Genomic DNA, 144,179 nt, shown 5'->3' on the forward strand with positions numbered 1-144,179 from the left:
GGTAAAGAGGACTATGGGTGTGACTCTGCACCTGGGGTGGAGCAGGGAGCCTTAACACACTGCATCTTCTCTGGTCCTGACGTTAGCCTGACTTCTCCTGACAGCCAGATCACCTCTGGAGAAATGGCCAGTCATCCCAGGGCACCTTGGTAACTTCATTTAGTGCCGTGTATTTCTACTTGACTCGGGGCTATCCTTGAAAATGCACTTCAAAGGCAAGTTAGCATGTCTGACCCCTGACCCCAATGCCAGCACTGCCTTCCCACTCATACAGCCACTGGGTGCTCACATGTTTCTGAGTCCCTCACCAGGGTGGGTTCTACCTCTCCCTAAGAACTGTAAGAAACAGTCTGTCTGCTCATCCCTTCCTGAGCCATGGGCCTGCCCTCTTAAGACTGTTGTATGAACTATAGTTTAGTAAATTTATGATGACTAAAGGAACAGCCAGAGACAGTCATGAGCTAAACATGGCCTGGCAAAGCGGTCTGTGATCCCAGCAGTTAGGGGGCTGAGGCTGAGGATCTAGAGTTGAAAGGCCACCTGGACTACATAGCAATACTGTTTTTCAAAATCAAAGCAACAGTCAAAATTATCATCCTTATTGAGAAGTTACACATAGGGCTAACATGTGACATGGTTAATTCTACTTTTAGAGAAATGAAACTACACACTTTGTGTGTGTGTGTGTGTGTGTGTGTGTGTGTGTGTGTGTATGTGTGTAGATACCAATCCATAACACTGTTCATAGTAGTCAAACCCAAATGCAAACCGGTGAGCAGAGGAACTGTACGGATGGTCCTGGAAAAGGCCACAGACTGTATGGCTGTGCTTACATCAGGTCTACTAACATGAGGAGTCTACAACAGTCAGCTTCCTAGACCCAGGAAGTCCGGTGGTCATCAAGCCATGGAGAAGGACTTGTGTTCCTTAGTGGTAAAGTAAAGACGGTCTTAAGCTCTTATTCACAACTGCGAAGACGCTGCTGGACTACACATTTCAAATGGCCATGACAGTGATTCTTATGTTTGCTAACATATTTTTAAAATATTTATTTCTTACTACTTTATATGTGTATGTACTCTGCCTGCATGCGTGTGTGCGTGTGCGTGTGTGTACACCACATTGTGCCTGATGCCCTCAGAAGTTAGAAGAGAGCACTGGACCCCTGGAGTTACAGGAGGTGTTGACCCTCCACATGGCTCTGGGAACTGAACCTAGGTCCTCTGTGAGAGCAGTGAGTGGCATTAGCAGCGGAGTCTTCTCCAACCACAGTAACAGAATATTTTAAAAAAGCAAACATAAAACTATGCCATCTACAGATAAGCCTACCGAGAATGAAGGTTGGTGGTTGCTCCAGGCTGGAGGAGGGGAAATGCGGAGCCATTTAAAGGGTTTCCTTTCAGCACAATTTGGAGCTTTATGGAGGTGGTGTTTGCATAAATTTCAAACACATTAAGTGCAACTGCCTTCACCTTAAAATGGCTAATTTTATATTATGCAAATTTATATGAATTTCACCTCGATTTAAAAAAAGAGTCAGTAGATTTTATGAAGTATAAAGCCAAATGCATTGGGCCAGCAGGATGACTGAGCTGGCAAGACTTTAGAACTGAGCCAGGGCACCCACTTAGAGGAAAGAGAATGCACAGACTCCTGGCTGTTGTCCTCTGACCTCCCTGCGTGCAGCACATGCCCCCTCCCCTCACAAAGGAAGAACACATAATATTTCTTAACAAAATGAGAAAAGTATATTCTAATTTGGGTGTAGTTCAACCTGGGATTAGCATGTATGCACTGTGAATTTAACCCTCTGCTCCCAAACAATGCCGGTAGTAGTAGTAAAATAATAATAATAAAATCATGCTAACTTACGGATACTTTCCCATATGGAAGCCTTAAGAAAGGTCCTGAATTTGTTAAAACTTTTCTGGGGGAGACACAATATAGAGGTCTATTCACTCCAAACAGGGAGGTCTATTCACTTCAAACAGGGAGTCCATGACAGACCAGGAAGTCCTACCTGGTGAACTATGAGTTTTATTGAGGTTGCTTACAGGAACACAGGAGAGGGGTTACGTACAGAAACAGAATGGCTCAAAGATAACTCAAAGCCCACCAGAGCATACTACACAGCCTGCAGGCAGCTCATCAGTTGGAGAGTGTCCTTTCCAGATGGTTCAATTCATCTAAACCTCTTCGAGGGGGTATCCTGGGGGCCGGGGAGCTTGGTTCTGTTACAGGCCTTGTGGAGGGGAGCAGTCAGGGAGACGCTGCTGGCACAGAACTCTGAGCTGCCGGCAGCGCTGTCCTAGTTCCTAGACAGTGTCTTCTAAGGCCTTGCTGTGGGTTTGCTGGTTATCTCTCAGTGCCTGAGAAGGTTTTCAGCAATGGGACTGAATGCCTTCAAGGATTCCCTCTTTAGGGCCATAACAACCTGCTTCATTACAGTGTGGTTAAATACATGATTCCCCTGTGAGATGAGGGACACCACCATTAAAAGTCTAGAGAGAGACCTGGTGTCCTCACCAGCTGCAAGTCACATCTCTAGTCCCCTCTAGTAATCAGTAGAATGCTTTAGCCAGTGGGACTCCATTCTCCAAAGGTTTTGGGCCTGGCAGGTTACAGGGCAGCGCTTTCTGCTCTGGTTTTTGGTTCTTCCAATCTGATGAAGAGACAGGCAACAAAACAGAAAGGAGGGACTGAAGGGATGGCTTGCTGGATGAGAGCTTTGCTGCTCGAGCTCTCTTGAGTTGGAGTTTGGATCCTAGACCCACGGACAAAGCCCAGCATGGCTGTGTAAGCCCAGATCTGTACAGGGCTCAGGAGGATGGCTGGGGCTTTCTGGTAGCTAGCCACCTCCAGGTTCACAGACAGACCATAAGGTGGAATGATAGAGAACACCCACCCAACAGCCTCCTCTGCCCCACAGAGGGAGAGGGGGAGAGGGGGGAGGGACAGGGAGGGGGGAGGGACAGGGAGGGGGGAGGGGGGAGGGAGAGGGGAAATAGATATGTCTTTCCCATTGTGCTCCCTGGTCCACTGTGAGCAAGGTCTGAAGGCATCAGAGACAGCCTGTAGGCATTGTGCAACCTGATTTTAGAATCCTCTTGTGGCCATGTTTTAGGAACGTGACTCATGGGATATGGGTGGCAGTGCCACACCTTCTCTTAATGCAGCCAATGTCAAATGTGAGGGGGTGAGCAGTCTTTGCTGTTTCCTATTTCATCTTTATTAAAAAGATCTAACTGGCCAGGCATGGTGGCACACGCCTTTAATCCCAGCACTTGGGAGGCAGAGGCAGGCGGATTTCTGAGTTCAAGGCCAGCCTGGTCTACAAAGTGAGTTCCAGGACAGCCAGGGCTATACAGAGAAACCCTGTCTTGAAAAACCAAAAAAAAAAAAAAAAATCTAACTGCAGTGCTCTGGACACTAATGAATAATATTTCCATAGTGGGCTGTTTTCTTCTAGGCTAAAAGATGACACCCTCTACCCTCCCCACCCAAAAAACTTTTTGGGTAAGCCAATCTTATTTAAGTTGGATGCCTTATGAACAGAGACTGAAGAGCAACAGCAAAGGCCTTACCTACCTGCTTCTCCACCCCCACATCTACCTTTGGTCTCAGCTCTTGCAAATCAGTGGAGGATGTCTGATTCCCACACTGTTATCAGGATCCTCCCAACAGCTGATGCACAGCTTGGAAGCAAGAAATTCTTGCCTGTTCGAGCTTTAGGTGTCAGTCAGTGGGAGGTAAGGCATGGTCTCTTCTCTTAACAGCCCACGGCACACATTTAATGTCATGCTTAAGTAAGTTCTTCAGAGAGATGACAGTGCATGGAGATGCAGCTCTGGTTGCACGGGGCTTCTCCAGTGCACTCCTGAACAGATCTGGACTCGCTCCCCTGCGACTGTAGAAATGGGGTGTGGTGGCACATGCTTATAACCTAGCACCCCAGCCCATGTGGTCCAGGGACAACCGTCAGGCCTTGGGTTTCTCCTCCTATTATATGGTCCTGGGACCTCAAAACTTACAGGATCTTCAGAAAGCATCTTTACCTGCTGAGCCATCATGCTGGCCATAATATATATATATGCCTCTGCCTCCTGAGTCTGTGCTACCTCACCTGGTCATACCACCCCCACCCCCCCCATCCCCCCCCATCCCTCAGCTTCGTGTCATGCTTTTACTAGTAATTCCAAGTCCAGCCAACATGAGACATCACTGTGACATTTAGAACAAAGGGTCTATTTCTTCCCCCTCACCACTGCACAGCCAGTCCTCCTCACCCTGTGTCATACTCCTCTTTCCTGACCCACTTATCCTTTTGCTGACCCTCCCCTTCCTGCTTTACTCTCCTCAGTCTCCTTTCTAGGAGCATAAAAGGCTGGAGAGATTAGCCTCCTAATGATTTGTCACAAAAAAATCCAATCCTGTAGTCCATGATAGAACCAACTCCCAAAAGTTTTCCTCTACATGCCTACACGCCTGCCTCTCCTCCCTCCTCTCTCCCCTGCCCTCCCTCTTTCCCTCTCTCTCTCTCACACAATAATAATGGAAACAATAATATAATACTTTTTAAAAAGAGTGAATAAGAATTCTTTAGGAAAAGCAAAGGTACTGTCTCCTGTCATTAGGCTTTTCCTTCCTAGTAAAAGCTTGTTTTGATTAAATGCTTTAAAGTCATGCTTTAGTCTTTAGAAGAAAAAAAGGGGGGGGGGAGGACAAATCAACACCTAAAGCTGCATTTTAAAGAGATTTTACATTTTTAATTATGTTTGTGTGAGTAGATTCTGGAGACCACCAGTGGGCTGGAGGTACAGATGCTATGAGCTTATCTGCTGAGCTCTCTCCATGTTTGATCTTGTCTGGTTATAGTTGATTCATGTGCACCCTACCTATCAGAGTAACTTGGTTGTCTCTAGGCTTTTTGCTAAATAGGAGCTGTGAATATGGGTGGTTCTCTGGTTTCTCGTGCACACCCCAGATTTCTAGGAAGACAGGCCTATAACGGAACCACCAGGTTGAAATGCTCTCCTCTATAAGGTAATGCTTTTATTTATTTTTGGTAAAGAGCGATTCTGTTTGCACAAACGATAGACAAAGTTTTGCTATGTAGTCCCAGGGCATTGAGGGTGATGGGATCCCAGGACGCTCTCCTTTATTGAATGTATATTACACACGCATACTAGCATTCATACCAATCCTCTGCAAAGCCCAGAAGTCCACTTCTAGATACCTTATTCACTTGAATTCATACTGCTTTATGATTCAAAAATGCACAATTTTGAGCTAACACTTTAAAAAAAAGCTTTCCTTACACATCAGTATCAGCAAGTTAGCCTAGAACTTTAAATTTTATTTTTGGCAATTTAATGCATGTATCCAATTAAAAAAAATTTATACATGTGGGCAATATTTTGAGTAGATCCACTCATTACCCACATCCTCTTCCTCTCCCACGGCACTTCTTTTTAAAACTAGTTCCACCTCACAGGTTTATGTCTTTGTACATGCAACTGAGTTTAGTGTGGACAAGAGGGTTTCTTGAGTTGAGGCAACTTATCAGTGACTGACTAGACCACTGAGACTCTTCCCGAAGTCCTGAGCCACAAACCATACTAAAAAGCTGGGGCTGTGGTGCAAGTAATCCCAGAAGCATGGCTTTAGGAGTACAAGCACGTCAGCAGCTCCTGTCTTCCCCGGTCTCCAGCTGGAGTATAACCTAGTTGGTCTGTCCTTCCCCTCAATGTTTTTGTGCCTGTCACAATGGAAGACAACCTGTAAATGACACCCCAAGCCTTTGTAACTCCCATGCCTCCAGCACAGTAGTAGCTGTTTCTGAAGCAATTTGGGTCCACTGATGTGAAAAACCTGATAATCTTTAGTGTTTCTGGTTTACAAACTTCTTGTATGAACTGCCCCCCAATAGAACTAGCCTTTGACTCAATATAGCATTCCCTCATTTCCCCCGAGGATCAACTACATTCCCTCCACTCCTACAGATTTTAGCTATTTTGACATGTTAATACCCACAGGCCTTGCTGAAAATGCCTATTGCTGGGCTCTTACCTAAACAGTAGAATTGCTGAGAATGAAGGAGGAGCTACCTAGGGCACGTTCCCAGTCTAAAGCTTTAGGAACCACAACAGCAGCATTTAGAGGCTGCTGAACATGAACTTGGTTCTCCTCTCCTTGCCCTAAACAGCCCCAAATGGTGTACATCTTCCTTAAATGTTAACCCACACTTACTTTGCAAGTGTACTTGTGCATGCACACCATTCGCCTATGGAGGTCAGAGTACAAAGTTCCCTCCATTTCCCCATGTGGATTCCATGGTTAGAAAGTGGGTCATCCCACCTTTAACTGAGCATCTTGCTACTATCTTCACTCCAATAGTATTAGACATAAATCCCAGAGGACACCTGTTAGGATAGTTGATGGGGCCAGGCCCTGGATTGGGAACAGCACTGCATAAGATCAGAGTAGGTACCAATGGGATCTGGACCCAGAGGCACTACTGTCATGGTCTCCAGGCCAGCTTGCACCTGGCAGCTTCCTGAAGCTGGCCCCTCCTTACGAGGGCTTCCCTGGTGGTGCTCCAGCACCTTCTCAGTCCGAGGTATTTAAGAGCATTCAGGGGATGCTCCGGCACAGGATTCCTGGGTCAGTGTTCAAAACTTATGTGAGACTTGGGTTTACAACCACTTGATTTCACAGATAAGTTGGGGTCCAGGGTAGCAAGCTTTAAGGCGTTGTCTTGCCAACTGCCAAGGATGCTTTAGATTACAGTGGGATGGTCAACTACTTTGTGAGACAAATCCATGTTTAGCCTCTTCCCTCAACGCTCTTACCCATACCCTCTCTTGGCAGCATGAAAAAGTACCAGCCAAAAGTACCAAAATTCCTCTTGCCTCAGCACAGCTCTGGTCTTTTTAAAGATGTAATTGTACTACACACACACACACACCACTGCTGGATTCAACAATATTCTGGCTTTAGGTTGTATTTGTTGTATTAACAAAACAGACGTGAAGCCTTGATTTGGGACAATTAGGGAAGTAAGTTAAAAACAAATTTATTATTCAAATTCCAGGGGGTGGAAAATTTGAGGTTGCAAATCTTTCTCCATCTACTGGGCACTATTCATAAAAAAAAAAAAAAACCACATCAATAACTAAAATCAAACTAGTTTAGCAATGTCTAATGCATGTGAATAAGCCAATTAGGCAAATGTGACAGGTTCCAGGTATCATTTGTAATTTACTCAAATGAGATGACATCCTGCTGTCCATTGCTTAATCTTCCTCAGTCTGGGAGCTGAGGCAAAATCAAGGAATTGAGTTGTAAAGGAAGATGGGTCATGGCACCACGTGTGTGATGTCGTTTCTCCAGAAAACACCCCCACCCCACCCCACCCCACCCCACCTGAATGCAGTAGTTGTGATAATCTGTCCAAAAGGAGTGGGATTTCAGATTCAGATCATCATGAAGCAAGCCAGAAAACATGCTTGGGATTTCTCTCCCCTCCCTCACCACTGAGACTCATGCCTCCCATCATCAATATTTATTGAGCATTTACAGTGTACTAGGCACAATAGAACATACAGAAAACATTGTCCCTGCTCTAGACGAGCTTACATTCTAAAAGAAAAAAAAATACACCTCTTGTAAAATGGCATTTTTGTTTGGTGTTTTCTGTAAAGTACTGAGGAAATACTCGGTAGGGTGTGAGCTTTGGGTGTGACTTAGCCCCATCATTATGTGAGGAGGAGGAGGAGGAGGAAGAGGAGGAGGAAGGATTTTAAAGGGAGACGGTGACAGACCATTTAGGGCAGGACTTCCAGGGAGATAAACACAAGCTCAACTGAGGCGAGCTGGGCTGTAGAGAGGATGAGGGGAGGCTGTGGGAGGCAAGCAGGGGAAGCGGGTATCTTAGACACTGAGTGGAGCCAGAAAGATCATGCGGCCCTTTTCCCAAATACATGGCCACCAAGTTGGAATGGTTGGTGACAAGACAGTAAAAGGGAAGTGAGCCTGTGCCCAACATGGAAATAGAGGAATAGAATCCCAGGCAGACTGTAAGAGCATCAGGAAATTCTTAAAACCAACAGCGACTTGGAAGCACAGAACTTAACAGTTAATGCTGCCCAGTGTCAGTCACATGGGCCAAGAACATTGTGGCTTCCTAAGTTAGAAAACTCCATAGACCAAAATTATAAATGGAACACATTACCTTTTGCCAATCACCCCCCACCCCATAAAAGTCCACTTCAATTGTTGAGGAGTAAGGGGAAAATGTGGGAGGTGGCTGAGGATGGAAGCTACATTAGCGGTTTTTTTTTTTTTATGATAAACTCTGCATTCAAAATTGGTAAAAGCCCATTAGCTGCCAAGAGGGAATAAGGAGACAATTTCCTTTGGAGAAGTCTCAAAACCAAAAGACTAATTTACATGAAAAGCTGTAGAGAAAAGTAGTTGAAAAGTCCATTCATAAAACTTTTATTCCACTTACATGAACTTTAATACATGTGTTCTTAACAATTATGCTTGGATTGTTCATGAAAATTTCTTAAGACATTAAAACAAAGCTAGCCGTCATCTCAAGTTATTTCCCTGTTAACTATTTTTACAGCACATGCATGTTAGGCAAGTATCAAAAAGAAAAAAAAAAAATCACAAAAGCAAAAACAAAACAAAACAAAAAACTTTAAAAAAAAAAAAAAAGAAAGAAAAAGTTAAATACATGGGATTTTGTTTACCGCTGTGCTTGATACGTATGGAGCCGGGCACACCAAGCAACTCGTTTTTACTGCATCTTTACTTTTACATTTGTTCTTAGATTGCCTAAAACATTTAAATACAAATAAAATGTGTAGCAAAAATAATGAAAGCAAACAGCAGGTAACTTTACAAATAATGGAATGTGAACCGTTTCTGCCCTTACCAGAGTAAATTGGGTCACGACTTTGTCTAGAGACAACTTCTGGAGCTGTGGTCAAGAGTGTGCACGCAGACACACACGATCCTAGCGTGCATCCACAGGGTGTTTGTGTCACAGCCTCACAAGTGCTCCAGGCCTTACAGTACCCACAAAGACTACACTCATGACTGGAACCCATTATCCTGATTATTCCCCGCCAGCACACACCAATATGTAGGCAGTTTTCTTTGCTTAGACATGGAAGCAGTTTTAACACTGGCCCTTCTGAAGCCACAATGTACCAAAAGTACTATGCCAAACATGTGTAACTCATGTAAAAATTCCACATCCCATATTGGCCACCTCAAGATGAAAATGAGTAACTCCCTAAAGTTAACTGGCTCTACTCCCCTAATATTAAAACATAAAAACCACATGGGAAATATAGAAATTCAAATAGAAGTAACATAAACCTGTCATAAATCGTAAACAAAAAAACTATCTGTGGGACAGCATGGATGACAAATGGTCTACTGTGTAAATTTTAGAATGAGGCAGACAAAGGTTGGAAGGCCGGTTAATTTTCCCCTCCTTCTCCTGCTTCTGCTTCATCTCCTTGGGTATCCGATGTCCACAACTGGTAAAAAAAGGGAAAGATTGTTTTTCAGCATACTTCAGATTGAAAAACAACAGAACAAACATCCAACCTTCTGTACACACGTCTGGCATGTGACTACGCTTTAGTTGGAAAACAAAGCCATCAACTGACAACAGCCTGACCTGGGGGCACAGCACATACAGCACATCTGTCTTTAAACAACAGAGTTAGGTAACCAGTGGTCAGGAAGAGGACACCTCAGTCCTCTAGACATGGCAGGATGGCTCAGTCACTCAGCCATGAAGTGCCTGCCAAGACCCAGTCCCAAATCCACAGAGAAACAGGAAGTCTTCTCACTCCTTGCTCTCAAATATGTAAAACCAAAAAGCTCTAAAGCCAATGGTTTTTAAGAGTGTCTTCCAGAAAGGCCGGGATCACAGAGCTGGGTGAATTGGCCTCTCGTGACACTCACAGACTAAAAGCAGCAGCAGCTCAATCAATCAAGCTAACTGCACCCTGGGCTTTCCTGACATTTCAAATTAGGAAAATAATTTCTATTTGCAAGAACTCAAAATGATTCTACAAAAAGGAAGGAAGGGAGGAAGGGAGAGAGAAAATATAATTTTCATACTTGTTACTGTTTCAATAAGCTAAAAGACAGCTTCTAAATTATTCCAACTACTTCAATGTAAAAATACTTTAAGCCAAACAACTTAAAAAGGAGAAATAGGAATCTAGCCTAAGAGTATGTATTCTCCCCAAATTATCCATGTCTGGCCTCGAGGTCATCAGAGCTGGCCAGTATTCTTGCAGCCTGTGTGCTCACAGACAAGAAAGACAACAGCCTCTCCTGTCTGCCTCCTGGTCCTTTAAGGGCTTTAACATTTGTGTGTAAACATTACAAACTAGATAGAGGATAGCTCTCTCTCTCCTGTGGGCATTGGTTCTGTCAGCTAAGTGTCAAGCTGTTACAGCAGCCTGCTAATAAGGCTCAGGGCAGAGCTGCCAACCTTCTCACTCTGTTCAGGACACTCTTTTCTGTACTCACACCACAATTCCAATGGATGAGAGCATTAAATCAGGAGCCCCTACAAGTAAGGGGCTCCTTGAAACACCTAAGGTTTACTTTAAATACATCATCACTTCAAAGCAAGCCCGGACAACATGTAAGACTTAGTGTTAAGTTATTCTTCTTGCTTTGCCTGTGCCTAGAATTTGTTTCTCCTTCCTGAGCCTCCCCACCAATTGAAATAACAGGTGTGTGTCACCATGCTCAGTGAGAAAATAAATTTTTAGCAGTACTGAAGACTACATCCAGGGCCTCACACACCATAGACAAGCACTTTTCCAATGAGCTACATTCACCTCCAAATATTCTATTGGAAATTAGCTATGAATCAAGAGCTTCTTTTTCTTTCATTTGGGCTGAAGCTCAGTGGTAAGACACTGGCTGCACGTGCATGAGTGTGTCCCGAATTCTACTCCCAGCATGCACAGCCAAGTTCATTCTATACTAGCCCTTGATTCTTTTTCATTTAAGTCTGGTAAGTTTATAGACAACCCCAATTACAGTTAGTAAAATAATTTTAGGCCTGCCTGGTCTACAAAGTGAGTTCCAGGACAGCCAGGGCTACACAGAGAAACCCTGCCTGGGGGGAGGAGAAGTCTCTTAGACAAACTGAACACACACACAAAGAGTAGACCAGAGACCAGAGACAATCATTTCTACCCTTTCTTTGACACACAGCAAATGCTGGGTAACTTTTTTACCTAAGACTCAAAGCTTCAAATTTTATACTTATCTGAAGAAGGGAAAAACCAAAGAGCCAACTATAAGCATAGGCTTTATGGGGATCCCAATTTAAATAATAAATTAGGAATATTTAAATGAATTCCCAAGAACTGCTGTTTTAGTTAAGAAAATGGGTATGGGGGTTCGTGTTCAAACCTTCAGCACAGCAAAGTATCATATCAACTCCAACTTTCCCTGGGAAAGAGAGCAGGCAAGCAAGGGCCACACATGGTAAGGTACCTGAGTTTCCCTCAGCCTCTGCTGTGTAACTTGTCACAGCCAAACATGAACAGAACACTAAAGGACAAGAAAACCAACTTCTAAGGCAAGTTAAACACAAACAGCCTTGAGTTTACTGTTTTGGTGATGGTTGAGACAGAATCTTGTTATGAAGCCCAGGCAGGTTTGTCACTATGTAGTCTAGGCTAGCCTGTAACTAACTCACGATTCTTCCTCTACCACAGGAAACCCTGATCATGATTTACTTGTGCTGAATAAGCACACAACTGACTATGGGATGACAAAGAAACTACTCAAGACCTGAAAATGCAAAGGAGTAACTTATGACAATTTAAATCCAAAATGATATCTCATAAATACTGGCAATGTTTTCAATAAGGTAGTCTTCTTTTTCGTGTGATTAGACAGTAGATAGGACACTGTATTCAGTTTTCCAGCCATACCCAGCAGACTGCCTTAGGTACTCACTGTTAAGTTGTCTCTCAGTAACTGCATTATTAGCGTGCTGTCTTTGTACGACTCTTCACTTAATGTATCAAGTTCAGCAATGGCTTCATCGAAAGCCTACAAATGCAAAACAAAGTACACCTCAGAATTCAAATAACAAAGACTGCCCAATTCCTAAGGAACTGGTAAAATACATACTGTTTTTGCAAGAGAGCAGGCTTTCTCTGGGGAGTTCAGGATCTCGTAATAGAACACAGAGAAGTTGAGGGCCAGACCCAGTCTGATGGGGTGTGTCGGCTGCATCTCCTTTTTGCTGATTTCAAATGCTTCTTGGTATGCTTGCTGTGACTGGTCCACAATTCCTAGATAATGCAACACAGTAAAATGCATTTTCAAAGTCAATGCTGCAGCTTTACTTAAGCCAAACTTTTCATTTACGATCACACATGTCCTCTGACATTCTTAATCAAATTATACTCTTTAAAACAAACAATGCTGTCCTGGATCACACTAGCCACTCGCTACTGTTGTCAAGAGAAGAGCAGCTCAGAGTGGGGCTGGGATGAAATGATAACTCTGAGGCAAAGATCACTGGCTGACTGATCTTCCAGTGGAGCCTGGTTCAAAATTCCCAGAACCCTAAGGACAGCTCACAACAGTCTGTAACTACAGTTCCAGGGCATCCAATTGCGCTGCTCTGACCTCCAACAATACTGGGCATGTGTATGTGCACAGACACGTGCAGGCCAAACACCCTTACACACAACCATCCAATCATTGTCTAGTGATTTCCTCATTCCACTCTAGGGTTACACCTATGCAGACAGTGAGGAAACATTCTTATACAAATAGCTTTTCAAAAAGCTTCAAGTTTAAAATACCAAAATAGGCAAGACACAAGACAGAGAAAGTAAGAGCCCTACATATAGCCAGCACCTCAGTGCTTGAAGGAAGAACGAATACTTCAAAGGGTGGGCATCCACACCAGAACTGCTTCATGTAAGCTCAGCCAAGCAAAACCAGCTTACCTTTCTTGTCATCACCAGCAGCAACCTCGGCCAAGTAACGGTAGTAGTCACCCTTCATTTTCAAATAGAAGACTTTGCTTTCTGGTTGCGAAGCATTGGGGATCAAGAACTTTTCCAAAAGAGACTTCAGAAGAAAAGAAACAGAAATAGTAAGGAGACAACACTTACAAACCAAAGTTAAGCAAACACCAGAGACTGAATTGTAAAAGTCAAAACAAAACCTTAATTTTTCTAATAACCCAGCAGTTCAGAGTGCTGGTGCAGGAGGATTGCTGTGGATGAGACCAGCCTAGACTGCAAATGGACACTAACTCAAAAATTAAATCAACAAGTAAATCAAGGCAGGGAAAAGGCCAGATGGAAAAAACCCTTTCATCTCATCATAGCAATTTATTTTTCTTATTTACAGATCCTCACAAATGGAAATTTTCATTCTGTAGCTTTGCTTAAAACTATTAGTGTAGAGCTTACTGGAACTGTTACATACTAAATAAAACCAACTTCAAACAAATAATGTAACTGCATTGGAGAGAAAAAGGTAGAACAGAGTGAATAAATAAAAGTCAGTCTCTCACCATACCTACTTCCTTGAACACCACTGCTTTGAAATCAAAGTGATGTCCGTGCTCATCTGGGCTGAAGCCCAGATATGCCAATTCTTACAAGAAGTGTGCCTAGATTCTGGTTTCTATTCTCCGAAAAGACTCGAGATTCTTGAATATCTATAATCCAATGATGGAGGACAGAACTGAACAAATTTTAATCCTACTGCTTAATCTATGCATGTAGATAGGCCATAAAGATACGGTTAAGAGTGAGTGACTCTATCCCTCATAATGTACAAACGTGGCAGCTGGCATGCGCACCTTTGTAATCTCAACACTTAAAGGCAACACAGGTCACCCAAAGGTTAGGAAAGTATCTCAGTGACCCTGTGCTGGCCTAGCAAAGCCACAGAATCGACTTGCATGTGTGGAGGGTGTAATGGAAAACCCTAAAGCTGGACAGATACTCCTTTGGGAAGTGTTGATAAATGTTCACGGGAATTAGCAACCTACTTTATTAGTAATTTCTGTATTCCTAAAAAACATATCAGGAGCAGGGCAGTGGTGGCACACATCTTTAATCCCAGCACTTAAGAGGCAGAGGAGCCGGTTCCTGAGTTCCAGTTGAGTCTAGCTAGAGCATGCTTCAGAGTTCCAGTTGAGACCCTTCTGAAAAACCAAAACCAACCAAACCAAGCCAAACCCCTTATTGGGAATTGCAGTAACAGATCAACAGCAATCCCTCAGCCTCCCCACTTAAGTGACTCACTTAACTTTCAGTGTGTCTATCAAAACACCCATTTTAGAATAAGCACAGCAATGTCTAAAGCTCTCTGAAATAAAACGAGGACCCTATGAACAAAGCATCTAGTTTGATGCACAAAAGCCACACACACATATTCTGGGGATAATCACAGGCCCTCAGAACCATGAGTTTTTTATTCAAACCAACAGCAACCAAAATCATTTGAAAAAGTAACTTTCAACTTACAATAGGTACTAGCATGTATTGGGGCCTGGGAATCTATTCATGTGGCCAGAGTGACAGCTGCATTTCTCCATCTTCCTCACAGAAAAAGCTATCAGTACAAAGGCTATCAATTAACCTCCTACTTCCAAAGACTATATAATGTTTTATTTTTAAACTGTGAGTGCATAGAACCCAGATAGCAGCTCCTTAACTATTTGTGTTTCAGGGGAATCTGGCCACTCTTCAAGGACACCAGGCTGCACACGGTGCAAACACATGCATACAGACAAAACACCCCACACAGAAAACAGTAAGATAATAGACAATAATGCTGATTGCTTGTACTGTCATGGAAATAGTCATGACTGCACAGGAGGATGAGTGAAGAATGACTCTCAAGTGCCTGCATATCACTGCTAATGCCTGTAACTTTCTAGTCACATGTGCTACATGCTGCTCACCTTAAAATACAGCAACTGTTTATACTGTCCACCCACTTCCAAAGAACAGGAAATAAAAATGTGGGCTAAAATACTTTTTAATGCTAACACATTCTTCCTAAACCTAATTTTTATAGGCACTTGAGTTTCACCTCTATTGTGTCTACTTCCAAAGGTTTTAGTTTAAGGAGAACAAGGACATATCCTTTGTAAGGCAGTCAGGGACTAGTGTTACTGGAAGATAGAGAAAATGGAAGGCTTAGTTTGTCCTTTGTTTTCTTAGAGTAGGTACAATTATTAAAACAATTTTACACCTTTTAACTTTCACGCAGTCAGTTTTGTTCTTTAAGCTACAACCTCAACACTGCCCAGGTGTAAACTGAACTCATAGGCTCAAGTGATCATGCCTCCACCCTACTATAAGGTAGAGTAGTAGGGTCTCATGGGTTTAAATTTTATAAGCTAAACACCACTACCCAAAACCCATCATGTTGCCTGCTTCTAAGACACTCAAATATTAAATTCTGACTGAATTACAATGAATGAATTCTTCAACAGCCTACTTTAAAAACAAGAATTTTACAACAAGCTTCAGTAGAAAAATTTTTATTATCTTAGTACCTTAAAGACCCATCTCTCAAATACAAAAATAAACAAAGCTCACTATTTAATTTTTAAACAATTAAGATACAATATAAACTGAGGCTGATTCTATCAGATAATGAATATTTTCCTAAGAGAAAAAAAAATATTCTGTGTCTCTGACACCCCAAGTGCTCACTTTGGAGGACACAGAGGTGTCAGAGCAAGCACAAGCATTCCCAAGCTGCAGCCACATAGCAGGCTGTCTACACTTGCATGAGACAGAGGAAATCACTCTCTAGACCAAAGGTCAACAAAGACCAGTGAGAAACTGGTCATCGAGGTAGCACAAGTATCTTGTTTCACTACGTTAATTTCAAGGTTTGCTTTCCATTTTATCCCAGGAAAAGTATCCCCAATCAATCATGAATCCTCAGATTTCCTAGAAATTTGAGAGCACATTTCCTCCCCTGCCCCCCCTTTTAGAGCAAAGACATTTTAGATCATACAATTTTAAAAAAAATATTTATTTATCATATGTAAGTACACTGTAGCTGTCTTCAGATACCCCAGAAAAGGGCATCAGATCTCATTACAGGTGGTTATGAGTCACCATGTGGTTGCTGGGTTTTGAACTCAGGACCTTGGAAGCAGTCAGTGCTCTTACTGGCTGAGTCATCTCTCCAGCCCATATAGATCACACAACTTTTAACAAAGTAATTTATAGTTTACCCTTTAAAAAAAAAAAAGTGGATACTTTTAAAGGTTTTGTTTGATGAGACCTGGGTATTCTCAGGCCTCCTGTGGGCCGATTTTGAGACAATGGCCATCAGTCAGGTTTTTCCCGTCAAAGCCCTTTACTGTACCAACAGACTGCAGTGCTGGTGCTGTAGCAGGACAAAGCACACTTCCCAAGCATGGCTTGCTCACTGTAATGTGACACCACACCTGAACCTCTGCCCCAAAGAGAGCCTGAAGTCATGTGACAAAGAATTACAAATGCAAGCAAACCGTGTGCCAGGAAAGGAACACCAAGACCATAAAAAGCTGCCGGAAAAGTTGCCCAGCTAACAGACAGTAAGTCAGCTGTGCAGGGGAATAGAATTCCGGAACCATCTAATAAATACAATGGGTCAACATTATATTTAGGTAAAACCTTTAAGGGAACAATTTTGTTAGACTCCTGGTTAAATCATAAAAATTGAGGTTGGAGAGATGGCTCATTGGTTAAGAACGCTGGCTGCGCTTCCAGATAACCAAGGCTCCCAACCATCAGGACCGCCAGTCCCCAGGGGATCCTTTGGCCTCTAAGGGTACCAGGCATGCATGTGATGAACAGACACACATTTGGGGAAAGGAAGGAAGGAAGGAAGGAAGAGAGAGAGAAAGAAAGAAAGAGAGAGCGCGCAAGCAGGTAAGATGTCTCGCTGGCTAAAGGCCTCATGCCAAGACTGGTGGCATGATCTCAATGTTTCAGACCTCCACTGAAGGAAAACTGACTCCTGCAAAGTGTCCTGTGGTTTAGGTGCACGACTGCGTGCACGCACGCGCACAGAGTTAAAATATTTGTTTAAAGAGAAACCCTTAAAGTATCAAGAGCTTCTAAAGACTGTAAGAGCTTGCTTCACTTTCTTCCTACATCAGTTTATTTCTGTATTTCAAAATTTCAGAGACAGCACAGAAGCAATGATGCACCTGTAAACGTAAGATTTGGGAGGACAGTTCTCACTTCCTACACTTACTGCAAGAACTGCCATCAATGGTCATGAAGGAAACACATTAGCAAGAACAAGTCCTAAGCTGGGGTTGGTGCTTGTGCCTATAACCCTAGCACTTGGGAGGAAGACTGCTCAAGTCTGAGGCCAGCCCAAGCTTTGGTATGAATTATACCCTATTTCAAAACACAAAAAGCTGGATATGGAAGTGCCAACACTTGCGAGGTAGAGGCAGGAGGAGCAGGACTTCAAAGACTTTAATCAATACATACACACACAAATAAAAAACACACTAAAATGATCCCTAAAACTAATAAACTAAAATTTGAAAACGCAGCTGAACTTTAATGTGACTCAGAGTGAGAGTGAGCCTCCAAACCTGACCGAGCCTCTGCCTCTGTGCCATCACATCATTTAGTACTAAATACCCCCAAAGAGGCAATCTACTTTACAAAAACATGGTTAACATTTCTTGTGCAAGTCTTCCCACGCAAACTTTCCCCAGCACTTTACCCTACAGGATTTACCATCATTTCTAGTTCTCTTAAAATCTTAACTAGAAAGCTAAGCTATGAATTTAACCTATCCACTGTTTCTGAGTTTTAAGTCTTTTACTCCCCCTTGTGGCTGAAGGGGTGAGTGCTTACAAACTGTAACCTCAGTTGCTCCAAACTAACCATTTAGTAAAGTGTTCATAAAACATGTTAACAATGCTTCCTATGGCAACACTGAATGTTGTGTGTGAGGTCTCATGGACAGCTGCTACCTTTAAAGATCTGACATGAGGAAATGAAGAAGGTGACAGAGGGTGACTAACTCCAATGCATTCCCAACAATAAGCACATAGCAGACCGTCACTACATGTCAACCAACAAGGGCGCTGATAGAGTAGTTCCTTGGGCAGCACCCTAAAATACCACAAAAAGGAGTTTATGCCAAAAATTTAATAAGCAAAGCATCTTTACAAAATTGAATGCTTGATGGAATGCATTTAGGTGTTTCTGACCAGTTGGTGGTGGAGGGAGACACAGAGACGACCTCTGAATGGAAGTTACCATGATCATCTATTCAGGGTCACTGGGCCCAGGGTAAACACTGGGAAAAAACAGAACTGGGAGGAACTACTGCTAAACAACCCTGTGGTGGCTTTGCACTAAAGCAGGATTTCTATTTAAGAACAGCCTGGGCTACAGAATGAGAGCCTGCCTCAAAATAACTAACCAACTAACTATAAGGCAAACCTTTACTACTAATCAATATAGGTAAAACCAGACACCAACTCACCAAGCAGTTCTTGATAAAGTATTCTGACACCCTCCTCTGCAAGGTCCCTTTTGCAAACAGCATAACCATGGGCCTCATAAAACAAGGTCCCATTACCAAGCACTTACTTCATCATAAAGCTGTGTGCGCGGACAGAACAGGGGTCAACTTGAGGTGTCTTCCACCTCTTTCTTCCTTTCTTTCCTTCTTTCTGTAACAGGGTCTGTCAACAGACCTGGACCCCAGCTGAGTTGGGTGGCTTGGCCAGTGACCTTCAGGAATCTGTCTGACTCTTCCACCCCAGGAGAGGTCTACAGTCCAGTAGGAGCTGGGGATCTGAATTTGGGTCTTCCTGCTTACATAGCACGTGTTTTATCAACTGAGTCATCTCTCCAGCACCATTTTAAATGTTTGTCTTCAGTTTCTTTTTACAGTTTCATTTTCAGAGCCAAGGTTTTACCACATATAGCTCAAACTGACCTCAAATTTGTTATTTCCTGCTTGGGGTGCTGGGATTACAGGAACACGGCACCTAACATATGACCTTTGTTTGTTTGATTGATGCTTGACAGTCTCTTTGTCCCAGGCTCTAGCCTTGAAACTAGCTCCAAGACACAGGCTGTCCAACTTCTGGCCCTTCAGCCATCACCCACAGAGGTCCATGCCAGGATTACAGCTACTATGCCCTTTATGCTGGGGCTGAGGGTGGTACCCAAGTGCATTTCTTTCATCAAATGAGCCGCATCCTCAACCCAACACTTTAACAGTGTTTATAACCTGCACACATTAGTCTGTAAATTCCCAGCTCTTCCCCCATCAAATCTTTAAAAAAATGTTGAAGCAGCTTCCCCTGCCTTACTTCTATTTGTGTACAAGTCATTTTCCTCTCTAGTTGAGACTTAGAAGCAGAAGATTTTTATATCTTCTTTTCTATGACACAGGGTTTACAAAATAATGGGCAGTCACTCAATAAATATTAACTATAGGGCCGTTAAGTCTGCGCAACTATCCTAACTTTCACTCCTTACCATAAAAATCCACACAGAAATGTCCTCTGTGGGGCATATCATTATCTTTGTGATATGATTAAAGAGTCTGATGATAATGCTCTCAGATGAGAGCTAAGGACAACTGGAAGGAGAGCCATTACGGAAAAAGAGCATGGTTCCAAGTATGTGAATCCTTAACTGTAACTAAAGTTGTTTATTCTGCCAAAACAACTGGCCTCTGGGTTGACTGGGATCCAAGCATGTCACTTTAAACTGAGCTACGATTCTTATTAGCTTTAAATTTATTTTGCATACAGATATTCTGCCTGCCTACATGTTGTACACATGTACACTTGGTGCCAGCAGAGACCAAGAAAAGGTGTCAGATCCTCTAGGTCTGGAATTACAGAGAGTTCTGAGCTACCATGTAGATGACAGTAATGTACTTGAGTTTCATTACCTGAGTCCTCTTGAAGATTAGCCAGTGAGTGGCTCTTAACTGTTGAGAAAAGATCAAGCCCAAGTCAATGACCAGCTAGCCACAGCACTAAAAAACTCTTTTCATGGCTAGAGAGAGATGGCTCAGAGCACTTGTTTTTACAGAGAACCTGACTTGTCCCCCACGGCCCACATGGTAGCTCACAACTGGAGTCCCAGGAAATCCAATATCCTCATCTGGCTTCTTTTGGCACAGACAAATGTGGTACAGGCAGGACATTATACAAACAAAATACTAAGTCTTTTTTTTTTAAAGAGATATTATAATTTTTGGCCATCAAGACAGAGCTGGGTGTAGTGTATCACATGCCTTGATATCTAAAATAATCTGAGGTCAGCCAGGCATACAGCCAGACCTTGTCTTAAAAAAACAAAACACTTATATGAGGTCAGCTAGATGGCTCAGAGGGACAAAGGTGTTTGACAGCAAGCCTGAGCACAGGGCTCTAAAAGGGGTGGGAAATTATCCTACTCATCCTAACTCCACTCTCAAAGATGGGTGTGTGTGTGTGTGTACACATACGTGAGTTTTTAAGTGTAGAACATGTTGAACAATTAAGAGTAAATTTATCCTTAATAAGGTATAACTAGGTACTGCCCAGGAATGTCCTGTATACATCTATGGAAATGAATGAAAAAAGGTGGAACCAGTAAGCTGGCAGCACTGAAGGTACCAGTAGTTTTCACAAGAGGATCAGGAGAAGCTATTTCAAGAAAACAAATTGGCCTTGAGCAGAGACAGCTATTCTAGGAGCCCTACAAACATGAGCTCCATTTATCCTTCATTTGAAACTGTTATGGTACTGAAGGCTATGGGATCTAAGATGAAGACACAGTAGGGAATCCCAAGCATCCTAAACAAACTTAAGCTTACTAGAAGTTCAATGGATTATGGACTAATGCTGATCCAACTTAGTTGACATTAGAACATCCTTAATTTTGACTCTGAAAACCCCACACTTCAGCATGAATATGCCAAAGATCATCTTTTTCCTAGAGCCAAAAGAAAGTGTCTGTTACTTGGTACTCTCAAGATTATACAGTCATGGCTGTTTCTAGACAAGCTCTCATTACAGTCAAGAAAAAGTCTCTCACAACTTAAAGATGCCCCAGAAGTCAAATCCAATTCTGCAAAAATATAAATTATTTCTACATAATCCTTGTACATTATTGGTGTTCTGTCTGCATTTACGTCTGTGTAAGAGTTTCAGATCAGTGGAACTGGAATTACAATTTTGAGCTGCCATGTGGGTCCTGGAAATTGAACCAGGATCCTCTGAAAGAGCAGCCAGTGCTCTTAACCACTGAGCCATCTCTCAAGTCCCCTAAATTATTATTAATGAGCTGAAGGAGAAAAAAATATTTTGTCAAATTGACACAAGCTAGTGATCTGAGATGAGGTAATCTCCTTAAAGAAAATGTCTCCATAAGATCAGGCTGCAGGTAAGCACGTACGGCATTTTTCACGGGTGAGGGTGAGGGCCTAGCACAGGGGGTGGTGCTGATAAGAAAGCATGCTGAGAAAGCTAGGAGTGGCAAGCCAGCTCTCATCCATGGCTTTCATCAACTCCTGTCTCCAGGTTCCTGCCCTGACTTCCTTCAATGCACACAGGAGTATAAGTCAAATAAATACCTTTCCTTAGTTGTTCTGGTCATGGTGTTCATCACACAAATAGTAACCCTAATTAGGACAGCAGTTGGTATCAGGATAGCGGGGTATTGTTTTGGGGAGAATTGTGAAAGGACTTTGAAGAGAAAAGCCCTTGAGTGTTCAAAGCTTGGTGAGCTGCTCTGTGGGAGCTTGGAAGAAAAGTGTTGAGAAAAATGCAGATCATGGAGGCCCAGTTTATGAAGTTCCAGAGAGTAAAGCCCTGCATATCAGCTATTTTGAATTAAGATTCTGTGGTCTGGGTAAGCTGGGGAAGAAAACTCTCAGCTGTGACTAACAAGAGATCAGGCACCATTTAACTTTTTTCTCTACTGGAACAAGAGATGCTAGTTATCTAGAGATGAGAAATTAGCAATGATGAATTAAGAGACCAACATCACTGAAGTAAAATTTCCTGAAGTGTATCCTGGGAAGCTGTGTTTCCAGGGCAGCCAAGGTTGTACCATGCATAAGCTGGCAGAGAAACTTGGTAGTTTAAGAGTCAGTCACCTAGATAGTTCAGTGGCAGTTGAAGGCCCAGGACTGAAGAGAGCCTATGACAGGCCATTGGTCAAAGTACAGGCCAGTCTCAGCAGAAGACCCCAGCATTTTGGAGATGCCAGTACTGTGGGATGACCACAAAGACAGCAGGAGCTTTGGAGTGGAGCCAGACTGAGCCTAGAAGACATGCTGTGTGTGCTGCAGAGGGTAGAGCTGTAGAAGTGACCCAAGACTCTTGGAGGGGCCCAGAAGACAGTGAGTGAATCCTAGATAGTAGGCATTGATCTATTTATACTTTACAACTTTGGATTCCGTTTGATTGTGACTGTGTCCTGGTCCTCCCCTCTTGAATTAAGAAAGTATTCAATTTATTTTTGATTTTACAGGAGCTCACAGTTGAAACTTTGAACTTTTAGAGAATTTGGAATTTTACAAGGACTTTGGATTTTAAGAGATTGAGCTTTCAAGTGTTTGAATTTTTAAAGGCTGTGGAACTTAAATTTTGAAACGTTTGTAACAAAACACTGATACCCATATGTGATCATGGGGAAGAAAAAGGTTAAGGCTTAACGGTGATGTGTGTCAAGTTGACAAGAGATCGGTCAATTGTTCTGGCTAGTTTTATAGCAAACTGTCACAAGCTAGAGTTATCTGAAAGGAGGGAGCCTAGATTGACATCCAGCTGTAGTGCATTTTCTTAATTATCGATTCTTGGGGGAGGTCTTAGCTCATTGTGGGTAGTTGTCTATTAGAAGTGGTTCAACCTGTGGGTTGGGAACCCTCCACAGGAATTACCAAAGACCCATCAGAAAAATTCGTAACAGTAGCAAAATTACAATTACCAAGTAGCATCAAAAATAGTTTTACAGTTGGAGACCACAACATGAAACCGTATTAAAGGGTAGCGGCAGCACTAGGATGGTTGAGAGCACATGGTTCTACAAGAAAGCGGGCCGAGCAAGCCTGGAGCCAGCCAGCTCCCTTCCAGGGTCTCTGTATCAGCTCCTGCATCCAGTGTACACCTTTCCTAAGTGTTGCTTTATCACAGCAACAGAACACACCTCTGGGCATTCTAGGTTTAACTGCAAAGGCAAGATTCACCCTAATGTCAGCAGCACCATCATCTCATGGGTGGGGATGATAGTGAATGGAACATCAATGCTTATCCCTACTGCCTGACTACAGACACAACGGGACCAGCTGCTTTGAACTACTGTCACCCCAAATGATTGTACTCAAAATGGTGGACCCAAATAAGCCTTCCCTTCCCAAAGTTACAATGAGAAAAAGAACTAATATAGTTTCTTCACCATTCTCTCTTTATTGGGGGTACAGGTGGGAGAGGAGTGCTTTGTTTCTAGCCAAGATTTCACTCTGTAGCCTTGGCTGGGCTTAACCTCAGCCTGGCTCTGCCTCTTCAGTGCTTGGGATGAAAGGTATGAGTCACCAGATCTGAAGTTCTTCTAAGACAACCACTATTATGTTTTCTCTACTCCGTACAAAGTTTGTGTCACCTCTTTGTAAAGGTTTTTGGTGACTTTTAGAGTTCTTAGTCCTCTAACATTCAAGATCTGGCCCTGCCCATTTCTCCTCCTAGTCCCAGCTCTTGGGGAAATTACTGAAAGTGGGTTTTTGGTTGTGTGTGGTGTTTTTTTAAAAATATACAAAGGCTTTCTGTTGACTAACATTCAACAATGGCTGATAGAACAGCTCTTACAGAAAGCTTCATTTAATATGTCAAATTAAACTTTACTTAATTGAGAAGAATGTTTAAGCTGATTTCATGATAAACACTGATGCCCAAAACTTAGATACAATGTCTGAGGCAAGCTAGATTTTCTAACCACTCCAATGTCCCTTGTTTCTAAAAGCAATCACAGGCTTTTATTGTTTTCTTATAGCTTTATTGTTGTCAAATTTATGCCATCACACATGGCCTATCACACATTTAAGTTCTCATTTTAAACTCCCATCTTATTGAAGATACACTTTACAAACATGGAATATGCAAGGAAATTATTTCTGAACTCATCTGTACAGTGAAAGCAAAGATCTGAATGTCATATGAATAATAGGCAATTGGACACATATCTGTTTTAGTTAAAGATAAATCTTTAAAGCCAACTATGATCACCGCATGCAACGATAAATCAATGTGCTTATGTTTAAAAAAACAAAAAACAAAACACAAAACCTCTATCCCAACATGGTTGATTTCCTACTGACTGAATTTAAATTCAAGGCGTATAAATGCCTTTTCTGGAACAGGTTGAAGGGCTGGGCTGTCGGTTCAGAAGTGACACATCTCCTCTCCTCAGCCTGTAAGGCTCCTGTGGTCCTTTTCATCCTGCTCTCACCTGAATTCACCCTGCCCCACTCAAGTCTTGTCTGCACATGCCCACACTCTGTCTTACAGGTAACCTTAGGTATTGCTTGCAGGTGATGTGCAGTGTTGGGTGTTTCTATTCTGGACCCCAAACAAGCACCACCTCCTCCCCCTCAGCATATTCCCCCACCCCCTTCATTCTCATCTCAGACTTCTCAACTCTATGAAACTCCTCACTGAGTACCGTCTCATAAGATGAGAAACCTTACCAAAGACACTTACAGTTACCTGCTACTCTTCCTGGACGGCACTCAATCTACTTGGTCATCTTAGTTCTTTCAATGCTAAAATACTGAAAGCCACACATGACAATGCCACATATATACTCATCTAGAAAGCAGTAAAATAGGTTCCAATGACCATATTCTTCTGTGAAGTCTTTTCTCTGAATAGGAGCCACTTAGTTATTTTCAGCTAACATAAAGACTATATAGCAATTTTTTAAGTCCAAGACACATACTGACACACGCACACAAAAGCAAGCTGCCTGGTTTCTTATCTTGTTCCTGCACTAGTTAATAAATAGTAATTCTGAGGGCTAGAGATAAAATATGTAACAACTGCACCTCACAAAGAGCTTCACCTCACTCCTCCCCACAACAACTCCATGGGCAACACACACATTATTCCTTTTAAATTGAACTCAAGTTTTCTTTTACTGTAAAACTAGTTTAAATTAAAAAACCCAGCCCCTCAGCTTTCCATATCACAATATATTTAAAGTCTGAAATAGGTTTTTAGTAATTATTAATCTATTGTATTATGACTTACATGAACTACCCCACTTGGGACTGTATTTTTTGGGTTTATGAACAATGATTAGATATCTCTAATGACTGGGGCCTCTCACTTATGAAGGGAGTTTGGTCTACACAGTCAATACTGCAACTCCCAACAAGAGGAAAAAGAAAGAAAACGTCTCCTTTTAAAATGATACACATTAAGCACTTGATAGAGGCATATAGCTAGACTGGGGTGTTCAAGAGTATTTTTTCTCAGCTAATACAAACAACTAGAACAATTAAGTTCTACTCACATTGATGCTATAGGTCAACAGCAGCGAAAGAACCACACTCAAGATTTCATAAAGCACAATGGTGCATTTTCCCCACTAAGGTTAAGTCTTGGCTAATTTTACTCTTCTATTTCACTAGAAAGGGAAGAAAGAATTTTATAAAAACTATTTTGAGTCACCACTGCTTCTTTGAAAAAGCCAGGTAGGAAGCCCACTTTATTTACTGAGCCTTCTCAAGCTGAAAAGCAAAACAAAGCCTTGGAATGCCAGCAGGACTGCTGACCTAATTCTATAGCCCTCTTTCTCAAGAAACCTTTCAATGGTATCTGAGCATTAATATGTAATAAACCAGAGCTGTACTTTTGAAAAGATCAAGACTAGAGGCAAAAACCTGTTCACAATTCTCTAAGTCACATGTGTGGGAAAGAAATTAAGCTTTCAAGGGGAACCCCTGACTCAGACCTTGTGAAAAGCTGGAACCATCCTGATGGAGACACACTCATGCAGGCAGGAAATGACCAGAACCCCTTCATACCCTTAATAGAGGCTATTTAGAGATAACTTCAGTTTTCTTCATAAGGAAACCAAGGAGACAGTAGAAACCACCTGGTCTTTCCTTGGGAAAAGCCACAAGAATTTGAGAACTTCTCTATAGCCTGCCCATGGAAAACATGCAAACACCTACCTGGAGCTGCAGCAAGAGCCTAAGAGGTTAGCATGTCCCTTTTACCTCTTAGGAGAAAGTACAATCTGTTAACTATACCCTTCAAAACCAAAATATAAACCAGTACTTAGGAGGAAAAAAAAAAAAAAAAACTCCACAAAACCTATTAGGCTGAATAAAATCTAGTGATAAACAGATTAAGCAAGAAAAGCAGAAACATACCTAAAACATTATTATTATGAAGTGGATACCTATCCAATTTTAAATGTTCTTAGTTACATAATTTTAAAATAGGTATATGATTTACCTTCAATATAGCAATTTTCAACCTTGGAAAAATGGCAGTCATACAATCTATTATATAAAGAAACAAATAAAAATGTACCCAAAGCAAAAGCTTTTTAAGTAGGCTGTGATCTCAGTTGTTTTTATCTTAAAATGGGTTAAATCTTTAAAAAGCTTGAAAACACCTTGAAGAACAAAAAAAGTACAATTTAGAAAACTTTTCTATCAATAAAAATAGTCTTAAAGGAATTCTAATTTGCAAGACATAGTGACTTTTAAGCATTTGGGAGACCAAGACAGCAGAGCCAACAACGTGAGGTTTAAGCCTAGTCTGGGCTGTAAAACAGATTCTGCCTTAGAAAAATAATTGATTAGTCTTCTATTAGATTTTACCCTCAAAATTTTCTTAGTAAAAAAAAAAAAAAAAACAAAACAAAAGCAAACAAACAAAAAACGTATTATTTTTTAAAATAGGAAATCCACACAAATGTACTGTTTAATCTCTTTAGCTCCTAGAAGCAAAGTATTTCAACACAGTAGGTGCCAAATACTTAAGCACTTGTAAAACCTGGAAAGCCGAGATTGAGATTATTTCATTGGTTGTTAACATTCAAAGTTGACTTACAACAAATAAATCCACACAAGCAACTGCAATCCAGTTTTCTCCAGGACTCATTCTATTATACCGGCTAATCCAGACAGGAACTGGCTCTAGACAGTCCATACCACATATATTTATGAGTATCAGCTCTAGTGCTACAGAAACACAAACCATCAAGTAATGTTTTTCATTACTTTACAGAAACGTTCTACAATTGTTCCATAGCACCTTTTAGATGACAAGTTCTAATCTATGTAACAGCCAATTTCTAAAATGCACCAGAGGCCCTGTGAAGGCGCCCGTGAAGCTGAGGCAGATTCACAGACTCTTTCTTACCAGTACATCGTTGCAGATGTCACGCAGCTCCGTCTCGATCTTCTCTCTGTATTCTCGAGCCATCTGCTGCTTTTTCTCAGCACCTTCCGTCTTCTGCTCAATACTTGAGACGACCCTCCACGATGACCTACGGGCTCCTACAACGTTTTTATAAGCAACAGAGAGAAGGTTTCTCTCCTCATTCGACAGCTCAGCTCCCTGCTCAGTGACAGACTTCATGCAGGCTGCCATGTCATCATATCGCTCTGCCTGCTCGGCCAGCTTGGCCTTCTGCACCAGCTCATTTTTATCCATAACTGGATATTCTGTAAAGGGAAGAAGAAAAACATTCAGAAAACGCCTGTGAAAAATACATACTCATACCTGTCATAAGTAAATAAATAAATAAGGCACACCAGTACCTCAAACCAGCTTGAGCAATTAAAAGGCAGCCCCCAACCCCAACCAACCAGAAAACTAGCCTAGTCTGCATATTAACAGTAGGTTGTGAAATTAACTGCGCGTTCCACCTGTTCAGAAGATTCCAATTTCAAGTAAGATCAAAGCATATATGGACACCAGTTCCTTAAAAAAAAAAAACCCAAAACAAACAAACAAAACAAAAAAAAACCCACCTTTAAGCTGCAGGGCAGGGGGTACAAAACCAGAGACCCACCTCTACTCTCCTTGGCCAAAGATCCCTAGATCCCAACGACACTAAATGATGTACACCTGAGCAACTTTCCCTCTAGTGTGCATGCAGGAATGCGCATTGGGGGTGCGGGTCAGTTTAGGGACCGGGACCTACAATGCCTATAAGCATACTTCCAGAATCGTGAGTCATGTCAGTGTAATTATATTCTAGCTTTTTAATGTATATACTCTTATCAAAGAGCCACTAAGTTTTATTTTATTTAGCACCCTCCCACCCTGATCTACTACACTTGTAACATTTGCCAGCTGATCATGGTATAAAATTATCTGAAGAAAACTGCCTAATTGCTGCTTAAACTATCTTAAACACAATACCACCAGGAATCACTAAGCCCAAGACCAATCTGTGTCTAAACAGCGTCCTATGAACTCTCGCCTAGCACACAGGCACACTCACTTCCTACTCTGAGTGAGCACTAGGGCGTCCACAGCACATGGAGGGAGCCAAGCGCTTCCGATGTCTGCTGCCTGCTGCAGTCTGGAGTCACGGCAGGATTTCTAGCAGTCACAACTCCTCAAGCTGGTCTTCCTCATATTTCCCCAGTTTTCTTTCGCTCAATTTTAAAGTTCCCTAGATTCCAATTTACTTCTCATTTCTTCAACAATTCCAAGAGCAAAATTCTAAATCATATAGTGATCCCACAAAATACACTTTAATGAAAAGTCACAACCTGAATGCACTAAGTGTAGGAATAAAGAGTCACTGCCGCCCACCATGGAAATTCTTTCCTTTACCTTTCCAGAAAGGACCTCTTTTTGGTAGCCAAATGAGCAGTGTCCAGAACAGAAACACGGATAGGGCTAGCTTAAATTCGAGACACAGTACCTTCCGTGCATTAACTATTTAAAATTTGTGAACCCATACTTCCCCCGGGGTCTCGAAATCTAACATTAGAAACGGTCACTGGTAAATGTTGCTTCCAAAAATGATGTAAGCCTAAGTCAGTACAAACGTTCCCCCGCCAACCTCCCGGATAAGGGGAAGTGGATTAGGTTTCTCACAGGAAAACGAGCGCTCCTGGGCCTCGCCTTCAGACTGCGGGAATACTCGCCGCACCCACTTAACCCTTGGCTGCCTGAGGCCGGAGGGTGGGGCGAACCGAAACCGCGCAGCGGTGACTTTAAAGCGCTAGTCCTTGCGTCCGCGCCATCCGCAGCCACCTCCCCTCCTTGGCTCCGCCCAGGCTGGTGCCTCCGCGCTAGTCCCCGACTCTCTTTGTCATGGCGGAACTGTGTCAAGGAGCCCAACCTACTCCGACTGTGAATCGCCCCCCCACCCGGGCAGAGGGAGGAGCAGTCCGTGCACCCGCCCCAGTCGGAGGGTGGTGGTGGAGGGGGAGCAGATCACCCTCCCCGGGGGCCCGATGCCATCCGCGCCCGCAGAAGCGGAACCGCGGCCGGCCCGCGCCGGACACACCCCGCTCCCGCCCAGGGTCCCCTCCGCCGGTGTCCGACCCAAGCCCCGATGTCCCGACAGCTGCGGTAGGGGGAGGGGCAGGGCCCCACCCAGACAGGCGCAGCCCCCATCCTGGGGCCGCAGCTCCTGGAAAGATGCGAACCTCCCACCAGCCCAGGACGCTGGGGACCCCGTGCCCCGGTACCCCCACGCCTAGCTCTGGCCGCGCCCCTCCCCCACCGCGCGTCCCGAGAGTCCTTTCTGGCATTGCGGGCCCCAGCGAGCCCAGCCCAGGGTCCCTGGCGGGCCCCACCCCAGAGCCCCGCGTGCTACCTGGCTGCCCCCCGCCGTGGGGGAGGGGGTGGCGGGGGCGCCCCGGGTGGGGGCGGCCTCACCTGCGCCACGGCCGAGTCACAGTCGCGGGCGGAAGCAGGGTGCCGGCGGGGGCGGATCGCGGTCGCCCTCGGGAGCGGGAGCCCCTGGGTCTCGCGCGTGGGCGCCTCATCCGCCACCCCCACCCCGGGGACCAGAACGGGGCGATGAGCAGCCCGGCAGGCCAGAAGCAAGCGGCCGGGGGCGGCGGTGGGCGCCTGCCCGGGCCCGGCAGAGCCGAGCCGCCGCCCGGGTCCTCCTGAGAAGACCCCTCTCGGGCCGCAGCGCGGCGGCGGGCTGAAGGGACCGGAGGCCGACTCGGGCGGCTCCTCACCTGTGTCCGGAGTGGGTGGCGGCACACGGACGCGGCTCGGCGGTCTCTGGGCGGCGGCGGCAGCAGCGGTGGCGGCGAGGCTGAGACTCTGTCCCTGATCTGGCTGCTCACAGGCTACAGCCGCTCCGCAGACACGGGGTTTCCTCCAATCACTAGCCCCGGCAGCAGGGGCACCACACGCACGATGACGTCAAACGCTGCTATGGCAACCGTTGATTGGTGCCCACAGTTCTCCGGCCCGGCGCAACCGCCGCTCCCCTGCGCGCGCCCGGCCGGCCCGCCCGTGCCCGAGGGCGAGCGGAGGAGAGCGCGTACTCGCGCTCCGCTCCGCTCCCGACCCTGCCTTCACCCGCGTGCTCGGTTCGCTCCCCGCCGCCCCCGCGAGCTGCCCTCCCTCCCCGCCCCTGCGGCCCGCGGAAGGAAGCCTCTCCCCGCCCCCACCTCACTGGCGGGCACATCCGGGACCTTCGCGTTCCCCCCCACCCCCTTCCCGCTCGGCCGCCCTCTCTCTGCGCCGGTAATGGCGGTGGGCGGGTTGCGGGGCAGGGTGAAGGCAGCTCTACTGCCAGGGCATTGTGATCAGAAGCCGAGAGTAGGGCAGCGGCTCCGCCAACGCCGGGGCAGGGAGGCCCGGGCGCGGCTGCTCCCTCGGGCGGCCCGCTTTACCTTCTGGCTGCAGGAAGCGGCCTTAGACCTTTTAAGGCTGGGAAAAGCGCGAGGCTGAATGACGCCCTGCCTTTCCAGTCGCGAGCTCGGCGTCCACACCGTGACAGCCGCGGGGACAATGGGTGGTCGCTGGGAGGAGCGGGGAAAGGGTTGGGCTAGCGGGTTGGACGTGATCGTAGAAGCCTGACGTGGGGCGAGGCGGGGAAACAGGCTAGAACACACCGAACTGTTGTCGTGGGCTGCACTTTACCCTCTGTAGAGCTTTCATTGGGAGACACATTGTTCCTAATTAGCGCATTGTAAGAGAGTGACCGACCCTTTTAGGTCCTGGAAGCAAGGTTAGGGAGCGTGGCCGTTCCTAGGGCTCTAGCTGGAGGAGGAGCGAGGCTCCTCCGCCCGGAAAGGGGGGGGGGGGAGGAAAAGGGCGGAAATTGCAGGTGCCTGAACCCGCAAGGTCTCCACCCAGGAGACGGAAGTTGAAAGGAGATGCAGTCTCTATGAAGAATCTGTCCTTGCTCTCTTTAAATGTGCGCCTCTGAGCTAAAATATTTTCACTGAGCCCCTTCTGGGGCCTACACTAAGCACAACTGGAAAAAGAACCTCAGGAATTCAGCCCCAGAGCCCCCTGGAAGACTTCATGACAAGCATTCTTTCCCTACCACTGTCTTTCATCAGAATGTTGGTTACATTGTTTGAATCACAAGTTTGTTGTACAAATTATAATTTGCCTGAAATGACAGCTAGGTAGAGATTTGCCTGTGACCAGTTCAGTGTCGCTCCCCTCGCCAACCGCCCTCCCCCCTCCCAACACACACACCGGTTTCCACAGCAACAGATAACATGCTAAGCAGATGAGCAAATTAATTCAGGTTTTATCTCCAAGATACTGAAGTCAACTTACTTTGGCTGTAATGTAAATTCTTTCAGGGAGTGACTCACTTAAAATGACTATTTCAAAAGCTTTTATGTTTGCAGTTTTGTAGTAGGTGCTAGAAATTTGACAGAAGATACTAGGTTAAATCTTTTGTAAAATGGAAATGTCTGTTAATGTCTGTAATACACGTCTATATGGAATATACACCTCAGGGAAAGTTAAGAGATTTCTCTGCATAAATTGCAGACTTGTTTTGGAAAATAGTTTGGGCTTTTGCCTTGTGCATTAACTAGCAAGGTTTCTTTGTGTTTTAATAAACCAAAAGGTGCTTTTAGTTTTTACAAACTCCAATCAACATGTTTGCCTAATAAAGGCATAATAAGGCTGCAAGGGGGCCAGAATTAGATTTGCCATGGAAGGTCAACTGAGAAGAATTCTAAAGAATAATATGTAGCAAAGCCAAAACCCAGAGCCTATAGGCCTGAAGTATGGGGAAGTTACTGGTGAGTTTGATTAGCTGCCCAATTGTCTTCCTGTCTTCTTTACTTGGGTCTTACTTCATGCAGTTGATGTCTCCGCTATACTTTGATAGGCACAGTAGTAAAATATCAGCAATAAAAGTACTACCATCTGTGGCTGAGGAATGCATGTGTGTTTTCTCCATGTAGTTTACTGTAATTACATTTTGGGAACAATAAGGGTGGTAGCTGTCCCTGGTGTTCAAAACCCAGTGAAAACGAAGTGAAACAGTTAAAAGTGGTAGGTCTAAAGTTCAGAGATGAACGTGTTAGCCCAACACTAGACATTTCATTCAATTTCTGTCCCATGTTACACAGTAAGGTAAAGAGTTCAAGTAAATTAGCATCAGTCTGTCATTCCAACTGGAAACACGTGTCAAGGGTGATCTTTTCAGTCATAAACAGTCCCGGCAGGCTATCGTCTCAGCTCTGCATCATTTGACTGAGTGAAGCTTAATGTGCGGGACTCTGCAATCAGAAGAGGGGCAATCTTGCTTTGTCATCCAGAGGTCTGTTCTTTAGCTTACTAAACTGGACACACTAATTCCCAGTCCCATAAGATTAAACACCGTGATTGAGAGAGTAAAGAGTGGGCTGTATTGTGCTGTAGATTCTAATTTCCATACCTGAGAAACTGGAAGTAGAAATAGATACAGACAGCTGTTCCCCAAATCCTCTTCTCCAGTTGCCATAGTTTGGATCCCACTGTCGAGTCTCTTGGAGCTAGGTGTGGCCCACTGACCAACTGCTAGGCAATGGGACACAAAGTGATGCCCTCTGCTTGTGGACCTGAACCATAAATCTTCCCCACTAGACATGGCTGAACCCCAAATCTGCCAACCAAGTAGCAGACCAGCATGTCACCCACAGACCTCTAGCACAGGCAGTAGGCACCTGCTTGCCACCACACCACACAGCGCAGGCAAAACATGTCACCCAGGGGTTCGTCAGCCAGGTGTCCAGCCTGCAGTGGGAGACACCACGATGTGCAAGTATGTGGTGGACAGATGGGAAAGAGAAGTGGAGCAGCTTGAGCATTATGAAGGGAGATGGAACTGGAGAGTCCAGGGTGGAGAGGAGCAGCCTGTTGTGAGTGGCCAGCCCTGCCACCCGAGGCCATGGTGAGGTCCCAGCTCGAGCTGTGGCCTATGTTTGGGTCTGTGGCTACTCAGCAGTAGGGTTCGATGTCAGATCACATGGATGTCCATAGGTCTTGCAGAGCTGCCCCACCCCTCAGTGGCTGGGTTGCTTGGGAGAGCGGCCCCACCTCTTACCTGTGGCAGCACTCAGGAGACCAGTCCCTGCTCCTTGCCCAGGCAGCAGAATGGAGCTGGCCCTGGTGACCAGGTGTAGGTGAGCCAGCCCAGAAGGTGTGACTGTGGGAGAGTTAATTCTGGCAATAGGGAAAGCTGCTCACAGGATCATGAGCAGAAAAGAGCTAGCTAGCCCTGCCCCTCACCAGCTGAAGGACTGAGGAGAGCAAGCCTGGCAGCTGGCCTGGACAGCACAATACAGCTGTGGTAGTGCTGTCCAGGTGGTGGGGGCAGGTGCGCTAGCCCCAGGATGACAATGAGGAAGAGCTGGCCTCACCACTCCTCTGCTGTGAGGTAGTGTGGGTGTGGTGTTGATGCCCTCTACCCCTCCTCATTCCTCACCACCGGTGGCAGTGGGGTCATGAGAGCAGGTGAGCTTGCCTTGCTCCTGGCTGGCTGCAGCCCTTGGGAGAATGAGCCCTGCAGCTTGCCTGGGCAGCACAGTAGCGCCGGTCCTGGTTGAAAGGGCACAGATGAGCCAACCCTGAAGGTGAGAGTTCAGCAGAGTATAGCTGGCTCTGGAGGGGTGGGTGTTGATGAGCTGGCCTGAGAGCAGGAGAGCTGACCCTACCTCCTGCCAATAGCAGCATTGGGTGGCCTAGCCTGAGCAGTGCAGGAGAGCTCACCAGCTCAGCTGCCACTCAGGCCCAGACTGAGGCTCTGAGTTGGCCCACCCCCGAATCTATATCATCTGTGGTTGATGCATGGAAGGGCCAGTCCTGCTGATTCAAAACTGCAGGTTAACTGGAGGAGTCCCAGTGGGGATCCAGTATTGACGGTGCCCAGAGACCTCAAACCAGACCAATAACTCATTACAATGAACATTTGAAAGTGAAGATGTACCGGGCAGTGGTAACATACACCTTTAATTCCAGCACTTGGGAGGCAGAAGCAGGAGGATTTCTGAGTTCGAGGCCAGCCTGGTCTACAGAGTGAGTTCCAGGACAGCCAGAGCTATACAGAGAAACCCTGTCACATTAAAAAAAAAAAAAAAAAAAAAAGAAGAAGAAGCCGGTATGTTTCCATGCTTGTCAGGCAACTCTCTGCCCCACCTGGCCTGGCCAGCCATACACTGGCTGGCAATGGCTGACATGTTTTTATCTTGTGGAGACTCTCTTGCCCAGAGCTCCTGAAACATCTCCACCCAGATCGCCAAGTTCCCACTGGCAGGTTGTACCATGCCAGCCTGGTGTTTCAAATCCTCTACGGCCTTTGTGGTACACCTCAGGCAAACTCACGCTTTGCCTTTTTTACCTTTCTTGAACCCAGTTGAGCCACCTGGTGAAGGGAAACACAACACAAACTTAGTTCAGAAACGATGGCAGTCAATCACTGGGCACAGCAACTAAAATCCTAACTTGTAAGCCTTATTAAATCTAAATCCTCCGGTGGTGAATCCTGATGGGTCCGCCATTGAAACCGGGAGACACTCGTGCTAAATCTTGGCCTCATACTATCCCTGTCCAAAAGGATCTAACTCTCTCCTGCTTCCTCTCTTCATCCATCCAAACCGGAAGTCCCTCCCACTCACCTAGTGATTGGCGATTCATTAGGGGATTGGTTCTCAAGAACCAGGCCCATCCACAACAAAGATGTGTAGATGGAGGGACACACTGTGACACACTATAGCTTCCACTATGAGATGTTTTCTAAGCTTTGTTTCTGTTTGTGTGTGTGTGTTTTATTTTGGGGAGGAGATTGCAAGAGCAAAGGGCTGGCATGAGGGGACAGGGAGATGAGCTGGACTGGGGTGCATGATGTGAAACTCACAAAGAACCAATAAGAAGTTAAAAGACAAAAAAGGTGGAAGGAAAAGGAAATAACTAGCCATAGTGGTCCACACCTTTAATCCTAGCACTCAGGAGGCAGAGGCAGGCAGTTCTCTGTGAGTTTGAGGCCAGCCTGGTCTACATACTGAGTTCTAGTAGGACATCTTACCTTATTTTGATGAGATCAGCTACCCAATGACTGCAGAACAGGGATATTTCCTCAATGCAGGCTGTTCTGACGCTCACACTGTTCCCCAGTGCAGACTGGTCTGGTTCTCACACTTTCTTTGCTTTGCTATTTACTTGATTCTGCCTCCATTCTTTTGTTCACTCCCTTGGCCTTGCCTTTCCCAGTGTTTCATTCATTCTGTACCTATTGATTCTATTCTACATGCCAGGTGCTAGCCCCGTGTTCTTTGAAACTTTGAGTAATTTTTTTCCTCTATACATTTATTTAAAACAATAACAAAAAGGAAGAGGGGCTGGAGAGATGGCTCAATGAGCAGAACATTTCTAGGACACGCACATCCATGAGTAAATCCCCAGCATCCACATTTAAACAAAAAGCCAAGAAAGCCAAACTGACTCAGAGCTCTTTGCATGTTCATGAAGGACCTACTCAGTGTTCACTGGTTAGAAATTATGATGGTGGTTGCTAGAAACAGTTATGGTAGGAGTCGGAGAGATGATTCATTGATAAAAGTATCACTGAGTTCAGGTCCCCTTTTGCTGGGGAGATCAAGATACGAGACTTCCTTGAGTGTACTCTCCACCCCAGTTCAGTAAGAGACTGTCTTGATAAGGTGGCGATGAGCTGCTTAGCACCCCTGCGATCTCACTTCCCTGTGTTGCTCTCAACTTTGGTTAGACAAGTTTCTCTTTGCAGTGGGTAGAGGTTAATGCAGACTAACAACTGGTCAAAGTGCCAAGGAGAAGTGTCTACTCTGGATGAATCACCTATCCCAACCTCTCTCCCATCCAAGGCTTAGGGACTCGGGATGAGGATGTGGAAAGACTGTAAGAGCTGGTGGATTGGATGGTGAGGGGAGCTGTGGAATGCTGTCTTCTGGACAAGACATGGCTGTTGCATACATCAAACTCTCCATAGCAGCTGTGATCACATGCCTTAGGAAAGGTCAAGCTAGTCAAGACCCCAGCTTGGATGAGGAGGGGACTCCTGAATGCTCTCCCTGGAGGGAAGAACTATTGGTCGTTGATGGGTGCTGAGAGAGGACAGTCATTCGCTTCTGAGGATGCAGCCATTGGTAGGTTCCCCATGCCCTAGTTTACAGCCATATGAGCAGCACTTAATTAGAATCAGGAGGTTATTAATAATGTGAAGGGTAAAGTTATGTTTTAAGTTTTAATTACTGTGCTTAAGAGATTTGTAAAACAAAAAAATGCCTCTAACCTCTAAGTCCCCTTGTCTAAGGACAGATAAACCCACAAGCCCCGCTTGCCCAAAGACATGTGACTTCCTGGAATGCTGGAGGCTGTGGTTCATGTAAGATACAAGCCACTTGTTTTCAATTCTGTAAACAAGGTTGGTTGCCCCAATTGTGCAAGGTGTGCTTGATCACACCTGGGCAGGCAAGAGGCATGTAGGCAAGAAGTAGATCAGGATATATGCTTGCCCCTGATTGGCCAAAGGCAGGACGTATGTAGCCTTTATAAACACCCGACTAATGTAATTTACGGTCATGCTCTGGAAATCCCAGGTATGGACCTGGGTAGTATCTATTTTCCTAGCTTGCTTCAAACTTGGCTCAAAAACTGTGGTAGTGGTCTTATTCTCAATTGGCGGGATTAACAATAACAACAAAAACAGGTATGAAGTTGGGATAAGGAGGGGAAGCACTAGAGGGAGTCAAATGTATGAAAATTTCAAAAATAAATAAAAAATATTACTAACAAAGTTATGTGGAGAGTGTTGCGACAGGATTCCTAGAGAGATGCAGCACATATCTCACCCAGATAGGGAGGGCGCCTACAACAGACTCACTAATGGAAGCCACCGAAGTCCAACTTGGTGACTCTGAGTTCTATTGGGATTTCTTACAAAGTATGGGTGAGGGCTGACTTACAGCCAGAGAAACGACTCAAAGACAGCTACAGCTCCAAAGTCCACCCTAGTATGGGGACTTGGAGACCACTGCACAGCTTGATGGGTCAAAAAGGGTCCATTCCAGGTAATGTAGCTAATCTAAAGCTCTTCAAGATAGCCTCACTGGTTCTCTTCAGGCTGTCCTCAGCGTCTGGTAAGCAGCTTGGCTTGTCTGTCTTCTTTGCAGTGTGCTATTTACTCTTAGGGAAAGAGGGGCATGGTAAATCTGGTCAGTTTCAGGGAGTTCCTAAGCTATTTTGAGTTGTCCACCTTCTGTTTTAAGGAACCTTCCTGAAGAATGCAATGTTTCATTCCAGTAGGAAACTGCTGCACAACAGAGCCATTCATGAAGATACCCCTGTATATCTACACACACATACACACACACACACACACACACACACACACACACAAGGCATGTTCATTTTATTTAACTATGGAAAATTACTCAGAAAAAAGGGGAAGAAATCGCTGATTTTGATGCACGGTTTCAAAGGTTTCAGTCCCTGGAGAGTTGGCCTTGTTGCTTTGGGCCTGGCAGAGGAGACCTGTTTACACTTAGCTGGGAAATAAGGAGAAGACGGGTCAGAGTCACAGTATCTTTCCACACTATGCACTGACTTTACTCCCTTTCCCGAGGCTCTGAGAAGCAGCAGAATGAGTTAATACACATTTTCATTCACTCACTCATTCATTCATTCATTCATTAGCACATCCATTTGTAGCCTAAGTTGGCCTTGAACTCCTAATTCTCCTACCTCCACCTTCTGAGAACTCGAAGTACAGTATAGGCCACCACACCAGTTATTTTCTTAGGTTCTTAATTTTGTGGTTACTTGATTAATAGGGTATGTCCCTTGCATCCTATTGAGAACACAGATATTTTCTAAAACGCCTCATCCTTCTAACCCCTAACCCCCAGGTGGAAACTAAACCCAGGGCCTTGCCCTTGCCAGATGGACACTGCTGCTGAGCTGCTGAGCTGCTGAGCTAAATCCCTAGCCTACAATGTTCTTCTTATCCCAATGTGAGGGATATATGTTCTTCCTTGGAGTCTTCTTCAATTCCTATCACCCATGCTATGTCAACAAGAGAACTTACTCCTATTGGTGAGATTTCCCTCTGCCTGTCTTGCCAATCTAAAGACCAACTGACCTACAGGTAGAGTAGGAGCTAAGCTCAGACTCCTTTACTCAGTCTGGAACCCCACAGCTGCTTGCATTTATCACCTACTGAGTGGCCTCCATTTCAAGATCTTTGCCTACTCCAAACTGCCCAATTGTTTTCAATAAGGGGAATTAATGTTGCCGAGAATCAATGGCTCTCAGCTCTGATAAATGGAGAAAGAATGAACTTGAAGGCTTTAGCTGCTATACTTTGCTCTTAGCCTTGTCTTCGGCTCTGTGTTCTATTTGTCACGATTTGTCACGAGCTGTCTTCCAGCCCTGGTGTTTCTGTTGTGATTTTGCCTGAGATTTGCAAGTGCTGATTCAGTCAATAGTTTAAAATTTAAATTCTCTGTTTCTGTGTCTCTTTTTCTCTCTATGTGTGCATTTGTGTGTGTGTGTGCATATATGTGTGTGCATTTGCGCATTGTATGCATGTGTGTGTGTGTGTGTGTGTGTGTGTGTGTGTGTGTTTTAAGGCAGAACTTCCAACAGGCATGTTAGGAAACAACTTTAATCCCAGTACTCTAGAGGCTTGAAGACCTCCACTCCCCATGTCAAGGAAAAAGGAAAAAAGGAAAGAGAGAGACAGAGACAGAGAGAGAGAGAGAGAGAAGAGAGAGTACTGGCTAAAAAGTCACTGTGTAGCAAAGAATGACCCAGAATTCTGAATCACCACGCCTTCATTTCTGTAATAGGATTATAGTCATAGGCCACAATTCTGGTTTATTTTGAATGAGGATAGAACCCTTGACTTTGTATGTAATAGGCAAATACTTTCCCAACTGAGGTATATCCACAGTTCATAGGGCCAGGTTTTGTCTGTTCCCTTTGGGTCTGAAAGGAAGATTTTGGTTTGTAATAGAGATTTGTCTCAATGCAGGAATCATTTCTATGGGGATATACTAATCCATGTTAAAAAAAAATACAAAAAAAAAAGAGGAATGGTGGAGGGGGCAAGGGGAGGAAATACAAGTACCACCCTGACTGTTGGACCCTTGAAGTAGGCAATGGTAGGCAGGAGCTCTGGCTTCAAAAGCACAATTATTTATAGTTCAGAAGCCATCAGTTCAACATTCAAAAGACCGTAAGACCGTGCTGGAGAGGAAGAGTCAGAAGACTGAGTTACTCCGTGGACTACAGTTCAGCCCTGAGTATTCAAGGATCAGTGAGGGAATGTTTGGAGTTCATTAAAGGTTTAAATGTATATACATACATACACACATGCATACATACACACATGCATACACACATTCACACATACATACATTCATACATACACACACATACATACATATACACATGAACACACATACACGTATATACACATACATACACACATACACATATACACACATACATACACACATATACACATATATACATACATAGTACATGTGCAGCAGAAGAAAAATCGTTTTATTTCTCCCGTTTTAGCAAAACGGGTATCTGGAAAGGAAGTGAGTGTCAGGGAATTTGTGGCAGGTGGCTTGGACCTGACAGTTTCCCTAGGCCTGAGAGCAGACTTGCCACCATCTACTTTCCTATCTTCCAGAGAAATTTCTCTCAACTTGGGAATGTCTTGAGAAGTTCCCATTCTTTCTTAGCCGTGAATTCCTCAAAATTTCTGTACTATTTCAATATTTCAGCACCCAGATAGGAAGTATCAACAAAACCTATTATATAGGACATGGGATGGTTATTTTGGGCAGCTCAGATGTGCATTTTTCTTCCCATGATTCACTCTCGCACAGCTCCTGCCTCCCTTGTTTGCTGAACATTGGGTTTTTGTTTGTTTGTTTGTTTAAAGTTAGACTAATATTGGTAGGCTTCATAGGTGAACCATGAGAATCCCCGTAGAGAGGGATTCATTCGTTGATGAGCAATCGGTGGGAGAGAAGACATAGCAAAGGTTTCCTCTACTGCAAAAAACCTAAGCTGTTTGCAAGAAGTCCCCTTTCTGTTGTCACTGTCCCAGCACAACTCATTTTATAATGCTTGAGACATAAGAAAAGGCAGGTGGCCTCTGCAGAGCTCAGGGTGTAGGGTCAGCTATTGACAAAGAAGGCTCATCTCATTAAGCAAGCTGAGAGTCAGGGCAGGGAGGAGAACTGTCTGGCAATCAAGACAGAAACAAACCTAGGGACAGTCCCAATGGCTGCTGCCTAGGAGTGGAGAGCAGATGGTGAGAGGGGACCATGCTGTCATGTCCTCCTGCTCCTTATAGACACTGTTCAAAGCAGGTACCTAGTATTAGGACAGAGGGACTTTGGAATGCCAGTACAATTCCCAGCACTGCCATGAATTGTTGTAATTGTATTAAAATGCCAAAGGATTCATTCTTTATTCTTAAATGTTTATTGAGTAGCTGTTTACATGTACGAGATATTACAGGTGCTGAGGTTGTGAGGAGGAAGGAAAAAGTGATACTTCTAGGAGTGGGGGTGAGGGTCAAGGATGGGGATGGGGAGGAGGGTCAAGGGTGGGGATGGGGAGGAGGGTCAAGGGTGGGGATGGGGAGGTGGGTCAAGGATGGGGATGGGAAGGTGGGTCAAGGGTGGGGATGGGGAGGAGGGTCAAGGGTGGGGAGGAGGGTCAAGGGTGGGGAGGAGGGTCAAGGGTGGGGAGGAGGGTCAAGGGTGGGGATGGGGAGGAGGATCAAGGATGGGGATGAGGGTTAAGGGTGGGGAGGAGGGTCAAGGATGGGGATGGGGAGGTGGGTCAAGGGTGGGGATGGGGATGAGGGTCAAGGGTGGGGATGGGGATGGGGAGGTGGGTCAAGGGTGGGGATGGGGATGAGGGTCAAGGGTGGGGAGGAGGGTAAAGGGTGGGGATGGGGAGGTGGGTCAAGGGTGGGGATGGGGATGAGGGTCAAGGATGGGGATGGGGAGGAGGGTCAAGGGTGGGGATGAGAGTCAAGGGTGGGGATGGGGAGGAGGATCTAGGATGGGGATGGGGAGGAGGGTCAAGGGTGGGGATGGGGAGGAGGGTCAAGAATGGGGATGGGGATGAGGGTCAAGGGTGGTTCAAAGCCATGGATTTGATCCCCAGCAGACCCCTACCTCCAACATAGTCCCAAATCCCCACAAAGCCACATATTAAGGGGAAAATAAAATAGAATAGAAAAATCCTGGTAAAAGTTGGTTGAATGGAATAATAATGAATAAAAAAGGTAAATTAAAAACAATAGCATTTTGTTAATGTTGATTACTATTATATATGAACAGCAACAAATATTCTACACACTTCAAATATTTAAACCAGAAACGAGAAGGACTTCTTACTATGTAAATCTGTGAAACTAGGCACAGTGACTCGTTTGAGGATCTGAAAGGAAAATAGAAGTTCAAGGTTATTCTCTGTTACTCAGGGAGTTCAAGACCGGCCTAGGCTAAGACCCTACACTTTTTATTTTTGTTTCTTTGGAAAAGACCAGAGCCTGAATTTGGTTAGGCATAAGATGAGATAAGCAGTTGTAAAAGAAATAAGACCTGAATAATCCAATTGTATGTGAATACTGACAGTAAATAGGACTCTCTCTCTCTCTCTCTCTCTCTCTCTCTTTTAAGTATTTACCCAACTCAGGGGCTAGACTGAAATGATAAATATAATCGGCTATTAAAATTCAAAAGTCATCTTCCAGCATATTTCTAAAAATACTCAGATAAAGGACTGTATACAAAATCAAAGCCTACATCTGTGTATTTGAGACGACCTCACTGTGTAGTACAGAAGGCTGCCCTGGATCTTGCACAGCTCTTCCTGCCTCTGCCTCCCAACTCTGAAAAGCCATTATTTTTAAACGTAAACATTAACCCCACTGCACACATAGATCATTAGATTAGAACATTTTCAAAAGGTGTATTTTCAAACTTGCAGCTCAACAGTAAGGTTTTAAATTACTCATAAGGCATTTTGTTCTACCCACATTATGTCTTTGTCTTAATAATTTAGCACCACCCTAGTTTCTTGCAAAAACATTTCATGATTACCAAATAAGCATGAGTAAATTAATGAGTGTGGGATTTTTAAAAAGAAAAGTCATATTTCTAGTTAAATTCGTGGATAGAAACAGTGGCTAGTGCAGCCTGCGGACAAGTCAGCAGGTTCTTCCAAGCCACCCCCTCCTCCCTCTTGTATTAAAGGACTCTCGTAGACTCCAGTGATCGGCTCTCTGGAATAAAGGCCACATTTCTCAGCCTCCTGTCCCGCTGGATGCACCACAGAAGAGATAGCCAGAAATACAAGAGCATGGCTTAGGAGGCGCCTGGGAGGTCATCCCCAGCAGGCAGGGATGCACCTCATTTGTCTTTTCCCCTTAGCTGACCAGAGGAAGACATAGTACAGAGCCTGGTACACTACCCCCGTCCAAGTCAGCATTTGGGGATGTAGAGGCTTAAGGTGAGAGACTAGACTCTCACAACCTGGAGTCACTGCACTAGTCCAGTGCTGTGGTTTCTGGCTTGTTCCTTTGTCAATAAGTAGAAGCTTATAAAATAGAGTCAATTCTTACTTGGGCTTCGAAAAAAATTATTTTCCATTACATGGTTTCTCTGTGTAACAACTCTGACTATATAAGAACTCGCTTTTTAGATCAAGCAGGCCTTGAGCTCTCTGTGATCTGCCTTCCTCTGCCTCCCAATTAAAGGCAAACTAGAATTAAAAGCTGGTGCTTTTGCTTCACCCAGAAAAAAAAATTTAAACGTATTATTATTGTATATTTGCATGTCGTGTATATGGGAGCACACATTTGGAGGTCAGAGGTCAGCTCCATGGAGTTGATTCTCCTTTGCGCAGCTTCCAGGGATCAGATTCAGGTTGCCAGATATTAGTGGCAACTGCCTTAACGCTATGATTTTTCTCTCCAGACTTTGGGTTTGTGTCTGGGACTATGTGCTGAGTTGCATCTGTGTGTGGCGAAGGTACTTGTTAATGTAGGCGTGTACATGGGTGTGAATCAGCATGTGGGTGTGGGAATTGAACTCAGGTCCCCAGGAAACACAGCCAGTGCTTTTAACCACTGAGCCATCTCTCCAGTCTCATTTTGTTTTGTTTTGTTTCTGAGACAGGGTATCATTCTGTAGCTCAGGCCAACTTGGAACTCACGGTGTAGATAGACATTGGACTTGTGGGTTTTCCTAACTCCTCCCACGTGCTGGGCGTTACCCTGTGCCTCCAGGCCCAGCTCCTCTAGGGTTATTTAATAGAGATAGAGTTTCACATCAATTAAATCATGCGTTATAAACTCTCTTCAGCCTATCTTTTCTCTTTTTCTTTCTTTCATCCTTTTCTTCTTTCTTGTTATTTTTTGGTAGTTTGTCCGTTCATTCGTTCGTCTGTTTGTGTTTGTGGGTCTTACTGTGTAGAGAGCTAGCTTCTTCAAGCCCTCAATCCTTGTGTCTCTGCTCTTCAAGTGTCAGGAACACAGGGACAGGGGCATGTGCTGACTTGCAGGGCTTTATCTGACTCTTTTCATTTAGCACAGCACTGCAGACAGATCCCATGGATCTTCCACCCAGTCTTCAGTGGAGACAACCAGGACACCGACAATGATGCAGTCAAGATTCAGAGCCTGCCCAACCATCTTTGCTTTTCGGCTAGGCCTTTTCCCACCCACCACTATCTTTTCTCTATAACTCTTCCCAGACACCAATCTGCCCCTCATTTCTATTTTATCATTTGTAGAATGTTTTATGAATGGAACCCTTTAGGGGAATGACTTATTTCCTACCTGTGTCGCTTCAGACACAGTTTGTATTCTGAACAGTTGCCCACGGCATGGCTCTATCACAGTAACCATTTTAAGTAACCATTCACAAATTGAAGGTCATGGGCTGCTTCCAATTAGAAGTTACAAACAGGGCTGCTGTGAATATGTGTGTGCTGTTTTTCGTGCTGGGATGAAACACCCTGACCAAAAAAACAAGTTGGGGAGGAAAGGATTTCTTCAGCGTACACGTCCACATTGCTGTTCATCAACAAAGGAAGTCAGGACAGGAGCTCAACTAGGGCTCGAAGCTGGAGGTAGGAGCTGGTGCTGAGATCATGGAGGGATGCTGTTTATTGGTTTGCTCTATGTGGCTTGGTCAGCCTGCTTTTTCATAGAACCCAGGATGACCAGCACAGAAATGGCACCACCCACAGTGGGCTGGGCCTTTTTCTCATTGATCACTAATTAAGAAAATGCCCTACAGCTGGATCTCATGGAGGCATTTCCCCAACTGAGGCCCCCTTTCATCATTTTGGGTTTTGAGACAGGGTGTATTTGTGTCCCTGGCTGTCCTAAACCTAGCCCTGTAGACCATGCTGGCCTCAAATTCACAAACAGCCAAGTGTCTAAGGTGTCAAACTCAAGCTCAGCTTCCCTCATTTTTAATTGGGTTCTTTGTCTCATTAGCTTTGTTTCATTATTCTTTAAAATTTTTTTTTTTTTTCATTTATATGAGTACACTGTTTCTGTCTTTGGACATACCTGAAGAGGGCATCAGATTCCATTACAGATGGTTGTGAGCCACCATGTTATTGCTGGGATTTGAACTCAGGACCTCTGGGAGAGCAGTCAGTGCTCTTAACTGCTGAGCCATCCCTGCAGTCCAGCTGTGTTTCTAACACGTCAAAGAAACATCGGTTAAAGCAAGGTACATGATAGTAACTAAACACTATGAGCTTCCTGCTTTTCCTATGGCAAATTCATGTTAGCATGATATTTTGGTCATTAGTATTAATGTGAATCAAAATTAGTGACTTGACTCCTTCAAACTAATACCTTACTGTTTTAGTGAACAAAGTAGAGTCATTTCTCTTACTGTAGAAGCTCCAGTTTTTCTAGTGATGGGGTTTCCTAGCTTGGGTAGCACCTACTTTGATGGATTCTTCTAATCGTTTAAAACCAACAAAACAGGGCCCAGGCAGGTCGAGCACCCCTGAGATCACCCAGGCCTGGTGCCACAAGGCCAAGGCGGGCAGACCACTTGACAGGCCACCCCCAGCCAGGCATTACTCTGCCCGGTGGGCAGACCATGCCTGAGATGACCCCTGCCCAGTGCCACACAGTACTTCTGAGACAACCCCAGACACCCAGAGGCCCCGGGTGCCATTAAATGTGCAAATAAGTGGTGGAAAGATGGAAGAGGAAGGGAAGGAGAATGGTGTGTGCACAGTGAAGAGACACAGAACTGGAGATTCCAGAGTAGTAAGGGTCAGCCTGATGTGAGTAGCTGGAGATGCCTCCTAAGGCCATGGTGAAGTCCTGGGCCATGCTGCCCCCAAGGGCCTTGTCTGGGTCTTTGGCTCTGCAGCAGGGGTAGGGGTGGGGTCTGTTACCACCACGGCCAGGCAGTAGTCTTGGCTGATCTGTGAGGGCTGTGCAGAGCTGGCCACACCCCTCATCTGGATATTATGGGAGATCAGACCCTGGTTGTAGGGAATGCGGGTGAGTTGGCCCTCCAGGGCATGAGTACAGAAGAACTAGTCTTGCCATTTGTCTTCTGTGCAGTGGCAACAGTGAGGGCGAGATGCCCCACCCCCACCCCCTCACTACCTGCAGCAGGCAGGAGAGCTGGCCCCAGGGTAGTAAGAGTGGGAGAGGTGAACCTGCCCCTCATTGGCTGCAGCACTCAGTAGAGTAGGTCCTGTTTCTCACCGGGACAGCACAACAGAGCTGGCCCAGCTGGTGTGGGTGCTTGTGAGCCAGCCCGAAGGGCATGAGAGTGATAGAGATGGCCCTGCCCCTTGCCAGCTGTGACTTTGGATGACCCAGCCAGGTCAGTGCTGGAGAGCTCACCCTTGTGGTGTGGGTGCAGGAGAGCTGGCTAGGCTGATCAACTGCCCAGATCCAGGGCTTTGAAGCAACATCTACCCCATCTATGAGTTGCTGGAGCACATGAAAGGGCCGGTCCTGCAGAGCCAAAGCTGCAGGATCTCTATGACCCAGGGCAACAGCAGGATATCAGAGAGGAGTCCCAGTGAGGATCCCGTATTGACAGTGTAGCAGAAATTAGAGGTCTCCAATCAGACCAAGGACTCATTGTCATGGACATTTGCAAATAAAGAAGTGTAGATGAATGGGTGTACCACACGGGGCAAACTGTGACACAATAGAGCTTCCACAGTGAGGCTATTTATTTATTTTCCCTTTAGCGGAGAGGTTACAAGGACAGAGGGTGGGTACAAAGGGATGGGGAGATGAGTGGGATTGGGGTACATGATGTGAAATTCACAAAGAATCAATAAAATATTTTTTAAAAACTACAGCAGCACATGCCTATAGTCCCAGTGTCCTGGAGACAGAGGCAGGGGCTCTGCCATAAGTTTGAGGATAGAGAACATGGTCTTCACAGCAGGCATCAGGTCATCCAGTATCACGCAGAGTGTCCAGAAATAAAGCAAAGGACAACAATAACAAACAGAAAGGATTTGTGTGATGTCATAGACCTGCAACCAACCACAGCACTGCACACAAGGGAGGCTGAGTCTACAATTAAGGCTAGGGTTGGCCTTGACCCTGTCATAAAAAAATAATAAGAAATGGGAAAAGAAGAAAATAGAAAAAAGAAAGGAGGGATAAAGCCCAATACGGGGCTTAAATCTAGAGGTCTGCAGGAGTCTTCATTTTCTCCTTGATGACTACTGTTCTGAGTACTGTGTGGTCCCCTCCAGCTTGGCCTTCCCAGGAGAGAGCCAGCTGGAGTCAGCACAGTTTCCAGCAAGGATAGCATGGCACAGGATCTGGGATCACATTTCCTTCCTTCTTTCCTTCCTTCCCTCCTTTCCCTCCCTGCCTTTTCTTTCTCTCTCTCCTTTCCTTGCTCCCTCTCTCCCTCCCTCCTTCCTTCTTTTTCTCCCTCCCTCCTTCCCTCTCTCCCTTCTTCCCTCTCTCCCTTCTTCCCTCTCTCCCTTCTTCCCTCTCTCCCTTCTTCCCTCTCTCCCTCCCTCCCTTTCTCCCTTCCTCCCTCTCCCTTTCCTCCCTTTTCCCTTCTTCCTTTCTTCCTTCTTTTCTGTAGGCATTTGAAACAGAGTTTGTAGCCAAGGGTGGCCTTGGAACTTGCTATGCAGTCCAAGCAGGCCTTAAACTTGCAGGAATGGTCGGTCTCTCATCAGCCACTTGGGTGCTGCCGTGTTCCAGGTGTGAGCTGCCGGGCCTGTGAGGAGACTTTTCCAAAGGATGTCAGTCTTCAGAGGGTCTCTGACAGCCCCCTCAGGAAAGGGCAGGTTCCCAACGTGAGGAGCTGCAAAGAGGCTAGGAATGTTTTCCAGGGAGGAGACTTAAGAGAAGGAAACAGATTGGCAAGTGCAGCCTCTGAAGGCCACCTGTCCAGGCCGACTGCCATCATGAGCCGCAGCAGACCTGACAGGTTTCTATCTGAGGTGTTCTGCTCACACAAGTGATGTTATCATGTCCTGTGGTAGGAGAGGATGGCTGGACTTTGCACTTTGTCCTGTTCAGTCACCGTGGATGTGCCCAAGCAGCGTGTGACTGTTACAGCTTGACCGCCCCACCCAGGTCCAGGTTCACATTCCGAAGCTTAAGTGGGGGGTGGAGCCTTAAGGAATGATTAGATTATGAGGTTTGGATTCTGGGTTCATCACCAGAGTGGGGCTGCTGCAGTTTAGCTCCATGACTTGAATGCACCTCTGTTGCCTCCTGTTGCCTGGACCCACCTCACCAGGAGGTTCTCATAGGCTGTGGCTCCTTGACCTGGCCCCCCAGAAGCACTAGTTGAGCAAACCTTTAATCTTTATACGTTACCCAGCCTGTAGAGTTAAGTTATAGCGACAGAAGACTGATCAAGACAGTCCCTGGCTTCTGGCTTGAAAGGTGAGGAGGACCCTAAGGAAGCCAAGAGCTGAAGTCTGTTGCCAACCACACTCCTATAACTCGACAAGCAATTCAGGTCTTGAAGAAGCCTCCGAGTGAGGCATGTCTGTATCTGCCCTGAGAGGGAGAAAGAAGAATTGGTGAGCTAGGTTAGAGAAGCCTCGACAAGTCTTGGCGATTGGGCAGATACGCGGTCTTGAACTAATAGAACCGTTGTCAGCCAGGGCTAGGAGACTGCGCATGCTCCCACCACACCCACTGCTGCCTTTTCTGAAAGCAGCCCAACTAGCTTCTGCAAGTTGGCATGGTTTGAGCCTCTCAGGTGAGGGACTAATCGCCATCCTCAGCTCACTTGAAGGGCCTTGCTCAGGCTGAACTCCTGGTGGTTGCGTTCTGCATTCTCTCCTGCGTCACTGGTCAAACAGCAGTGTTCTGGAAGCGCAGAAGAGCTGTGTGGCTCGCTCCCCAGCTCCCCAGCATGTTCTTGCAATCAACGTTACTGTCCGCTGGAATCTGGAGTGTCACTTCCTTTAGGACAATGCCCTGTGAATTTGAAAACAAATTCTTTCTCTCTTTCTTTCTTTCTTTCTTTCTTTCTTTCTTTCTTTCTTTCTTTCTTTCTTTCTTTCTTTCTTTCCTTCCTTCCTTCCTTCCTTCCTTCCTTCCTTCCTTCTTTCTTTCTTTCTTTCTTTCTTTCTTTCTTTTAATAAATGTGGCAAAAAATAAGCGCTGGCCTCTAAAAACTATCCTTACCGCAGCTGGTTTAGTTTTATTTTTTTCAGCCTGGTTTTCCTTCTGTAGCTTAAGCAGATCTGGTTTGGAACCCATGATCCTCCTGCCTCAGCCTCCCAAGTATTGGTGTTTACAGGCCTGTTCCACCGCATGCAGCTGCTAGGTGAGATTCCAGCTTTCTTCTGCACTCTCTTGGGTGTTTTTTCCTGTGCAGTGGACACGTTTCTAACGTATGGAAGCCTCATTTATCTGCTACATTTTCCTTGCGTTTTAAAAGTCTGTCAGGATACTAAAAGGGGCCTACAGGAATTTTTTCCTTAAAATAATTGTTTTTTTCTGCATCACTGAGCCCCCTTCTGCGCAGCTCCAAAAAGGTGGACGAAAGGAAGTGGGATCTTATTCTGCTTAGTCACGAAACAGCCCTGCTATGCATTTTGCTAGTCCGTCCAGCTTCTCCCCGTGTGGGCCCTTTGTTACTAGTCATGGCCTCAAACAGTTAATCCAATCATACAGTAGGCCAGCTGCGATGCTTATGTCTAACGTGAGTAAGATCAGGGCAGAGCAGAGTAGACTAAGTCACAATCACCTACGTTGCAGCAAAATCTTTTAAACTGAAATACAAACATTCACCTTACCACTTCTCCATGGTGCATTTCTTATATAAATATAAATTATATAATAATAATATTATTATATTATTTAGCCATAGAATTAAATAGTCATACTGTGCCCTAAAGTACTTTTCTGTATTCAAGACCATCTTTAATTTCATAGCAATTTCAGAAGCAGCCTGGGCTACCTAGACTTTGTTTCCAAAACACGTCGTTGTGCACAATTGTAGACCATAGCCTCACCTCCGTGCTCTCACACTGTAAGCCCCCCCACCCCATCCAAGAAGGGTACCGTACCAAACCAGCCATGCATGCCTGTATTAGCAAAATCTTTATATGCTGTGTTTTCCTACACACAAATACCTACAAGAACGCTTAATTAATAAAGTAGGTGTGGTAAGAGATTATCAAAAATAACTAATAAAATATAATAACTTAACAATAAAAGTAGTTATATGAACATGGCTCCGCTCTCTTAAATGGTTGTGTTGTAGACCCGTCTTGTCTTCTAGTGATGATGTAAGATGATATAATGTCAACCAAAGGTGTGAGGCAAGATGAATGACAGGCATGGACACACATTGGACACCATGACAGGCCACCTGATGACTGAAAAGGTTTCTAAAGTGACAGGTAAGAGACAGCATTAGGGACACAGGACAGAGACGACTCACACCAGGGCCAGGATCCGTGCTGCTCAGAATGACACACGATTTCAAAGTGACCAACTATGTGCATCTGGAGTTTTCTGCCACACACTTTCCGCCTTACATTGTTGACTACACTAACTGAAACCATAAGAAGTAAAATGCACATGGTGTCTATAGGGCTGGAACACATGTCCTGGGGTACTTTGTAAAGACTGAAGAAACACTGAGTATAACCTAACCGACTCTGAGGTTAAGGAGTGAGTACCACAAAGGCCTATCATTTTATGTCACATAGGCAACAATGGTAAAAGTCAGCTTTCCTAAGGGTAAGAGTTAGCACGGCTTTTGAGTGTGATAGTTATGGAAAGAAATATTGAGACAGTGAAGCAGGCATTACTGCCAAAACTGGCTATGTTTTTGTTTATCTGAAATAGTTACTATTTTCACATATTTCAAAACCAAATAGGTAAAACACAATATACAGTACAGAAAGGCCTCTCTCCCCAGGAATGGATCACGTAAATAATGGCGATCTTTAAGAAGGAACAGAAACCCTGTGAGGTGCAGGTGCTGTGGGTTCAAGATGGAGGTGGTGTGCTGTGAGCAGAGTGGGTGCCTTGGTGGTGTTTTGGTGGTGGTATGTGCCACCACTGGGGCCAGACCTACCCATAGGGCACTCTGCTTGCCTGTAGAAGGCCCTTACCTACTTCACTGAACTGCTTACTGGGGAATGAGCTTGCTCCATGTTTTCCTGAAGTTGCAATATGGAGAGCATTAGAGACTCAAGTTTGTTACCTAGCTGGGTCTCCACATCAGGCCCAAAGCCTTTCCCAGGGGAGACGGGAACCACATCCTCTTGTGTAACTCTCATGTGAACCACCCACTTCTGGTTATGGAGATGAGCGAAAAAGACCTGGGCCTTCACCCAGACAGCACTGGCTGGCACCACTCCCCTGTGTGGACCACACAAGCAGCCAGGCCACTAAGTTCATCTTCTCCTATCACAGGGATCTTCCATCCCTTTGCTTGTGAGAAAAGATGGATTAACTAAATAAACTGCAAAGAGAGAGGGAGAGGGGGAGAGAGAGAGAGAGAAAGAGAGAGAGAGAGAATGAATGATGGAGAAAAGACAGTCTTCAACAAAGAGTATTTTAAAAAAACTGTATATCCTCCTTGTGGAAAAAAAACATAGACAATATAGGCCTTCCATGTTTCATAAAAGTGGATAATAGATCAAAATATAAAATGTAAAACCATGAACTTCTTAGAAGCGAACATGAGGTAGAATATAAGGATTTTGGGACTTGAGAATGAAGGGTCACTACAGTTAAACATGTGCTCTGTGAACGGAATGCCACACTGTTAGCAGAATGAAAACACGCCACACGTAACTTACCAGATGTAACACTTAAAACTTGGCAGTAAGGAGCCCGCAGTGGCGTACACTCCGGAGGCAGAGGGAGTCCAGCCTGGTCTACGAGTGAGTTCCAGGATACCCAGCACACATAAAGAAACCTTGTCTTGAAAAACCAAACCAAACAAAACAGTGATTTAAACATGAAAAGCTTTAGGGGTTTTGTTTTTTTTTTCCCTTCTTTAAAGTTCTGAGCCTAGTAACCTTGAACTCACTTTGTAGCAAGGGACCAGCTTGAACTTCTGATTGTCCCAGTGAATGGAGCTACCTACACCTCCTGAGTGCTGCAATTACAGGCACACAACAATCAAACTCAGGCAAACACTCTACCAGCTGGACTCTAGCATCAATTCCTTAACAGGTATTTCGTCAAAGCAGATGCATGCATAGCCCATGAGCATGGGAAGAGGTAACTCGTGCAGTTGTGAGGAGAAGTAACTCTGTACACTGCTTGCCTGGCACATGGGAAACCATGAGTTCAATTCCTACTGGAGGAGAGTGGGGGCAGGAAGGGGCGGCAGCAGCGGCGGGGCCTGTGGGGCTGTGTCAGAGATATACCTTAAAGTATTATGCCATATTTTATGAACTAATTAATATCAAGCAATCTGCACCACATGGCTTTTCTCACAGCAGATGATTCGCAAGAAAGCAAAGGCAAATCTGACTTTTTTTTTTTTAAAAGAAGATTTATCTTACTGTTTTATGTGTATGAGTGCTTTGCTTGGATATATGTTCATGCATCATGTAGCTGCCTGGTGTGTGTGTGGAGGTCAGAAGAGGGCATCAGAGACCCTGGGTCTGGAGTTACAGATAGTCATGAGCCCCCTTGTAGGTTCTGGGAATCAAATCCCAGTCTCCTGCAAGAGCAACAAGTGTTCCTAACTCTCCAGCTCCTGAGCCTGATATTTTTATTGCTGCATCTTGAATGTCACACCCTGTCACTTCTGCAGTATTTCACTGAAACCAGGGCAGTTCTATAGAGTGTAGGATGGGTGTATGAAACTGAAGAATCCTGGGGTATTCTCGAGGCCTGGCTACCACACTGCTCTAGGGCATCCATGCACTGTAAAAGATTCAGTAGTGAATTCCGTAAAAATATAAGGACCAGGCCCTTTCCTAATGGGGGACAGTTGAGCAGTAGCTAAACAGACAAACAAGACAAGTTCTAGAAGGAGTGATGGAAGATAGAGCTAAGCTAATTAAGATGGTCAGGGACCCCCTGCTGAGATTTGAAGAAGCTGACCTTGGGAATAAACTGTGACAGACTGGTCCAGACAGTAAGTACCTCAGGCTCCAGTTATCACAAGTAATGGGTGGAACCTTGGCTTATGTATGAGGACTAAGTATGCAGAGTGATCGCAGGAATATATTTCCTTTTATAACCAAAGCTTAGTCCTGCCCCTTTGAGACAGGATGTACTGTAGAGAGGTGCAAGCGCTTGGGAAACCTGTTCATCAGTTACCTGAAAATGCTGAACGTAGGTCTTGTTTAGAAATGAGGAACTCCCCCCAGTACCACAAGACATATGTGGGTACATCTATCCAGACAAGGCTAACAAATGTTCGCAACAATCTCAAGCTGGAATCCACCCAAATGCCAACAACTTGGAATAGATAAGCCATCCGTACTGGTGTGTGTGGGTACCATATAGTGATAAAGAGAACAGACTTCTTTATATGGAGCAACTGGAGTGGCTCTTGTAGGCATAGCCAGAGAGAGAGAGAGAGCAAGAGAGAGCGAGAGAGAGCACACGCGAGAGAGCGAGAGCCTCACACTGAAGAGTATCTTCTGCATGGTCCCATGTAGGCTAAGGTCAAGGGTAGGCGAATGAATTGATGGTGGCTTCCAGAGTGGGGATGTGTGTTTTGACTTAGGAGGACTTAGGTATGCTTTGATAAGAAGTTTCTGATGAATTAATAGTGATTGGTGTATAGGGCTGGGGATGAAGCTCAATGGTGGGGTCCTTGCCTAATTGGTTGAGGTTCTGAGTGGGATCCCCAATACTGCATGGGAAAAAAGTCATAACCTCATCTGGGTTGTTATGGCTGTGTCTAGAGGTGTACTTTCCCAAACTCAGTAGTAAGTTACATACACAATTATTTTTAAAAATTATTTTATCTGTCTGTCTGTCTCTGTCTGTCTATCTATCTATCTATCTATCTATCTATCTATCTATCTATCTATCTATCTATCTATCTATCTATCTATCTGTGAGGATCGGGTGTGGCAGCAGTCCCAAGAAGGCGCCAGGGACTGCAGCTAAGTCTTATGACTTGCACCTGACTTCCTCATACACCTGAAAATAAGCCACGACCATCGTGAGAGCTGCACAGGTGCACCATGATGCTGGCGGTTTAAACAAGTCCATATTTGGTGGAGACATGCCCCTGCCACCCTGATTGGCTGAAGCTGCGTGCCTGGTGAGGTGACGTGGCCTGCTGTGAGTTTATGGGGACTGAGAGTATATAAGAGTGAGAGGCCCGGGGTTCGGGGGAGATAGATGAGGAAAGAGATAAAGTTGAGAGAGATAAAGTTGAAGCTGAAGCGAGAGAGATGAAGATTGGAGTTTGCTGAATAAACTGTTGTTAGAAGGACTGGTGGTCGTGTTGTTCTTGCTGGTCGAGAGCGGACGCGACATCTATCTATCTATCTAGTGTGTGTGGAGGTCTGAAGACAGGTTGCAGGAGTTGGTGATGTCCTATCACAAAGGTTCTGAGCACTGAACTCAGGCTGGACAGCAAGCTCTGTTACCTCCTGATCCATCTTGCAGACCCGGCATATGGAATTGTTAACAGGAACAGCAGTGCCAGTTCCAGGCCTACCTATGGTAACAGCAGGTGTTTGACCACTGTCCAAGAATGGAGTCTTGTGAGGAGGATTCTGAGTGCTTGGGAGAAAACTCCAAGGAAACAAGACTTGTGACCTCAGTCTCTTCAAACACGGAATTGTTCTTGTAATGTGTTTTTGCCGTCCTCAGGAGTGTAGCAGATAGGAGTGAGTTGACTTGAGATTTTTCACTACAACCTTCTATTGTGATTCCTTTATACACCTCCAAGATGGGACACGTCTCTGTAATGTGCAGCTTGCCTGTCAGGTGCAGCTTTGGAAGCACCTGAGGCTTGTCCTTGTCATTGTGCCCTTTATTCAGTAACCCCTCTTAACCTTCAGAGGTGGGCTCTGAGTGAAGCCAGCTCTTCCACGAGACTCCCATCTCTCTCATTCATCGCCTCTATTCTGCCAGGCTGCACTGCCTTGCCTCTAGAGTGGTAAACAATCAACGACTCAAATAAAAGCACGCATGCCCCCTACCCCCTCATCTCCCAATAAAATCCCAGCTAGAGTCCCAGGACTAATCTCAAAGGTCTCCATTTTTACCTAGGGTTCAAGCTGACCAAACAGGAAGACCTGGAGGCACACGGGACCTTGGAAGCCCACTCCCTTCCTTGGCCAATCTTCACAACCATCTTCACACAGGCCCCAGGAAGTCTATTCATGCCCAGCAAACCCTGCTAGGCTGCCAGGGTCCTGCTGGCTGGCTCCGTGTTTCTTCCTGTTCTGCTGTGTCTTTTGTTCTTTTCCTCTGCCCTAGAGGAAAGGTGCTTGTTTCATATACTTGAAAATATATTTATGGGGCAAAGAAGAAAGAGACACATTAAGTAGATGGCTGTAGTAGCTTGTAAAATTGTCTAAGTGTTTCTAAGAGCTTTCTCAGAAGTACTGGAGGGCTGGAGATGAGTGTGGTGGGAGGGGAGGGGAGCCAGCTAATGACTTAGTCATGTAGGTCACTACACTTTGTGGGAGGAAATGGACTGGACTCCTATAGTAGAAGGGAGAAGTGAGGATGTGGTCGCTCCTTCTATGTCCCTGCCAGGCATGGGGCAGCTGGGAATAAGAGGGGGTAGTATTTATGGGCATCTAATTTGTGTTAAATTCAGAATTGCTTTGTGTAGGAATTAAACGGCTTGGGGGGAAACTGACCTGGTAATTAAGTGCACACACACACTTAGCTGTGGCGCTATAGGAAGCCCCTGTCCTTAGCACTTGGGAAGGACAGAAGTATAAGTTCTGATGTTTGTCCTTGTACCCTGTCTACACAATGTTTTGCTCTCCTAGGCTGAGGAAAAGAACTGTGTAGATCTGTGCCTTGCTTTCTCACTTCAACTTTTGGACAACCCCAAAGGTCATTTTGAAGAAGCAGGGCTCAGAAAAGGAAGGTCACATGTTCAAGGTCATCCAGTAGAGCCAGAGAAGAGGCCCGGCTCCCACACCCACACTGAACCCTTAAGACCTTCCTGCCCACCTCTGTCTAGACTGAGGCTTCCTTTTCTGCTGAGGCCCTGGGGATGCCCCCTCAGGTGAAAAGCCAGTGGCCCCACATCAGCTCCAAGACAACAAGCAATGTGGTAAGATTTTGTTCCAGTTTTTTAAAAACTTTGTGCTGTATTTTATTTATTGTGTGTACGTGTGTGGGTACACATGATGGCAGACAGCACGTGTGGACGGCAGAGGGCAGCTTCTGGGAGTCGGCTCTCTCCACCTGCCTTGCAGGTCTGAGGTATCAAATTGAAGTCATTAGACATGGCCACAAGTGCTTTACATATGGAGCCATCCTCATGGCTCTGTGCTTTGTTGAGGCAAGGTCTTGACATAGAGCTCTGACTGGCTTGGGATTCTCTGTGCAGCCCAGACTGGCCTCCGGCTCCTTTGCATCAGCCTCCTAGCGCTGGGGTTGGAGGGGAGACACTACACATACTTTGAGATCTTTAGGGGTGGAGAATATGAAATCTCTCTTGTTTAGCAATACACACACTAGTAATAAACCAAAGGATAAAATATGGGGCATATCAGAGAGTAACAAGTGATGTAAGATAAACATAGCAAATAAGAGGATGAGGAGCACAAGCCACCCAGGATTTGTTTGTTTGTGTCTTGACGCTGTGCCTTCACTCCCCTGGCTTCTCTAGGACCAAGTCTGTGAGAGTTGCTTCAACTCAGCGCCTTCTACACCACCAGCCTCTGAACAGCCCAGAGCATTTATTGGCTGACCTCAGACCACTATCTTTGAGCTTACTGGTGTAGAAATAGTTTGCTTTTTAGAAGAAGAGTTCTTTGTACTACTAAATGGCCCTTCACAGGAGGAAGTGAGTGTTTATTTTCAGGGCGGGCTCTCTACTCGCTAAGGTCTTATCGGAACCTGATGCACACTGGCAGTGTTGAGTGGAGAGCCTGTGTGAGCAAAAAATAGACCGTGTTGGTCAGCAATGGTGAGGCTTATCCCTTTTATGGAAGAGGTGAGAGGGGGAAATTAGGAGGTCAGAAATAATATCCATGTCAGAAAAGGGGACAGGAGGAAGCAATGGGAGGGAGCAAGGAAGGAACAGGACAGAAAGGGAACGGCCTGCAGTGTAAAGACTGGACAGGACAGGAGAGCAAGGCCTCAAGACTGGGGGAGGGCCATGGAGTTGGAGGACCGTTGGACAGAGAGGACTGTGAAATGGGATTATGGGAATAGGGATGTCCCAGAGCAGGGAGGACACAGAACTGAAGCCACGTAGGAGAATCCTAGTTGGTAATAATAGTCAGGGAGGTTATCTGCCCTCATTCCTCTTCACAGACTTTCCCTTCAGAGGATTCTCGCCTGCAGGAGCACACGAGAGACAAACCTAGGGTCTCACACAAGCAAGGCAAGTGCTCTACCACTGGCCTCGATCCTAGCCCCCACATTCCTTTCTCTACTCTTTCTTCTAGAACAGGGCCTAGCTAAATTGTTCCATACAGCTTCTGACTCACTGTGTAGCTCTGACAGCCTTGGCTTTTCAATCCTCCTGCCTCGTCCTCCTGAGTAGATGGTGTGAGCCACCAAACTGGGCTCTGTTTTTTTCTTTTTCTTTTTTTTTTTACTTCTGGAGCTTGAACCTACAGGACGTCTTGAATGCCGGGCACGTATTCTTCTACCTCTGAGCACTCACACCGCTCTTGTTTTTGTGAGACAGGGTCCCCCTGCTCCAGCCTCAGGAATGCCGGGATTATAGCTATGTATCACCACAGCTATTCAGTGAAACCTTTTCTGTGACAGAAGGCTGATGTGGAAATTTCTGGTTGTGTCAGGAAGATTCATGTGATCTTTTGCTGAAGCAGACCCATGAAAGGACACATGATATTTGGAGAGAGTATAAGTAGGACCCAACAGACAGTGACAGGGTGACTGCATAGCCAGCCTTACAACACTTCTTGATCTTTGCTGATCTTCACTTCATTGAGAGAGAGAGAGAGATGGCAGAGAACTTCTCGTGGCATTCCAACTGTTTCTGGCCACTCCAAACCCCTTCACACACATCCTGCCCTGCTGACTTGTGCCAACTCATCAGAGGCCTGGCTGTTTCTGCTGGATCATGCCTGCTACTGCAGATTCATGTTTGATATCCTGACACTACTGAACTGGGTGGTTGGTCCATTGACAATGAGGATTGGAATCGCCCCAAAGAGCTACTTCTAAACAGGTCCACATTCCCTTGTCCTATTTACTGTCTTTTCTCTCCTACCTTTGGATGGTAGGCTAGAAAGGGCGTCAAAGTGTTTGAGAACACTTATTAAAGTAGGTTTTTAAAAATCTAAGCCATAGAAAGGTCCAGAAAGACCCTTGGGCTCATGGTAGTGCTTTGCAAACAGGTCCCCTCGCATTGAAGTTAGCAGTAGAGGCCAGGCAGAAGCAAGGCAAAGTTATAGTAGTTTCCAGCTGTATTCACTCACACATATCCCCCAGAAGCACTGAGTTAAAAGCCAAGAATGAGAACTCCTTCTGAAGATCACTATGTGAAAACTGGAATTTGTTCAGTGTCTCCCTTAAGGGCTAAGGGTCCTTGTCTGTCCCTGGATGGTGGCACCAAGCCCACTTCCTCTTTGACTCATAGAAGAGGCAGAGAGAGCAAATGACTCTAATGGAACTGGGTGGCAATTGACAGCCAGATTGAGGAAAGCTGACTCTAAGCATGCAAAGACAAGACCTCTAAGCAATCCACGCTGAGTGCCAAGTGCCCCTCCTCCTTGTGTGCTCTCCTTCTTTCATGAAGGCCTGAACTCGTGTGAAGGTAGTGCCGTGTATGTTCTCGGGTAATCAGGGCTGCAGAGTCCGAGACCAGACCTGCGGACTCGTCGGAGACCAGACCTACCTCTGTCAGCTGTGACAGATTCCAGTAGGAGCAGGATTTTCTTTCTTTGATTCTCACAGACACTCCAGGAATAGACAGAGACATGGTGTCCTAAAGTAACTTAGTCCTGTGGGAACTTAGCTGGATTCTAACCTTCTGTTTGTACTCTTCTCTCTGTACCTGCCTGTTCCTAGGGAGTCATCAAACAGTGTGACTCCAGGGCACGCACTCAGAGGGTGAGGACTGTGTGTGTGTGTGTGTGTGTGTGTGTGTGTATTTAGGGTGACTTTCTCCATTTTTCTACTACTGATGACATAGTTCCCCAATTAAAAAATATTTTGTGTTGGTAGATTTTTAAAATAATAAATAGAAATAATGTTAATAATATATTTACAAAGCATTTCATCTGTGACTTCAGCAAAAATAAAATAAAAACACTGTAATGTGATTATAAGATAAGTACTAATTAATATAAGATTAATAATAACATTAATGCAGATATGCTATACCCATCTCTAGGTCTCTTGCATGTGACCCTGACCCAAGACTTCTGTTGCTTGCTGACTTTATTTTCTAGTCATTGGCCTTGAGAAACCAAATACTTGAAGTTATGGAAACAAAACTCTCCCATATTTTTTTGCTGCTTCAGAGGATGGGAAGTGGTTAGCCATCAGAACACTCTGTCTTTTTGAGATGCTTATGGCTAATAGGCCAAAGTGAGCCCTGGTGAGAAGTGTTTATTTAATTTATTGTGGTTTGTTTGTTTGTTTGAAACAGGGTTTCTCTGGGTAGTCCTGGCTGTCCTGGAACTCTGTAGACCAGGCTGGTCTCAAATTCACAGAGATCCTCCAGCCTCTGCCTCCCCAGTGCTGGGGTTAAAGGTGTTCGCTGCTACATCTGGCACACAAAGTAACATGTTAATTACTAAGTTCAGCAAAGTATCCCCCAACCCCTCCTTGCTGTGTGTTGACATTCTGAGGAAGTCTTTCCTACAATTAGAGCAAGTATTTAGGGAAAGGCGCCTTCTCCAGCAGTGGTCTCTGAAGCCTCATCTTTCAAAGATGCTGTGGATGACTGGGTAGGTGGTCCCTGTTTTGTTTGTGATACTGGGACTGAGCATAGGGCCCCATGTATTAGAGGTAAGTGTTCTACGCTGAGCTATATCTTCAGCCCTTGGGATTCATGGTTCATAATCTACCAACAACCAGTGAGGTTTTGGCCAGCCTGTTTCATAGAGAGTAGAAGGTATTAGAGATTGCAGATAAGGGTCACCAATGTGTGTGAGGAGAGTGAAGAGAAAAGACATTGAGAGTTGCCAGCAATTGTCTGAAGGAGAGATGGTTACAATTACTAGCCCAGAGATGTTTTCAACACTTCTTCCTCTACCACCCAGGTATGTGCTCTCCCTCCACACAGGTGAGCTTCCGAGTGCCAAGAGATCCCAGAAGGAGACAAGGATTACAAAAGCCCAACACATCACAGCAAATGTCCTCAAATGAAAAGAATTCCCAATACCAAACAATGCCATTAAAACTCTATCTAGCACGACGGTAGAGGAGATTCGATCCTCTCTGTAGAGTGTTCTAGAAAGAAAAGCTGTGATGGCAACTTGACTGGCCTAGATGATTCCTAAAGCCTAGTTCTGAGAAAGTGTTTTCAGAACCTGTCCTGTATGGACTGGCACTATCCAATAGGCTGAGGGCCTAGGCAGGGCAGACAAGGAGCAACACAGCCTTCTTCTGTCTCTCTGCCTCCCTACTGACATCAGGAGGTGAACAGCTTCCACCAACACACACTCTCCTGGTCATGATATTCTTACCCCGTAGGTCTAGGGAGCATCAGGCAGAAACTTCTGAGAACATGAGATAAATAAACCTTCTCTCTTAGCTTCTTTCCCTTGAGTATTTGTTATCATGGCGAGAGCTGACTAACACAGAGAGGTCTTCTAAGAAACCATGAATGAGTGGCCATTTTTGGTTTGGTTTGGTTTGGTTTTCGAGACAGGGTTTCTCTGTATAGCCCTGGCTGTCCTGGAACTCACTTTGTAGACCAGGCTGGCCTCGAACTCAGAAATCTGCCTGCTTCTGCCTCCCGAGTGCTAGGATTAAAGGCGTGTGCCACCACCGCCCAGCAAGTGGCCATTTTTTATGAATCTGTTCCTCAGGCTTGAACACTTGGGCTCTGATAATCCCCCTGCCTTAGCCTCCACAGTAGCTGGGATTACCACTTAGTGCCCTGGTTTCAGGGATCACCATGGCAAGCGCATTCCCCTCTGCTCCCGGTCCTGAAGGCCTTAAAGACGGTTTCTTGCTGCAAGTCATGGAAGAAAGGGAGTCAGGTATTCACTTTAGGATTCCAATCTGTTTACGTGCTTGACCTGTCTCTGGAGCTGACATTGACAGAGTCGCAGTGACTTCTGATGGGATTCAAGAAAAAACATTTTCATACGGCTTTCACTTTCCAAAGCCAGCCACATCAGGAGTTAGGTGGTGAGACTTAGCCTTTGAGTGGTTTCTGCAATAATCTAACCTTGTTGTATTACACTAAATTTTTGTATGTGTATACATGAAGAATTTTTTCTTGTTATAATTATGCCTTTAAAAACTATTCCTTAATGCCAGGTAGTAGTGGTGCACGCCTTTAATTCTAGCACTTGAGGGGCAGAAGCAGGCAGATTTCTGTGTTCGAGGCCAGCCTGGTCCATAGAGTGAGTTCCAGGACAGCTAGGGCTACACAGAGAAACCCTGTCTCGAAAAACAACAACAACAAACAAAAACCAAGCAACCAAGCAACCAAACAACCCTATTCCTTAAAATGGACCCCTTATTTTAGATTGTTTTCAATAAAAGAAATTGGAGAGTCATGACCTCAAAGCTTAGATAAGATTCTGACCTTTTTTTAAAAAAAAAAAAAAAAGCTTTCCAAGACTTGAGCTAAATGAATGGTGCTAGCTATCTCCCACACAATAATCTTGCTGAAAGCTATTTAGGTATTTATTACTATTCAGTATGCTGGGGTGGGGGTGGGGGCAGAACACTGTGCCTTCTGCTCAGGAGACCTCCTACTGAGCTACATCCCTGCCCTACAATATTATTTTTGATGACTTAAGTTCATATCCACTCAGGTAGGAGCCAATCAGCATACTGACTAAGAAGCAGGAAGCCCTCTTGGGTCTGTAAGCATGTGCATAAATTATGGTACGCCTGAGTGTGCTGGAATGGCCAGGCAGCAAGGCATGCTTGGCTGCTGCTAAGGGAATGCAGGAACATTTTGTGAATAGAGAAAGACTTGTCCCAGTAAGGCCTACTGTCACCTCTAGCATGTAAGGAACCTTCGGATGTCAGCCTCTGTCTGTGGGCACAGCAAGGAAACCAAACATGTAGGCCTTTGAAATGGTAAAGATGCATGTCCCAAGAGCAAAGCTTCATATTTCAAGGTCCAATGAGTCACTGAAGTAGTAAGATTTGGAGTCTTCCTTCTAAGGTTCAGACAGGAGAGCTATGGGAGAGCCATATGCACAGCAAAGCCAGACACTGCGGAGGCCCTGCCTCCCTGCCTCTGTTCCTCTCTTCTTTCTTAGTCTTCTTGGGAAGCAAACAGGGCTTCTTTGTGTACCTCCTTTGGGACATTTGAGGGACACACACACTTTTTATCAATGTTGCTAGTTTATCCTTGTCTTGCTTCCATGCCTTCTAAGCTGGCAAATCCTGAAAGATGGTATTAGCAGTTTGGAATTAATTCTATTTGTACAAAAAAGTACAAGCAATTCAGAACAGAAATCAATCAGAAAACATTCATAATAATTGACAAGATAGTAGTTAACTTCTTCCTTTCCTCCTCTTCCTTCTTCTCCTCGTCCTCCCCCTCCTCCTCCTTCTTCATTGAGACAGGGTCTCAGGTATTGCAGGCTGTCCTCAAACTCAATATGCATCTGCGGATGACCTTGAACTTCTAACCCTTCTACTTGTTCATCCCAAGTGCTAGGATTGCAGGTGTGTGCCACTACGCTGGATCTATGAGGTACTGAGGATCAAATCCAGTGTCTCTGACATGCTACACAATCCTTCTACCATAATGTGTGTGTGTGTGTGTGTGTGTGTGTGTACATTGTGCTGGAAACTAACCCAGGGCCTTTTTTCTACTGGACAAAGTCTCTATGGTTGAGCTACACACCCAACACCAAAGAATAGTTTTAAAAAGAAACTATAATAAGCCCAACAGTACTTTTGTGATACCTAGGGATACCTTTGTTTGTGGTGAAATGTCCAGAATATCCTTATCTGAGCAGGGACTCTGGAGGCTGACCCCAAGGCTCTGCACATGCTAAGAAGACTATCACTGACGACACATCAGTACCTTCTCCAGATTGTGATTTAAAGTCAAGGTCTCACTATAAGGACCTAGTTGGCCTGGTACTCACTGTAGAGCAGGCTAGCCTATAGCTCACAGAACTCTGCCTGTTGCCTCCCAAGTGCTAAGAATAAAGGCTTGTACCATCATGATGAGCTTCAGCCATGTTCTGAGAGAGATTATTTTTGATTTTAGAGTGTGAAAACTCAAACATTGATTCACTAACTTGCAAAAACAAATAAAAAAACAAAAAACACATAAACAAAACAAGTCCCCTTCTCCCTTACGTCTGCGATTTACTTTGGTAAAAGGAGTGAGACCCTTTCCTCTCTAGTGGGTCTCTCCGCTCTGTGCCTGTCATTCCTTCTGTCTGCTAGTGCTTTTAGCTTTTAATGATCTTCTGGAACCTTGGCTGTAACTGCAGCAGGGCCAGGTGAGCAAGTCCTGAGTCTCCCTTTGCATCTGACATGTCCCACACTGCAACCACGTTTGGGTGAACACTAAGTAAATCTTTGTTGACTGAAGCGTCTAAGTCAATTCATTCCTGTGGCTCTCTGAAAGCGTGCTTGTTATTTATTAAGCGCCCACAATGGGTCAAAGAGTCAATGAATTTCAGAGCTGGAGGGGTTTTAGAGGTGACCTTGTCCAACCCCTTCATTTTATAAACAGGAAGCTGAAATCCAGAGAGAGGGCTCTGCCCAAGGTCAGACACCAAGAACACTCAGAGCTGAAAACGAAACTCAGTGAAGGCTCTTGGTTCTTACTGCAGCCCTGTTATTTCTACCCTCTAGTTTATAATGTAATTATAACAAGTATTTGTAGCTGAAGACATTAGCATATCAGAAGGATGACCTTAGAATCTATATGTAGTTAAGAGAAAACTGATAAAAAGAGAGAAAAGAAGGGAAAGTGAACAGCTCTAAATACTTGTTTTAGAGTTGATTTGACATTAGTTATATTGCATTATCTTCCTGAACAAGATGTAGAGATGGCAAAAGGACAAAATAGAACATGCAAGAAAAACATCGAAAACAAACTAATAAAAGTTAAAAAAAAAAGGAGCCAGGCTAGAGTGAGTATTGCATAGAATGTGTGTCTGAAATCCCTGACAATAGCGGTAAGATGGCTCAGTGCCAGAGGACACACCAAGAAGTTACACAGTTCACAGTTCTCAGATGACAAACCTGCTAGCTCTGGAAAGGCTCAACTCCTTTCACTAATGAAGCCCAAAGAGAACATCCTCTCATGAGGGCTCCTACACCTTAAAGTAAACGAGGATAAATTGGAATCAGAAGGACCACCTTTCTGAGGACTCATCCCATCTGGGTCATGTCCCTTGAAGAGACTTTTCAAGTCACGACACCCCTGTGTTCCACATTTGTGGAAGGGAGAAGGAAACCGGGCCACCTCCACCGGGGGGGGGGGGGGGGGGGGAGAGAAGGGGAATACACACATTAGGTACAGATTCTGCTACCCCCGCCCCTTCCAGGCTTGATTGGAAGGAGCTAGATCTGGCTGGATCCAGGACCTTCTGTGTGAACAATCCTAAGTTCCTGCCCCCAAGGGAGTTTACGCTTATCAAAGAGGAAGTCTAGAACCTGGGCCAACTCCCAAAAGGGCTGCTTCCCCTGACTGCCCAGAAGAGCCCTTTAGAGGATGCAGAAATGAATTTCCTGGAAAACTGCTTAGAGCTCCGAGTGCCTAGGTATCCCAAGTTTCAGTGCTTGGAGATAGAGGGATAGGGAAGGGAGATGGGAGAAAACAGGAGAGCCATTCCCCCACTGGAACACAGAAGAGTGCTCTTTGACCTAAAACCCAGCCAAACAAACACAAGTTTAGGCTCTTTTTCTAGTTTGGTCTTCTGGTCTACTAAGGAAAATGTCACTGAGAATAATCAATTAGAACTTGAACTCCGCGTCAAAGCTAGGATGGTATTTTGCCACATGGGGGAAAAGAATCATGTATCCACATACAAGATAACGCCCCCAGTCTTTAGCTTTGCTCTATGATTAAATAAACTTGGGAGGAAAACAAACTCTTAAAGGAGCTGGGGTAAGCAGAGGGTCAGCTCACTCATCCAAACGTGTCTGTCCACGGTTATTCCAACGTAATATTTTTATATACAAGTAAGGTCAGCAGGAGAAGCAACTAATTTGAAAATCAGTTTCCAGTCTTGTATTTGCTTCCTCTCATGGCTCCCAAGCTTAGAAGGCTGCATTTGCTCTGCAGAGTCTGTAGGATTTGATTCACAGTAATGGTGGGGATTTATAGGGACTCTCCTGGAACTCTGCCTTCTGTACAAACTTACCTTCTACAAGATAAGCTGGGGAACACTGAAGTAATGACACTGTACTTCGAGATAAGTTGGGGAATGGTGAGGTAATGTAAGCTGCTGCCTACGATGTTTCTGGGATTCCTCTTGTGGCGTCACTCTCTGAGGCTCTTACACTTGATTTTATGTGTAACAAAGTGGGCTTCTTCCAGTGTGGCTCTGATATGTGAAAACTCACAAAGCCACTCAAGGGTCAGTTGGAATGACTGAGATGAACAGTTGCTCAAACTGGGTGATGTCATTGTTGTCATCATAATCATTATCACCACCACCCCCATCATCACCATCATTACCACCACCACCACCATCGTCATCGTTGTGGTTTTTTGAGAAAGAGTCTCACTATGTAGCCTTTGCTGACTTGGAACTCACTATGTAGAACAGGAAGGCCTTCAAATACATATAGATACCTCTGTCTTTACCTCCTGAGTGCTGGAATTTAAGGCATGTGCCATCATGCCCAGCTGGATAATACTATTTTTGGTTGAAGACTTGTCAGGTCCAAAATATAATTATTTTATTTTCCAATGACCCTGACGAATTTTGACAAGGACACATATTTATGGAAGAAGAATTTACCTTCTATTATTCTCAAGAAATGGAAGTGTGGAATGGAAACAGCTTCTCCAGGACTAGTTCATCTGGTTCTTCTGTTTGTAATTACCCTTCTGGGGGCTCAAGCTACTTGTTTTATAAGCAACATAATAATTGCGTTCTTAGTTGCTGGCAAAGCACAGTCCATATTCAAATGTAAGATAATCACTAAAGCAAATTGTCCTTCACCCACCAATTTAGTAAGACCCGATGCCCTTACAGTTACCTTTATCTTGAGCCATGGAGGACACTTGAATCATCCAGTTACTCACTTAAGTGTGCCTTCTATTCATTTCAGCTTGAACCTGCTTTCTTGAGTTTCCACATCAATTTGATAATATAAAAGAGAAACTTAGGTGGCCTTGTTGATAGTCGGTAGTGTTAGGATTTTTGAAGTCTCCTGTCGCTTCTTGTATCCTCAGGATTGTGTAATGTTTTAAGTACAAAGGATAGCTCTCCCCAGCATTCCTTTGTGTTTCTTATATGTGACAGCAAAAGATTGCAGTTACTTTTTTTGAGCCATTCAAAGATTTTAGTAAACAGCTAGAAAAGGAGACAATATTCTCCTATGTATTTCCTCTATGAATTCTTGGTTGTTTTTTTCCTTAGCAGTTGAATTATAAATGGTGCAGCTTGGAATAAACACATACAGACACACACACACACACACACACACACACACACACACACACAGGTACAGGCATACACTACACAGATATACATATACAGACACACAGATGTGTGTCACACATAGACACACATTATTTTATGTCTTTGCCATCTTATTGTCTGTTACTCTTCTTACTCCTTAAAGATCAGCCTCTTTGCTTTTATACACACACACACACACACACACACACACACAAAAAGGTGTTTTATCCTTTTGGGTTTTAATTCTGAGAATTCTATAAAAGATAATATAATGCTGTTTACTGTGGTGGTTTGAATATGCTTGGCCCATGGGGAGTGGCACTGTTACAAGGCATGACCTTGTTGGAGGAAGTATGTCACTGCTAGAGTGGGCTTTGCCATCCAATATTCAGGCTCCACCCAGTGCAGAAGACAGTCTTCTCCTAGCTGTCTTAAGATCAAGGTGTAGAACTCTTAGCTTCTTCTCCAACACCAAGTCTGCCTGGATGATGCTGTGCTTCCCACCATGAGGACTGAACCTCTGAAACGGTAAGCCAGCCCCAGCTAAATGTTTGTCTTGTTAAGAGTTGCCTTGGTCATGGTGTCTCTTCACAGGAATGAAACCCTGAGACAATTGTCTACCTGCAATTGTGAGGCCATTTGACTAAGAAAAAGAAAAAAGAAAAGAAAAGAAAACAGGTGTGTGTGCAGCTGTGCATACATGCTGTTCACTTGTGCATACAGTCGTGAGTGCAGCTGTGCATACAGGTGTGCGTGCACCTGTGCATACATGCTGTTCACCTGTGCATATGGCCACATGGTTGTCTCAGTGAGCAGAGCTGTGCGGCAGAGGTGAGAGGGGAGAACATCTTGAAGACATGCTTTTTAAACCTAAGTTTTAAATCTTGAAGAATGCAGTCCCAATGAATGATTAAAAACAAAACAAAAAAATACCTGCTGGCTTAAAAAAGGAAATGAAGAGAAGAATCAAGGAAAAATAAATACTGCTTGTGATTCTGAGTCTGGAATTTGGTGTGAAGAACAATTGGGAAATTCTGTCTATCTGAACAGATGAGCCTCTAGTTCACTGCTGCTCAGTCTGTGGATGGCAACCCCTTTTGGGTACCAAACATCCTTTCACAAGAGCAGAATATCAGATACCCCGCATACCAGGTATTCATGTCAGGATTCATTAACAGTAGCAAAATTACAATTGTAAAGTAGCAACAAAAACAATTTTGTGGTTGGTGGTAACCACAACCTGAGGAGAGTCACAGTGATAGGAAGGCTTGGAATCACTGCTCTAGTGCTATAACTAGAACCACTGGCGTTTACTGCATTAAGAAACCTTTCCTATCTCAAGGTAATACTATGGATCACAAAGATAACTGACATCTGGCTGTGGTCTCTACATGTAGGCATGTGTACCTGCACACTGCTGTATGTATCACACTCATATACATAACACACCACACTTTGCATACCACAACCTGGTCTCTGCCATGCACTGTGTCTTTGTCACCTTGAGGATCCCTGCACTGTTCCTCTCTTTGTCCCCTAACACTGTTGCATGGCACTTTCCTCTAATTGAACCATCCCCCGAGGAGGGAGGGAGGGAGAGGGTCAAAGGTCTCCTAAGGTTGACACAAGGTCACTTGTTTTAGAGAACAGCAACTTGGACCATTCTCAAGGCCCCATTCCAGCAGTTTAAAATGAGTAAACAACTGTAGGGGAGGAGACTGTTAATCAGGCCAAGGGCAGAGAGAAGAGTTGTGGGTTTTGTTTGTTTGTTTTTGTTTTGTTTTGTTTTTGAGGGTGGAGCTGTCTGCAAGCTGCCAGAAAGCTCCAGGGTTGCAGCTCCTTGAGTTTTTCTGGTATTTTGTGACCATTATTGGGGTGGGCTTTCTGTGATTCAGCTGCTCTTGGGTCACCCCTTGCTCCTCGTAAGCAACCCTAACAAACACTGCTTCACCAAGTTGGCCACTGGTGTAATTGTTACTTAATTGGTCAGTCACGAACTCCCTCTAGGCAGTGAATAGAGGAGTGTGTCCTGTTTTCCCAGGAAAAGACAACTAACTACACAAGACACTTAGCAATACTTAAGGCTTAGTGGCTAATTAGATCAAGGGTGGCCCTCCAGAACTGAGATGCCATTGAGGGTAGGGACCCACGAGAGGAGACTTCCCAAGCTGTGCTGTGCCTTTCCACTGTTTCCCTGCAGTATAATATAGGATGAAATTTTATGGGTGTTTTGATTTGTTTTCTTTAGTGTCAGCAGTGACAAATGCTTGTAGACAGAACAAGGGCGTGTCCTGTCAGCCTGTCTCACCTTCTCAGCCAGAATATAATACTGCCGCAAAGGACTTCTATTTCCTGGGTTCCAGGGTCTGGGGAGGGCTGAGTTAGGCCTTAGTGTGTAGTCCACAAATTTCTGATCTTCATAAATTGAGTTAGTATTCGACTGAGGACGCTGGCTTTCTCTAACCATGTGATGGGCCAACATCCTATAGATGGAGTCTGACTACAAACTGTGAAAAATAGTAAACTCAGAGTCAGCCTCTGAGGACCTTATATTCTCATCTAGGACTCTGCCATTGATGCATCCTTTTTTTTCTTTTTTCTTTTGGTTTTTGAGACAGGGTTTCTCTGTATAGCCCTGGCTGTCCTGGAACTCACTTTGTAGACCAGGCTGGCCTCGAACTCAGAAATCCGCCTGCCTCTGCCTCCCAAGTGCTGGGATTAAAGGCGTGCGCCACCACGCCCGGCCCATCCTTTTTTATTATATATTATAGAGGCAAAGCTGTTAGGCCAGTGGTTCTCAACCCATGGGTGCGACCCCTTTGGCAAACCTCTACATCTCTAAAAATACTTACATTATGATTCATAACAGTATCAGAATTGCAGTTATGAAGTATCAACACAAGTAATTTTATGGTTGGGGGTGTCACTACAATGTGGGGAACTGTATTAAGGGTCTGAGTGTTAGGAAGGCTGAGAACCATTGTGCTAGGTAAACACCTTAGCATGAATAATTCCTGTGTCCCTGAGACAGAATAGCAGACAGAAGCAGCCAGGGCAGGGAAGGTTTATTTGTGGCTCACAATGTCTGTGAAATCTCAGTACATCACGGTAGAGATGTCGAGGGGGTCAGTGAAATTCCTTTTGTGGCTGGGACCCTGAGGTGGTTGTGTTCACATGGAACTGACAGGAAGCTGAGTAAGCTGGACTGGAAACAGAGGCCAGTTGTAGGAGGCTAGGATACTCTTCAAAGGCTCACCCCCAGTGACCTATGTCCACTACCTGGGCCCCACCTTCCAAAGTTTCCACTGCCTTCAATATTGTCCGGTAGGATGGGGACCAAATAATCAAACATGACTTGTGGACAATATTCCAGGCATCCTTTTTTTCCCTCCAATGATCTAACTGCCCATATCTTGTGCACAGTAGGCAAGATTTACTACTGAGCTATATCTCCAACGCAGTCAGCCATCTTTTAAGAGCATTCTGTAAAAGGTATTGCGTGGAAACTGTATTTATTAAATACTCTTTCTGTTCTAGTCAGTTCTTCTGTTGCAATAAAACACCATGACTAAAACCAACTCGGGGAGGAAAGGGGTTATTTCAGTTTATAGGTTGTAATCTATCATCAAAGGAAGCCAGGACAGGAGTTCAAAGCAGGAACCTTGAGGCTGGACTGAAGCAGAGGCCATGGAGGGGTGCTGCTTACTGGCTTGCTCCGCGCAGCTCTCTCAGTTGCTTTTTTTTGGGGGGGGGGTTTCAAGACAGGGTTTCTCTGTATAGCCCTGGCTGCCCTGGAACTCACTTTGTAGACCAGGCTGGCCTGGAACTCAGAAATCCTCCTGCCTCTGCCTCCTGAGTGCTGGGATTAAAGGCGTGCACCACCACACCCGGCTTCTCAGTTGCTTTCTTATACAACCCTGGACCGCTTATCCAGGGATGACCCCACTCACAGTGAGTGAGCCCTCTCACATCAATCAAGAAAATACCCCCATAGACGCCCATGGATCCATTTCATTGCGGCAGTCCCTCTCCTGAGATCCCCTCCTCCCAGGTTATTCTAGTTAACAAACACTAAGTCTCACACTTACTTACTCAGTGTGGGAAGACTGACAACAAAATAACTATCCAAAAAAAAAAAAAAATTGAAAACCAAAAAAAAAAAAAAAAAAAAAAAAAAAAAAAGGAAAAAAATGTCAAGTGGGATGAATTAGAGCTCTGTATCTTGGTTTAGAAAAATTAAATTACATAAGCCCATGAGAGGGACAGCTGACCTGGGCACTGCTCACAGGAAGAAAATGTGGTTTTAGTTGCTCCATCTGCAATGTCTGGAAAGACTTCAAAAATGCAGTGCAAATAGGACCACTTTAAAGGTAAAGACCCCAAGCTCTGGGCTCAGGAAGTAGAAAACCTTTTGTTCACTTGGTTTTAGCTCTTGGCATCACAGTGCCTCCCCCTGAGAACATTTACAGGCTACAGTGCTTAGGGAGCATGCATAGTCAAACTATGGGTTGTCACCAAGAATAAGTGTCACATCTGTGTGGTTGATATCAAGCAGGATAGAACAGGAATAGGAAAAGGAAGAAGAGAGAAAGACCACCATGCCGAACAGGATGTAACTGGGTTGAGAAAGATGTGAATTCAATAGTATCTAATGAGTATCTAATGAGTTGTACTGAAGCCTTGCTGTAGTTTATGTGTGAGTATACATACTGGTCATGTATAGGATGGACTTATTTTGGGGGCGAGTCATAGTCAACCAAGTCTGAAAGATATTAAGGTAGAGAAAGAAATCCAGATGGTGCTAATTGCAACTAGCAGGTATGTGTAACTTGAAGAGTAAGTAAGAGGTGATATAAAAGCTCTCTTCCATTAGTTGAAGGACCGTCGTGTAGAAGAGGCAGTTGTTAGATCACCATGCAGATGAGCTATCTGACAGTTGGTGCTGTCTGTCCAGAAAACTGCAAAATACCTCCCTTTAAAGATGCTTTAGCACAAGATAGAGGTTCACCGAGGCAGAGATTCTCTGCTGGGAAAGAAGATCGATTAGAATTCCTTGGATGTCCCCCAACCATTCTGTTTTCACCATGGGTGTGTTTGATTTTGTAACTATAGCGATAGACATTTTAGCCAAGTCCTAGGTCATCTCCTATGGTTGGGGAAAAAAAGACAGTTCATTCATTTCTAGTTATTTTTATAACATCATGTGTCACATGGGGTGTCTGTTTTACATATGAAATTATTAAGGAACTTGATAAATACCAGCCCCTGAATTCTTTAGCTTAGCTATGTATTCTCTCAACTCTGGCTACCAACCTGACATGTGGAAGAGACCCCTGAATCCCTTACCTGTTGACACCTGTTCTCTCCTCATTTGTAAGAAAAATGCCAAGTTTTACCTGGGTTCACAGCTGCCTGCTATAGATATTGTATTTCTCAAGAATTCACACATATATAAATATATATTCAATTACACTCAATCATGCCTAAAGCAATAGGAATGAAACCTGTTCGCTTCTGAGAAACTCTGAGAAAAGACTGCCAAGCGTCTCTGCTGCCTCCCCTCTCCTTGCCTCTTGGTCAAATATAAACTGCCATCCTGAACTATGAAGTGGAAACCAAGTGTCCAGGATGCTGGGCCTAGTTGCCTGACATGACATGTATACTCATTTATCAATCTAGACTAATCTTTTACAGGATAATTAACAAGAGAGAGAGAGAGAGAGAGAGAGAGAGAGAGAGAGAGAGAGAGCACTTCATCTCACCTAAGCCAATGCTGTTTGTTATATAAAGTTGAACCTAGTGTTAATTGATAACTCCAGTTTTTCTTTCACCCAGGAGCATTGGGCACTTGCGATGGTTTATATTAGCTACCAGTTTGACAAGATTTAGAATCCAGGATGACTCTCTAGGCTTGCTGGTGAGGGACTGTCTGGATTAGACTGATCAGGGTGGGGAGAACTACATAAATGTGGATGGTATGCTTCCACGGACTGGGGTCTGAGACTCAGTACAAAGGAAAAACATGGCTGGGCAGGAGCATTCATCCCTGTTCTTTCCACCTGTGGTTACAGTGTGACCAGCCAGCGCATCTTCCTGTCCTTACACCATTCCTGCTCCACACAATGCACTATGACCCTCCTATTGTCAGACTGTGTCAATTTCTGGTGTAAGACTATGTTGCATCCCAACCCCACCTCTGTAAGACTATGTCCCCTCAGGCTTTAACACTGTGTTCCCTCCTGGTGTAAGACTGTGACCCCTATTCTGTAACACTGTGTCCCCCCAGCTGTAAAACTGTGTCCCCTCCTGCTCTAAGACTATATCCCGCCTCCCTGCTGTAAGACTGTGTCCCCTACTGCTGTAAGACTGAGTCCCCACCTGCTGTAAGACTATGTTCCCTCCTGCTGTAAGACTGTGCCCACTCCTGCTGTAAGACTGTGTCCCACCCCTGCTGTATGACTGTATCCCACCCCTGCTGTAAGACTGTGTCCCCTCCTGCTGTAACACTGTGTCCCCTCCTGCTGTAAGACTGTGTCCACTCCTGCTATAAGACTGTGTCCCCTCCTGCTGTAAGATTGTGTCCCCTCCTGCTGTAAGATTGTGTCCCCTCCTGCTGTAACACTGTGTCCCACCCTTGCTGTAAGACTGTGTCCCCTCCTGTTGTAAGACTGTTTTGCTCCTGCTTAAGGCTGTGTCCCGACCCTGCTGTATGACTGTATCCCACCCCTGCTGTAAGATTGTGTCCCACCCCTGCTGTATGACTGTATCCCACCCCTGCTGTAACACTGTGTCCCCTCCTGCTGTAAGACTGTGTCCACTCCTGCTATAAGACTGTGTTCCCTCCTGCTGTAAGATTGTGTCCCCTCCTGCTGTAACACTGTGTCCTCTCCTTTTGTAAGACTGTTTTGCTCCTGCTTAAGGCTGTGTCCCGCCCCTGCTGTAAGACTGTGTCCCCTCCTGCTGTAAGACAAAAGGAATCACTTCTCCCTTAAGTTAGTTCTCATCAGGTTGTCAGTGAGAAACACAACTAATACAATATCCTACTTTTATTTTCTGTAGAAATGACAAGATTCCAGATCTTCTGAATTTAGAATTTTTGCTTCAGTGGAGGTGTTAGGACACTAGCCCAGCCTTTCAACTTACAATTTGTCCTGCCTGCAACTTTTGCTGGGGTAAAGGTGGCACAGAAATTGTGGGAGTGGCCAACCAGCTTGAGACCCATGCCACAAAAGGGATCCTACCCCTGACACTTCTGGGAGGGCCAGAAACCAGAGACTGGATAGTCCAGAGACCTGGGAAAGAACCAAACATGAATGTCAAAAAATTAAAAAATTTAAAAAATAAAAGTCAATTAAATGCTTCATAATGATATTCTGCTATACTCATAGACTGGGGCCTAGCATGACTGTCATCAGAGAGGCTTTACCCAGCAGCTGATGGAAACAGATGCAGAGACACAGCCAAACCTTAGGTGAAGCTTGGAGAATCCTGTAGAAGAGGGGGAGGAAGGATTGTAGGAGCCAGAGGGGTCAAGGACACCACAAGAAAACCCACAGAATCAACTAACTTGGACTCACGGGGCTCACAGAAACTGAACTGACAACCAGGGAGCCTGCCTGGGACTGACCTAGGCCTTCTGCATATATGTTACAGTTGTGTAGCTTGGTCTTCTTGTGGGAGTCCTAACAGTGGGAGCAGGGCTTGTTCTTACTCTATTGACAACCTTTGAGCTCTTTTTGCTCACACTGGGTTGCCTTGTCCAGCCTTAATATGAGGGGAGGTACCTAGACTTACTTGATATGCCATGTTTGGTTGATATCCATGGGGAGGTCTGCCCTTTTCTAAAGAGTAGTGGATGAGGGGGCAGAGATGTGAGGGAGGGAAAGGGAGGAGAGAGGGGAGGGAAAACTGTGTTTGTGATAGAAAATGATGATGATGACGACGACAATGATGATGGTATGGTGATGATGAGATAACGTTTGCTTCCTGATGTCTTTTATGATAGAGGAATTTCTCTAAGTTTTCTGTGTGTTGATTTCCAGTGCTAAAATGACAGCACATTTGCTCTCTTAGGGTATTTGGTACTTTTTTCATCAGTAGATAAGACTAATGAGTCTTCCAAAGAGTGCTGATTCAGACATTCAAAGAAACAGACCTATTTGCAGCCCCTCTCTCTCACACAACATGAGGAAGAACAGTGCTCTCCCTGTCTTCCCATCTTTGAAATCTTTAGACTTTGGTTTATCCTCCTCTTCCCACAACCAGGCTTCAGCAGACTGACGTTTTAGGGAGGGCCAGGATTTCAAAGAACTTAGGGAGATTCTAATTTCTTTCTCATCTTTCAAGACAATGAGAATATGAGACGTTCTCATCTTGGTTTGCATCCCTCTGAGAATCAAACAGAGGACACAATCCTTGCTAGGCAAGCACTCTACCACTAAACAACAGCCATGTCCCCAGTAGCAGATGTTTTGATTCATAGATATGAATCCTAACTGTACTGGTAACTAGTGGCACTGCCAGGAACAGATATGTTATACAGGTGCTGGGCATGCTCATGTATGCTTTCTATAATTTATGGTATTATAGAGGAGGAAGAGCATTAGAAAGAGGAGTCATGTTTCAGAGGGCATGAATCATGTGGGGACAGATGTTCTGATGATCTCACATAGTTGACTGATTTATGATAGTCAAGAACCTTGATCTAAATGCAAGGTCCCAACCAGTACTTCCTTTAAAGATTCATTGCACTTTCGAGTTAAAAAGCCCACATACTTTAGTGATATGCTATTTGAGAACAATAATATTTTTGATATTGTTTATAGATAAAGATGTTTATTTCAAAGACAACCCAAAGTTTCCATAAGAAAATCCACGCTGAACAGAGTGAAATAAACGTGGCTTTGTGGAAGACTGTGGTGTTGTCCAGCAGACTCCTTCCAGCCCATTCACCCCGCTCACATTTCCTCCAATACCAAGACATATTCAGATAACTAGACTCATTTGTAATGGAACATCAAGGGAAATTAACAGAGAGGGGCACGTGACATGTTCAGTACCTTAACTGGAGAAGCAGTCTCTAAATATAACCTAGCTCTTTGCTTCTGTGTTTTCCCCACACTCATTGAAGGGCTGTGGTGGAACAGATGCTGCAGATGGCTCTGAGAGGCCATATGTGGGTGCTGAGAAGGGACCCTTGTCCTGCAAGAGCAGCCAGTGCTCTTAATCACTGAGCCTTATCTCCAGCCCCTAACAAAGAAGATGGAGACACAGGCTTTAATAAGAGACAGAGTCTCACGTGTATCTCCGTCTGACGTGGACTTCATTATGTAGATCGGGCTGACTCCAAACCCACAGAGACCTACTGGCCTCTGCCTCCTGAGTGCTGGGTTCCCAGGCATTAGAAGCTATGCCTGGCATGCACCTGCTTATCAGCAAGATTTTTATAGGAGCGGCTCTGTCTGTTTAGCTGCTGTTTCTTTTCTGAGACTCTTGGCTCCTCTGCCAGGAAGAAGATTGGAAGCATTATAGAGTAGCCGGGCACATAATGGAGTTACTTGGGGAAACAGAAAAAGGTATTAGCCCCAGCCCTGGGATTCATAAAAATTCCCCTGGTGATTATAAAATGTGTGTTAGGTGAGGTATACAGCATCATGGAGAATCACAGAACGTTAAAGCTGGGCTCTTTTCATTCCCAACCATGGATGTACAATCAGTACTACTAGCCATCACTAATTGAGCCCTTGCTGGTCCAAGTATTGCTGGGAAGTATTGTATATACGTGATGTCATTGTATCCTTAGCACAACTGGATGCCCATCCATGTGATAATCTTCACCATCAATCTAATAATAGCAAATATGAAAACTGTTGCTGTAGGCACCAGTGTGAACCCACAGATGGTAAGACACAGGTCATGCCTTGGGGAAGTCAAGCATGGCAGATGGGGCAATTGCAGTGTTTATGCTCATAGCAGAATGCAGACCGCTTTTTGCAAGGAAGTACAAACAAAATTCGAAGGAAGAAAGGGTACCACACATTGGAAATACCTAGGAAGGTGACGGTGCTTCTATAGGCTTTGTGTACTATTCGCTACAAAAGGCACTTAAATCTTTAGAAATTGTGTGACTGAGTCAATGTCGGGTAACTTGAATCAGTGATGGTGAGAGTGATGGGCACTGGAAAACAGCGTAAATCAGAATTTGTTCGGCTGGATAGAGGCTATATTGGAGAACCTCACAGACATGGGGTAGGATTCCAGTCCAGAGGGGCATTGGGAATGGAATGTTCTAGATAGGATGACAAGAAGGTCCAAAGCCAGTTGTTGAGTGAGAACTAAGACCTGCTCAAGTAAGAAGAGAGTCTAGTTTGCCTCAAATAAGATGTAAATCAGGGAAAGCCGCGACAGCTGCAGAGAGGAGGGAGGAATCTGTTCAGTCTGAACGTCAATGTGATTCCAGTGGAAACCGACACATAGTAGGCACTCACAAAGAATCAATACCATTTTTTTCTCCTAATTCACTTCTCAAATACAACTCAAACTATTAACATTTAGGGATCTCTACAAAGCCAGTGTGCAGTAGATATTTAAAGGTGATGAAACAGTATCAGAGAGGTTAAACACGTTGAAAAGAATGCTCAATTATCTGCTGTTACAGCAGTAACATGAGGTGGACAACAGTTCCAAGATGGTGCCTGGGTGAATGGAGAATGGTGGTGTGGCTGTGGAAATAACTGAATAATGGGTCTAGGGCAGACTTGCAGAGCCTGAACACTGGTCAACGTGGGTGTGGCGATGTGCAGCAGCAAAGGTAGGCTGTGTGAGAGAAGCTGGGGATGGGGGCATGGCTTGCTGCTTGTTTCCAGCCTCTTTCTTCCCACACTCCTGGCAGTGGGACTGGCTTCTCCCTCTCTCTTCCCCTCCCAGACGCTAGGCTACACAGCTTTGGCTGTGCTTCACAGTGATGCTCAAGATCATGGCTCTACTCCAACTCACTAAAATACTGTGAAGTCTTATTTGAACACCCATAGAGATGCAGGCTAGTCTTAAGGCTGGGCCTTCTTGGGAGTTTCCAGTTCCACCAGGCTCTTGCACTTCTGGTGGGGACTTTGTTCTTAGGTGGAGGAGCACTGAGCCAATGTAGCTTGTTTACAGGCTCTCAGCATCATAACATATTGGCAATTGCTCAAGAGAATGTGGCAAATTGCTGTAAACCATCTGAGTACAGGCCTGGCCACACAAAGAAAGCCAGCTGAATATCAAGACATGTCCTTGATTTGATGTCTGTGTGACTGGCTTGTGGTAGAGAGTATGAGGAATGTGCTGGAAGGTTAGAGCATTAGTAGCAGCCATTTTGTTGTCTAGAGCTAAGGACTGAGCCCTAGGGCCTGTGCACCTAGGTATACTCTACCAAGGGGCCACACTCCCAGTCCCATTCTCACTGTTCTCATTGTGGACAGAAGTCCCAGCCGAAGGCCTTGTGTGACATGTCTTGAACAAACCCTTGAAGCACAAATACCAGGTAGGAATGAGGTCTGCTTTTCTGCTATTTTGTTTTTCTTCTAAAATCTTACATCCTCAGAACTATATCTTTTAATCCTAGAGTGCATTAAAAAAATTTTTTTTCTGGGTACAGATTGTTCCAATTAAATTCTCAAATGTCAAAAGTTTCTTAAAATAAAACTCCTTAAAATAAACCAAATCAGCCGTTCTGGATCTCAGCCAACAGAAACCAAAGGACCTAAGCAGATGGGGTGTCTGTAAACTGAAGGTGAGCACGGGCCCTCCTGCGGACCAAGGTGGGCACGGGCCCTCCTGAGGACCAAGGTGAGCACGGGCCCTCCTGCGGACCAAGGTGAGCACGGGCCCTCCTGAGGACCAAGGTGAGCACGGGCCCTCCTGAGGACCAAGGTAAGCACAGGCCCTCCTGGGAAAAGCAGAAGGCTGAGAGCGGGCCACTTTACCTTTTCAAATAGTTTTTTTTTTTTTCCCGAAACACAGGCTAACATCCTATTAAACACACAAATCGTGTTTCCTGTGACTCTGGCTCACAGCAGAAACCCCCAGAATATGTCTAGGATGCTCAGAACAAGAAATCATGGTCCAGTTAACAAAGCAGCTGGTTTTCTTTGGAGCAAGAGGGAAGAACACAGACTCAGGGCTGTGGGAACATCAATTCCTCAGCCTCCACCAGCTGGGACGAGGCCATCAGCAAGAAGCAACCTGCCCTGGTCTTGCGAGCACACTTACGCTGCATTGGCCTCTGGCACCTGGCTGGTTCTGGGCAAAGAGAAGGTGTGGCTGCTAGAAATGAATGGCTTCCTGGGCTGGAACTGCTCACACCATGAGTGCAAACTCTCCTGGGACCTGAGTAGCTACCCTGGCCCCCAGAGCAATCAATGCTGCTGAGAAAGAAAAGGGTGCGCTAACAAACCAGAGGGAAAGTGAGCCATTATATCTCTTACCACTCTGCTGAGTCGGGGCCCTGTGAGCTGTCAGCACCAATATGGGAGAGTTAGGGTGGGGCAGAGAATCACCCAGGCCTACATCAGCCAGAAACAGCAGCAAACTCTCAGGCCTAGGCTGTGGACCTGCCCAGCTCTGCAGGACAATGGGCAAAGTGCAAGGTCTTTATGGAGTCAACAGCCAGAAACTCCAGGATGCTGCAGCCAGCGGCACTTGGTGGGTAATTCAAGATCAAGGCAGGACCAGGGAAGAAGCTAGCCAGGGAACAGACAGTCAACGGCACTCTCCTGTGGACCTTGACATTAGTCGGCGAAGGAAACCTGTGTCCACTCTCTGACCACAGGGTGATTCTCCGAAACAGTACTTATAATTTGAAATGACTCAGCTAATTCTCCAAGGAGGTGGCTGGCCTGCCTGCCTGAACACGGGTTCCTCAAGCTGGGCTCTCCGTGTTTGTCTTCTTATGTGACCCTGCGGGACTCTTTGGTGGCCCTGTCCCCTGGCTTGGGAACAGTGTGAGGCTCATCAGCAGCCCTTAGAGTGTGCTTAAGAGAAAGCAAAGACAAAAAGCACAAAGACAGGAAGGTGGAGAGAAGGGCAGGCACTCGGAGAGCTGCTTCTTCCGTGTTCCCTTCTGGCCTCTCGGCAGGCTCGTCAATGCCAGTGGGCGCGCAGATCTGGACAGTACCAGCGACGGACCTTTGTGCGGGTCACGTGAGGGCACGTGGTTTTGGAGCCTGAAACATGAATAACGTGGAAAACATCCACCTTCATTTCTTGCTGTTTCATCTCTCTCTGGGATTTTTTTTTTCTTTCAGTGTTTGCAATACAAACAAGCTGTAACCTGAAAGCACAGTTCTCAGGGATGACGCTATGGTGAAGAAACGCCGTTAAAATGCTCACGAGGGATCGCCCGCAGCTGTAAAGAACAGATTCTCCTAAGGGTTGGATTTATTCAGTGGGGTTTGACCAAAGCAGAATGAACCACTGAAAAAAGAAAGAATGTCCTCCTACCCTGCAGAGGAAATCTAATGAGAAACACAGGAAGACACCGGGAAGGAGAAGAGGCTTTAAGCCTGTGTCTTACAGACAAAGACTGCCCACTGAACTGGTACCCATTCGATTACTGATGTCAGGCAGAAGTTTGTTGGATGGGGGTGGGGAATGGAACGGTGCCTTGGATGATGAGATGTTGACATAGGGGAGGGGTGGCGGACTTCACACTTGAACGTTCTTTTGATGGACCTGGTGGAGTGGCCCTGAGGAGCCAGTACAGATTTTGCTTTTAACAGTCTTCTGGGTGAGGTCTGTGCAGGTGGCTTCTGGGCCACACTTTTGAAGGAACGACCATAGTGCCAGGCTCGTGGTACAGAGAGAGCAAGACCAGATCATTAGCTCCAGAGTAGGGACCATGTTCCCGAGCTCTGCCTCTCCATCAGAATTCTGGCTCCTCACTGGAGCTCCGCCTCACTTCTGTGCACCTATGCTGAGCTGGAGAGCTGGCTCAGCTGGTAAGAGCACTGGCTGTCCTTCTAGAGTATTTTGGTTTGATTCCCAGCACCCACATGGCAGCTCACAACTATCCAGGAAGTGCACCTCTCCTGCTTCTGTCAGCTCTGTAGGCATGGGGTGCACAGGACATAAAAGCAGGCAGAACACCCATATACATAAAATAAAATTAAAGCTAAAACAAATAAAACCACACTTGAATTCTTTGATCTGTAAGGAAGAAAAGGTCATTTACCCTGTTCTTATAATGAGGTGTTTTTTATTTATTTATTTTTAATGTTTTTATGGTGAAGAAATTGCGAACTACTAAGGGTAATGGGAACTTCCAGAAAACAAAACCTGTGGACTAGCTAGGCCTCTAAGTCCCTAGAATCATGGCAGGTCAAGGGACCTAAAGGTCACACAGTGGCCTCCTTTGGCCTTCTCCTGAGGCCTTTCTTCTGTTCCCTAGTTTCTACCACCATGAACTTCTGCTAACTTCTGCCTACTCACTCTGTCTTGGAGCACCCTCTAACTGGAAGCGTTTGCTTCCTAGACCAGGTATAGTATGTCAGCCAGGGATCTCCTGAGCCGAGCATCCTGTGACCTACAGGAGAGCCACACCTTTCCGGATACCTGGGGCCAGAAGACCTGGAAGGGCCACATGGCACAGTTCCACAGTTAGGGTACAGGTGCTGCCTTCCTGGAAGGGCCTCTTAGTGATGGGTGGGGTGTGGTCTTTGCCGCCTCCAGGAAACCAGAGCGGGCTGAGATCCTGGCTTCTGTAGTCCCCGAACAGTTACTTGATCTTGCTTATTCTCTAAAGCAAAAAATACCTTTCTTTAGACAAATTATTGGGATACTTCCTATTCAGACACTTCTGGTATGCCAGAATGAAGTGGAGGAGGCATCCTTCTGCAGTCAAAGATCTGGTGGTTTTCCTAAGCCTGCTACTCGGTTTTGAGAATATTGATGAAGGCTGAACCCACATTCATCCCTTATACATCCTGGGGTGATTAGCTTAGGGCAGTTGGTTTGTGCGTCTTCCTGAGGGCTGCAGGGTGTGAGGTACACAGCCACTGGTATCATCAGTCCTTCTATTAGTAACTATTGGAACACCTTGTGTCCTAGGCACAATACTACATCCTGGCAATCTAGAAGTAACCCAAGAAGACAAACATCTCTGTCTTCAGCATAACATCCATGGCGGGAGGCAACAGATGAACATGCCAAACATAGGATATATGTGTGTGTGCATGCCCAATTGTATACACGCACATACATATATATGTATGTATGTATGTATGTATATATATTTTTTTTTCTTTTTTTTTCCTAGACAGGGATTCTCTGTGTAGTCCTGGCTGTTCTGGAATTCACTCTGTAGACCAGGCTGGTATTGAACTCACAGAGATCTGCCTGCCTCTGCCCCCAAGTTCTGGGGATTAAAAGCATGTACTCCATATGAAGCTGGGTTATATTCCTGTTAGATGGTGGTGAATGCTTTGGGGGAGAAAACCACAGCCAAGTAAGGGGTTTGGGTGATAGAGAGGAAAGAAGAGGGAGGCAGTCACAAGGTAAGGAGTAGCAAGAGCCACTGGCAGCTCGTGTGCTGACTAGGGATGGGTCCTCAGAGGCTGCAGAGTGAACACAGCCTGTGCACACGGTCACTGTGGGTTTCTGGTCTCTAGAACTAGGGGGAGTGAGCTTCCAGTGTTTTAAGTGGCCAAGTAGTTCATTCCAGGAGTTCTTGGAGAAGACTGTAACATGTGACCTTGGCGTGACCTGGGAGGCATAGCAAGGGAACAAATGATGTGGAGGGAGGCAAGCTGGCAGAAAGAAGTCAACATGTCTGTCCTGGAGACATTCTGAGAGAGTGTGAGGAAACGGTGGGGTGTTCCTCAGTTCCGTCCTTACTAGAGGAGACTGCTTTTGTGAGATCAGTGGCCAAGGCTCTTATCTGGAGAACTTGCTGCTCAGATCTGTGGGGAAGCTCTGGGGTGGGATGAGGGACTCTAGGCAGAGTGGGAGGCACATCACGTGCTTTCCTAACCTTTGCCTTCAGCTTTAGCTTTTGAAAGCCCTGCACACACAGGTCTAGAGAGAAATGAAGACAGAGATGAACTCATTCTGACACCTCAAGGAATGTCTACACCAGTAGACTTGGGGGGACCAATTCTAAGCCTTGGTCAGCTCGTGTGTCAGCACCTGGCAAGAGTGTGCGAGTGGAGCCCTTTGGGAATAGGAATGCACAGCACTCCTCTGCTGTTGCATTAAATCAGTCATGATCTCACAGAATGTGCTAGAAGTGCTGTCGGATGCTCTGTGTAGAGGCTTGTCTGACCAGGGTGAGCGGACAGGGTGAGTGATGCTGTCTCCCCTTCCAGATGCCACCCTGCCCCAGGCAGCGATGTTCTTTTCTTGTCTCTTTTCTTCTCGTCTCTCTGGGAGTAAGCCTGCACAGCATTCTGGCAAGGCTGAGTGTGGAGACCTGCACGACTGCGTTATCTTCCAAAAAACTCTCAACATCAAACTCAGCCTTTCAATCGCACTTCCAACACAGGTTAATGGAGCCTGCATCTCCATACTTGGCAAGGTCTCGCAGGTACCACTCAGCACAGAATGAATGCACACTCTGGAATCAAAGTTAAAATGTGCCTGCCTTTTTAATGCTTAGTTTCTCCTCTCAGAGGGTCTGGAATGGCATGTTCAAGGCCTCCCGAGAGTGAGCCCGGCCAGTCTCTCTTTTCTTAGTTGATTGCTTCTCTTGGGAGTCGGAAGAACATGCAGAGGGCTGGGGTGATTTATTTTCTATCCATCTTTGGCTTGAATCCCTCTGGCATCCCCAGTTTGTGCTAATGTTATTATCTTAGCTGGAAGAAGCCATTGGATTGTCTAACAATAGTAGCTCACGCCTGCTGCTCTCCATGTGCCAGGCTCCGTGCTAAGCACTCGGCGCTGCTCCTCACATGTGTTTCAATCTTCATGGTGACTTTATGCAGTCACTGTTTTACCTCGACAGACAGTGAAAGGGAGATGAGAGAAACACCCGATAGAGCTCTCTGTGGGGGACTAGGCCTGTCTGACTTCAGAACACTCCTGGTGGGTACTCTGACCCCAACCAAGGCAGCGGTTCTAGATCAGAATGCCACTCATCGTTTGCTCTTTTAAAGTGTCAGTTAAATGGAGAAGTTGAAAAGAAAGTCCTTTCTGAGGTGTCCATAGAGACTGGCTGTTTAGGAGGTCAGTTAGGCTAAGTCAGTGCAGACAGGCAGTGTATGCTGGCAGTAAGCTTCTCCTGTCCAGAAAAGCAGAGCTGCTTTTAAAGGGAGACTTGTTGCAAGGATGTTAGAAGGAGAGAACAAACACTTGGAGCCATGAGAATGGAGAGAGCACAAGAATTCTCTGAAACAACATATCTGGGCAGCATCAGGTGTTCCAGGCACTAAAAGCATAGCAGCAGGACGTTCTCGAGGTGTGGAAAGGAAGGCATGGTATTGACCTTCAGTGCCCAAGGCTTGAATTGGGACTGAGGATGGTAGGAATCACTGGTACCCTAGAACAGTCTAGTCAGAGGAGAGGTGAAGTCTGGTGAGAGAGTGTTGCTGGCCCGACCCTGCTGAAACGTGGCTTGGCTTCCTCCCGCTTCTAACAGTCTGGCTTCTATCACACGAACACAAGAGAAAAATACCTTGGGAAGATGGATAACATTTAAGTGACTCTGGCAAGTTTTGTGGCCACAGGACCTGTTTCAAGAATTATTTTTAACTGTAGACATTAGGTCCCAATGGGAATAAAACTTAAAAGGACATTTATAATTAGGTCACATTTGGAGAAACTTATTACATTTTGCAGGATGTTCCAGGAGTCGGATATCTTAAGTGATCTTAAGATTTACAAGAATTCTATTTTTCTATGACTAATTAAAAGTAAACAAGAAAAAATATGGCAGCAATATAAGACAAAAGGAATCCAGGAACAGCTCTTAAAAAATAAATATCAGAAAACTCATGTCCACAGCGCCCTCCTTTTTCCTTGGTCACCTCCTAACCAGAGTGAACCTGGAAGAGGCAGAATTCATTCAGATTGAATGCCCCACTGGAGCCAAACCTTTTTCTCTGAGTGGAGCTTAGTGCAGCGATTTAGTACAGGGAAGGCAGGTGTCTCTCTGAGAGCAAAATAAACAGCAGCAGTCGCCATGATAGGGCTCCTCTGGCCTCAGAGCAGATGCCAGAGCCACGGGTCCGTGGGGAGCTAGCAGGAAGACTCCTGGGAGGGAAGCTGGCAGGAGGCAGGTGAGGACAGGACCACAGTCACATTGCTCCTGTGTGAGCAGGGCCCCAGGGGAGCTCTGTGTGCTGGAGGCTGACAGGGGTACAGCCTTTTCCTCCGGGCCCCACAGGCACATGAACCACACTGAAAGTTTTACAAAAGAACACTGAAATTTATCTGTATATGATGAAATTTAAATGGATCAGAAATTTGCACCAGGCTAGCGTCAAAGTTAAAGAGATCTGCCTGCCTCAGCCTCCCAAGTGCTAGGACTGAAGGTGTGGGTCTCTAAGGTGTGGACCTAGCCTAAGATGTATTTACTTTTCTTTCAAAAGAATTTTTGTTAGCTTTGTTTAGTTTCATGTGTATTTTTCCTGCATGTATGTATGTGTATCATGTTCATGTGAGGTGAACAAGTCAGAAGGGGTCAGATCCTCTAGAACTATAGTTACAGATGGTTGTGAACCACCATGTGGATACTGGGAACCAAACACTGTCCTCTGCAAAACCAAGTGCTCTTAACCACTAGCCTGAAGAGTTATTTTAAAGTATGTGTGTCTATGTCTGTTAGTGTGACTGTGTGTCTTGTGTGTGTGTCTGTGTTTGTATGTGTGTATGTATATATGTGTCTGTGTGTGTGTGCCCACATCTTCTCAGGTGCTTGAAGAGTTCAGAACTGAATATTATATCCCTTGGGGCTGAAGTTATATGCAATTGTGAGCTGCCTGATATGAGTGCTGAAAAGCAAACGAGTCATTTAGAGGCAGGTATTTTGTGTTCTTAACCACTGAGCCAAATCTCCAGCCCTTACATCATATATTCTTACAACCAAGTTCCTCCTCAGGGACATGATTTTACCAATGCCCCACCTGTGCTTTACAACATTAAAGTTAATTTTTAAAAAGTGTTCCTTAGCATTTATTTGCAATTAAATCATGATGAGCCTTGGATGACAAGGTCTGTGGCCATGTAACCTGTGACTGCTTATACAGAGATGAAAGCTACACCCACCAAGCGTCTTACATTTGATGCATACAGGACATTGCTTAAGAACAAATGATGACACGATGTCCCAGTCCTGAGCATGGATCTCTTCAGCACGATCCATGAGCTGAAGAGTTGACTGTGGTGAGAGCCTGTTTGAGGGCTAGTGGCAGCCATTCATGATAAGGTCATAATGGCAGACAGTTCGCCCTGAGTGTTCCCTTTCTGTCGCAGGCCAACCTCATTGTTATCATGCTACTGCCTCTCCTACTGTTCTCCTCAGCCTTCTCAGGAAGCAGACCACGTGCTAGGAAGTATCAGCTGGGAACATTGGCAGAAGAAGGAGCAGTGGAGAAAGTAAGGGACTGGTTTTCAACCTGTGAGCAGGACATCATTTTATCTTCCAGGTCAGGCATCACACTGACATAAGGTCTAGCCTGACCCAGCTCATCATCCATTGTGCCATTCTGAAAGGAGGCCTTCTTTCTTCATCTGGGCCCACTCAGTCCTTAGGAATGCCCTCCTGAGATTTCTAGAGCACACATCACCAGCACGTTTGTCTAGAACTCTCCCACTCCATTGTTTACAGACAACAGGCAAGTGGTGGCAGTGTGCAATGCCAGTAGGTCAGAAAGCCATAGAAACGATCCCCTTTGGGGTACAAGAGATGATTCGGGAGTTCAGAGTGTGCTCTACTATTGCAGAGAACCTGTGTTTAGTTCCTAGCACCCACACAGGGGACAGGGACTCACAGTCATCTATAAGTCTAGCTCGAGGTGACCCCATGCTTCCAGCCTGTGTGGGCAATTTCACTCATGTGCACACGTGCACACATAGGCACACAATTGAAATCAAAATAAATCTTTAAATAGATGCAGTTTGTGATATGCATATATGGTACGGGTCTGACATTTATATACTTTGCAGATTTATTTCATTGGTGCAGGTAGCTTGCCTGCAGGAATGTTTGTGCGCCACTTGCACTACTAGTGCCAGTGGAGGCCAGAAGAAGACACTGGGTCTCCTGAAACTAGAGTTACAGAGGGTTCTGAGCTGCCATGTGGGTACTGGGATTTGAACCTGGGTCATCTGGAAAAGTAGCCTGTGCTCTTAACTGCTGAGCCATCTCTACAAACCCAACTTCCCAGATTTTAAAGACACTATGGGGATCTAAATTTGATACTCAAATATTGGGCATTTAAGTCAAATATTAAATAACCTATTTATGGGTTAAACAAATTAAAGCAATACATATACACACAGAGAGACAGATACCACATATACATATATAACACACACACACACCACACAATTCATATCACAGAGAGAGAGAGAGAGAGAGAGAGAGAGAGAGAGAGAGAGAGAGAGGAACTAGTGAAAGTCAGTTTATTATACTCGTTTCAGCTTAGAAGCAACTGTTCTGCGTGGAAATACTTGTATGGCCACTCCAAACTAATGTCAGTTGTTTCTTCTGGGACCATGAGAGGGAGAGGGTAGCCATTTTACATTTTCTCCCTATAGTTTTCTATTGGCAAAGAATTTTTTCTGTTAAACATACATACATACATACATACATACATACATACATACACACACATACATTTTAAAATAACAAGTTTTAAAATCCAAAAGACATTGTATTTAAGAACTGTAAGATTAACATTTAAGATGATGGAAAGCAAATTGATTGAAGGCAAGATAAAAATAAGGAAAAAGAAAGACAGAGAGAAGAACAGGTATCCTGGAGTTAGCAGAAAAAAAAGATCAAAAGGATGGTCCATCTATAAAACTGGAATTTAAGTTCCTATAAAAACTAGAATCAAGAAGGTACTGTTGGAAGTAAAGGTAGAGAAACAGTCACATTCAAAGAAACTTGGAAGTTCAAGTTGGTGAATCCCAGATGACGGAGTAAATGAAAGACAGATTTGGGAAACAGAAGAAATGAGAGCGAGAGGGGCTTACTCTCGGGTTGAACACTGCGTGAGAAGCACAGACAATTACTGAATCATTTAAGAAACACTTCTCAAATGAAAGGATATAAAAGCCAAGATAAAGGACTAAAAAGATGGCTCAGTGGCCAAGACTGGCTGCTCTTCAGGGGACCTGAGTTTGATTCCCAAAACCCATGTTACTTACTTACAACTGCCCATTGCTCCTGCTTGAGGGGGGTGGTGGTGGGATCCCACTCTCTTCTGATTTCTGCTATCACCCCCACACAACCATCATACACTCAACACACACACACACACACACACACACACACACACACACACACACACTGGGATATCATCTGACCACAAAAAGAACTCAGTGTGGATGGAACTGTAGGACATTAGGTTGACTGCCATTCTTGTGCTGAGGCTGAAACACTGACTTCTTAGAAAAGAGAAGAGGTAGCAGTCACTAGGACACTGCAGTTTGTGTCGGTCCAAGTATGTCTCCAAAGGGTTTACTCAGCGAGAGCTGGAATCCTAGGGAGATGAGCCAGTGGGGGGTGGAACGTGGCTCTCCTCTCAGCGACTTCCTGTGCAGTCCTTTCTCCTTTGGTTTGTATGTGCACCCGGAAAAGTGTGCTTCTTGCAGATAGAAACTAGTGGTTCTTGTTTCTTAACCCAATTAGCTGGCCTGCATCTTGTAAAAATTTGTTTCATGTGTATAAGTATTTTTGCCTGCAGATATGCCTAGTGTTCTGGGAGGCCCAAAGAGGGCATTAGATCTCCTGGAACTGGGATAACAGTTGGTTGTGAGCTACCAGGTGGGTGCTGGGAGTCAAACCTGGGTTCTCTGGAAAAGCAGCTAATGCTCTTAATTGCTGAGCCATCTCTTTAGGCTCCAGTCTGCATCTCTTTTTTTCTCTTAATGGGAGAGTTAAGACACCTACATTTAGGGTTCTTAGTCGTGTCTCAAAGCCTGTGACTGCTTTTCTCCTGATTGATTTGTATATCCTCTTCATTCACACAGTATTCCAAGCGCAAGGGCATGGTCCAGTGGGGGTTCACACTGGTGAGGACTTAGGACAGAAGGCATCACAGAGTCAGGAAACTGGTCTGACTGGTTTATAACAACTACCTCATGTGGGAAACAGTCACACAATGACTGTTAAGCCCATCTGAGGTCACCATCACCCCCCCCCCCCCCGCCCCTATGGCCTAATTCTATCAAAAGTTGCACCACCTCTCAGGCAGCCGTGGTAGCACAGACCTGTAACCCCAGCTCAGGGGAGGCTGAGTCAGAAGAATCACGACTGCAGGATCTTTGCTGTCTTTCGAGTTTTGGGTTCCCCTTTTCCATTGTTACATGAACACACCCTGCTCAGTCTGTATAATGTCACTTGCATGCATGTTTTCAGGGCTGAGCATTGGTACTGGAAAGCCAATTGGTGTGCTCTTCCCTGGGGAAGCCCAGCCCACTCTCTGCTCTCCTCAGCTACTGTAATTCTTCGTGCGTGCTGAGACCTTGTGGAAGTCCCCCGTCCACTCTTGCACACCTGTTGACATCATTCTTGTTCAGTTTACATCTGGACTGTCATATTGGTGAGACTTTATGTGTGTAGCTTCTGACATTCCCAGGAGACACACGTCACAGCAAACTCTCTGATCCTTTTGCTCTTTCTGCCCCCTCTTCTACAATGTTCCCTGGACTTTAGGTGGGGAGTGTTTTGTAGATGTATCAGTTAGGGCTGATTTAATTGGTTGTGATTTTCTACAATGGTCTCCATCTGTTGCCAAAAGATGTTTTCTTGATCAGAGCAAGTCAATTATTAACGATAGGAAAAACAACAACAATCAAAAAAAATTAAGACAGAATTTCATTAATGCTGCACTGTATCAATTGTAAACACTAGAATGTCAAAATGTCCAAAATATTGAATATAATCTAACAAAAATTGTGCCATAACAATTTAAGAAAAATGAAGATAGAGAGTGAATATTTCTGCATGTGCACAAGGAGAGGAATAGCATTAAATACCTCTCCTCTGTAGGAGAGATCCAGGAGTTAATGTTTAAATTGGCATCAAGAAGTGAGAATAGGGATAGGGTGAGAGCAGGGGTGGATTCTAAATCAGTACAAGGCTTTGCCTTTTATTAAAAACAAACAACAAACAGTCTTTTGGGGGTCACTTCAATATTTCTATAGCAGCAAGCAGACACGAATTTCTTGTGCATGCGCATCCGTGTGCATATGCAGCAGAAGGATCCATCTCCAGAGAGCAAAGGGCAGATACACCTGCAGTTTTGATACAAGCTGCTAGTGATCCCCATAGGGCCGGGGCCTTCTTATTCTCATACCAAGATAGTGGAGAAGTCATGTTCAGTCTCTGTTAGTCTGATGGGTAAAGACTCTGGCAGGGATCTCTCCCACACTGGTGAGCTATTTCCATTTCTGGTTTTCTTCATTCACCCTTTGTCCACATTTCTTGTTGGTTTCTAGGAGCTGTTTACTTTGTGACATCCACTTTCTATTTGTAATTTATGTTTGCTATGACTTTCTGGTGTTTTTAAATTATATGTAGTGATACCTAAAAGGACTTCCTTCTTCCTCCTTTCCCCTTCCTTCCTCTTTCCTTTCTTCCTCTTTCCTCCTTCCTTCCTCCTTCCTTCCTCTCTCCTTCCTTCCTTCCTTCCTTCCTTCCTTCCTTCCTTCCTTCCTTCCTTCCTTCCTCCTTTCCCCTTCCTTCCTCTTTCCTTTCTTCCTCTTTCCTCCTTCCTTCCTCCTTCCTTCCTCTCTCCTTCCTTCCTTCCTTCCTTCCTTCCTTCCTTCCTTCCTCCCTTCCTTCCTTCCTTCCTTCCTTCCTTCCTCCCTTCCTCCCTCCCTCCCTCCCTCCCTCCCTTCCTTTCTTTGTAGTGTTGTTTGTTTATTCGAGACAGGGTTTCTCTGCATAGCCCTGGCTATCTTGGAACTCACTCTGTAGATCAGGCTGATCTTGAACTCGCAGAGATCTGCCTGCCTCTGTCTCCCAAGTGCTGGGACTTAAGGCATGGGCCACATTTCTTTTTTAATGAGTCATACTTAAAAAGGTTCCCCTGACCTAAAAGTTATAACGGACTCACCTATGCTTCCTTCTAGTCACTATAAGATTTTATACATTTAAATCTTAGATCAATTTATATTATGTCCTCATATATAGCCTTATTTAGTCTATACCAGATGGCCACCAAGTCATTCTCTTGTACTTACTAACCCTTTAACATTTAGCTGCATATATATATATATATACATATATAGCATACACATATATACACACACATTTATGTGTATGCTATATATGTGTATATATATATATATACATACATGTATGTGTATGTGTGTGTATATATGTATGTATGTTCTGATAGCCTGACATGAAGAAAGAGAGGAAGAAGGAGGCGTATCCATTCACTCTCACTCGGATCCTGTAGAGGTATCAGCAAAGGATCTTTTACTTGTCTAGCAAGGATTATTGGCTACAAAACTTAGAAGGGGCTCTACTGACTTAGGCTAACAAAGGGTTCATTCAATGGATGTGGGCCCCAGTTAGTCAGTGGAGAACTGAGTCGACACTCAGACCTTGGGAGTGATGACAGCAGGCACAGCCCTGGGAGCTCAACACGGATTCCCAGTCACTGTGATTCAGCCAGAACAAACTTCCTGTGTGTCTGTGTTTAGGCTTCAGTTCCTGGGAGGGTTGTCTGATGGGACTTGGTGACTTGCCTACTCCCAATGAGCAGTGGTTGGGGGTCCTCGGATTAGTTGAACGTCAGAGCCATGTGCGTGGTGCAGAGGCCAGCTTCTCCAAGGAAGAAATGCTGGGCAACCAAACCAAACAAAGACTGGCAGCAGCTGTCCACAGTGTTGGTAAAAATAGCAACAATAAAAATAGCAGCGATTTGCTGACTGTTGTCTAGAGGCTGGGAACTGGGCTAACTCTTTCATCCCAGCCACCTTCTTCCCACTTCAGTCTGCCCTTTGACTGGTGAGAAAACAGAAGATGAAGAAATCTTCTTTGAGACACAACCAGTGCTTGACATAACAGGGACTCGGGCTGAGTGTGTCTACCCAGCCAGGCCTCTGCACCACACATCTTAAGATACTGTCCTCTAAGAATGAATGTGGGCTTTGAGTGCTCCAAGGGCTCTAAACACAGCTGTAGGTACTCCCTCTCACATCCAGAGTGCACCTGCTGAATCCTCCTGGAGATGGTTGACTTTTGTGACAGTCCTTGGTGCCCAGCATATTCAGGGTCGAGCCTTTCATTTATTCTGTCATTGAAGCCATCTTTGGCCAACGTGTGCTGTACTGTGTTGGCAACAGCGGCGGATGCTGCTTCTAGCTAGCTGCATAGCCCTCCCTTTGATCTCCTGCCAGTGCCTGAGCAGGCTTTGCTCCACCCCTGTCCCAGGGATCTTAGTCACCACCTTCTCTAGTTCAGAAATGCAGACATGGTGCCCATGCACAACCTGCCCTGGGCCTCTGCAGCTTTGTGGCTGGGCAGAGGAATTAGAATGTCAGTTCCTCACCTAAGTACCCACACCATACTAGAGTGCTTATCCTTAAGTCACACCCCTGTCAACGTCAGCAAGGGAGTCCTAGAAAACTACGTGTTCTTCAGTGTGCCAGCTCCTGTAGGCCATGCCCAAGCCTGCGTGTTTTCTTGTCCTCCCTCCTTTCCTTATTCAGAGATCTGCAAATCTCACCATCCCTTGGGCTGGGCAGCTCCTGGTGGGGTGTGGTCTGAGTTCCTGCCTGTGGAACCCTGGTGACTGAGGTGAGATCTCTGCATGTGACCTCCTCAAGAATGGGTGAGTTGCTTAGATTTCTGCTTTGCATGCCCTACAGCCATCTGGAGTGAGCACAGCTCCTTCTCAGCAGGCCTGGGGTCAATAGGATAGCCACAGGACACTTTATCCTCCAAACCATGTGGGGCTAGGAAAGGCTAGTTCTTGTGGGGGGAAGAGAATTCTCTTTCCCATCTGTGTCTTGGCAGAGAACTAAGAGGACTTACCAGCATTCAGATGGAACAACTGGGATTTACCAATGTCCTCTGTCCAGACTTCAATAGCCTACAAAGCCAGCCAGTGTACCCTGAGGAATGACACTTGGGGTTGACCTCTGACCTCTACATGAGGACATCACCTGTGCATGTGTAACACTGTTGCCATCATCAGATTCTCCCCACCACACACGTGCAAGTGCACACACACACACACACACACACACAGCTTATTCCTCCTCTTCAGATGTAACTGGGTGCCTTTCTAATGGATACAGTGTGACAGACATCATCGGATGTGACTTCCCAGGCTAGGTCACTTGGTTAACAAGCTCATAAATTGCTCACTGGGGTATAAGTGTGTCCCCATCTTGCTATATGGATGTTCAGTGGCTGTCTGCTCACCACATACATGAGCCAAATTGTAAAGGGTTCTCTAGACAAGTGTGTACTGACTACACCTCAGGAGGATTCCTCTTTACTCTGTGGCAAAAAATACCTGAGAGGAACCAACCTGAGTTGAGGGGTGGTGGTGTGATTTTGACTTCTAACCTGAGGGTCTGTCCATCACGTCCAGGAAGGTATGGTGGCAAGAGTGGCTTCCAGCTCTAATGACAGGAACCTGGGGTAGGATAGCTCTGGAGTTGGGCAGCAGAGAGAATCAGTGCCGTGCTCTCTCAGTTGCCCTTTTTGTCCAGTCCATGTTCTGGTGCACTCACACCCAGGGCTGTCTTCCCTACTCTGTCAAACCTCTGTGGACATGCCCTTCAGACTTGGCCAACCTTTGTCTCCCAGAGGAATCCCCAAATCTAGTCAAGTCACAGTGCTGATGAGGGTGAGCTATCATAGCACCCAGCCCAGAGCTGCACAACTAAGGCACTTCTGCCTGTCACCCATGGGTACTGTGAGGGTGACAGGAGACTTTCAGCACCGTGCTTGTCTACCATGCTGGGAAATAACCTGCTGTGTGATGGTAGGAAATGTCTATAGTTTCAACATCACCTACTGCATTTTAAATACAACTTGTTCTTTAAACAATGGGAGCAGTCCCAGCTTCATGGAAAAGAAGACCAAAGTGAACAATGGCTGGTATTTAAATAGAGGGCTTCTAAGTTTGACAGAGACATAATAAAATTTAAAATGGCCATATTCCCCAAGAAAGCACTCATCTTGGAACTTGTGAGTGTTATTTTGGAGGCAGAGAGTCCCAAGGAGAAGTGTGTGTTGGCCTTGAAGAGAATACTAAGTGGCACATTCTCCACAGCAGCACTTGACCCCACATTCAAGAGCCCCTTGCCAGTTTATTAATGGCTCTTGCCTGTAATGATGAGGGGGCTGGGGCCCTACCTCAGCTCTGGTCTGGATGAAACAAAGCCTGCAGCTGCTATTGTCTTCCCTTAACTTCAGAGTGACCTTAATTATATCCCCTAGTGGTGGCATAGCCAGAAAAGTATCCCATTGGGAGGGTGCTAATTAGCCCCCTGCAGGATACACAGAAAATAGCCACTCAGAGAATGCACAGGCACCTGCCACCCCAGCAGAGCCTCACAGTCTCCATCACTCTCTGGGGCACTACTACTTACTACCAAGAATAGTGGCAGAGGAGAGGCCCTGGTACCTTCCAGATCTCCCCTTCAGACATCCAGTGCCACCGGCCAAGGCCTACCAGCCTGCTCAGACAGGGAAGCCTAGTCCCTCAAACCCGTTCCTTGTATCTCTGCTTGCCTGTGGCCAATAGGGATGCTGGTTTGGCTGGTCTAGATGGCTATTTGGGCTACTTAAGAAACTTAGATCTGTAAGCACCATCTTTGCCTACAACAAGAATAGCAAATTCACATCCTTTGACTTAAACAGTAGAACACTCTCTTGCCCTTTGGCCATCTTAGTGGCTGCTCCTCCTGTCTAGGAGCTATCCCATATCTAAGGCAGAGAAGACAGAGGCCATGAAGGAGATGAAAAAGTCCCTGGAGGGAATGACTTTTGTTACAAAAAGTGGAAAAGGTCACATGGGTGTGAGCTGACTCTGAAGATGATTAGAGAGGGTGTGCTAAGTTGGTTGGTCCTCTTCTCCCAGCTTTGAGGAAATCTGAAATACACTTCTGTTCTTTGTTGGCTAAACCTGCTGTCTACCTCAACCACAGTAGTGTTATTGAATTGGGCACAGCATGTAGAAAATACTGCAGTTTCATGCTGATTGTCGTTGATTCTGGTGACCTGATGTCATCAGAAGCTTGTCAGGACAGACTGATGAAAAGTGAACTGTAGGACAATTTTTCTCTAGTAAGACTTGCTAGAGTTTGCTTCAGAAAGTCGGAAGGTAGATCATGGTGCAGGGTGATCTCTCATGATCTAAAGGATTTCATTCTGGTGGGACAGTGTCAGCAATCGAAGGGAAAATTCTCAGAATTGTCTTATTCTCAAGCTATCCCCGTCCAAAAAGACCTAATTCTCTCCTGCTTCCTCTCTTCCTTCATCCAACCTGGGAGTCCCGCCTACATGCCCAGTGATTGGCTCCTTTATCCATTAGGGGATTGGTTCACAAGAAATCACCTGAGTATGACTGACTCCTTGTCTGAAACCCCTCCCAGGAGAGCAGAATTAGCATCAACATACAAGTAGCACCAGGCCCATTGACAACACATGGCTGAGTTTGATTCACATCCAAACCCAAGAGCCTTTGTAGAGCTAGGAGCCTCTAGAGCAGTATTCTCAGCCCTCTTAAGGCCGAGACCCTTCAACACAGATCCTCATGCTGTGATGACCCCAACAATAAAGTATTTAGTTGCTATATCATAACTGCAATTTTGCTACTGTTATGAATCATAATGTAAATATTTGACATGCAGGATATCTGATATGTGACCCCTGTGGGGGGTCATGACCCACAGGTTGAGAACCATTGGCAATAGAGGAAGCACAGGTTTCTAAAAAGCAGTAACTTAAAGAGAAGGTCATGCATCACTGCTCCATTAGAGTCCTTTACAGAGCACAGGGTGGGGTCACCCAGGAAGAACTGATGTTTGGTGTATGAGTGGTGGGGGGCTAAGTGCATTTAGCACATTTGTATACTGTATTGCTTAAAATCTGTTCAGAAGGGCTAGAGAGTAGCTCAGTGGTTAAGAAGAGCACTATTCTTGCTAAGTGTCTGTCTTAGTCAAGGTTTCTATTCCTGCACAAACATCATGACCAAGAAACAAGTTGGGGAGGAAAGGGTTTATTCAGCTTACACTTCCATACTGCTGTTCATCACCAAAGGAAGTCAGGTCTGGAACTCAAGCAGGTCAGAAAGCAGGAGCTGGTGCAGAGGCCATGGAGGGATGTTCTTTACTGGCTTGCCTCCCCTGGCTTGCTCAGCCTGCTCTCTTATAGAACCCAAGACTACCAGCCCAGAGATGGTCCCACCCACAAGGGGCCTTTCCCCCTTGATCACTAATTGAGAAAATGCCTTAAGAGTTGGATCTCATGGAGGCATTTCCTCAACTGAAGCTCCTTTCTCTATGATAATCCCAGCTGTGTCAAGTTGACATAAAACTAGCCAGTACAATTGACCCCTTGTCAACTTGACACACAAACACATCACTAGTAAGCCTCAACCCTTACATTCTTATTCATCCCCAAGATCTAAATAACTTTAAAAGTCCCACAGTCTTTACATATTCTTAAAATTTCAATCTCTTTAAAATATCCATCTCTTTTAAAATCCAAAGTCTTTTTACAATTAAAAGTCTCTTAACTGTGGGCTCCACTAAAACAGTTTCTTCCTTCAAGAGGGAAAATATCAGGGCACAGCGAAAATATCAGGGCACAGCCACTGTGCTCTCAGAAAACACTTCCCAGAAGATGTCACCTCAATGATGCTGGTCTCTTCTTAATCACCGCTAATTTCTTAGCTCCAGCTAACCAGCATCAATAGTCCCAGTAATGAAAAGTTTTTGCTTTAGTAGTTCTGGTATCTTGTTAATCACAGCTGATTCTTCAGCCCCAGCTAACCAGAACTACAGAATCTTCACAATCAAAACAGCAATGGCCCTGAAAAGAGTCTTTAATTTTCCCTCTGAAATTTCACAAGCCAGGCCTCCATCTTCTGCACTGTTCTCAACATTATCTTCCAAGCTCCTACACAACATCTCACAGAGCTCTTAACAATGAATGGATCTTCTAGCTCAAAGTTCCAAAGTCCTTCCACAGACCTCCCCAAAACATGGTCAGGTTGTCACAGGAATACCCCACTCTGCTGGTACCAATTTGTCTTAGTCAAGGTTTCTATTCCTGCACAAACATCATGACCAAGAAACAAGTTGGGGAGGAAAGGGTTTATTCAGCTTACACTTCCATACTGCTGTTCATCACCAAAGGAAGTCAGGTCTGGAACTCAAGCAGGTCAGAAAGCAGGAGCTGGTGCAGAGGCCATGGAGGGATGTTCTTTACTGGCTTGCCTCCCCTGGCTTGCTCAACCTGCTCTCTTATAGAACCCAAGACTACCAGCCCAGAGATGGTCCCACCCACAAGGGGCCTTTCCCCCTTGATCACTAATTGAGAAAATGCCTTAAGAGTTGGATCTCATGGAGGCATTTCCTCAACTGAAGCTCCTTTCTCTATGATAATCCCAGCTGTGTCAAGTTGACATAAAACTAGCCAGTACAGTGTCCATTTTTGTCCTCATCATCCAGTTTGGTAGCTCACAACCCTTATCTCTAAAGGAACAGAACTTATAGAATACACACACATACACACACATGTATCTGGTATATATGCTAACTCATATATAGTCTATCAGATATATTTTAATTGATATGTGTGGTTTATTATGTAAATATATATTCATATGTATTATGTATGGAATTTATTACAGTGGTTTACAGGTTGTGGTCCCAGTAATCCAACAACGGCCATCTCCTGAAAGGCTGAGGATGCAGTAGCCGTTCAGTCCACCAGACTGAAAATCTCACCAATCCCAATCTAGTGCTGGAATCCCAGGAAATTCCTAGAGACTGCCAGTTTTCAGTCCACACTAGAACCCCAAAGAAGTGGGCTCTAACATGGGTGAAGGGATGGCTCAGCAAGAGAGTAGATGAACTTGCCAGTGAGGCTGAGAACAAGCAGGCAAAAGGCAAAAGCTTTCTTCTTCCATGTCCTTTTCTGTGGTCTGCCTCCAGAAAGTGTGACCTAGGTTTAGTGTGGGTCTTCTGATCTCAAATGATGGGGATTTAAGGTGGGTCTCCCTCTTCACACAATCCAGCCAAGAAAACTCCCTCACAGCTGTGTACCCCATGGGAGCCTCCATCTCCATGGGGGTTCAGGTGCTGCTGGCCTCCTCAGCCTCTGGAATGCATATTCACGTATCTCTCTTCTATTGCCACCATAATCTGGTCAGAAAAATGTTATCAATATCAGATATTTACTTTTCAAGACAAGGTTTCTCTGTACATCTCTGGCTGTCCTAGAACTCTTTCTGAAGCCCAAGCTGGCCTCGAACTCACAGAGAGTCTGGCTCTGCCTCCAAAGTGCTGGGATTAAAGGTGTGCACCAACACTACCCAGCTTGGGTATTTTAACCTGCAGTATTTAGTACAGTATGTTAATTTCTCTGGTGTTGGAATATCCAATATGGAGTGGTGGGTTTTATGTCCAGGAGCTGTCTTAGGGCTGGAGAGACAAAAGAAAGGGTTACATGGTTAGAACTGAGGGGTGCAGGAAGCCTGTCTTGGGAGCTTGGCAGCTACAGGGTTACCTGGGATGCCAAGAGGCCACTCTGTGGCTTTCTGGTGGGAAAGTGGTTTGACTCTGAGACTGGAAATGCCAAAAGATACAGAATATGTGGTCATTCAAAAGCAGGTGGTAGAACACACACAGACACACACAGATGCACACATAGACACAGACAGACAGATAAACATACACATATACACACAGGCACACAGACACACTCACAGAGACATACAAACAGACACACATAGATGCATATGAGTTCTTCCCTCTCTCCTCCTGCCTTCTGCCTTCCACTCATGTCTCCAAGCTGTAGACCCTAATTGGAAATTAGTTTGCAAGGGAATTTGGGGATTGCAATGTTTAGACTCCAAATATTCAGAATTACAAATCGGAGTACACTGGGGTGTGCATGTACCCCGAATGGTGACAGGTAATGATGCACACACTGTGACTCTTTTTTCATCCTGTAATCAGAGGCAAGATTCAAACCAAAGGCAGAACCCTGAGGCTCAGCCCCTCCCCTTCCTTTAACATTGATTGACAGTTGTGGTGTGCCCAGTCTGTTGTTAAAGGTTGACTTATGCTTTGCCTGTTTGGTTTTAAATCAGTATGAATAGTATTGGCATGAAGTTACTCAGTCAGCAGTTAAATGGGGGGGGGGGGAGCACAAAGAATAAAACTTTATTTTTAAAAATAGGTGGGGGTGCATTTGTGTACAGTTTGCTTATGCACATGTGTGTATGCGCCCCTGTGTGCACACAGGGGTCAGAGAAGGGCCTGTTTCCTGTTCTATCCATCTTTACCTTATTCCTTTGAGGCAGGGTCTCTCACTGAACCTAGAGCTAGACTGACAGCTGTGTCCATCCCCTTCCCTACCAGTGCTGGGATCTCAGGCACCAAGGTGTCCATACTTTTTTGGGGGTGTTCTGGGGATTTGAATGGAAGTCTCTCTGTGCCTGAACAGCAAGTGATCTGACCTGCTGAACCATCTCCCAACCCTCCATGCCTGCCTCTTGACTTGTGAAATATATATATATATATATATATATATATATATATATATATATATATATATATATATATATATTCAGAGAGAGAGAGAGGGAGAGAGAGAGAGGGAGGGAGAGAGAGAGAGAGAGCTATTCAGTTAAACCAAGACTTAGTTGCATGAAATACAAAGGCCAGAAATGTGTGGAAAGTGTCAGTTGGGGGTGACTGGGAAGGTTTGGGGCAGACATGATGGCTGAGGAGTTGGAGAAGGCAGCATGGGTGTGGAGATATGATCAGAGTGTGTTGTCAGAGGGAGGGCATGAGTAAAAGCACCCATTTGCCATCATGGACAGCAGAGGAGACCAAGCCTAGCAAGGGAAAGCAATGCCCCACTGGCTAGTGAAACCAAAACTCCCACCCATTTGGTACCAGGATCCTTTCTCCCTGGTTTTATTTGCTTTCTGACAACTCTGTGCATGTCAATAATATTTTGATCATATTGATCCTCCATCACTCTGCCTTATGCCCTGCCTACTCTCCTCTGGACCTCTTCCTTTTCTACTTCCCTCTTTCTATCCCCCCTCCACCACTGAGTTGAACTGATATTTCTCACATGCATGAAGACAGAGATTATTTACTACAGCACCAGCAACTTGTCAGTGGCCACACCACTCAAGAAAAGCACTGACCCTCCCCCAGTGGCTGTTAACTGCCAATAGCCCATCAGCAAGGGGCAGGGCCCGTTCTTCACATGTTTTATGTTGAGCACACAGCCAGTCCCCCTTGCAGCTAGTTGTGAGCGTGTAACTGGATTCCAGCTAAACGAATTGCAGCAGATGTGGCATCCTCTGCTACCTGCCTTTTCTTCCTCCTGAAGGCTGGGGTGTGGATGTGCTGTGAAGCCATTTTGGACTGTGTGACTAAAGACAGCCTTGCAGGGTAAGCAGAGAGACAGTCTTGATATTTTCTAGATTCTCAACATTGACAGCATACTCTCACTGCCCTGGATGTTAGCATTTGATCCTTTGAGAAAAACCACAGCCATTTGCAAAGACCTTTGAAAGAGTGGCTGCCTCGGTAGGAAGAGTGATTTTCTCTCCATATGCCAGGCCTTGAGACCTTGGCCAAGCCTGTTCTGAAGGAATCAGGGCTGGCTACAAATCTAGAAAGTGGCTGTGAGGTTGCACAGTTGGTGTGGGGGAGGTATTAAGCACACTGATATTTCTGGAATGAAGGTTTTAATTGAATACAAGGAAGACATCACAAGTCGGAACAAATGCTTTTGGAAATCAAATCCATCTTTTTCAGATGCCCTGACCTGGCATTTTTCTTGGGTCTTTAAAAATAGTTCTTGTTGGAGGATGAATCTGCATGTGCCCTCCAACTCTGCAGAGGATTTTGTTTCCTTGGTTAATAATCAAACATCTTAGGCCCAGATTTGGGACAGAGGGGATAAAAGCAATAGTTTCAACCTGAATTCATTGGTAGAGGTATGGGTTTTAAAAATGAGATGAGAAAAAGATAAGATGAAGTTTGCATAAAATGAAATGTGTGTGTATGTGTGTGTGTGTCTGTGTGCGTCAGGGTCTCACTCTCTGTATCTCAAGCTAGCCTTGAATTTTGTAGTAATTCTCCTGCCTCAGCTTTCTGAGTGCTGAGTTATGTGTATGAGCCACCACCCAGCTAAAACTAAGCACTCTAAGGTGAGCAGTTCCCTGGGGTTAGTACAGTCACAGCATCCCCGCACCGCCTCTACTAGCTCTAGAATACTTCTGTCATTTGACATGAACATCCAGTATCCATTAGGTAGCTGCTTCTCACTGCCCCTTAAAACCCTTTCATCAGCACGCATTTGCATGTTTTAGATCTTTTCATATGAACAGAAACACACACATGACCTCACGCTTGTGGCTTTTCTTTTATTTAGCACAATGCTTCAGAGCTTGATCCAACTTGTCCTGTGCATTGATCCTTTATTCATTTTCTCTGCCAAATAATGTTCCATATGTAGACAATCCATATTTTATTTATTTGCCCATGTGTTGATGGATATTTGGGTTGTGTCCATCTTTTGGCTGATAAAAGTAGTGCTCTGATTAATGTATACATATACATATGTGTTTGAGTGCAAAGCCTTATCTTTAGTGACTTTAAAACTCGGGACTTGCAGACATGGAAATTGGGAGCATCTAACAGTTTCAGTTGTCATTGCCTTCAGTATGTAGGGAAACAGGCCTGCTCTGTTCTGGAAGGGTTGGCAGTGCTGCCCATAACAATGGCTTCCTTGCCACTCTTGCTGCATGTTCTTGCTTTGTTCCAGGGGCCATTGTCAGTCATTCAGAGCCACTCCTCTCTTTGCTGTGTCCCCTGTACCTTTTGGTTTTGGGTTTGTTTTTTCCAGTGATACTGTTAGTTGGCTCAAAGCCAGTTGTACACACACATCCTGCAAGATCCTTCCTGACTCACGCTGGAAACCACAACCGCCTAAACAAACCAGAAGGGACCCTGGACCTACTGATGGGAGGAAGGAAAATGGATAACCAAGAAAGACACTGGTTCTGCAACGTTGTAGTAATTGTTTATGAAGAACTGGCTGGAAAACAGATAGCAGAGATAGTATCTTATTTAATACATCAAATCAAGCACCATTGTTTCCATCTACAGATAAGGAAACAATAAATATTTTCCAGGTAGTATCTGGTTAAGTCAGAGATTGAGCTCAGACAGGACGGCTCACTGATGGGTGCTCGACCTCAAGGACTTTGGGTGATCTTAGGTGCTGGAGATCAGATAGGGTGTTGGACAGGAGACCAAGGTGCATCCTGGGTAAGATGGAGCAGAGAGCTGGTCTGGGCCCATCAGTGCTTCTAGAAGTAGCAGGTCTCAGATCACTGATAGTCCATTGATGGTGAATGGCCTGGAACACAGTATTCTGGGACATCCATTTTAAAACTGCATTATCTTAGTTAGAGTTTTATTGCTGTGAGGAGACACCAAGACCAAGGTAACTCTTATAAAGGAAGCATTTAATTGGAGTTGACTTACAGTTTCAGAGGTTCAGTTTATTATCATGATGGTAGGAAGCATGGCAGCATCCAGGCAGACATGGCACTTTAGGAGCCAAGACTTCTACATCTTGATCCACAGGCAACCAGGAAGAGACTGTCTCTTCTGAAGGCAGCAAAGAGGAGGGAGGTCTCTTCCTCACTGGGCAGAGCATCAAAGCCCACCTCGACAGTGACACACTTCCTCCAACAAGGCCACACCCACTCCAGCAAGACCACACCTCCTAAAAGTGTTACTTCCCATGAGCCAAGCATTCAAACCACCATATACATCTTCTCCAGGATGTTTGTATTGTCAGGGTTTAATCATCACCCAGATGATGCTGGCACATAACTGGCATTCAGTGCAGAGATGTTCAGGGGAATGAAGGAACACACACACACACACACACACACACACACACACACACACACACACCTCCATAGAGAAATACCACAAGTCTATAAAGCCTCTCTGTCTCTCGCTGTCTCTCTCTGTCTCTATGTCTCTCTCTCTGTCTATCTGTCTCTCTCTGTCTCTATGTCTCTCTCTGTCTCTCTCTGTCTCTATGTCTCTCGCTGTCTCTCTCTGTCTCTATGTCTCTCTCTGTCTCTCTCTGTCTCTATGTCTCTCGCTGTCTCTCTCTGTCTCTATCTCTCTCTGTCTCTCTCTGTCTCTATGTCTCTCTCTGTCTCTCTGTCTCTCTCTGTCTCTATGTCTCTCTCTGTCTCTGTCTCTATCTCTCTCTGTCTCTATCTCTCTGTCTCTGTCTCTCTGTCTCTGTCTCTCTGTCTTTCTCTGTGTGTGTGTGTGTGTGTGTGTGTGTGTGTGTGTGTGTGTGTGTATGTGTGTGTGATACTGGCATGGGGGAATATCTGGTTACTTTCACTTTTGCTGGGCTTCTGCTTGCAGGTCACTACAGTCTCAATACCTGGTGCCTGCTGTCCCTTGAGGTGTGAGGACAGCAGTGACTCAAACACTCCCTAAAACGAGAAGCCTGCGACAGATATGGCACTCAGAATGCCTGTGGCCTGGAAGCTCGCTTTATAAGCTAGCAGGATTTCCAGCTTGAAGTGAGCCTAACCCTGTCTCAGGGCCCTTGGTTTGTGAGGTCACTCTGGTCATCTCTAGTTGAGAGACTGGAGCTGGTCCACCCATGGCAAGCCAGAGTTTTCTAAATCTGTCTCTGGCCAATTGAGAGGCATTGTTATTCCAGGCCTCTGTGGTGAGGGTTGGCACTCCAAACTCTGGTTTGCGTATAAAGATGCTGGAGCCATGAGCTCTTTTCTAGCACGTGCCACCCTTAACCCCTCACTTCAGCAATTAGTATAAAGTGTACCCATTATCTTTACAGTGGCTTGGAGATTAAACCTTAATTTGGGATGTTATTTCTGTGGCTTTGCCTAATAACATTTCTACCTGTCCCAACACCAGGAGGCCAGAAAAGCCACAGGCTCCCTTAGAGCACCGAGGGCTCTGTTTTGTTATGTTCACCTCTGTTCCGATTCATCTGGTCAGAGGTGGTTTTCACAAGACTGTCTTAATGGTTTTCTAAGGGACAGCTATCTCTGGAATAGGTCAGATGTGATGTAAGAGAAAAGCTGAGCCACAGGAAAAATATTCAGACTTCACTCGAAAATGCAGCAGCGAAGAGTTCATAACTCTGCTCTTCCTGGGGCACCCAGTGTTAGCTGGGAACAGGGTAGGTCTGGGTTCAAGTCCCCGGCTCTGCCAGCATTCCATGTGCTCCTTGGACAGGTCTGGTATTCTCTTTGCACCTCAGTGTGCCCAGCTGTGGAATGGGCTGCAGAGAAGTTCTGTGTGGTTCAAGACCACCCACAGCTGACTTGGTGCACGATAGTGGTGATTTTCATCTATCACTGATGGCCACCTTCAGCCTGTATTTGGCCAATGAGAGCCCAGAGATTGCAGCATTTTGCTTTTAGACTTAGAAAGTGTGACAACAAGCCTTGGTGACTCGTTGGTGTCTAAGAGAATCTTTCAGACAACTCAACCATGGTCTGGGTTTCCTCCCAGACCTCTACTCATGAGGTATGTGGGAAGTTACAACAGCATTTGATGTGGGGGGGGGGGGGGGGGCAGTATTCAGAGGAACCAGGAGGGTGTAACATGAGTCAGAGGGGTGGGAAGAACAGTTTGTGTTTTTTATATTGTGTGCACAGCTCCCTTGGATCTACTGTGTAGGTAAGCCAGACACAAGTCTATCTGTCACTCAGCAGTCTGTCACTCAGCTGCTCACCTTCTCCACGACCAGCTGCCACGCAGGTTCTTCTCCCATGCGTACTCCTGAGTCTGCTGTGGCAGGGTCGCTGTGATCCAACACACTGCTTTCCCTGAGGAGTGGGGAAGACTGGGTAACTGAGGGACAGTGTGCGGGAATGGAGTGGGGCAGGGCAGACGGATGGGTTCAAACAGACAGCAGAAAGGGCCAGCGTCTGTTTAGCAAAATGGCCAGCACATGGGCTCACAATGCCAATGATAATCCCCAAGGCAGCTCCGACAGGTGGTGATGGTGGTACAAATCCAACACTTGCCTTGATTTTCTAATGGCTTAGAAACTTCCACTGTATGTATGTGTGTGTGTGTGCTTGCAATTGTTAATTCGTGTGTGTTGGTGCACATGTGCACATGTGTAAGAGTCAGTGCCTACACATGAGGAGGTCAGAGGACACCAGGTGTCACACCCTATCATTTACCACTCTTTGTATACCCCTGACAGCACTGGTCTCACAGGCTCATAGGTGGCCCTGCTTGGGGGTCACCTACATGGCTGCTGGGGATGTGACCTTGTGTTTGCACAGCAGATATGCTTATAAGCTAAATCACACTCCCTGGCCCAGATAGGTAATAGTGATTGTCACCTTGGTCACCAAGGAAAATAACCTCTGAGCAATGCATGGAGGAGTTTTTAGATGATGTGATTGGTTGAGGTGGGCGGCTCTAACCCTGAGTGCTGTCTGCACCATTCCCCAGGTTGCACCTGGACTGAATAAAAGGAGCTGTCTGTCTGAGCACCTGGCGACCCACCATGTCCATGCATCCCTCTCACCTCCTGACTAGTTGTGATCAGCCTCTTTAACTCCTATCTCCATGGCTTCCCTGCTGTGATGGACTGTACGCTGGAACCGTGAGCCCGATGGCCCTTCCTTCCTAACGTTGGTTTTGTCACAGCAACAATTAAACCAATACAATCCCTGACACAGTAATGTTTCTCTCAGAAGAAAAGCCTCTGTGAGGCCTAAGTACACTCAGGCCTCTGCTCTCCCTGTGTCGGGCTCCGGACACAGACACTCCAGGGTGGTATGTGGGAAGCCCTGGCTTGTTCACCTTTACAGCTTGGGAAGGAGCAACAATTCCTGCTCAGAATTCTCCTTCTCTTCCATAGCCTAGCCCTCAATTCCCCAAGAGCCCAAGAGAAATTCCACCTGCTAACTAACATGCTCATATAGTCTCAGCAGGAGAGAAGAAAGCTGCATGTCCCCTCTGGTCATTCCTGTAATTAAAGCTGGGAACATTTGTTAGTTCCTGTGCAGGTGGGGAGATGGCAAGGAAATAAGAGGGCAGTGAGTTAGTCACCTGCAGCCTGAGCCAGGGTGCTCCTAATGTCTACAGCCTTTTCTCTGTCAAGGGCAGGGGTGACATGGAGACTGGGGCTAGTTCCACTCACAGAATAAACTGTGGCTGCTCACAAGTGTGCAGAAGTTAACGGATGCTGTGTGGCTTGCCCTACTAAGAGAATATGCTGTGTATCTTCTTACATGTTAGATCTCTTCTTGATTAAAGTAGCCTTTAGCTACTTAGTCAGACCAGTTGCTTTGCTCCATCAACCCTCAGAAAGCAGGCTTGTGAGACAATGGAGACCAGCCCTGCTGTCACACTGGGATTACCCAATGAAGGAGGGCATGGGTGACCCATCAGGTCCATGCTCATAGGCTGCTCATCTGTATCCTGAAACACTGAAAGGAAGCGGTCAAACAGAGCGTCTCAGCATGGCCAATGTGACTGCCCCGCACACGCATCCACCCAAGAAACCCAGAATCATCCACTTAGAGCTTTCTGAATATCTACTAGAATAGTTGTGGCAATAGCTTTAGCTACTCCAGCCTCCGGCAACCTGTGCTGTGACACGCATCCAGAGTCACATGACCGCTCCCAGGGGTGGGGGGGATGTCTACTTGTCAGCCTGGCCGCAAGAACAGACTGTCTTCTCTGTAACAGGTCCAGAAGCCTAGCTGTGCATTGGTGAGCGCAGTCTAAGTCATGTGATCACTCTTGCCCTATTGCTGTGCCTAAACATTAGTTCTGTTTGGCTTTGCCTAGGTTAAGTGTCTATTTGCAGAAAGTTAGAAGTCAGATTCTCACAATCATATGAATTCTCTGAAAGACATTTTATTTAAAATGAAATGGGGGAGGAGCAAAAGTCAGAAGGTGGTGACTACACAACCCAAGCCATACAAGTTCCAGAGCTGGACAGCCCAACTGTTTTCTAGCCATCTGGACTTGGATAAAGCCACCACACTTCCGAGTTTCTGTATTAGAGACTGGAGTCTTTGCTTTCTCCCCACAGGCTTATATCCTGTTAGATATACCTCTTGATGCTGCTGCATACTGCAGTCCCAGCCACCCAGACCAGGCCGTTGGCAATGGCCATTGGCTTCTGCTAGTCCTCATTTGTGTCTGCCAGCCTTAGCCTTACTGTTACCTCCTTGGTTGAGTCATAGCATCTCTTCCTGGAGGAAGTAGACTCTTAACTGTCATTCTTTCCTGTTAGCCTTGCCCTTCTCAAAACCAAGTAGGTCTTTCCATAGCTAACACAGGACCAAATGACTCACCTGCTTAAATCATGCGTGACTGCCCAGTACCTTCAGGATACGTTTTATCTTTATTTGCTGTGGACGGGTGTGATGTGTGTAGGTGTATCAATTCAAGTGTGTGGGCACACACATCTGTGCGTGCGTATCGTGTGGAGGCCAGAGGTTGGTGTTTAGTGACTTTCTTGATTACCTGCCACATTATGTATTGGGGCAGTGTCTCTCTGTTGAACTCAGAGCTTGTCAGGTCCCTCACTTAAACCTAGAGATGGCTGATTCAGCTTAGCTAGCTAGCCAGCTTGCCTCAGGAATCCTCGGCCTCCTCTCCGGGGTAATGAGATTGCAGGAAGGCCACCACACCCACCCAACATTTACACGGGCGCTGGAGATCTGAACTCCATCCTTATACTACTTAGGTGGCAATCGCTTTACCTGCTGAGTCGTCTTCCATATCACCAAGACTTTAAACTTGGCCTACTGTGGGGAAATACTTGCCTAGCACATAGGATGTGCTGGTACCATACAAACAAGCACAGCAAGCAAAGGAAGTAACCTTCCTGGGGCTGCAAAGCTCTCCCTTTTGTGCACAGGCCCTCGTCTGGCTCGGGAATCATTTCTCTGGCTTTCGTAGCTCACCTGTACCACTCTGACTGTGATGTTTGCATGCATTCATGACTCTCTCCCCAGGCTGGAGTTCTGTAACAGAAAGGATTTTGTAGTTTAACATTCAACCGCCCATTCCAAGCCCTTACAGTTTGCTCCCTTGGTGGATTCGGAAAGCTCTGAATGCTCCCATGACACTTTCTTGTAACTGGAATGCAGGTTTGTGCTACAGTTCCATCAGCTGTGTGAGGCTTCAAATGGACGCCAGCAATGAAGATGGCATCTTTTGGGAACCTCGGTAGGTGCATGCTTCTTCAACCTGTGTCAATGAGGCTTCCAAGCCAATGTCTCAGAGCCCTTGATCTACTTCCTTAGTCCATCCAGCGCTTAGTTACATTGTTGCTGCCTTTATATAGATGCCAGCACTGCCTGCCCCAAGATGCTATTATAATGAATGAATGAATAAATAAAAATAATAAAAGCTATCCGGCTTAAACTAAAGGGACACAGTTGTCTGCAGACAGTATCTTGGTGACTATAGATCATGTCGAATACATTCGTAATTTCAGTGTCCAGGACAGTGATAACCCAGAATTGCTTCCACGTGCTTGCTGAGTAAATGGACACATACCCTTCTCTTTCTGCTCTTGGGGTATTCACTATATGCCAAGAGAGTCACCAAGGATAATAAATGGCTCAAAGCAACCGCAGCAACAATTGTCTGCCATGTAAGTGCCAAGGTCAGAGCACCAAGATGTCCTTAGAGTGAGAACTTTTGTGACAGTCTTTGATTGTAGATACCATGGAACTGGAGTACAGCTTGATGGTAGAGCACTTCTCATGCGTATAGGGCCCTGAGTTCAATCCCTAGCCCTGCAGGAAGAGCAAAAGAAAAAAAGAAAATGGTTTACATAAATCACAAACACATCAGCCAGCCACATTTGGAGAACATATGTTTATCTCACAAGATATTCCAGGTAGGTTGAACCATGAAGATGAGACCCAGGTGTGGTGGTGCACACCTGTAAGCCAGCACTGGGGAGGCAGAGGCAGGCAGATCTTGTGAGTTCAAGGCCAGCCTGGCCTATATAGCAAATTCCAGAACATCTAGGGCTATACAGGCCAGCCTGAGACCTTATCTCAAAAACAACGAACAATAACCCCAGAAAGTTGAAAGCAGAAGTCAGCGTTTACAAAGCATCAGATATGGAGAAACTGAACATTCTGCAGCACTGCCTGGATATCTGATGTCAAACCACCTCCCTCACTCACTTTATCATCTTTACTTCTCATGCTATTATTCCTACATTACTGGTCAAGTAAGTTTTCAAGGTTGTAGGTAGCAGAATTCATCCAAATTGAACTCTCACTGAGCAACAAGCAAAGCAGACTATATCTTCATATTTATTTAAAAAATGGGTGTTGGACATTAATAGGATGAGATTACAGCCAAAGAATTGGGTAAAGGGATGCTAACTGGAAAAGTGTCTTAAGAACCCGGAAGAAGGGCTGCAGATGTAGCTTAGGGACAATGTTTGCCTAGAGACTCCAGATTTGAGCCCCAGCACAGCAGCTCAAACAACCAATCATCCAACCAGTCAACCAGCAATAAATCTAGCTGTTGAATGCCTCCAGTAGTGGGAATAGGGTGCGCTGACTAGTACTGGGAACTGTTTCACAAGCACCAGCACCAAACTTGACACCAAGCACCTGTTGAGGGTTAAGGGTGTAGCCAAGGCAGGCATTTGGGCAACTGGAGAGATGCTGGTACCATTAGCAAAAAATAGCAAAGCAGATGAAGAAGCTGGGGGAGGGTTAATGGTATGGGGTTTCGATGCCGCTAAGATTTCATCCCTTCAGAACAATAGCTAGAAGTCACCAAGCTATGCATGTGCCAAAAGCTGAGGTCTCCGTGACCCTGGAGCCCCACAGGCCTGGTGCCCCTGGAGTCTTGGCAACTGTTCAAACATGACTGGAATCTGGCTCAGCCCTGCTGCATATTTGAAATGAGTGGCCTGACAAGGAGCTGCGGAGAGGAAACGCTGTCACAGGGAAGGCAAACATCCGCACTGTTCAATAATTCAGTGCAGAGCCTGCCCTGCTGCAGAGCTATAGAATCCCAAAGAGTGCTTTAAAAAAAAAATCAAACCAAATTTCCGTGTTAAGTCATGCCGGGGCAGGCTGGAGAGTTGCCAAAAGAGAAGATTCTAGGTCTCGTATAAACAGGCCCTGAGGTGGTTACAGAATCAGTTTGCTCTGGCACAATACCCATTTGCATGTCAGTTCCCTCAGCTTAACTCAGCCTAGGGTCCCCTGAAATCCTGTGAGCAAATAAAGCCATCTAGTGCGAGCTGCTGCTGGGTCCAGATGAGCTTGCGGCTGGGGGGGGGGGGTCTAGCCTCATGTCTCTCTGCTTTATGCTTCTTTGAACCAATTCGGACAGAGATGAAACACCCCAGTGACAGGTGGGCCGGTCAGAGGGGAGCAGCTAAAAGATGCTGCTGGGACTCAGCTGCCCTTCCTAGGGGGCTGGCTTTCTCAGTAGTCTCTTTCCAGCCAGCCTGCACGGCAGGCTCTCTGGTGCCCACTGTTGTCTTACCCCTACTCAGCCTTGGTTTTTGCCTTTTTGGAGCCTAGAATCTGCTTAGATTTGAAGTGAATTAGTAAGCAGAGGTCCTTATTTCTGCCAGACATAGTGAGGAAGGGTCCTGATACTCTTAGAGTGGTCGGTTGCCTGGCAAGGGATTGATTTGAGCAGCTGTGGAGATGAACACGGGACAGGGCTGCTTCCAGCAGGAATCTGCACAGTGTGCTACTAATGTCCTGTTTTGCCAAGGGCCAAAGAACTCCACAGCTATCCCTTCCATAATCCACCAGAGAGCAGACACTGGGAGTGACAAAAAGTCCTGATGGCGAGCTTCTGCGTGGGCTGTTTCGGCCCTCACTTGCCTCTTTCGTGGATGTTTTTGCCCGAGGTACTCCCAGCCTAGCCGTGGACACTGGAAAACTGTGGTGTGCTGGATTGTGAGCTCTGTTCAGAGCCTTTTGCAATCTCCCCAAATTCCTTTCCTCATGTTGTTCACAATAAAAATGATGCTGACCCTTAAGGCATGAAACAACACAAGTGCAGACATTAAAGTGATTTCACTTAAGAGATTTAGATTGCAAAATGTGGATGGAGCACTTCCTGAAGCTGAAGTAGGATTTTTTTTTCAGTGTTGTGGGAAGTGATTGGCTGGGCCTCTAAATCAATATTTAGGTAGCAGTTGGGTAGTTTAGCCTCAACTCCAAAGCCTTTGTGCCCGTGGCTGTATCCCGCTCTGTCGAGCCAGCATTCTGGTACCCAGGTCCAAGGCTCAGGATTAGAGTTGCTGCAGCCTGACTGCCCTGCCCAGCGCTTTTGAATCTCAACATTCTGTTTTAAAGGAAGGATCGGAACTTATCGGAGCTTGTGACTTATGTGGCTTCTACTTCCCTGGTTCCTTGAGTCTGGTGGGACTTTCTGGACTCTCCTGAGCACTCCATTCCATGAGTGGTACAGTTTTGCTTTACACTTGCTGTTTAGATATCTATTCTTTCCCAAGTATGGCGGACCCCAAGTTCCAATCTTGTCAACTGAACCTCCAGTACTATTATTGTAATTGGGTGTATACTAAGTTGGGGGATGTTTTTGTGTACTGTGTATTCATATGCCAGTTTCTGTACCCAGAGATCTGGTTGCAGTTCGGACTTTGGTATGACTGGTTTGTAAAACACTATTCTCCATCACTTCTGCCTCTCAAGAAGGAGATGCTGTTTCTTCCTTGCCTCTTCTCAGACTTTCACTCTGAAGAATGCCTGCAGGCCCACAAGGAGGACCACACAGTGAGAATTAACCTGCCAGTGGCCAGCACTAGCCAGCCAGGAGAGTGAACTCTCTTGGAGTGGTACAGCCTACCTTCAGTAAGCCTTCAGATGCTGGTAGCCTGGTACTCTTGAGCCACCTTGAGCCTGGTGGCCCTGTGAAAATGCTTCCCGACGTCAATGTCACAAGGTCGTGCTTATTGCTTTAAGCTGCTAAATGTTGAGGCAATTTCTTACTCAGCCACAGAGAACTGATGCATATCCTATCCCAAAGAGGGTTCTAGGAGAGGGACAGATGTGGCTCTAGTGTTGATGGTTGATGGGTGTCTTGAGAGACACCTAGGAGACTAGTAAGATATACTTCTGTGTGTGTCTGCAGAGACATTTCCAGAGATGGCGAGGTCTTGAGAGCTCTCACCACCAGATCACTGGTAGATTCCAAATTCCATGAGCCAAGACAACTGGGAAGTGGGACTGTGGCAGCTGGAGCCCGAGTTGGGAACTGCATGGGAAGGGGGTCACTGGGTTGTGCCCTTGAAGGGTCCTTTTGCGCCCTCTCTTCTTACTCTTCTCTCTCTTGGTTGCCATGAGGTTAGTAACTGGTCCTGTATGATGTTCTGACTTACCGCAGCCCAGGAACAACAGCCTCCAGCCATTTGAAGACCAGAATTTCTGCAGCCTCACACCAGAGCAAACACTTCCTCCCTGAAGTTGTTTTCTTATGACCACTTTTAGGGAGCACCGACTGACTAAGGAAGCGTCTCACTTCTGTACAAAGAGCTTCTGTATCACTTAGCTGTCCCTCTCCCCCCAGGATGCCACACCCTAATGACTTATGTGTTCTCTGCCCTCAAGATAAGCTTGTGGCCCTGAGAGCAGGGCCTGTGTCTTACTCATCCTTCATTAGCCAGATTATCAGCATCTCCATCTTTTCTATTGCTCGCCCCGATTGGTGTCTGTTGTGACGAGCAGGAACAGCCAATTCTGGGGCCTTTCTCCTCTCAGCTTCTTCCTTGGGCCATGGGACACACTTAGTTGTGTCTGTGCTTTGCAGGATGCAGATAATCCTGCCAGAGCCTACTGTGCTGCTGGGACTTTTCAGTCATTTCCTCTTCCCTAGAGAGGGAGCACAGTGGCTGCATCCTGTGACCCTTGGAGCCCAATTCTCTCTCTCTCTCTCTCTCTCTCTCTCTCTCTCTCTCTCTCTCTCACTTGCTCTCGCTCTCTCTCTCTCATGCGTGAGTCTTTAAACTTAGATCCTTGTCTCCAGCTTGCAAATAGATGATTAAGGAACTGAAGTGTTCGGGTCCGTCCTGGGTTGTGGTGTGTGTGTATGATATATGTGTATATATTTGATGTGTGTGCTATGTATGATGTATATGGCATGTGTGTGTGGTATGTATGATAGGTGGGTAGTGTAGGTGTGTATGTGTGATATGTATGAAACATATATATGTGTGGTGGTGTGTGTATGTATGGTTTTTAAACTTTTAAGGAAAATTACAAAGTATTTTAACATGCAAAAAAATAAAATGACGCCTTTGCATCTGCCTCTAAGAATAAACAGATGTTAACATTGTACCATATTTGTGTTAGATCTCTCTACTTAAAAATAAAATTAATTACTACAGATAGTGCCAAATACCTCCACTCTCTCCCACTCCCTAAAGTGAGAGTAGACAGGAGCTGATGTGCCCTGAAGAGCCTCCCTCCGCAGTTACTAGTTCATGCCTTTTCAAGACCACATCCATTGCTGTATCCATTTAAAACTTTTACATATGGCATCCTCCTGTCCACAGTAACTTTCCACTTCATTCTACTCTGCATTTTATTTTCCTCCTTTATAAGGTAGCAGTGTCCACACAACAAGACACAATGGTGATCCATAGCAGATCTGTCACTCTGAAAAGTCACCGCTAGGACCTTGATTTTTTGATATCCAAACACTATGCTGTGACGAATAGGAAGCCATGTCCGACTTCTGAATCTCAGAAGCAATCTGTGTCTGTCTGTCTCGTGGTGCTATACTTTGCCTGAAGCAACAAATGCCTGTGGTGATGGGGGGCGGGGGGATGGTTGGGGGCAGCTGAGAATTTCCCAAGCAAGAGTCTCAATTCATTCACCCACATTAACATCATCATCGTGGCTAAAGATGGGAAAGACTGGAAAACTAGACAACAAATCAACGAATGAAAAACTCGGAACAACGTCTGACGGGGGAGGTGAGGAGGGAGCCATTCTCTGCTCTCTCTGTGCACCACAAATCACCAAAGGCTTCCGAGCTGTGTGACTGGTTTTCCCTGTTCTTCCTGTTCAGTCTCCAGTTTCTGGGGAAGAGACTGATGTCACCATGGAGACAGGCACCAAGCATCCCCACCTCCATCTTGCTCAATGCAGCCATGGAAGCCCTAGGACTGAGGTCTTAGGAAGCCCAAGGACTAACTTCTTCTAGGTCCAGCCCTGCTCCTGCCTGCGACCATTCATCCAATAAACCAGTAGCTCATTGTCTCCTCTCCACAAGAATAAACTTGGACTTAAAGTACCAATAAGGCCTCTTAAACTATGAACCACAAGGTTTAACCTCACAAGGGAGTCTAACGCTATCTCCACTTTCTCGGGGATCTTTGTCAGCAGCTATGGCTCCCAGGGGTGGTACATGCTTTCAAGGAGAGAGAGAGAGAAAGAGAGGTCATGATTGATTAGTGATGTTTATGAAGCATAGGTAGAAAGCCTGAGAGGAAGTACAGCATTGTGTATTTATCCACCCCGACCTGCGCCGTTCCTGCCGCATTATTGCTTCTTTAATATGCTCATTGAACAAGCCCTGTGTAGCGTATGTTCTCCCTGCCTCCTTCCCACAGGAAGCTTAGTTTCTTCAAGTCTCACAGCTAGTTGACAGTGCAAGACATCCTAGCTGCCGCCACCACGAAGGCATTCTTCCCATGGGTGGGCTGAGACAGTGGATGGTGGCTGTGAGAACCTGCAGATTCTCAGTGCTGCAGGCCGTCAATACAGATGTCTAAACTGGCCCTCACCTTTTGAAAGTCTTGGCAGCAAGTCCAAGGTCACTTTCACTCTTAGCAGCCTGATTGAGGTGCATGCTGCTGTAAGTGGTGAGTCACCTGGGCTCCACCATCTCTGTTTTTCTGATGGAAGAAGACAGGCAGCCTGGCCTTGGGGATTTTAACTTGCAACAGGAAGACTGTATCCACTCTCATGTTGCCTGTGCTGGTCCTGCTGGGGTGTGCTGTTTGGTAAGGGCTTGTGCACATCTCTCTCCTTGCTATGTCGTGATGAAAAAGCAAGGCAAAAATCTATGGGACTTTAGAAAAGAATTTGCTAAAACACAAAAAGAATTCCTTCCCTGCTGGGGGTGGAAGTGAGGGGATGGCAGGTGCCCAGCAGAAACAAAGCCTTTGTAGAAAGAGGAGTGCCTGCACCTTCTGTGGTTCCCAGGGGCCCAGCCAAGAGATAGCTACTGAAGACCAGCCTTGGATGATTCCCCACCCCCACCCCCAGCCCTTGCTGCAGATCAAAGCATACTTGATGGGTTCAGATTACATAAATATTGAATAAGGACGCTGGGAAGACCAGAATCCTTAAAGGAGTTCGGGAGGAGGAGATACAGAAGATGGCAGCAGAAAATGCTGACTGTCAGATAAAGGCTGACAGGAAAGCTGATGACCACACAGTAACGATGGATCCTAACAATGGAGGCAGAGCCTCCTGGCCTGCGACCTGCACTTGACCGATTGGGTCAGGACAACTGGCAGGAAGAAAGCATTAATTTCTTAGTTTGATTTCCAGAAGTCTCCTCCTTTATCTGGAAGCTCTGCCCAATGAGTGCATTCATCCAGACTAACTTCCCCCCTACACACACACACACACACACACACCCCACATGTGCACACACTCTCACACATCTCACACATACATACACTTGTGCATACACACACACATGAGCACATATGCTTTCACACATGCACATGGATGCACACACACATGCACTCGCTCACATTCACACATATGCACACACACATATACACTCACTCATACACATATTCACAGTCACCACGCACACCTCGCACACCTACATAACTCACATCACACACACATTCACATTTACACAATGTACAACATGCATGCACTCACACACACACACAAGCACACACTCACATGTGCACATGCACATGTGCCTGTGCACACACTCACATAATACACTTGTACATGCGCACGCGCGCACACACACACACACACACACACTGACCTCACAGTGTCTTTTTCTCAGCCATGTCCTCACCTGAACCTTTAGTCAGCTGAGCCTCTGGACTGTCCGGCAACACCCCTGCAGCTGAGTTGCCATCCTTTATCCACCTCATTTGCTTCCTTCCTTTCGGCCCTTACTTGGGAAAGGCCTCCTGGTTTCAGAGGCCTCCTGGTTTCAGAGTCTCCTCTTCCTCCGCTTGCCCTTTCAAATGAGGAAGTGCCACATGGCCTTGAGAAAGTGAGGGGGAACTTACCAGGAGGACAAAGGGAAGCCTTATTCCAGGAAGAGGAAGCAGTTAGTACAAAGGCCCTAAGAAAGCAAATTAAAAGAGACAGCCAGAAACCTGGGCCCGTGTTAAGGTGGGGTGAACTTTCCTTGAAAATAATTTTGTTTAGTCATTAAAATGGTCAAAAGAGTTACTTATTAGCTCTATGTATGTTTATATTAATTGTTTCTCTGATCATAGACAAAGAAGTAATCTTAAAATTGATAAGAAAGTTGGAGAAAAATGGAATTAAGTAAGAAATTGATTTTTGAAAATAGCCAATAAACCCACAGGGGGAGAAATGAGAAACAAACAAACAAGATCAGTTCACAGGAAAACAATGACAGCTGACTCAAATACATACAAGACATTTGACCTCAGCTCAATACACAAAATAACAATTAATTCTCTATTGAGCTATCACCGTGACCTATTTCATTGACAGGAAACAAAGACTTTGATAGCATCTTCTCTTGGCTCTTTCGAACACTGATGGTAGGACTTTAGCATAGATCCAGTGGAGAGCAATCTGGCAACACCTAATCAAATTGTAAAGGCTTTGGCCAACAATCCCCCTCTCAGATTTTATTGAAGTGGTGCACTCTGTATGTGTGAGGTGATGTGTGTTGGGAGTGTTGGTCACAGCCTTCATGTAACAGTAGGTTTAGGCAGTGGCTCCACATCCATCCAGAGAGCATCATTAGACAGCTTTCAGCCTGACTGTACAGCAGAGGCAGGCTCTCTGTATGAACAGAGCTCTAACATAGGTATGAAGGACTAACAACATGAAGAACAGGCTCTTTAGTACATTGTGTGCAAAGTAGAGCTAGAAAAAGGGAAATGTGTACTCATACTTTCTTATAAAGGTGTAAAGGAAGTTGGGCTGGGTCCAAAAGAACTTAAGTGTTTGTCCCTGTGAACAAGTGTGGGAGTAGAGAGAACCACACCAACAGGTGACAAGGGTCTCCACTTAGACCTTGTCCCTTATTCTATGAATATGTGGACCCTATTCTAAGCAGCATGTGTGCTCTTGTGCACGCACGCGCACACACACACTTGTGCATAAATAAATAAATAAATAAATAAACAAATACATTCCTTTTTTGTAGTCTTTTTCAGAAAAGCTTTTTATAGCCTGGCTGCCCAGCACCTTCTTTTATAACTCACAAATTGTCCTCAGTAATTCTTAAGTATTAAAACAAACAAAACCAAAAATACCCCAAAACAACACATAAATGTCTTTGGAGGCAGCTCTGATTTTTAGTTGTTATGACCCCCTCCCACCCCCCACCCCCGGTCACCCTCTCCTCCTCCTCCTCCTTGCCCCTCCTCTGGAAGCATGGACTAGGTTCTTTCTAGTAGTTCTTTCCCAGTCAAGTTGTCATGTTTAGGTGGCGTCTCTGGAGTAAAGTCTGAAGCTGCCCTCTATTCTGGTGTCTTTCTTTGTTCTTTGGCCATTCCTCTCCTGAAGTATGTAAGAACTGGTCACTCTGTGCTTTGTAGTTGTTTGTCCAGACCCCATACCGTGTGCATGTCAGTTGTGCCTACCCAATCTGGGCACCTTGAAAAAAAAACTTTCCTAGCCGGGTAGTGGTGGCGCATGCCTTTAATCCTAGCACTTGGGAGGCAGAGGCAGGTGGATTTCTGAGTTTGAGGCCAGCCTGGTCTACAAAGTGAGTTCCAGGATAGCCATGGCTACACAGAGAAACCCTGTCTCGAAAACAAAAACAAAAACAAACAAAAACAAAACTTTCCAACAACTTCATGAAAATCCTTCAAACAAGGAACTGCTGTGCTGGAGAGCAAGGCAGCTGGTTGCTCAGTTACTCAGAGGTGTGGCAGGAGGCAGTGTCTGGAGAGTCCTGGAGGTGAGGGCAATGTCCAACTCCACAAGTAACAATGGTCCTGCCAGGTGTGTTAAGCAACTGCTCTCTGTAGATTTTGTTTTATTTATTATTATTGTATGTGCATATGGCACGTGTATGTGCATGTGTGTGTGTATGTATGTGTGTGTAGATTGTGTATGTATGTGTGTGTGTGTGTGTGTGTGTGTGTGTGTGTGTGTAGATCAGAAGACAACTTCCAAAAATCATTTCTCTCCTTCTACTGTGGGTTCTGGGGAATTGAACTGAAGTCAGCAGGCTTCGTGGCAAGTGCCTTGATGTCATCCCGATGGCCCCAACTGCTCTCTTTAAAAGGCACCATTAAGTTGGTCTGGTGGCACAGGCCTGAAATTCTACCTTTTTGGAAGGATGAGGCACGAGGATCGCAAGGTTCCAGGTCAGCCTGGGCAGCTTCATGGCATCCTGCCTGAAAAAAAAATGTCAAGAGAGGGGTGGGGTTGGTAGGAGACAGAACTCCACGGTACAGGTGCTGGTCCTCGGGATGCTGACTGAATGCTTACTATCCGGAAGCTCTTCTAGGAGGTCCTTACGTCCCAGAGAGAGAGAAGGAAGGTGAAAGGGAGGGAGGGAGGGAGGGAGGGAGGGTAGAAGATAGAGGTCAATACTGAGTATCTTGGGTCAGCCAGATGTCTCAATAGGTAAAGATGTCTGCCAGCAAACTTGAAGGCTGACTTCAAACCCTAGGACCCATGGTGGCAGGAGAGAACCAAGTTTTTCAAACTGTTCTTTGACCTCTAGGTGTGTGGCCCTCAACACCCCCATGTGTGTGCTCACACCCCCCATGTGTGTGCACTTATACCCCCATGTGTGCACTCACACCCCCCATGTGTGTGCACTCACACCCCCATGTGTGCACTCACACCCCCATGTGTGCACTCACACCCCCTATGTGTGCACTCACACCCCCCATGTGTGCACTCACACCCCCCATGTGTGTGCACTCACACCCCCCCCATGTGTGTGCACTCACATTCCCCATGTGTGTGCACTCACATACACATTTTTAAAATATTGAGCATTTTCTGTCCATTCTCTACCTTATTTTTAAAGATAAGATCTGTCACTGAACCTGGAGTTTACTGATTAGCTAGACTGACTGACTGGAGTCAGTCAAAGAGTAGGAAGGATTCCCTCACCCCCCTCTCTCCCAACCTACCCCCCTTCTCCCCCAACCTTCAGAGTTTCTGTATGTAGCCCTGGCTGTCCTGGCACTTGACATGCAGACCAAGCTGGCCTTGACCTCCTTGAGATCTGTCGGTCTCTGCCTCCCGAGTGCTGGGGTTAAGGGTGTGTGCCATACACCCTCTCCCAAGGGACTCTTTTGTTTTGTCCCTCCAGCTGTAGGGAAGCACTGTACACCAGACCAGGACACCCAGCTATTTGCATGGTATCAGGGTCTGTACTAATGCTCCCTATGCTTGCTCAGCAAGGTCTTTTTTGACTGAGCCACCTTGGCGGCGTCCCCTTCAGTCTCCACACCCTGTGGATGGCACCTGTCACTCCTTTGTCAAGCAGATGCTGCACGGAGGATGAGAGCTTACGCCTCACAGATGACTCACTGCAAGCTAACCTTTGGTAAGAGCTCTGCCCAGTTGTGTCTCATGCTTCATCCTCAGGATTACAGGTCTGTCTTTGACGACACAGTTGTGGTCCCAGCCAGTGACAATGCCTAGAGCATAGGGGCTGCCTGCTCATCATCTTTATTCTCTCGTCTGGCCCTGGCTTTCAGAGTAGATGGCTGAACACTTAGTCAGGTGTTAGTCTAGCACTATGTGCCTAGATCATCGCCATCCCATGGAACATTCTGTGAGGATGTTCTGGGAGATTCTAGAGTTTAAAGTTAAAGCCACCCTGTACTTCAGCCGTGTGGCTCCTGAGCACTTGAGAAAGAAAATGTAGCTTGTACAACTGGGCTACCAGGTTTCTCTTTATCAGTTTTGCTAAATGGTCAATTCTGACTGGTGGTTACCATAGTGAGTGATACAGATTTAGATTATTTGTTGTCTTAGTTCTACTATTGTAACAAAATACCAATGGGGTGGAGCAGGGGTTGGGGGTGGGGAAGCAACTTGCAAAGGAAAGGGTTTACAAGTCTCAGGGCACACTCCATCAGTGTGGGACATCAGGGCAGGAACTCAAGGCAGGAACCTGGAGGCAGGAACTGAAGAGGGGGGTGCCATGGAGGAGTGCTGCTTAATGCCTCGCTCCCCATGTCTTACCCAACCTGCTTTCTTTTAGCACTCATAACCATGAGCCTAGGAGACCACCACCAACAGTGTCTGGGCCTCTCACATCAATCGCTCATTGAGACCCTGCCTGCCCCACAGGTTTGCAGGCAGCACATTTTCTCTAGTCATGTTCTCTCTTCTCAGACAACTCTAGCTTGTGTCAAGTTGACAAAACAAACAGAACTTTAGCTCCTGGCTATGTATTTGTTTTGGAGAGACAAGGTTTCATGCGTCATGGGTGGCCTCAAATTCACTCTATAAGTTGAGGATAGCCTTGAACTTGTAGCTTTGGTCTTAGCTAAAGGCAGAGGAGTGATGACTTTGAACTTCTGGTCCTCCTGAGTGCTAGGGTCAGACAGAGGAGTTCACTGTCACACCAGGCTTCGAGAGGGCTAGACAAGTACTCAAGTAGACATGTGAGCTATCCCCTTGACCCCAGATTTCTCACTTTAGTACTTGATTATCTAAACTGACAGATTTTGTTGTTGTTGTTGTTGTTGTTGTTCAAGCTTCCTAAACAGATTCTTCTTTTTACGAGGCCCAGGAGCTTCCAGCAAGCTTTGGAGGTGGTGGAGAGCATTAGTGCTTCCTTTGGTCACCCAGGCAAGCAGAGGCCTCAAGGGAAGAGGTGAACCCATGTTGCGTCCACATGCTTTATTTTATTTTATTTTATTTTATTTTATTTCTGAGAAAGCCCAGAGTCCCCTGGGAGTGAAAATAGTCAGGCTCTCACTTCATGAGTCACCCAAGAGCCACCCCTATTGTGGACTGTTCCAAGCCCCTGCCAGCAGGCATTCACAAGAGGCAAGGCCGAGAGTGAGTCATCACTGTTTCTCAGAACAGGTGCTCTCTGCCTAAGCTCCGAGGAGGGTGCTCCACCCAACCCACCTTCCATGCTGGGCGATGGCGGCAGCCCCAGTGCCAGGCAAGAGGTTCATTCCCGCTGAGGAATGTGTGAGGTCTGACAATAACCAGGGGTGACTCTGTGTACCAGACACCCAGCTGGAGACTAATTCATCAACAGCACCCCCTCCTTCCAAACAGCCAAGCTTTCTCTAGCAGCTGGATCTGCTCACGTTACCCATCATTCCTATGGGCAGAGAGTATGCACTTGGGTTTCACAGCCACAAGCAGGGCGATGCTAGAGAGGACAAGCTTGTGTGTATCTGCTGCCTGCGCAGGGTCCAAGCTGCCTCTGTGCTCTCTACTGCATAGCACGGACAGACCATATACATAGTGCCAGCAGTGTTTGCATCTGCCTGCAAAATGAAACCTGTTCCGCTTGGCTTTCTGATTTAGAGAATGCATACAGAGCAAACCCATAAAACCCAGGCCACTAAGCCTGAGCTCTTAAAGCTGGCACTACCCTCTGCTCTCATTCCTCAGAACTTGTCCCAGTTCTGGGGCACAGTGTCTCCTCTGGCACCACTCAGAAGACAGAAACACTGTGGCGGGCGCCGGGTCCCTGGTGCTGAGGCATTGTCTGCAGCTTTGAGCTGCTTTAACACACCCAACACCCCACACAGGCCCAGCAGGTGAGGCTCACACTGTATGGGAAGTGTGGGAAGTATCAGTCAGACAAGCAATGGAAGTAAAGAGGTCGCTCCTCACACGGACAAGCCTCGCTCTGCTCTCACTCTGATTCTTTCGCCAACCATATCCTAAAAGCTTTGAGGCAGGGGCAAGCCTTGGTTTAACAGATGCTGAGGAACCCGGTCCTTGCAGAAATAATGTATGGCTGGCAGCTGAGGATGACGCACTTGGTAGAGTGCTTGCCCAGCATCCTCAAAGCCCCGGATTCATACCTAGAACTACACGGTGATGCCGATGTGTAATTCCAATGCTATGAGGCCCGTCTGGGCTCTGTGAGGCCCTGGGACCCTCTCTGTCTCAATAGAAAGTACAGGCAGCACGAGAGTCCAGCAGCACTGTCTGAAGTCTCAGCTGTGCCTAAAGTCTGTGGATGCCATCGCCTCTTACCTCAGCTCTTGATGGCGGGGCTGTTTGTGTTCTGTGTCTCTGAAGTGCTAGTGTGAGCAGATCTCCTTGGCTGCCTAAAGGATTCCTTTCAGATTTCCTGAAGAAAGATGCTCTCCCAGCCTACGGAGCCTACACAGCCTGTGTGTATCTTCAGCTGCTGAAGAAGATTAATTCCTGCAGAAATTATTTTCTAAATAAGGAACACATATAAAAGCGATCTCTGTGTAGCATAGTCTCAGAATTGTGGCTTTTGAAGCTTACTGAACAACGTAATGATCTAAAGGTGAAGACGCAATGCAAGAGATAGTTTATCCCAGTCACAGTGAGTGCCTTGAGCTGGCATGACTGTGTGGAACCGTCGTGCCCTGGGCCTTCCTTTCAGGCGAAGAACGGTGGATTCAGAGTTCTCTTGCTTGATGTTTGCTGTCCTCACAGCACAAGATGCTTTCAACTTTACTGCTCCCTGAGTGGACTGAAGGCCGATGCCCACTTTTATTCTAGAACCCTTTGCTTTTTCTTTTCTGCTAGGCTGCGGAGTTGGTTTTTGTTTTGTTGTTTTGGTTCTTTTGTGGGGATTTTTGTTTTGTTTTGTTTTGTTTTGTCTTTTTGGTTATTGGGATTCAACTGATTGGTTGACTCTGATCACAGGAGACCTGAGAGAAGCTCTTTTTTTTTTAATTAAAAAAAATTGTATTTACTCAGAAGCATTCAGAATGTCAACAAAACAGCCACAGTGGTTTTTTTTTTGTTTTGTTTTGTTTTTGTTTTGTTTGTTTTTGTTTTTTGTTTTGCAGTTACAGAGTGGTATTCAGGTAACAGAACAACAATTATCTTCGTATAAGCTACATCAGAGACAACTGAAGATGAAAAAAAAATGAAACCCAAAAATAAAACCAAAAGAAAAAAAAACAAAAACAAATATCAAACTACTGTCCCCATATATAACTAATTTGTGCTGTGCACCAACAAGAACCTGCTTTAAATTTCCATGCCAATTTACAACCCCCAGACTGTACCAGGCAAGGTTAGTGACTATTGAAAATACTACCAGGAAAAGGGGGGGGGGTGCTGGAGAGATGGCTCAGTGATTAAGAGCACTGACTGCTCTTCCAGAGGTCCTGAGTTCAATTCCCAGCAACCACATGGTGGCTCACAACCACCTGTAATGGGATCAGATGCCCCCTTCTGGTGTCTGAAGACAGCTACAGTGTACTCATATAAATATAATAAATACATCTAAAAAAAGAAAAGAAAAGAAAAGAAAGAAAATACCACCAGGACAAGGCTATCTAAAGACACTTCAGTAACTCTATGGTGTGTTCCTATAAGGCCACTTATTGCCAGTTTGAGGTAAACCAGTCTAAGTTGTTGCCTGAAAATTTTCACTGTTTTTGCACTGGGCCTTGATCACACTGTCACATGGAACCTGGGGGGACTTTACTAGATTTGGAAACTGCTCCTACAGAAGCCCATTTGCTTGTCTTCTCTAGTACAGCCCTGAGACTCCTCTGTGCTTGGGGATGGCCATGTCCCTCTGGCCCGATTTTGTCCTGGTTTCTGCTTAGAACCCAGAAGTCTCCATTTTCTTCTCTGAAAGACTCCCGATTCTGGCAAAAACCAACAAACAAAACACAGCACGTGTAGCTGTGGTTAGTTAACACACTCTGTGCTCCCAACAGGTCTCACGTACACGCCTCCTCCCAAGAGCCATCTGGATTCTCAAATGAAAAACACACACACGTACACACCACACCACACACACACATACACACACACACCACACCACACATACACACACACACCACACCACACATACACACACACACCACAACACACAAACATATACACCACAACACACACACACATACCACACCACACATACACACACACACCACAACACACAAACATATACACCAAAACACACACACACACCACACCACACATACACACATACACACCACACCACACACACATATACACCACACACACACACACACACACACACACACACACCGGTTAATTTTGATATACCTTGGCTAACTCAAAATTTTGATATACCTTGGCTAACTCAAAAGGCTAAGCACTTCTTTTTTTTTTCTTTCCATTTTTTATTAGGTATTTAGCTCATTTACATTTCCAATGCTATACCAAAAGTCCCCCATACCCACCCACCCCCACTCCCCTACCCACTCACTCCCCCTTTTTGGCCCTGGCATTCCCCTGTACTGGGGCATATAAAGTTTGCGTGTCCAATGGGCCTCTCTTTCCAGTGATGGCCGACTAAGCCATCTTTTGATACAAGGCTAAGCACTTCTAATCCTTTCTGCAAATACTCCCCTCCAGTTAAAGGAGTTAACATCCTTTAAAATCTATATTTCATCTCTGCTCTCTGAGACACAATTGGGGAAGTGGCCACTAGAGCCACTTACCCGAATTCTCACATGGTTGGTTCATCCTACGCCCCTCTCATGATTCTGCTTCTTCCTCCCTTCTCCTTCCCAGCCATTGGCTGCTGGCATCTTTATTTACCAATTGGAGCCAACTGGGGGCAGGTTCCCTCAGTGTCTTCCGTGCAGACACTCCCATAGGCAGTATTGGCGACCAATGTTAACATTATAACACAAGCAGCATTAGGCCAAACCCACTTCAAACATGGGCTAGAAAAACACAATCGGGCTTGTTTTTCCCATGTTTCTGTTTTCACAACAGTTACAACTTTCCTCAAAAATGTGTCCGTGGTCAGGTGGCTCTGAAGTAAACACATGTGTGAGGCCCAGGGTGCTCGCTCCCCAGCATTGCATACACAGACAGAGAGTGGCCACAGCCAACTTTAGCACGAGGAGTGCAGCTGTCTAGGGTTCTGGATGGTCTTGGCCTGAGGCTGCCAATGTCCAGAATGATACAGGCGGGCCCAGAAGAAGGGGTGTGCTTAGGCATACCCCTGGTTGCCAGCCATCTCTCAAGATTCCCGTTATTCTTTCTTTACGGGAGGGTGATGGGGTCTGAGACATCTAAGCCCTTCCTTCCTTTCAGAGATGGAACAGGGTTGGTGGGGGAAGGGCAGCACTGTGCAGTTGGGCCTTACGTGCTCATAGAGTCTTGAGCTGAGATCACATGAAAAGAGCTCTGCTTTTTCCACCCAGAATTCTAACCTGAGTCTGACCGGAGCCTTGGAGCCTCAAAGGCACCCTCTGCAGACCAACGAGGGTCATCTCTTGCTAGCCTTAGACACCACCTGGTGGCACTGGTGCTGATGGTGTGCCCTGTGACTCAGTGGTCACTTTTGAACTTTGAAACCTATATGAAACTTCTGAACTGTTTATGGCAGACAGCTAACAGCTGCCTCTGCAGGGCTCCTAGAGCTTGCTGCTCAGCCAGTCTAGCTGAACAGGTAACTTGCACATTCATGGAGGTGGGACTGTCTCAAAAAATAAGGCAATGGAAATAAATTCTCCTTCACTGAGATCATCTGTCTCAATAATAATAATAAAAATAATAATCACAATAATGGAGTATAAGCAAATACTCCCAACATGGCTAACTAAAAACTAATGTGATGATGTCTACCCTGCTTGCAAATTTCCTAAAAATTAACAATAGGCTATTGCAACCAAACTAGACTGCAGTCACCACTGGCTCTAGCCCAGCCCAACATGACTGAAACTGGCCCCAGACAGAGTACTGACTCTGGAGCCAGACAGCCCTGAACAGGACATTTAGCACGTTCCAGTTTCCCTTTCTATGTCTCCTACACTCAAGACCCACTTGTACATAGGGGGCCCAGGCTCCCTGCACTAAGACAAAAGGCTTCTCCTCAGATCAGTTCAGGGAGCGAGATGAGACTCCACCACTCGTGACTTTGTGAAGCATTTTCTGTGAGTCTGTCTGTCCTGAGAACTGGGAGGGACTCGGGAGGCTGGTGACCTGCTCACACAAGGCCCCCAGCCTGAACAGATTGGCACTGAGATAGTCCACTAACAGAAGAGAGAGACAGATGTGAGGCAACACTCTGGGTACTCGATCCAACAATGCTGAGAAAGGGCTGGGAGAAATGATGAGTTCAGATCAAAGGCCTGGGCAAGGCATCGCGCGCCTCACAGACAGGTATGTACCCTCTAACAGAAGGTCAAAACCACAATAGGATTTTCGTAAATCCCAATTCATATTTAGGGTCTTTTATACCCTAAGAGCTTTGCTCCAGATACAAATGTACAGAGAAAGCCTTGTAAATGATAGATGAGATCTATGATTACCTATAAAATGGACAGCAAGGGTCTCTTCATAGTGAAGCCTGGCATTGTTGCTTAGTTGGCCATTGTTGCTTCCTGAAAGTGGGGTATGGTTTCCTCCCATCTATCTCACTGGACTGGTGGCCCCTGTATCGCAATTACTGATACTAGGCTAAGAGGGGGAGATGGCAGTGGTACAGAAGGGGTGCTTACAGGGGGAAGGATGCAGGATGAGGGGCATTTTCAGATGCTGATGTGCTAGTCCCCACAGCAAAGATGAGCTGGAACAAGCTCCAGGAGACAGACACACCAGACAAAATGCCATGGCCCTCTCTCTTACTTATGAAGAGGGAGCGTGCTGGAGTTCCTGATGGGAGTATATGGGGTCTATGGGGGAGTGGGAAGGAAGAAGGAAAGAGATATACTTAACAAGTGGAACCCTGGTTCAGGGACACCAAGTGAAACCCTTGGAAAGCTGTGCTTACCATCACCTTCATCCAGATTTAGGCACCAATGCTCTGAGCTAGCACCTCAGCCCTCCTATGTGGCAAGAGAAGAACATGCTGCCCAAGGAGGGATGCTCAGCCAGTGCCCTTGCAGGTCTGTGGCCTGGGAGGAGGCACCAGCCTGCTCTCACAAGCAGCCAGAGTGTGGAGCTGGGGATGAGGGAGCAGGGAGGATGCTCTGGAGGGCCTCTTGAATCCTAGTTAGTATGGGGGTGGGGGCAGCTATTTTGGGGGTAAGAAGTAGATTAAAAGACTGCTTAAGGAAGAACAGGGTACCTGGTTCATTCCAAGGAAGCCAGGAAACAATGGTTTGCAAGCACGCACGCACACACACACACACACACACACACACACACACACACACGCAAATATATGTACATGTATAGGTGTTTATGAATATGTATGCACATGTTTGTGGTCATAAGAAGCAATTTGAGGAAATAATCTTATCTTTAGCAGCCTTTATCCTAATCACGATAATTTCCTTTTTCCTAAATGGACTTGTCTGTTAGATCTAATTTGCTGGTAAATTGGATTGGTGACTTGCCATTGTTGCTAGTTTCCTTTTAAAGATGTTGAAGAATGAAAATGTGTGACGGGAGCAGCCAGGGCTTCTCCCAACAAAATGAAAACCTGCTCAGAGAGAAGTGCTTTCCCTTTCCCCTGCTGCTCCACAGCCTGTGACTACTTCCTCTCCCTTCCCTTCCCTTCTTACCAGTTTGCCATGCTCATTCATTCATTCATTCATTCATGCATGCATGCTGTTCATCTAGGCAGCTGGCTAGTCATTGCAGGCACACAAGCCAGCCATTGGTATCTATGGGAAAACAAACAACCTTCATTTTTTAATTTAGTTTGAATAAAAATTTTCTCAGCATTTTACTCAAAGGGAGTTTGTGTTTTTCTTGCAGGGAAAATGTCTAGTTAATTTCAATATTCATAGCAGATGCAGACCCTTGGGCTTGGCCAAAATGCTGTGTATGGTTTCCCCATCCAGGAAGGCTGTGGATGGTCCCCATCCAGGGAGGCCGTGAATGGTTTCCTCATCCAGGAAGGCTGCGGTTCCTGCTACATTTTATCTGCTCAGCTCCCTGTGATGGTCCTATGGAAGTGCAGGTCAGATGGGCTCAGATTCAGAGCTCTCCCTTCTTCCTAGCACTCACCGGGTCACTTGAGAGTAGGCTCTGCAGGAATCAAGAGAAAGTGCCCCGTGGAACCTCTAGACGGGGAGAGGACACCAGCCTGCCACAATGCTCCTCGTGCCGCCTGCTCCCTAGCGAGCAGTTCGACCTCACTAAGTACTGAACGTAAGGGCGGTAAATTGAGAAACAGAAAAGGTGCAAAACTGAACATAGGGCAGTTTTCTGGTTGGCAATCTGGCAGAGTAGAATGGAGGCTTGCCTTGAGGCTGACTCAATTTGCTGCACATTCCTTTCCTTCTCCCCACGCGTGTCTGCATCCCGGGGACTGTGCCTGAGCTCCTTGCTGCCCAATTTGGTGACACAAGACCCCTGCCTACCCTCTGACTTCATGTGGGTTTCTGGGGAATAGTTGCTGGCACCTACAGTGTGCAGGGTATGCGGATCTGCAAGGCTCGCCTGCTCCAGCCTCACACACCTTATCTGCAGCTGCTGTTTGCTGCAAGGAGAAAACAAACAAACAAACAAACAAACAAAAAAAAAAACAAAAAAAACAAACAAAACAAAAAAACCAAAACCAAATGAATGAAAAAATGGCCTGGTCTCGCCAGAGTCCCTGTGATGAACACGAGAATAATAAGTTCTGACTGCAATAATACTTCCAATACTGAAGCAGTTCTCTGCAGAACTGGCCCTCCTTTAGGTGCTGCCGACAAATTAAATATGAATTATAATTTCCTCGCTTCCTTCCTGGTCCGAGGCTAAGCACTGAAGCTGCACAAGCCGGAGAATTGGCAATGACGCACCTGTCAAAGGCCCGCTCTGCAGGTGAGACCTGCCTCCCATGGGGAATGAGGTAATTCCTTCTTAAGCTTCTGGTGTCCATGGAGAAAAAGGAAAAGCAAAACTCTCGGTGTGGTGATAAAGGTACAGGAGCCTTCCTCCGGGTGTTTGACGTTTTTAAAGAGACCTTCTGGAAGGTTGCTGCCTTCCTGAAAGAAACCTGTGTCAGGTTCACTTAAAAATATTCCAAGACACTGGAGCCTGAGAGAACAGGAGGCAGGAAGTGAGCAGGGAGGGAGGGATGAGGAGCGGCAGGAGGTGGGAGAGTCCTGCTGGGCTCCTCGGGAGGCAGGAGGTGAGATGTCCGCGTAGCAGCAGCCTGATCACTGGAAAGATGTTTTCTCATAAAGCCTGCTGCAGAGCAAGAAAGGAATGTCTGCCTTTCCCCTTTCTCCGGGTCTCTCTCTTTGAAAGATGCGTCCTTTCTCCTTTGGCTTTTGCTGGAATGCCCTTTTCTGCCCATCTGTGACCTCTCTGTCCTGCAGCACTCATTCAGCGCCCTGTGTCCTGCAAAGCCTTTTGAGTATCCCTAATTAAATGCACTAGTACTTCACTTCCTGCCATTTTATAGACTTTTAATTAATAATTTAAAAAACCCATTGTGGGTATATATGACCATATTCGCGATTTTATGTATGTGATACATGTGTGCAGATGCTTGTAAAAGGCAGAGATCAGTATTGGGTGTTTTGGTTTTTTTTTTTTTTCCTATTGCTTTCCACTTTATTTTTTGAGGCAGGAGCTCTGCCTGAAGCTGGAGTTCGCCAGTTCAGCAAGGCTATCCAGTTGGTGATTTCCAGAGCTCCAGCTAACCCTGCCTCCCCAGAACCATGCCTACAGATGCTGACAAGGTTGTTTCCCGAGCCTCCCAGCCATCTTTAAGGGCTCAGTTAAGCAGTGTTGTGATGCCCACTGCCTGATCAAGTTCCAGAACATCTTTGTCTTGGGGGGGGAGAGGGGAACCTATTAAGCAGTAAGTCCACACTTCTTGGCCCTCCCCCGCAGCTGGGACAACCTGCAGCTGTTCTGTCTGGAAGTTTGGCAGTATCTCCTAAGAGAAACTGTACAATTGCTGTCTTTTGTCACGGACTTGTCTCACCAGTTGTCCTTAGAGCCTAGATCTGCTCTGCCCTGCCCTGGGGTAGAACTTCTTCTCCAGGAATAATAATTTGGCTTATTTTCTAGTGACCTACATAACATGCTGTCTTGTTTTTAAGCTTTGTATATAATGCTGTCTTCTTTATACAGTTCTAAACTTCTAGAGGACATAGTATCAGTCTGTAGTCGGAGCCTCCATTGTATCTATTAGCCTAATGTACAGCAGAGAGCACGTGCCTTCTAAATTTGTGTAAAGAGAATCAAAAACAGTTGTGGTCATCTGGTCTCAGCTAGACTCTTCTAAGAGCATTTGTGCCCCACCCCATACCCAGTGTCCACAGCTCTAAAAGGCTCAACAATGTTAATAATAATAATAAAAAAATCCAAAGCAAGAAGACAGAGAAGAAAGAGAGCAGCCGATCCCATCGGTCTCAAGCCCATCTTGTTACCCAGCATCCTTGGTCAGCCTGTATCCTCTTCTGGATGGGACTCTTGGCTTCCTTTGGGAAATATCTCCTTTGAGACTGGAAAGGTGACTCATAAAAGAACCGTAGAAGAGTGACAGAGATGATTCATATGAAAATAACACTGGGATTTAGATTTTTAACTTTTGGTTATAAAAGTCATTGTTTTTGAAATGTATTTTCTGACAAAGATGAAGGTAAGGGTCAGAGGGCTGTGAAAGTCTCATTATAGCTCCCAAAAGTTCACATGATAGAAATGTAGTCCTCAGTAAGGTGTTCGGAGATGTGGTGTTTAAAAGACAGGTACAGGCTGGAGTGATGGCTCAGCGGTTAAGAGCACTGACTGCTCTCTTCCAGAGGTCCTGAGTTCAATTCCCAGCAACCACAAGGTGACTCACAACCATTTGTAATGGAATCCGATGCACTCTTCTGGTGTGTCTGAAGACAGCTATAGTGTACTCGTATAAATAAAAATAAATAAGCCTGAGAGAGAGAGAGAGAGAGAGAGAGAGAGAGAGAGAGAGAGAGAGAGAGATGGGCACAGCCTGCCGCCTAGACTCACGCTGTTGTCGTGAGAGAAAGGTGGTCAGCTGATTCTTGAAGAAGAGAGTTCCTGGAAAAGGATGATTCATGCAGGTGTGCTAGTACATGTCTATACTCAAGGTATTTGTGAGCAGAGGCAGTTCCCCTCTGGGCATCACAAGTGGGCATCACAAGTTCAAGATCAGCATGGCCTAATTAGTGAGTTCCCAGCCAGTCAGGTTATACTGCAGGACCCTTTCTCAAGAAACAAATGAAACACCAACCAAGGAAAGGTGGCTGACTTCTGCCTCTCCACCTCCACCGCCTGCTAGCTCTGTCCTTTTGCCTCCTGTCAAGGAGTGATGTATCTAAAAAGCCCTTGACAGGTGCTAGCCTCTTTCTTGACCTTGGACTCCTCAGAGCTGAAGGAAACACAGTGTTCTTTAAAAATTATCCAAGCTCAGATATTTTGTTGCAACAGCCAAAATGGACTGAAGTTACCTAACAGACAAACGATATCTTCTCGTTATCTTCTCTTTCTGACTCGCTGGCCTAACATTTTGCTCACTGTGCAGAGGGGGAACAATGGGTAAAAGTTGCTAGAATCTGGCTAAGAAGGATGGTGGAGAACCCACCGTGACTTCCTGCCTGGTCCATCAGAACTGGTTTTGAAGTTATTTTACTTAGCTTAGCTCATAGCCCAACACCCCCACTGCTTCCCGCCTCTCCTCCACCCATGGTTCTTCCACAGTCCTCTACAGGAGGAATCATGGTGTGAGCACCAGACGAGTCAGGCAGCCCCGCTGATGGTGGTGTGACCTCGGGGCAGTCACTTCTCAGAGAAAATGTAGAAATAGCTATCTTCCTCCAGAGGCTTCCCTGAGCCTTCCTTCAGTGAGATTATTTGCCTCAGGCCCTTGAAGGTCTTACACGCTGTAGGTGGACAATGCTGTCAGGTTTCTTGCTTCTTCCAAGTTGCTGCCCCTGTGCAGAAAACTGTGGTAAATCAGCTTCATTGGATTCAGGACTCCATGCTCATGCTTGCTGCCCAGGCTTGTTTTCCCCCTAGCTTCCTATAAACCCGCGGTCACCATGGCTGCTCATCCTTTTGGAACAGACCCATTACAGAATAGTTCTCTGGTGCTCTGGTGTGGAGAGGCCCTTTAGGCCCAGGGGAGCCTTGTTTGAAGATGCAACTTTCAGACTCACAAGAGAATTTACACAAGAAAGAAATACTCAGATTTCTCTCCTGGATAGTTTATCTCTGTTGAGAGCCAGCTCTTTCTTTTGTCTGTAAATGTTGTCAGGGCTGCTAGGGTTTAGCCTTCAGAAGAGTCCTCAGGTTTCTTGATGCACTTCATGCATGCATGCTTTCATTTCATTTTGGAACACACTTGAACTTGTTTATAGTTGATGACCTTGAAGTTTTGATCCTCCTGCCTCCCAAGTGCTGGGATTGCAGGCATGCACTGCTACACCTGGTTTTGTACAATGCTGCAGGTCAAATCCAGGAAACTACCAGCCGAGCGTCATCCACAACTCCTGACATACATCACTTGTGTCAGAGAAGCCTTCTGCTAAGAGCTGGCTATAGGCAGGTGCTGAGCTAACCCCACACAAGCACGGCTAGGAAGCAATCTGTGGGTACCTCACTGGTCCTGGGCATGCTCACTTCCTTCTTGGAAACCACAGAAGGAGATGGCTGCTTCTTGGCAAAGGGAGTGATTTTCAGAGGCTTCAGGGAGATGGTTTTCATCTTGTCTTAAAGGATTAGGAGAAGCAGATCCAGAAGAAGAACCTTAGAGGTAGGAGCAATAGCTACAGAACGCAGATGCAGGAAGTCGTGGCGGCAGTAGTGGAGAATAGTCTGAAGAATGAACAAGACGCAAAAGGGGACTAATGGAAGCAAATACCACGTGTTAAATGCCGTGATGGGCAGTCTTTAAGAGTCCCCAGTGGCCCTGGGTTTCCAGAGTGAAGGACCCAGACTGTCAGGGGATGGAGCTGGACTGCACCATTTCCCAGACCCAGCCAAACCTTCAGATGAAATCGTGTGGCCACCTGCTCAGTGGCTGTTCTCAAGAGACGTTATACCAGAAGCATCCATCTAAACAAACCCATTTTCTGATTGGATTTGGGGACAACTTGTCACCCAACAATTAGTAACTAACAGAAACATGTGCTTTAATATGCCAAGCATCATGGTAGTTGTTTTATCTAAGTAATTAGTCAACAGCGTTAGATGGGTATTTATAACGGCCCTCATGTGAATTGTCTCCCTATAGGTTCGTATGTTTGAACACTTCAGTTCCCATCAACTGCTTTGGGAGATTGTAGAAGTAATCTTTGGGACATGTGACCTAGTTGGCAGATATAGGGTCACACAAGGGTAGGACTTACAGGTTATATCCCACGTGGGTCTGTTCAAGTCTGTTGGGTATTGTTGGGGTCTGGGAATCACTGCACACGCCACTCAGATACCAATCTCAGTCAAATAGGAGTGGCTTATTGAAAGCCACACCCCAAGACTGATTGATCAGGGTCACAGAGCAGACTCAGGAGCTGGCTGCAACATTGAGTTAAGACCCTAGAGGGCTTTTAAGCCTCAAATTCATAAACATCTGTGCCCAGTTATTCCACCAATCAGGATTTAGGGATAGGAGACTTCCTTAGAAACATGCCTTAGTTAAATGCTTATTCTGTTCCCATTGATTGGGGTGTTCAATTGTGGTGAGAAACTTGCCTTGTCTAACACTCATGTCTTAACTTGCCAACCAAGATGTCAGTTATCCATACATGTCTCTTTCTGCCAAACTGGATGTCAATTCCTGGAGAGGTCTTGGGAACTTAAACTTTACCTGACCCTTACTCAAAATGGAAGTGGTTTTCTACACAGCTTTTTAGACTGGTACAGGTGTTTCTCTTCTGCTGGGGTCCATCCTAGGGACAGCTTATAAAAGCAAAGACCATAAATCATACCCAGGTGCAGGAAGTGCTGCCTGGCACTTGGTATGGCGCCAAGCTTATTGTGGCTAACTATGCAAAGCAGTACTAATTGACTTCTATTGTGATTGGTTTCCAAGAACACCAAAGCACAGAATATAATAGAATATGTAATCAACTCGGGCATGGGAAAGATTCCTAGTCACGGCAGTAACAACATATGAGGAAGTCTCCTTATAATATTAGTAACAGCACAAAATGGCAGGCTGGACAGGTAACAGTTACCTAGGCCTTAACAGTAACATAACAAGGAGATATCACAGAGCTACCACCACATTTTCCCACCAGGATGGTCTTGTATTCCCTTAAACTGAGAGCCAAGATAAGCTTCTTTTCCCTTCCACTGCTTCCCACTAGATCCCAATGATAAGGAGCTGACACAGTATTACTGTCCCAACAATGTCAGTAATCACACTATAGTTTACGCATCCTCGCTGTACTGCCTCCATGTTTAGCAAGCAGAAGAAGGTGTTCTCATAACTCGGGCACTATATAGTCTGCAAGGAGTCTCTAACGACTGCAGCTAACACATTCCTGCGGCCCTCTGTCCCGTTTCACACCCCAAGGTCTTTTAATCTTCTTAGTTCTAACATCTCAGCAGAGCTAGAGATGCTTGGACTGCCTCTGCTCCACAATCTTGGCAGACTACATCATTATCAGCAGCTCCATCTTCCATCTAACAGGAACTTACACCCCTTGCCCCTTATCTCTTTGTCACAGCCTTCGCCCACTGTAGTGACTGTCATTCAGTGGTGGTACCCAAGTTGGTGATGGCGCCATTTACTTATATGACAGTGCTGGGAGGAGCCAGAAGGTCCTGTGCTCCCCGTAAGGGATGTGGAATGCTAGCCCTAAGAAGAGCTTGTGCCTGGTCTCTGATGAGAAAATGAAGTTCTCCCAGCCTTATCATCTTTCTTCCATAGCGCCATTGGAATTAGGCCTTTGCAGGGGCCCAGGAGGTCGGACATGTTGGATGCTGCATGTGCTACCTGGAACCGTTGGCTTTCCTTCCTCTTATATTGCCTCCTAGCAATCTCATTTAGACCTTTGACACAGTGGCCAAGTCTCAAGAGGTCTATCATAAATGATTACCTTCAGCGAAGATGAAAAACAAGAAAGTGAACTAAGTCAACAGAAGAGTAATAACCGACCTTTGCACCTCAGTTCTCTGTAAACCCTTGGCAGGATAAGCAGTGACCTCCAGCACAGAAGGCTTACAATGGGTGAGTCATCCAAAGGCGACCGCTCGCTGGCGACACAGTGCTAACACAACCAAGCATTGAAGAATCCTAGGTGGCCGTGGCGCTGCTACTGTCTTGTTCATTAAATAAGTGATCTAAATCTGAGCACCCCTAAGTTCCCTTCTAGGACTGTCTTCGTAGGGATAGCCTCAAAGAAGGTGCCACTTTCACACTGTTCACACTGGTCCTTATTCTGCCTCTCTGTTCCTGACAATGACAGAAGTGTTCTGTGGAACTGAGGCTGACGCACTCTGGACCCAGGCCTCCTGGAAAAGGAGCAAAGTTTTCTGATTCCTGGATGGAGCTGAACAAGCCAGGAGGCTTTGCAGAGCACGGTACAATAAATGGTCTTTAAGTACTAGAAATTTCCCATTCACCCTCCCTGTCTATCTACTGCCTCACCTCCTGGCAGGTGGGCAGTAAGTGGGGCAATTCCACACCTGGCAGCCTCCTCCTACCAGGGCCTGGACCTGGACCTCCATTCTTCTACAACTGGGAACTTGATGGCCGTGCGGAGGCTCACTTTATAGAGGCAGGAAGTTAAAAATGCTAAAATCAAGACTCAGAACTTAGCTCTGACCTGGGTCAGGAGTGAAGAAACATGCACAGCATCATACTAATCAAACCCACAAACATATAGTAGGGTTAAAGGGGCCTCAAAGACCTTCGAAGCTGGCTTCCTAGTGATTCCCTAGGCAGAGGCCTGACATGATCTGCTCAGGTCCACAGCAAATGCACACACACACTTGGTTCTTACTGGGTGGCAGTGATCTTCCACCACATCGGTGACTTTGTAGGGATTGCTGGGAGCTTTTTAAATCAGCACAGGGAACTGTAGGCTGGAGAAAGCCTTGCCTACAGGTGCTCTGCCTTGTGCTGCTTTCTCACAGGACTGCTCTTTTTCCAGGGATGCTCTTTGACCTCCACAACAGGGACCTCTCCTGGTGTAGGAGGGCCAGTGTGGACACAAGCTCCCTCTTATCTTACCTGGCTGCTTTATCAGGGGTGGCTCACTCCTTGCAAAGACAGGGCTGACAATCTGCCTCTCCACCCCTGCACCACCTCCTCCACCTCCTTGGCCTGGCCCTCTGCAGCCCTGGCTCCAGGCGACTCTGTCTGTGGAGAGCTTTCCTACCAGTGGCTCTTATGGGCAAATGATTCTGAGGAAGTCAGACAGCTAGGGAGGGTGGATGGCACAGAACGGTCATGGTACCGGCTGGTGATGGCAGAGGAGAAAGCAAATGCTGTGAACCCTGAGCCAGACGACTGTCCCCCACACAGAGGTGGGGCTGAGAGAACACTGCCTTCAATCCTAGTGTTACTGCCCCCACCTTCAAGAAGTAGTGTTGAGGTAAGACGACATCATTTGCTTTCAGGAGGCCATGGAGTCTGGAGTTATTAGGGTTAGAGCGTGCACTCTGGCAGCCATAACAAGCAAGTCTCAACCCCCTGTCCTGAATAAACAGACAAGCAATAGTGAGGAGCAGAGCTAAGAGACAGTTTATTCAGTGTGTTCCCACTGAGAAGAGAAACAAATAAGGGGGATGGCATTTCCCACCCCCACTCGCTCAAGCTCCCCTCCCCAGGCCCCTCCCCTCTTTCCTCAAATCCATGTTCAGGGAACTAACAGGAGGTTTCTGTTCAAATAGAGGGTAAGTGTGACACATAATTATACAGTCCTGGCCAAGGTGTGGTCCTGCCTGTTATTGATCTGACTTGGACTCTGGTTCCAGTCTGTCCTCCAAGACGGTCTGACGAATTGTTAGAAGGGTGTGAAATCTCTTCAGAGGAGACATGTTCCTCCTCTGTCTGGAAGCAAGTTTTAGGCTCCCCACCCCACCCCACCCCCACGCCGATGTGGGATTTCTGGGAAGTCCCAGTTTCCCTGAAGCCTTTCTTTAGAAGTCTGATAGCTCAAGCAGCACACACATCTCTCTTTAGACTGTATCTTCCCTCCTGCCCCTGGGCATCCTCAGGATTTTTGCTATCTTCTTGGCCTTGAGGTCAGATGGAGACACTCCAGCTACTTTTCCAAGCAGAGCAAATGGATAGTTCCCCTCTCGTGCCCTACCCCCTTTCCCAAGGACTTCTTTCCAGACAGCGTGCAAGAAACAGGGAATGTGAGATCTGAGGCAATGCTGGCCACTGCCCTTCTGGCTCTAGAGTCCTGTAGAGAGAGATACCCTACCTAGGGCAGTTCTGAAGAAGGCTACCATAGTGAGTGAGGTTTCTGGGTCCTGGGTTGTGATGTGCCTGACCTGAAGGGCAGGGGGCAGGCTTTCCTGATCCTTGAGAGATTCAACCATGGATGCTCAGAGTGAGATTTGCAGGCAAAGGCTAGGGCAGGATCAGAGGGGAGGTCAGCACAGAGCACGTGGGCCATGATCACCTGTTTCTGTGCCGTGAGCAGGGCTGCACAGGAAGGACTTTTGGGGTACATCGCATATATGTTAGGGCATCTTGCATGGTGGGCAGTCATGGCAGGGGCTTCTCCACTCTCTGTCAACAGTGCTAAGGATGGGATCCTCGTGCTCAGCCCTTAAGGAAGGGTGCAAACCTGAGGAAATGGTTGGGCGGGAACAGTGACAGAAAGCAGGAAGATGTCCTTGCTGCCTGCCTTTCCAAATGGTCTGTGTCCCTTCTGGAGCCTGACAAGGCAGATGATTCCAGCAAGAGGCTGCCCTGGCCACCCCAGGTGAGGTGGCATGGCAGGGCACCAGCATACTGCGGGATGGAGAGCCAGCCCTCCAACCAGCCTCCCCTCCTCATGTCTAACTTCCCAGAGACCCGCTTGCCCAGCCTCTGCACGGTGCCTGCTCTGGCTTGCTCTCTCCTTTTCCTCTCACCCCCACCCCGCATCTCCCTGGCTCTCAGCAGACTGCCGCCATCACCATGGCTACGCTTGCTTCTGCTTCTGCTCCACACTCAACAGGAGTCAGAGCTGGGGGAGGGAGGCCGGTCATTAGGCTTCCTGTTAAGCTGGGATCTCTCAAAGTCAGCTTGGGGCTGCACCCTGTATGTTCTGGGCCCAGCCGGTTCTTTGAGGGCTCACCTTCCATAGAAAAGATGGGCTTAACTAAACAGGATATCCTAGCCCAGGGAGGCTTAGTCATAGCCTGGGAGGATGCCACTAGCTCTCTGTCTCTCTCTCTGTGTGTCTGTCTGTCTGTCTGTCTGTCTCTCTCTCTCTCTCTCTCTCTCTCTCTCTCTCTGTGTGTGTGTGTGTGTGTGCGCGCGCGCGCAGGTACACATGTGTGTATAAGTGCACATACACATGTGTAGCTTCATGAGTGGAAGGAAGAGGAGAACCTTGAATGCCATTTCTCACATGCTCTCTACCTGTTGTTGTTGTTGTTGTTGTTGTTGTTGTTGTTGTTGTTGTTGTTGTTTTGAGACAGGGTATCCCCTGGCCTGGAACTCACCAAGTGATCTAGACTGGCTAGTCACCAAGTCCCAGAGATCTGTCTGTCTCTGCCTTCCCAGCACAGAGATTACAAGTTGGTGTCACAATGCTCAGCTTTTTTTAATTTTAATTTTTATTTTTTGCATGTGGTTAAATGTGAGTTCAGGTCCTCAGGCTTGCAAGATAATCACTTTACCAACTGAGACCTCTCCGTTGTAGAATATCGATGCATGGTAGTGTGTGGGTGTGACTGATGTCAAAGGTCACTCACTGAGTGATCACGGTAGGCTTAATGAAGTTACGACTGTCACCGTCAAGTTGCAGCTGAATAGGAACAGATTCTAATCAGTGCCTTCCCATTGTCAAGGGCATGAACTAACACAAATTAAGTATAGAACTCTGCTGAGTTTCAGTTTTCTTGTTTGTAAAATGAGGACAAGAACACCTAGTTTTCAAATTAAAGATAATTTATGCAAAATGGCTGGCACACAGTAGGTGCTAAGAAATGCCTCATGTCCTTTATTATTATAGAGGTCTGGGCCCTTTAAAAGGCATCATAGCATGAAAGACTGCTTTCCCTGACTTGAAGGCTACTGGGACTGGGTTTTAAGATGGATAGGCAGATTCCCAGCCTCACCTACAAGGAGATGTAGCCTTGAGCCCTGGTGTGGGAAGACAGCTGAGGTAGAGTTACCAGAGGTGAGCTCTAAGCTGAGGGTCTGGAGAGAGAAGTGAGCTGCCCAGACCCAGAGAATCTTGGAAAGTCTCAGGAACTGAGACACGAGATGCTGAGGAAGGGAGCAGATGGAGCCTGAAACAGAGAGGTTATTTTGAAGTAGACTTGCAAGGGCCAAGCTCTTCTCCCCCGCCCCCCACCCCACCCAGCAGGAGAGGGAGTTATTCATTAGAGAAACTGGACCAGAGAGACTTTGTGCTAGGGATGTCAGATGCAGAGAGAAGCTGGAGTGAGGTCAGAATTTGTATTAGAAATGAACTTCCTCCCTTGCCCCTGACCTTGGCTGGCAGGAGACTGAGAATTTCTTGCTGCAGAAACCAACCCACTCCGGAAACAATGAGTCTAAGTACATGTGTGTTGACTTGGGAGGTGCCTGGTGACCCTAAAAGGACCCCCCGCCCCTGCACAGCACTCCAGAACTTCCTATGGACTCTTCGGAGTTTTTATTGTTTTCATTCTCCTCTTCCTCCCCTTCTCCTCTCCTTCCTGAGACAGGGTATTGCTGTGCAATCCAAGCTAGCCATGAGCTCACCATATAGCTCAGGCTGGACTCCAGAGGCTTTTGTTTTTCTTAAATAAGATCATTTATTTTATCAGAAGTGTCAGATGCCCTGGAACTGGAGTCATGCATGTTTGTGAACCTTGATGTGCATACTGAGGTCCTCTGTAAGAACAAGAAAAGTGTTCTCTTTCCTTTTTCTTTTCTCTCTTCTCGTCTCTTCTCTTCCTTTTTTTTTTTTTTTTTGCCTCGGCTTGCCTGGAACTCATTATGTAGTCCAGGTTGTTTCCAACTCAGAGAGGTCTGCCTGCCTCTGCTTCTAGAGGGCTGGCATTAAAGGCATGTACCATCACACCCAGTACAAGTACTCTTCATTGCTGAGTCATCTCTCTAGGCCCTGGCCTTGAACTTTTGATCTCTGCTGATGACAACAGAGTCATGAAGTGGAAAAGCAAAGGAGACAAAGGATGAACAGCAGAAGAAACTGGAGACAAATGTAAGTTGTTGTCCGGAGAAGCAGGGAGACGTGTATCCACATGCTGTGTGAAACCGTGTAAGTAGGGCAAGAGTTACTGAGAGTTAAAAATATTAGAGGAGATCTCAAAGCTTTTAGTACAGCATTGAAAGGTAAAGTTGACAAAATGTACCTGGCCTAGTTTCTTCTCTCTTGCTGTGAGGAATAACCATGTCCAGAAACAACTTGGGGAAAAGAGTTTATTTCAGTTTATACCGCCAGGTAAAAGTTCGCCATGGAGGGAAATCAGGAAAGCTGCCTACTAGGTTCATGCTCAGTTGTTTTCTCACACGGCCTAGACAGCTGCCTAGGGAATGACACCGCCTACAATGGGCTTGGCCCTCCTACATCAACTAACAACCAAAAAAAAAAAAATGCCACAGACACACAGGCCATGCTCATGGAGGCCAGTCTTCAGTCGGGAGTCCCTCTCCACAGGTGATTCTTGTTTTGTCAAGAGGCAAAACAAACAAATACACTAACTAGTACAGACTCTGAAATGACCCTCTTAAAAGACAATAAAAGGCAAACATAAAGAAACGGGAAAAGCAATCCAGAAGGCTCAGCATTTAAGAAGTGGTTCTAAGAGAAAATGATGGTTAGGGACTCATTAAACAAACAATTTAAGAAAAATGGCCTGGATGGCGAAGACTGCACCGCCCAGATCCCTGTGAGCAGTTGACTGCACCACGTGACAGAGCAGGGACACAGCAATCGTAAGAGTTTTCCAGAAGAAGAAGAGATTGAATGTATGACACGGTGCTTCCCATTAGCAGCATGGAGAATAAGATACATGGAAAGCTGTCCTCAGTGCTCCAGGGCAGAGTTTCCCCTAAATTTCTTCCCTAACCACACTCCTCAAAAAGTGTGATTGTTAGTGCCAGACATTATCAATCCACAAAGACACATGAGAACATGAAATAATGCACAAAAAATTTACATCCAACTTTTGTTGTATTAGAAGCTGCTAAAGACTCCATTACAAAACAGGAAGGCCAGCTAGGCATGGTGCTGTCAGCATTGAGGAGGAAGGGGAGGCAGATCTCTGTGAGTTCAAGGCCAGCCTGATCTACATGTCAAGTTCTAGGCCAGCCAGGACTTCACTGTCTCAACAAAACAAAACAACAATGATAAAAATCCACAGAAATAAAACAAAAAAGGGAAGCTTGTGATCTAGGGAGATGACAGAGAATCCCAGAAGATAGCATTGCACAGGACTGGGGAGCTCTGAGAGGCACCACATTAGCAAAGCAATACAACATTAGTCCATGGGTTTGAGCACCCAGAAAGGATGTGAAGTTGACCTACAAAGCAATACCCAAAGACGTGGATGTTTTAGGAAAACAGCAATCAAAATTTGGAGGAATTGTCCTCTGTTGGAAGGAGGATACACTGAGACAAAGGGTCTCCTTTCAATTTATGACTTGGGGCAGCAGTGGATAATGTTTATTTTACAAAATCATAATAATGGAATTTTACCAAAGGTGCATAAACAGTTATATTGGAAGGAGAGAGTACACAGGAAGGAGAGTGAATGATCTAAGCCATCCATCTACAGTGACTGTGGTCGTGTGTGTCTGGACTCTCAGCTCCTAGGTGGAGGCTGGAGGACACAGCAGTCATCCCCTGAGCTAGGCACCAAGCTCCAGTCCAGTTGACTATATCTCAAGCTCTAGGCCAGCCTGGATACAGAATGAGGCCCTGTTTCAAATAAATATATATAATTTTGAAATATTCACTTGTAGTGAAAAGAATTCTTCAAAAAAGAAAAGTGTGTACCTGTATTCTTAAAATAGAACTAAAAGTTGAAAAATTAGCAATGATGTAAATGGCTGTGTTGATTCCAAGTTTTGAGAATAAGACAGTCTACCATAATTTAAAGCCATATTTGAAGCAAGCTTTAATTAAACACTGGTCAGGTAGATGGCTCTGGCAAGGTCCATCTCAGGGTTCCAAAACAATGGCCCTGAGTCATGCTTTACAGAGCTTAGGACGGCAAAACCCATAATTCACCACACTTCCCATCACATCCAATCAGGGGCAAGCATACATCCTGACATGTTTCCTGCCCATCTATCTTCTGACATGTGATCAAGCACATCTGGTGTAGACGGTCAAACAAAGGCAGGACAAACGGGAACAAGTTCTTCCTTTTCTCCTTCTCCTTCTCCTTCTCCTTCTCCTTCTCCTTCTCCTTCTCCTTCTCCTTCTCCTTCTCCTTCTCCTTCTCCTTCTCCTTCTTCTCTCCTCCTCCTCCTCCTCCTTCTCCTTCTCCTTCTAGCTTTATTTATTTATTATATATATATGAGTACACTGTAGCTTTACAGATGGTTGTGAGCCTTCATGTGGTTGTCAGGAATTGAATTTTAACCTCTACTCACTCTGTTCGCTCACTCCAGCCCAAAGCTTTATTTATTATAATACATAAGTACACTGTAGCTGTCTTCAGACACACCAGAAGACAGAAGACGCATCAGATCTCATTACAGGTGGTTGTGAGCCACCATGCGGTTGCTGAGATTTGAACTCAGGACCTTCGGAAGGGCAATCAGTGCTCTTACCCGCTGAGTCATCTCACCAGCCCCACCGGAACATATTCTTAACTGTCTTAATTGCAAATGGAATCCTTAACTTGCAAGGTGTATTTTTCCTGTTTTAGTTTCCCATTAACTTGCGAGGTGTATTGTTCATGTTCCTGTTTTGGTCTCATAGTTGCTTCTGGAAATAAAAGAAAGATGAATGGGACTGTGGTCAAGTGACCTTTGTAAATGATTGGCAGTGTTAGTTAAGAATGAGCTGGGATGTAACGCTGTGCTAGGCTGATCAGTGGGAACAAGGTCTTGGGTTCAGTCCCCAACACACAAACAAACATATGGTACTTAAATTTCCTAGAAATGAGGAAACTGGGTCCGATGTGGCCAGTGGTGTCTTTGTCTTCTGGAAGATGCCTTGGGGTGCTTTGCAAACTCTTCAGTCAATGCTAAGTCAGCAAATATCAGCAGAGGTAAAGGCAGATTACCAGAATTTTTGGAATTGGCGCTGTCTTTTCTGCCAATAGTAAAGGCCAGCAAAGGTGTCATATATTTTCAAGGCATCTTAGCAAGCTAGGAAGCAACCAACTCCCTGCCTTCAGAGGCAAACCCCAAGACCTAGGCAGGTTTATGGTTCAAC

The 144,179-nt window shown here is 45.8% G+C and overlaps 1 protein-coding gene and 4 long non-coding RNA genes across 10 annotated transcripts; 2 read left to right on the forward strand and 3 right to left on the reverse strand.

The window, feature by feature from the left end:
• Nucleotides 1-7,040: 7,040 nt before the first annotated feature.
• Ywhaz (tyrosine 3-monooxygenase/tryptophan 5-monooxygenase activation protein, zeta polypeptide) lies at nucleotides 7,041-39,764 on the reverse strand. Of its 6 annotated transcripts, none has more exons than NM_011740.3 (7): nucleotides 30,925-31,318; nucleotides 30,259-30,455; nucleotides 27,464-27,768; nucleotides 13,026-13,149; nucleotides 12,196-12,359; nucleotides 12,019-12,114; nucleotides 7,041-9,557 (listed from the first exon to the last, which is right to left on the reverse strand). In NM_011740.3, the coding sequence occupies exons 3-7, from the start codon at nucleotides 27,755-27,757 to the stop codon at nucleotides 9,498-9,500; spliced, it is 738 nt and encodes a 245-aa protein (NP_035870.1). In that variant the 5' UTR covers nucleotides 27,758-27,768; nucleotides 30,259-30,455; nucleotides 30,925-31,318; the 3' UTR covers nucleotides 7,041-9,497. The 6 variants fall into 6 exon arrangements, with proteins under 6 accessions (NP_035870.1, NP_001343498.1, NP_001240736.1 ...); NM_001356569.1 differs by having other exon boundaries at nucleotides 30,259-30,458; XM_030248527.1 differs by having other exon boundaries at nucleotides 7,550-9,557; nucleotides 30,700-31,112.
• On the forward strand, nucleotides 33,981-39,007 carry Gm41298. The gene is made up of 3 exons (XR_003951531.1): nucleotides 33,981-34,000; nucleotides 36,382-36,663; nucleotides 38,425-39,007. It is a non-coding gene; the product is annotated as a predicted gene, 41298 (long non-coding RNA).
• A 7,879-nt stretch (nucleotides 39,765-47,643) lies between the features above and the next one.
• Nucleotides 47,644-79,644, reverse strand: Gm34472. Its single transcript, XR_383941.4, has 3 exons — nucleotides 79,432-79,644; nucleotides 48,838-49,028; nucleotides 47,644-48,602 (listed from the first exon to the last, which is right to left on the reverse strand). It is a non-coding gene; the product is annotated as a predicted gene, 34472 (long non-coding RNA).
• A 24,857-nt stretch (nucleotides 79,645-104,501) lies between these two features.
• Gm41299 lies at nucleotides 104,502-106,108 on the forward strand. The gene is made up of 2 exons (XR_875154.1): nucleotides 104,502-104,941; nucleotides 105,884-106,108. It is a non-coding gene; the product is annotated as a predicted gene, 41299 (long non-coding RNA).
• A 1,171-nt stretch (nucleotides 106,109-107,279) lies between these two features.
• Gm10384 lies at nucleotides 107,280-116,821 on the reverse strand. The gene is made up of 2 exons (XR_875155.3): nucleotides 116,468-116,821; nucleotides 107,280-109,197 (listed from the first exon to the last, which is right to left on the reverse strand). It is a non-coding gene; the product is annotated as a predicted gene 10384 (long non-coding RNA).
• Nucleotides 116,822-144,179: the final 27,358 nt, after the last annotated feature.

This window comes from Mus musculus, chromosome 15 (genome assembly GCF_000001635.26).
Source record: "Mus musculus strain C57BL/6J chromosome 15, GRCm38.p6 C57BL/6J".
Classification (NCBI taxonomy): domain Eukaryota; kingdom Metazoa; phylum Chordata; class Mammalia; order Rodentia; family Muridae; genus Mus; species Mus musculus.

Excerpts from the sequence above, each read along its gene's own strand:
- Ywhaz (NM_001253806.1), bottom strand. The coding sequence starts at position 27,757 with ATGGATAAAAATGAGCTGGTGCAGAAGGCCAAGCTGGCCGAGCAGGCA. Across the intron at positions 13,150-27,463 it reads ACATCTGCAACGATGTACTG|TCTCTTTTGGAAAAGTTCTT; the intron begins GTAAGAAAGAGT and ends TTTCTTCTGAAG. Across the intron at positions 12,360-13,025 it reads TGCTGGTGATGACAAGAAAG|GAATTGTGGACCAGTCACAG; the intron begins GTAAGCTGGTTT and ends TGCATTATCTAG.